The sequence below is a fragment of the Helicoverpa zea genome, chromosome 29, assembly GCF_022581195.2.
Source record: "Helicoverpa zea isolate HzStark_Cry1AcR chromosome 29, ilHelZeax1.1, whole genome shotgun sequence".
Lineage (NCBI taxonomy): Eukaryota > Metazoa > Arthropoda > Insecta > Lepidoptera > Noctuidae > Helicoverpa > Helicoverpa zea.
In genome coordinates, this window is record NC_061480.1 from 6,044,554 (window position 1) to 6,188,732 (window position 144,179).

The 144,179-nt window shown below is 37.0% G+C and overlaps 4 protein-coding genes and 1 long non-coding RNA gene across 7 annotated transcripts; 3 read left to right on the top strand and 2 right to left on the bottom strand.

The window, feature by feature from the left end:
* Positions 1-16,727: 16,727 nt before the first annotated feature.
* On the top strand, positions 16,728-93,899 carry LOC124643995. 3 transcript variants are annotated; one of them, XM_047183148.1, is made up of 6 exons: positions 16,728-16,985; positions 28,001-28,375; positions 68,722-69,114; positions 71,088-71,309; positions 75,683-75,907; positions 90,461-93,899. In XM_047183148.1, exons 2-6 carry the CDS (start codon positions 28,008-28,010, stop codon positions 90,651-90,653), a joined length of 1,401 nt encoding a protein of 466 aa, XP_047039104.1. In that variant the 5' UTR covers positions 16,728-16,985; positions 28,001-28,007; the 3' UTR covers positions 90,654-93,899. The 3 variants fall into 3 exon arrangements, with proteins under 3 accessions (XP_047039104.1, XP_047039105.1, XP_047039106.1); XM_047183149.1 differs by lacking the exon at positions 71,088-71,309; XM_047183150.1 differs by lacking the exon at positions 75,683-75,907 and having other exon boundaries at positions 16,732-16,985.
* A 2,859-nt stretch (positions 93,900-96,758) lies between these two features.
* On the bottom strand, positions 96,759-99,728 carry LOC124643994 (zinc finger protein 845-like). Its single transcript, XM_047183147.1, has 4 exons — positions 98,756-99,728; positions 98,265-98,398; positions 97,470-97,581; positions 96,759-97,154 (listed from the first exon to the last, which is right to left on the bottom strand). The coding sequence occupies exons 1-4, from the start codon at positions 99,632-99,634 to the stop codon at positions 96,846-96,848; spliced, it is 1,434 nt and encodes a 477-aa protein (XP_047039103.1). The 5' UTR covers positions 99,635-99,728; the 3' UTR covers positions 96,759-96,845.
* A 1,758-nt stretch (positions 99,729-101,486) lies between these two features.
* Positions 101,487-102,077, top strand: LOC124644039. Its single transcript, XR_006985998.1, has 2 exons — positions 101,487-101,624; positions 101,803-102,077. It is a non-coding gene; the product is annotated as an uncharacterized LOC124644039 (long non-coding RNA).
* Positions 102,078-102,511: 434 nt separating this feature from the next.
* On the bottom strand, positions 102,512-105,895 carry LOC124644037 (H/ACA ribonucleoprotein complex subunit 4). The gene is made up of 2 exons (XM_047183219.1): positions 104,245-105,895; positions 102,512-103,253 (listed from the first exon to the last, which is right to left on the bottom strand). Exons 1-2 carry the CDS (start codon positions 105,654-105,656, stop codon positions 103,127-103,129), a joined length of 1,539 nt encoding a protein of 512 aa, XP_047039175.1. The 5' UTR covers positions 105,657-105,895; the 3' UTR covers positions 102,512-103,126.
* A 984-nt stretch (positions 105,896-106,879) lies between these two features.
* LOC124644038 (DNA-directed RNA polymerases I, II, and III subunit RPABC3) lies at positions 106,880-108,195 on the top strand. The gene is made up of 2 exons (XM_047183221.1): positions 106,880-107,280; positions 107,971-108,195. The coding sequence occupies exons 1-2, from the start codon at positions 106,988-106,990 to the stop codon at positions 108,128-108,130; spliced, it is 453 nt and encodes a 150-aa protein (XP_047039177.1). The 5' UTR covers positions 106,880-106,987; the 3' UTR covers positions 108,131-108,195.
* The last annotated feature ends 35,984 nt before the right edge of the window (positions 108,196-144,179 follow it).

Here is a 144,179-nt window from a genome sequence, read left to right on the forward strand (position 1 = left end):
TGCGCGAAAGAAAGTTCACTAACATGTTAACAGCTGATTGATAAAATGTTCGTTTTGCTTTATCTTTCAGCATAAAGTTTTCGCAGTGATTTAGTTTTTATTTTTGAATTAAATTGGTTGATAATTAGAAATTTTGCTTCCTTCTTAACGGTCTTAGGACCTTGGAACACGGAAATCTTATTAATGACGTAATACTAGTGCGCTAAAGGAAAGTTCACTGACCTGTTAACAGCTGATTGATAACATTTTCGGTTTGCTTTAACATTCAGCGTAAAGATTTCGTAGTAATTTTGTTTTTACTTTTCGATTAAATTGGTGAATGATGGGTTAGTTAAGTGTAGGCACGAGGTGATTCTTTCGGCTCGTAGGTAGGTATTATTGGCGTGGTTAAGAAATCAACTTATTTACACTAATAAAATTGATTAAGCTGACTACGTATTTACAAAATGTACAAATAAATAAATTACCTAGTTTAGTTACCCGGAGGTACTGTTCAAAGCTGTCACCTTCACACTCTTGGCACAATCGAGCACGACGAAGTAGCTGGTTGTCCTTCAGCTAACATAACACTATCACATTCGTTTTTAATGTGTCGAAAGCACTAAGTTAACGGTCCTAGCACATAAGTCTGTCACATGACCAGCATGACCCTCCGTGATGAGGGTTCCCGGTCGGTAAACATTTCCCGGAACATAGGTATGTATGGCTGTCATTGCACATCCTTGGCAGTCGTAACGGGTAGTCAGAAGCCAGTAAGTCTGACACCAGTCTAACCAAGGGGTATCGGGTTGCCCGGGTAACTGGGTTGAGGAGGTCAGATAGGCAGTCGCTTCTTGTAAAGCACTGGTACTCAGCTGAATCCGGTTAGACTGGAAGCCGACCCCAACATGATTGGGAAAAGGCTCGGAGGATGGATGGCTGTTAGTACACTGTTGTCACTGATGGCATACAGGCGGACCATCGCCACCAACTCGTGTTCGTGTAGTTTTCCGTCATCTCGCACTTTGTACCTACACGTCGCGGAATTCAAAGCGCACGTACGCAGCAGCGGCGGCGACATCAAACACACTGCTTGCCGTCGGCGCTTGTTTGTTCCGGCTTCAAGGGCACGCGGGGAGCGGCGAGGCGAGTGTGTGGGAGTACTCGCACTGTGATTGGGTGAATTTGGGTAGGCTGGATGATCTACGATTTTTATTGAACGATCGTTGCGTATGCTTTGTGCATGTATCGTTTGCGTTTGTGTGAGTGCGCAGCGCGGTAGTAAGGCTAGTAACACACGCGCCGAATTAAAGTACGGCTGGGTTACACTGACGGATATACGTAAATAAGAAAAAAACATGAAAAAATTACCTACCCATTTTTTCGTTGATTTGGGTCGAGAATCATTAGCATATTTACGTCCTTGACTATGGCACGGATGCAAATCAACAGCTTGTATAAGTGACCTACATTTCGGCGGCCATCTTGAGAGAACTGTCAATTTTTTGTTGCTTTTATGATTTTTTATGAGTACTGTTTACTGTTTTAAGTAGTGCTAAAAGTAAATGAATTTGTGATTTTAGTCTGGACTCTTCATTTTGTTTATTATCTACTAGCTTCCGCCCGCGGCTTCGCCCGCGTAGAGTTCCGTTATATCGCGTTTCCAAGAGAATTCTTCAAAAGTCCGCGATAAAAACTATCCTATGTTCTTTCTCAAGGTCAACTCTATCTCTGTACCAAATTTTATTAAAATCAGTTCAGTGGTTTAGACGTGAAAGCGTAACAGACAGACAGAGTTACTTTCGATTAACCGTCTCTATATTGATTCTGAGTTATACTTTTTTGGTTTTTAGGATCTGTCCTGCGATTCTATAAAACTCGATCAACAACTCGCATTTCACTTCGATTCGTAATGTCATTTCATACTTTAGGGGAGGTAGGGGAGGGATGGGCACTTTTTCACATTTATTGCATAAAAAATCAGATTTTACAGATAATCAACTTTTATTGCCATTTCTTATGTTTGGCTAGATAAAATCAAAGAGCTATCCTAAAAATTACAATCAGTTTCAACATTACGAGATATTTAAACGGTTTAAATCAAACCGTCGACACGTCAAAATTTTGTTTAATCTGACATGCTTTAGTTGGTACTTACGTAGTGTTTTTACTTTTTGCTTTTTATAGGGTTTATCGTTTATAACATTTTGTCATAATAATTGCGTACTTTTTTGGGTCGGGGGTTTTTTTAAATTTATAATTTTATTTTATTTCATGGTTTTTTAAAGGAGCTCCTTAATTTTTCCTTCTTTTTATGATGGGTTCGCTATATGCGATCTCAGCCAAAGGAAGCTGTTTAACAATCCTCGTGACAAACTGGCTCTGGGAGAATTGCACAGATTGAGAAACAATAAAGATGGACCTTTGTTGATCCAGGGTTATATATCATTCTAGGGTTTCATCCGCCACATCCCATTTCCAGCATTAGGTTCTCGTCAATTAGAAACATGAAGGAAACTAGTCAAGACAAATTAAACGAGCCCAAACTCGATGGGTTTACTAAAAGGCAGTTCAGGGTTACGTCTCCTATCTTCGTGTCCTAACAGCAGACCAGCTCAGTGGTTCCAGAAGACATTAGTATTTCAAATTTTAGCTCCCACATATGCTTGCAAGTAAACTGAGCGTGTAACATTCCTATCACACCTAACAAACGAGCTGATGACCTTGAAGACCTGAACCGATTTCCACCAAACATAGCTAAGAACACTCCCGAATGACATTCCTTTTAAACAAAAAAAAACCGCATTACAATCGGATCATCCGTTTGGGTGCTACGATGCCACATACACACACACACACACAGACACGTCAAACTTATAACACCCCGTCGTTTTTGCGTCGTAAAAAGAATGGTTTGCGACGGGAAATTCCTAAAGATTTAATATAATGAGCAATACAAGAGGTATCAAAAGGTTAAAAAATAAAATTAACAGCTGATAAATATGGAGTCCCTAGATCAAGTTGGCAACGGTACCTGAAACAAGATTCTATAAAGGATTTTTAGCGCAGATTTATAACCTCACAAATTTTCACTGAAGAAGAAGAACAAAAATTTACAAATTATACATTACATGGTATGTCCAAGCCTCCCTACCATAGGGAGCATTGGACACTTTTGACATAGTTTATAAAAAAAAAATCGGTAAAAAAACTTAAGTAAAACGGTTTTATCTTATGTGCACTGAAAACTAGAAAATAAAAAATAGTTACTTACCTGTCAACCTAGGTAGGTGGTCCCGGTCATATTAGACTAAAATAAAAACGTGGGGCCCATAAACTATTGCTGTAGTACCTCTTCTAGAGGTATAATAGGTGTGGATTGCATCGACTTACTATAATCGTAACTGGAGATTTTGACAATCAATCATTAATAATAGAAAATACACATACCTTTCATTAGTTTTCTCTTTATAACGATCCGAAACCGCAACAAAATATTTAAGTACTTTTACGAGTGTTTGTTCTTGACAACTCACAGAAATGACAGATAGTCTATGGATGAACACCGTTACCAGTCGGTAACGTAAACTACCCAATAAAAAAAAAAAACTATGATCAAATCAGAATAAAAGGACCCCCCTTTTATTCTGATTTGATCATGTCTCAAAACTGCCCATCTCTCCCCTACCTCCCCTATAGATAGACAGATTTTGGCAGATCTGTCAAAATCTCGACTTTAATTTAGTTCAACTTGTCAACACGCTCGATAGTGTAGCGCTAGTGTAGTTTGACAATGTCAATCACGAAACTTTAAGGTAGAATTCCGTGGGTCGCGATTGTCGCAGCCGCGCGCGACAAAAGTCAACCTATGAAAATGTATGGCACCGCTGCCGAGGGCCGCGACAGTCGCGCGCGGACGACGAATTTCGTGAGCCGCTCGCGGCCGTACGCTTCTCAACATGGTCTAGCGCTTAATAACATCTATAGAATTTTAGTAAAACCAGAATTAAATTGTTGACAATGCCGCGAGCAGCTTACGAAATTCGTCGGCCGCGCGCGACTGTCACGGGCCTCGGCAACGGTGCCATACATTTTCATAGGTTGACTATTGTCGCGTCCACGGAATTCTACCTTTAGATCGAAGTCGAAGTGAGAGTGATGTCGAAGTGAGTTGTGATATTTTATAGAATCGACATGCTGATTTCATTGCCCCTGAATTTTACTAGAGGTACGAGTATCTAAGTTTAGTAAAATATGACTATATGAGTTTTTTTTTTAATAGGTAGTTTTATAATATTGGGTCTTAAATCCTCTTCTACAGAAAAATCCGATGACGTGTTAACACATGTGGGCATTAATTGTTTGGTTATTACAAAGAGCTACATGACATATCATCATCCTCCGAGCCTTTTTTCCCAATCATGTTGGGGTCGGCTTCCAGTCTAACCGGATTCAGCTGAGTACCAGTGTTTTACAAGAAGCGACTGCCTATCTGACCTCCTCAACCCAGTTACCCGGGCAACCCGATACCCCTTGGTTAGACTGGTGTCAGACTTACTGGCTTCTGACTACCCGTAACGACTGCCAAGGATGTTCAATGACAGCCGGGACCTACAGTTTAACGTGCCATCCGAAACACAGCCAATGGTGTCTAAGATATACTTAGAAAGTACATACAAACTTAGAAAAGTTGCATTGGTACTTGCCTGACCTGGGATCGAACCCGCGCCCTCATATTTGAGAGGTTGGTCCTTTACCCACTAGGCCACCACGACTTTTTTTACATGACATATGCATTTCAATTAAATTCTCTTATAACAATCCATAAACATATACCTGCAAGCTGTTGATTTGCATCCGTGCAAATTCTGAGTTTGACATAAACTGCATAAGTTTAATCAATTGAAAATACGGTATACGGTAAAAAATACCCCATTTCTATAAACAATACTTGAACCTGGCCTAACCCGACCTGATTGCCAACCTATCTCGATGATACAGTTGTGCCCCCGTAAAGCTGAGCCGTGAGTGGTACAACTTTTCTCTGTCCATACAAGGATGGGAAACTTTACTTGCCATATATTCAGAGTAGATCGTGAGAGGATTATTCTGTAGTTATTGGAATTTTAGACCGTTATTTTTAACCGATTGCGGCAGAATTATAAAGCTGAAGGGTTTGTTTGGTTGATCGCGCTAACCATAAGCCTAGATGCCACCGGTGTGGGCCTGTGACACACAAATGTTTCTCCTGGTTTACTCGCTCTAGACAACAGTAACCAATTGCCTCTGAACATTGCTAAAATGTCCACAGCAGTGGATTCGCTCCGACCAGTATACATTTTTTGTTCGCGGACAAAATAATGTGCACGAACAGTTTTGATGGAATCTCTACATTATGAACTGTTTATATACAGCTCGATTTGATCAATTCTTTCAGTTTAATATAATCAATTTATCGATGAAAGCTGTAGACTTTGGACCATGTCTGATTTAAAAGTATTTTCAATCGACTCCCCAAAAACTAACGTTTTTGTTTCTTTTTCTTAAAAAAAATTAAAACTTTTCCTTTTTATTTTTGATTACTTTTCTTCAGCGCGAGCTAAGGCTGGTTCTTAAAATGAAAGTCAACCGAACAGTGACTTTGAGCTCATCAGGATCGAAACAACAATGAGAAAAAGAGCAGAATAAACCTTCTCTAAGAAGGCGATATTACCGGCAGCTGAGTCACGACCGGCCTGTATAAGGTAGGCGCCACGCTCGCTACATGGCATTAGGTTATAAGGCCGGCCCCAATAGTGGCCTATACATGAGCATTTTAGGGTTTTGCAATGTATATCTTTTAGGAGTTTTAGTCTATTTTATATTTCTGCGGAATTGTTTGAAAGAGTTATCGTTATAGGGCTTCAGTAAGAACATGGTGGGTTTTAGTCAGTAAGAGTCTGACACTCCCTCACGCTGCACCCATAGCAGGAGGGGTCATTTGTTGATTTACCATTAACAAAAAAGGTGTTTAATATTTAGATGAAAACTGCATGTCGATTCTATAAAATATCACAACTCACTTCGACATCACTCTCACTTCGACTTCGATCTAAAGGTAGAATTCCGTGGACGCGACAATAGTCAACCTTTGAAAATGTATGGCACCGTTGTCGAGGCCCGTGACAGTCGCGCGCGGCCGACGAATTTCGTAAGCTGCTCGCGGCATTGTCAAAAATTTAATTCTGGTTTTACTAAAATTCTATAGATGTTATTAAGCGCTAGACCATGTTGAGAAGCGTACGGCCGCGAGCGGCTCACGAAATTCGTCGTCCGCGCGCGACTGTCGCAGCCCTCGGCAGCGGTGCCATACATTTTCATAGGTTGACTTTTGTCGCGCGCGGCTGCGACAATCGCGACCCACGGAATTCTACCTTAAAGTTTCGTGATTGACATTGTCAAACTACACTAGCGCTTCACTATCGAGCGTGTTGACAAGTTGAACTAAATCAAAGTCGAGATTTTGACAGATTTGTCAAAATCTATAGGGGAGGTAGGGGAGAGATGGGCAGTTGGGAGACATGATCAAATCAGAATAAAAGGGGGGTCCTTTTATTCTGATTTCTGATCATAGTTTTGTTTTTTTTTAATTGGGTAGTTTACGTTACCGACTGGTAACGGTGTTCATCCATAGACTATCTGTCATTTCTGTGAGTTGTCAAGAACAAACACTCGTAAAAGTACTTAAATATTTTGTTGCGGTTTCGGATCGTTATAAAGAGAAAACTAATGAAAGGTATGTGTATTTTCTATTATTAATTATTGATTGTCAAAATCTCCAGTTACAATTATAGTAAGTCGATGCAATCCACACCTATTATACCTTTAGAAGAGAGTACTACAGCAATAGTTAATGGGCCCCACGTTTTTATTTTAGTCTAATATGACCGGGACCACCTACGTAGGTTGACAGGTAAGTAACTATTTTTTATTTTCTAGTTTTCAGTGCACATAAGATAAAACCGTTTAACTTAAAAGTTTTTTTACCGATTTTTCAATCAAACATTTATTTAAAATTAAAAAGAAAATTAGTTGTCTCCATTTCCACAATATTCTTGGTCAAAAATTGAAAAAGATTACATAAAATCAAAATAAAATATTTATGAATTCAAGGAACACACTTGAAACCAAGACTATCGGCTATCGCATAAGTGGTTTGCTTTAAGGAATGTGAAGTGGTTCTAACATACTGCTGCAAAAAAAAATACTGCTAACCTTGGTCCACTGTTTGTGGGTTTTGATGGTGCCACCTATACTGTTTAAGCGCACGGCTAATTCCTCCCACTGGCTTCGACTTCGCTCTCTGGCATTTTGCGTTCTCACGAAACCCTTCGCCAGGCCAGGGTTTTGCTCCATAAACTCAACCAGAGTTTCAACCTGAGCCGACGAAGGGTGAGACGACCTGTCATTTGGACTGAAATTATTGTTGGATTAATAAAATAAACACTTCTTTAATTAATATTATTTTTAACTTTATAACAAGAAATATAAAATTACTTCATGATTTTATCACAATTACGGCGAAAACCGGCGAAAACAAACAAGCTTAAACACAATATGAAGACAGAAGATACCCGATATATTACTTTCCTCTATGACAGAAGAGAAGAAAATATTGTCCACAGATTAATAATGGTATTGGCGCTGTCAGTATTTTTTTTCGTAGGGTAAGCATAGATTATATTCACAGCACGAATTTAGAGATTTCTGTTTATTTTATACTTAAAAGCTGCCTCAAATTCCTTACAATAACAAATTATAACTAAAACATCATATTTAGCTAAAATTCTGTGTCAAAACTGATAAAATTAAAAACTGATTAATCTCGGTTGACATTTTGTCGAGTGGGGAAGTCACTAGCACAGCATTGGTCGATGTCGAGCTCACTTCACTTCGCAAGTGATTAGGTGATGTTTACAGAATGCAAAATCAAGGTCGTTCTGAATCGAATGCGAAGTGAGAGTGAATAGCGAAGTGAAATGCGAGTTGTTGTTCGAATTTTATAGAATCGACGTGCAGGCAGGCCTTGGCCCTGTTGCGCCCCGCTGGGGTTGCTGACAGTATTCTACTTGTGTAGCCCTTTCATTTGATACCCATATTGAGGGGGCTGTGCCATTTTGTGCCGGCGGCCATATTGGATTTAATTAAAGGTGTATACAAAATTTCAGACCAATCGGTTGACAGGAAGAGGGTGAAATTTGAATTACTAAATTTGATCCAAGAATAAATAATAAAACAAACGGGGTGAGCTAAATAAAACCGTTTAAATATCTCGTAATGTTGAAACTGATTGTAATTTTTAGGAAAGCTCTTTCATTATATCTAGCCGAATATAAGAAATGGCAATAAAAGTTGATAATGATCTGTAAAATCTGATTTTTTATGCAATAAATTGTGAAAAAGTGCCCATCCCTCCCCTACCTCCCCTAAAGTATGAAATGACATTACGAATCGAAGTGAAATGCGAGTTGTTGATCGAGTTTTATAGAATCCCAGTACTGGCCTCTGCTCGTGTCTTACGGAATAAATACTTCACCAGGTGGATAAAAAAACCTTTCTAGAAACAATATGTTGTGTCTTTTTTTTGTCAAATAACTTTGCCTCTCCAAAATCAGCCATTTCACGTTTTGTTCGTACATTTACAGCCAATTTCTTCATCAAAAGTAAAATCCAAAATAAAAATCAAAGTAATGTCTAAAGTAAAAGTAACGGTCAAATTCGCTTTTTCTATTAGTTTTGCTGTCACTTTAGCTTAAAACTTGAAAAAACGAATTTGACCGTTACTTTTACTTTAGACATTACTTTGACTTTTATGTTTGATGAAGAAACTGGCCGTTAGACTATCATGCAATGCGAAGAGGGGAAGCTATTTAATTTAGCAAGTTCCTACAATAAATTACTTTTCCTTAAAAATCAAGCAAAACCGCGCGAATAACATGTAAGGAAAGGAACATATACAGCAAACCGATAACACATTAATTGCTAAAAAACGTGACCATTTTGCTCCACAAAGAGTTTGTTTCAAACCGATTTGACATTGAACCGGCCGCCATCTTGATAGTTATGTCATTAGTTTTATTAAAGGCAGTCTTTTAGATACAAATTGTGTGTTTATCCGTAAATACGTGTATTAGTGTATAATTTAAAGCGTGCTATTGCAATTTAGGAATAATACTCTTATTGTTGTTTATTTCCTATGGTAAATATGATTAGAATACGTCAAACACAATCATTATTTCATTATCAATCATTATTAGGTTCACTTACACGCGCCTTTGCTCGATTTCCAATTGCTCCCCCACACTTAAGAGCTAGTGCACGGGACCCCGGCTTCGATTCTTGGGTCTGAACGAAATACCTATGTGGGTTTTAGAACCTTACACAAAGCAGCCTGAGTCTGGAAGTTAGCGGTGTTAAACCCCCGTGCCTGAAAGGGCACGTAAAGCCGGTAGCAGACTCAGTAGCAGTCGTTGTTACAATTCCACGTCATAAGCCGTCGAAACTCGGACACTAGGACTTGTTAGGTTATATATTGTTCCGATTTATAAGCTATATTACTGCTAAGTTTCATCAAAATCTTGAACCATTTTTACCTCAAGAAGGAACAAACATATACACACAATCTTTCGCCTTTATAATATTAGCGTAATCGAAGTTCATAAAACAAGCAATCTATTAAACTCTTTACAATAAATCTCATGAATGATTGCCCAATCGATGCAGACAGACGGTCAGATTGTTATTGATTGTCAATTTAGTGGCAACAGCGTGGCAACCAGTTCAATAAGAGTTATCACGGAGAAAGGAAAAATAGCGGAGATGTCATGATGTCCTCCTAGCCGATTATCGGCTATGGCGGCTGTTCTCATGTAAGAAGGTTAGCCAACTGCGCAGGACATATTATAGTGCACAAGTATTTGCTCGGACACAGGTGCACTCACTATTCCTTCACTCTCATAGCCCGGTGGGACGCAGATGCCATTAGAAAGGTAGGTCAGGCGCCTTCTTGTAGGTCAAGCAACGTACGGTAGACGTGATCAGTTACTAGAACTAACGAGAGGTTCGGGTTCCTTGACAAATGAAAACCAATCTGTCAAACATTATTCATAATTAATTTGTGTTTTTTTTTGTAAATAATGAGCAGTTTTCGTAGAAGGCGTGTAAGGAGCTAGTAACGTTCCTCGTCCCCCGAACACCCGCATGTTGGCGCGCTTTCTTAGGAGATTTTGCGTTATGACATCTCTGATAGTCATTTTGTTTTCTGTGGAGTTATTACTTGGCAACACTGATAGGCTGAATTAGAAGACATGTGCCAAAATAAAGTAAGATGGCTGATTTAAGCAATTTCATTTTATTGTTGTGAGCTAAGTAACAGCCGCGTTATGTAATGCTTGACGTGGTTACTCCTTGGATGGGTGACCATCTTGTCATGACTTTCATTGATTGGGTTCCAGCTGTCATTTGAACATCTTTGGCAGTTGTAACGTATGGTCAGAAGCCAGCACGTGTCTGATCACCAATCTTACTATGTGGTATTGGGTTGCCCGGGTAACTGGGTTGAGGAGATTAGATAGGCCATTACCAGTCTTTTACAAGGAGTCGCTCCTTGTAAGCTGCAGCCGGAGCCAGACTAGAAGCTGACATAGTTGGGAAAAGATAAGAAGAACTTATGGTGACCTATGTGTGTACAAATACGTAATGTTACACTTATTTTTAATTACAAAACAAACACTATTTAGTAGAAGTGTTAAGTAACTAGTTTTCTTGACCATTCAACACTTTTTCCTTTTGACTAATTGCAGTTCATTATGTATTTGAGCAGCAAACAAATAATGCAGAAGGCAAACTCTGTGCCTTTGGTAGGCCTGTGGCTCTGTGCCGTTAGTGTATTACGAAAAAAAATTATTTAGTACCTAATAGTAGTTAGGTAGTGCATTTGCAACTTCATGCACAAACTGCTGAAAAGTTTTTTTTCTTCTTTCGCTTTTGACAAAGAAAAGCCTTCTTCGATATAGGTATCGGCTATATCGGGTGTGTCGTTCATAATCACATTAAATGAAATCCTTTAATATACTGCTTAATATATGTCGATTAACACCAAGAAAAAATAAAAATACGTGAAAATAAAAAAAAGCATTTTTCAAACAAAGTAAATAGAATAAAAATTTGCGAAAATTAAATTATGAAAACGAAAAATGAAAACTGTGGCTAAACCACTGAATGGATTATGTTATTTTTTTTAACAATTCGCTATAGAATATCATGAAGTACATGTGATAGAATTTAATGTGATTATGAACGACACACCTGATATATTAGTATATAATAAATCAATGTAAATGTGGATCATCACATTTCAAATATCGATTAGGTAATGTATTTGTTACATGGTGGAGATAGTAGTATATTATCTTCTGCGCAGATGAAAGTCAACGCTCAAGGTTCGTGTCGATAACTATAATAGATTCGTGTTAGATAGCGTATTTCATTCACCTTCTGCAATCAACCTCCATGTAACAGGCATCTCCAAAAATTCTCAAGAACTAATCAAACAACAGAAGTGCATCTCGGTGACAATGCAGGCGCTTGCAGTGTTAGCTTAGGCTTGTACAGTCAACTTCAGGTCAGTGGTAACAGTTTTATATGAAACTCGTACTTATTACTATTGAGTTAAAGTGCATGACAGTTACCACTGATGTGCAGTTTACTGTACTCAACAAATATGATGTCTACCTGTGTGGTGACATAGACTTTACCGCGGCTTCAGTCGTGTTGTGGACGTAACTACTTCTTAAGGTCACAAATTAAAAGTGAAGATAATTCTAACTTGAGCTGGAAAAAAATTATAACTTGTAAGTCAAAATATGCCGAAAAAAGACTCTTCTTTTTAAGTAAATCGGTTAAATATAATTGCCATTTTACGCCAAAGCAACCGTTCCCGCTCCAAGTGTTTCAGTCAGTTATTTAGAGACAAAAATTGCTTTAGGACTTAAAACCTTTAAGTACCTCTATTCCTATATCTATATTTCTGTACTTATATGGCTCCAAAACTACGGAACCGACTTGAAACATTCTTTCACTGTTGGGAAAGCTACACTATTCTCGAGTGACCCGAGCAATATAGGCGATCTTTTATCCCAGTACGGGTAGCAGTTCAAACCGCCGAAAGTCATCATCATCTCGGCCATAGGACGTCCACTGCTGAACATAGGCCTCCCCCTTAGATCTCTACAGATACCTGTTGGAGGCAACCTGCATCCAGCGTCTTCCGGTGACCTTTATAAGATCGTCTGTCCACCTTGTTGGTGGACGTCCTACGCTGCGCTTGCTAGTCCGTGGTCTCCACTCCAGCACTTTTCGACCCCATCGGCTATCCGCTCTGCGAGCAATATGGCCTGCCCATTGCCACTTCAACTTGCTAATTCGGTTGGCTATATCGGTGACTTTAGTTCGTCTACGGATCTCCGAGAAAGTGACTTGTATATAATATGAGTATAGAGATTTAAAGTCACAAGTCACATTAAAATCAGCACATTTGAAACCGCAACGTTTACGACGACGATTAAAATAACAAATGAAGCTCTATTCAGTAACAACACGAGTTGACTCGCAGTTTTTTTAACTGGACCCCGAAGCGGCGAGATCAAAGGGACTTCTAACTATTGTTAGTTAACTTTTCACACATTGATGAATTGTTATAAGTAAAAACTTTGACAGCAATTGAGACCTGCCTGGCGATTGACTGATTGATACTCAGTTATCAAACAATCACTGAATTTTGATCGGATTTCGGAAACCTTAGAACCGAGAAAAAACAGTTTTACCTAAAGTGAGGTAACATTAGGTTATACAGATATTTTAAAAAGTTATTTTCTTTTAGAATGTCATTGAGTTGATTTCTTTTGAAGTAAAGTAGTACCTACAACCTGTTTTTGAAAAATAAATAATATCTCAACATAAAGTCCTGCTTATTCACATAATTTCTTCCAACGATTTTAGAACGACCATCATTCTAAAATCCAAATTCAAAACACCCAATCAAAAGTCAAAACAAAAATAGAACACCAAAATTCCAAATTCAAATAAATCCGTGCACCCCTAAACCATAGACAGTACCGGCCAGTTGAAGACGTTGCCGCGAAAAAAATAACAATATGGCGGCGCCCAGCCAAGTGGAATGCCATTGATGCCTTCTGAAACAGATATAGATCTTTTTGCATCGGCGGACCGTTATTTATTGTGTCGTTTATTCTGTTAGATGGTTCAAATTCAAAATTGATATTTTGGTCACATTGTTTTTTGGGATTTCAATTTAGAGTGACTTTTTGCATAGATGTTATAACAAGCTACTTATCTGAATAAAAACATACATGTAGATAATGAAGTATATAACTATTTAACTATAATAATGTTCGATTCAGAAAAAATAAATCAATTTGTTTACTTACTACCTAAAAAAGGTAAGTCCAAAGTCCAATATATCAATCGAGTGATATAACATTACACTTGCTTGCAAATATTTTTGCAAACCATCACACGGACTAGAAAGAGATAGAAATATTCGCCATCTCTATTCATGCGCTGACGCATACTTTTGATTTAAAACTATGTTTTGTTCACGGAGTTAGGAAAGATGAGCGGAGATTCCATAATGCAGGTAGGTCAGGCCCCTTCTTCTAGGTCAAATACACGACCAAAATGGTCAGTTACAAGTGAACTAATGAAGTGTTCGGGTTCTTTAAGACACCTGTCAACGATTTTTGGTATTACAAAAAATGGGCTGGTCCCAAGAAGGCGTGTAAGGGCGGAGCTAGAACGTTCCTCGTCCCCCGAGCACCCGCATGCTGTCGCGCTACTTTCTTAGGAGATTTTGCGTTATGACATATCCGCTAGTCATTTTGTTCTTCATGGTAAACGCATGTTTTTTGATTTAAAAGTATGTTTTGTTGAATGGCGAAAAGCTATTAGTTATTTCCACTGGTTTCTCCTACATTGTGTGTTGAATTATTTATTTGTTAAACTAAGAAGAGGAATTATTATAAGCGTGGAACTTTTTACATGTGATATGTGGATGTGTGGAAACGTCTTTCTTTCACGCAAAAAAATACGGCACAGATTTTGAAGAAACTTTACAGTCAAAAATCTGATGTATAAGTTATAAGTCCTATGGCTTATACATCATCATCTGCCGAACCTTTTCTCAACTAAGTTGGAGTCTGCTTGCAGTCTATCGGGATTATTCCGGATGCAGCTGAGTACCAGTATTTTACAAGGACTGTCTAACTGTACTTACCAAATTGTTGTCAACTGATCTTTTGTAATTTATTATGTAATTTGTGGAGATAAATAAATAAATTATTAAATTATTAAACTGACCTTCTCAACCTCGTCCTTCTCGTTTATTCATTAGGCAATTATTTTATATTCGCAAGGATTCACCCAAAAATTTATAAAGTAACAGGTGAGACTATCTTAAGGTTTCTCAGGCCATATGGGCCAGCTTCGCAGATGTTGCTTTGAACATCATTTACATAACCCATAAATAATACTGTCATGACAAAAATTATGTGGATTTTGAAACCGGAGATACTGGTCTTCTTATGTCACGTATCGTTTTGTCGTAATTTTAAGTTAGTAATAGTTATTTTAAAAGGACAAATTTTCGATCTGTTTTAAATATTCGTAATAGATTTCACTCTCTACTTGATCCGAGTTCCTTGGGATATAAAAAGTAGCCTATCTGCATGCCCTAGGTATTTTTGCCAAATTTCATTTCAGCCGGTTCAGGCTTTTAAGAGTAAAAACAAACATTATAATAAATGTGTGGGGTTGTATGAGGTACCTATGAACTGTGGAGAATCTGATACTCTGGAACTACTGAACCTGTTCTGAAAATTCTTTTACCACTATCAGTCCATGTTGTTTATGCGATTTATAGCCTATATTAAATCCTTTTACTGATTGTAGTTCCTTCAAGTCGCAGACAAAACCTCGTGAACCAATACTGAACAACATCTTTAGTGCACACTTAACAATTAATATACACAGAATTAAGACAGTTTATGTACAACGGTTAGCTTAACCCAGAATTGGGTTCTCTTACAGCCAACCTTAAAGCCATAGAGAGATTCAACTATCAGTCTTACGACACGTTCGGTCAATCAGCGCGAGCGCATGCATGGCTAATATCCCTGATAGCTGCATGATGTTCCAATTTTAATGTTTATTAACCGAAGATATTCCTAAATGAAGTAAACAAGAGTTATGGAGATGCAAGTTAAGCAATAAGTTGGATTGAATGTAAGAAAAATTATGACATGAAGGAAAATGAAGAGCTAGTGGCTAATGAACAGACGCAAAGGCTGATCTCATAAGGTTAAGCAACAATTGATATCCCTGTAGTTAGTGGATTATGTGACGAGTTCCCCCGTGTTCAAAATTCCGGGGACAGCTAGCTTTTGTTTGTTTGTACTCTTGAAGCTCTGAAACAACTAAAACGATTTGAAAAACCCTTCGTTCACTGTTGAGTAACTAGACTATCTCCGAGTAACATAGGCTATATTTTATCTGGCTAGGTACAGGCAGAAGGTCCTCTAGGTTGCGGGTAAAACCGCAGGAGAGAAGATAGTTTTGTTTAAAAGAAAGGTCATAGCATGCACCTTGTATCAGCAATTTACTTTCACAAGCAGAAAAATGTTGTTAAGTAAAGTACTAAAAAATGCTGATATTTAATACATAATTAATAAGGTAAGTATATTACAGTCAATAAGACCGGTCAATGTCCAAAATATTCTGCTACGTATGGAAATTGAATAATTTTACATAACTATTTCATTTATTACGTTAGTTAAGGACATCTTATATTAGTATGTATGAAAGAATTTATCATACGATGATATCTACAATCATACGATCCTGATGACTCATTACACAGTGAGTAGTGACATTTTCTTCACCTTTGGTTCGACCGTAACGGCTGAGTTCAGATTCTTTATTGAAAAGCAGAGAATCTCTTTCGATCGATTATTTAATACCTTACAGAATCAAATATAAAAGATGTTACAAATAGATATAGAGTGCACTGTGTCAATACCTAAACATACGACCCTATACCGTAAAAGAAAATGATAAACTACATTGCCAAAAAAATGGGCATTTGTGAATATAGTGATTTTTACAACTTTGTTAATGTTAAAAGTGGCTCCCAGACGGTCGTGTCCAGAATTTTTAATTCAGGCCCACCTATACAGTTATTCATTAAAACGTTCCTGTATAAAGTTGACCTAGAATAAATCACGCAAATTACGAGCCAAATCTCAAGAATTACACTCACCTTTATTTAACTTCAATTTGTAATAAAAACAGTTACCTTTGCCGGCTTTCTTAAAACGAGATTCCCAAATTAAGACCCCCCCTTAATTATGTCCAATTTCGGACAAAATCAAAAATCGTTTGATCAGAGTATGCTGAAAAACAGCACTTTTCGAAAGTCAGAACATATGTATTATCACTGGGAAGAAGAATTATCGCAACAAACTTCCCAGCAACAAATAATCTTAATGATTACAGTTTCAATACACAATCTGTAATCGAAAAACAAAAGACAGATCGGTTATTGGAATCCTCAGTAAATGCATATGACGTTCCAATGTCCGATATCGTACGATGTCTTGCAACCACGTTGGCAGATTGGCATCGGCTTGCTGTACAGGAATTCAGTCAGTATCGGCTTCGCGGCCAGTCGGTGCACACGTCTCCGTGACGGTCTGAACCGCGCTCCCGCCAAAATTACGTTAAACTTTCGAATATCGAATTGTTGAATTAAAATTTAAGTAAAAAAAAAATTGTTCAAAAGTTGACCCATTTTTTTTGGACTTGCGTGTTTTTTGGTGATTTTTTTTGTGTTTTTTTTTGGAAAATTTTGAAAAAAATGTGGAGGTGAATGGATGTTGTGTAACACTGGACAGGTGAGTCTTATTGTTTTTTAATTAAAAAGTCATACGAGGTGCAGTCGTTTTCGTTCAGCCTATAGGAATCGGAGGTTACTTACTTTGGAAACCGGTAATTCTGTGACACGAAATGCAACGTGCACTTTTTTCGGAAATATATTTTTGAAGATGTTCCATTAGTAAAGTGCTTAAGTATTTTAGCCGACTTAAAAAAAAGTGTTCTCAGTGTGACCTGTATTTTTGGTTGAACCAATTTTTATGCGGTTCTGAACGAAGTATTTTTCAGAAGTAGGTACTTAGTTAATATTGAAGTCGGTTTTTTTTGTAAGAAAGTTTTTTTTTTACTTATGAATGAGCATTAATAAAATAAATGTTTTAGAAAAACTGTGTTTGTAGCTGCAAAAAAAAGGAAAAAAAAATATCTGGAATTTTCAAAGAAGTGTTAATAATTCTGATTAGTTTACTCCTAATTAACATTAGATCAAAATCTAAAACAATTCCTAGACCTCATTATTTTTTATCTACAATACCTAATTCATTGTTTTATTAAAACTAACTACTAGGTATTATTATGCCGGGAAAACTATCCATTATTAAATAGTCATTAACCGTTTAGTTAGTAATAAATGCTAATTAACTCCAAAGAATCACACGGCTAATTAGTTTAATATTATTGACACAAACCTTTTACTTATTAGTAAAATTAAATATATAATTATGGACTTAATATATTTGCGAAACATTATTAAATATTTGTTATTATACAAAACATTGTTTTTTTTATGTCATATATGTATTCCCATTTTGAAATGCATGAAACTTCAGTATAATATAATAATATTTGTTTATATATTTCTTTTAATAGGTTTATATTAGTTAACATTTACTTACATACGATATACTAAATTAAAATTATTCATTATTTTAAAATCAATAGAAAACATAGATATTTACAATACACATAAAGAGCTATCCTAGTAAAACAAAAAAAAAAACAAAAACACTATAACTAAAACGCGTCAAAAAATTCATTCCCATCTCTGTCAACTATCAAGCAATAGTACCCCGCAGGGCATCTGAGGCGGATGACGGGGAGTAGCGACCCCGCGGGGCTATATATCCGAGTGCTCCAGGGAGAGTATACTGTCCCCCATCTCCGGCCTGCCGGAGTGAAGCATGACGGGGATAGGTCTCCCGCCTCTTGGCTTGCCTTCACCGGCCGGTCAGAGTGGAGTCGCTAGAGTAGGGTTAGCAGCCCGCTCGGAGGGTAGGTGCCTCGTGGTAAGTGGCGAGTGGGCCGGTGATGCTGGACCCACAGGGAGCGCGTGATCTGCGTTTAAAGTCCGCCGAGGTATCCTCACCCTTCAGCCGCTCATGTACCTGTTGCCCCCTTGTTGCGATTTAGCGACTGATTCCCGGGGGCCCAGTAAGTGAGTTGGCGAGTCTCCACCTGCCATTTTTACGTGTTTTTATTACATTGTTATCGGCAGGTGCCATAGTTCCCGTAGTTTCCCCATTCCTAGTCCACTAGCATCCCATCACAATAGCCCAAGTAGTTTTCATCCATAGTTAGCAATAGTTTAGCACAGAACCGGGGATTGTCCTTGGGTACATTTCTATAGTGTATACAGGGATAATTGTCGGTTTTGTGTCACCATTTCATTAAAGTTGTCTCAAAAGGGCTTCAGCGTGTTGGCTTCGGCCCCACGTTCGCCTCCCAAAAATCCGGGACTCTATAGTCCCGAGGTCTGGTAGAGACATACAAGATAAATAATTTTGCAACAAATAAACATTATAAAGACAATTTAAATATAGCCTAAAAAGACGCAATAACACTACCTATTTATTCTCACAACATTCTGTAATATTGACGTCATATTACACTACTTTTATATTTATCTCAAAAATGAGTTCCAAAAAAACGCATGAAGTATTCCTTCGCCAAAAACAATGTATGTTATCTAAATAAATTATGTAAAAATAAATAATTTACTAGAACTTACCCAAGGTTATGTTCTATCACAAAATAATACAGTTTAGATAAGAAATTGGTTGGGTCGTTATTTCTGCAATCTGGTGTAATAAGAGTTTTCTTAGAAATGTTGAAAAAATCTTACTTATTGCAATTTTAGGTGTAAGTTAAAAAGGGTTTACTGTGAAGTCGAAATTAATATTATTTTTAGTTTAGGTATTATGTACGTACTTAGCACATAATTATAGTTTGGACTGTTCCCACTATTGGTGGACCCCTACTTCGTATCTAGTGTTTTTAATGTTATTTTTTTATTTATTTAAGAATATTTCAAAATGAGTTCATATTAGATTTTTTTTTATTTACAAGGCACACCAACAACTTATTTACAATTTCGCATATATCGGGTGTGTCGTTCATAATCACATTAAATGAAATGCGTTAATATACTGGTTGATATATGTCCATGAACACAAAGATAAAAGAAAAATACGTAAAAATAAAAAAATGCATTTTTCAAACAAAGTAAATAGAATAAAAATGTGCGAAAATTAGAACACCATATAGAAGTCAGTCATTACAAACAGCTGAAATTCTCCCTTGAAAACTGACAGCTGTCAATTGATCTTAACATTCGATACTCCTAACTTTATCTCTGCTTTACACATGATGTTGTAAATTATGAAAACGAAAAATGAGTCCTGTGGCTAAACCACTGAATGGATTATGTTATTTTTTTTACAATTCGCTATAGAATATCATGAAGTACATGTGATAGAATTTAATGTGATTATGAACGACACACCCGATATAAGTTTACAGTTATGGTTAGTCCTGTGTAAATAAGTCAGTTACAGGTGTGCACAACGCTCACAGAGAATAGCGAGATCGGCTGTAAAAATTAAGTATATATTTTTTTTTTAAAGAGATATCAATAATTGGTAATGTTAATAAATCTTATTTTTTTACCAAGATGTTGGCAATCATTTAATATCATATAAAAAAAAAATAGTCTAAGAAATGGTTATGAAAAATATTTCATTACTTAAAATATAATATTTTTGATATACTTACCTAATAAAATTCTTAAAAAAAAACACGCAAATGTACTTAACAAAATAGAAAATTACAAATAAGCAGAAAAATATCTGTTATTGTTTTTAAAAATTTATCGTTTCAGATGTTACAAATTGTAACCAGGTATCTTGTGAACTTTAACAAATTCAACATTACAGTCATTGATAAAACAAATACTTACTATTCATACCTACGTCTTTTACGTTTTATTTGTAATCGTTTGTGTCTGCGTAAGATAAATGTTTGTACCTAAATCACATTATGTAATATGTAATTTTTTATCATATAGCTGAAGTTTTTTTTCTTTCCGAGTATATCTTGGACACCAATGACTGTGTTTCACGCGGTCACGATAAACTGAAGATCCGGTTACGCGTAGTCAGAAGCCAGTAAGTCTGGCAACCAATCTAACCAAGGGGTATTGGGTTGCCCGGGTAACTGGGTTGAGGAGGTCAGATAGGCAGTCGCTCCTTGTAAAGCACTGGTACTCAGGCGCATCCGGTTAGACTGGAAGCCGACCCCAACATAGTTGGGAAAAGGCTCGGCAAATGATTTGAGAAAACTCAGATACTCGGGTTTAATGAAACCTGCAGCCTATCTGATAATAAAGAATATGTGCTTTTAGGCCAACTAAAGGCAAGTGAAATAAATGATTTGACTTTAATATCTATGTTTATAGAGATGAGATAATACCCTGGATACAGCTGTATCTTTTAATCGTATATAAATAATTCAGAAAGACGTTGTTTGCCTGTCAATTCGCTAGTGACGTCAATGCTAACTTTTAGCCTAGCCGATGAAACGAATGTTTTAGCTTCACCTGTGTTTTGGGAAATTTTTGACATGAGATTAATAGGTATGTATATGAAAAAGTCGTGGTGGCCTAGTGGGCAAAGAACCAACCTCTCGAGTATGAGGGCGCGGGTTCGATTCCAGGTCAGCCAAGTATCAACCAAGTACTTTCTAAGTATATCTTAGACACCAATGACTGTGTTTCGGATGGCACGTTAAACTGTGGGTCCCGGCTGTCATTGAACCCCCTTGGCAATCGTTAGGGGTCGTCAGAAACCAGTAAGTCTGACACCAGTCTAACCAAGGGGTATCGGGTTGCCCGGGTAACTGGGTTGAGGAGGTCAGATAGGCAGTCGCTTTTTGTAAACAAATATATAACAAAAAACAATATATTTAACCGTTTGTACCTATGTCGCTAATTATAAAATAATAGAAAATCAATTGTGTCTCGCGTATATCTGCGCTCCGACATACAACGGGTTAAATTCGGTTACCACGTTTTACTTGTAACCAGTTATTTACACTTTCATTCAGAAAAAAACGTCTTCACTTAGCAACCAGGTTATTTTAAGAAGGTTGCCATCAACCCGATTGCCTTCGCCTTTTGAAGCCCAGTGTATGGCTTGACTTGGCATGATTTATAGACATTTTTTTAGTTTTAAAACAAGCTCTTTACTGAGGTACGTTGTTACAAACTTCGTTCCTAAGAAGATGGAATAATCTATACTAATATTATAAAGCTGAAGAGTTTGTTTTTTTGTTTGAACGCGCTAATCTCAGGAACTACTGGTCCGATTTGAAAATTTCTTTCAGTGTTAGATAGCCCATTTATCGAGGCTATAGGCTACTTTTTATCCCGGTACGGGAAGTAGTTCCCACGGGATGCGGGTGAAACCGCTGGCAGAAGCTAGTATCAACATATTTTTTACGACAAGTGTTAGTAGAAACTATTTCTAAACTTTTTGAGATTTCGATATCTTTTTCAGGTGTCAGGAGCCAGTGAATCTGACAACTAGTCTTACCTAGGGTATTGGGTTGCCCGGGTAACTGGGTTGAGGAGGTCAGGTAGGTAGTCGCTCCTTGTGCACTGGTAGGTACTCAACTACATCTGGTTAGACATTAGGTTACGTTATATGAAATGTACTTACGGTAGATGAATCGCAAATGAATGAAATCAAAAATCATTTATTCAAACTTGGCTGCAAGACAGCACTTTTTGAACGTCAGGAATTTACATAAGACAACCCCTAAAACGCCCGCCCTTCACCACTTCCTATGTGTTTTTGTTGGGAAGAAGAAGTGGCGCAACAAACTCCCCAGCAACACATGTTTGTCTGTAGGTTAGAAGAACCTTAATCATTGTTTGATATAAAAATGGTTAGATAGGTTATAGAAATCCCTAGTAAATAATCCTTGCTCTACAATAAAAACAAATGAATGAATATTATAAATCAGTAAGGTCATTTACCTTTTAGATTTATTTTCTTTCTTTGCATATTCAATATTAAAAGTTTACGTTTACAATCGTTGCAATAATAAGTTTATGCAATCAACTGCAGTTGTCGGCACGTCACGTTTTTCAATGTTGTTTTCATTCATTATTAAATACTTATCTATACTAATATTATAGAATTGTAGTTTGTATGCACGTTCTAATCCTAAGAACTAGTGATCCGATTTCAAAGATTCTATGGGTGTTAGACAGCTCATTTATCGAGGGAGACTACTTTTAAATGGATGGTATCAAGTTGACGGGTAATTGGGTTGAGGAGGTCCGAGAGGCAGGTCGCTCCATATGGCACACTGGTACTCAGCTGCATGCAGAGACTGGAAGCCAACCTAGAAGAAACCAACATAATTGGGGTAAGGCTAGAAGGATGATAAAATAAATCAAAGACAGACAAAAATTACTACAATATTTGTAAAATCAGGGTGACAGAGCAGTCTTGCGATAAATTTAAATAAATTTAAAAGCATGTGCGCGAATTAAATTAAATTCAATGTACCTAAAAATAAACTTGTATCACTAAGCTATATTAACAATACGAATCTAAATCTGGAACTACAGTTTTATTTTTAAGGTGTGTCTAATAATTCTATACTAATATAATAAGAGGAAAAAAAATTGTGCTTGATTGTTTGTACTTTAAAAGCTAAACTGATTTGAAAAAATATTTCAGTGTCGGAAACCTACACTCTTCCCGAGTAACATAGGCTATTTTTTTATCTCGATGCAGGCAGTACCGAGAGATACCGCGGGAAATCGGCTCGTCTTCAATAATGAACTTTTGCATACTACTACTACAGCTACTAATACTCGTCACGACAGGCAAAATGCATGACCAAAACACTACAGCTCTAGTCAAATAACTTTGCCACTCAGTCATCCATTTCATCCCTCATACATCCAGTAAGAAACCTCTTTCCAGCCACATCTTTCACACACGCCATCCATAAAATAAAAAAGTAAAAGATTAAAATAAAAAAAAATAAACATTCAAACCCAAATTCGCATTCCAATTTTAAATTACCCGCCAATCGAGGGTATTGTTTTAATTTAATGTGCTCATCAACGCCGACGGCATTATATGAGTGTCATGGCCGTCCGACCACTTCATATTCGGCTGTGTACGGGGGTGGACTGAAAATACAACCTATGTATGTATGGGACCAGGGGCCCGATTCTCCTAAGTTAATAATGTCAAAATCGAATAGAAATTGAATCGCAATATGATCGCAAAAGCAGTTTTAACCATATCGGGCATTCTGCTACTATATAAGACCAATCGTATAAATAAGACCAATCGTATTCCAACGACATTCGATTGGTTTGCGATTGGTCTGATATTTTGGTGATTTTGGTCTATTCTATACGGTAGTTTGCTCTACAATCATATTGCAATCGTAAATCATTTGCAGACAGAAAAGGATAAAAACGTTTATTTCAAAGAAAAAATAGCGGAATGCCACATACGCTTCAATCGTAATCGAGTCGGGATTGGATCTCAGTCGAATGTGAATCGTATGTCGCTTAAGTAAAATTAGGAGAATCGGGCCCCAGGGCTTTTAGGCGGCTTTGGTTGTGTTGAAAAGGAATCATTTGTGTCCACTAAAGAAGGTATCCGTCTAGAAGTCTGTGTAGAAAAATTGACAGAAGCTGTCAAATGCAAGGGGCATGATTACCGCTAAGGGATTGTTTGAAAGTGTTGTCGCGGTCTTGATAGGCAGAGGGCTCTAGAAAAAACATGGGTAGATACCAGTGGGTTCTAAAAAAACTGTGAAACCTCTGTAGCTGCTTACTTTATCTGATAAAGGACCTAAGGACTGTCACAGATAGGTCAAAAATCTACTTTACAAGCGTGAGGCTGTCCGCTTAAGTTTGAGAGGACGCAAGCATTTTATGTTTAGGAATTTAAAGTTCATCAGGTGATTTACCACCTAACAAAAAAGAAGGATCATCCTCCGAGCCTTTTTCCCAACTATTTTGGAGTCGGCTGTCCTGCGGAGCGACTGCCCTATCTGACCTCTTCAACCCAGTTACACGAGCAATCCAATACCCCTCGGTTAGACTGGTGTCAGATTTACTGGCTTCTGACCACCCGTAACAACTCCCACGGATGTTCAGTGACAGCCGGGACCTACAGTTTTTTAAAGAAGCATCTAAATTATATTGAGAAACTCCTACTTTTTGGAAAGCCGATTGAAAAAAAGAGTGTACAAAGTTAAACAGAAAGTATCAAAGTAAGTAAATTACCAGACAATAGTGAACGGGTTTGGCAACTCAATTCAAATGTATCCCGACTGTTTTGAAATGCTAACAATGTCTGACGGCGACCGTGTTCCCATTAATTGACACATTTAATTACTCATTATTGTTCGGCCATTCAGAGAATGCGTTCCTGACACGTCGCGATTGAACTGACGACGTAACTTTGCAATGGCGTTGCAGTTACGATAAAAATATTTTTGCTGGTTGTTTACCGTTTTAACAATTGAGGAGCATTAAAACAACATTATTATATCAATAATCAATGAATGTAGTTATGACACATGAAATTCGTTTTTGAAGCGTCATTTTTGATTTTGACAACTTATGAACACACTCAGAGACATTTAATGGTTACTTAAGCCGTTTCTTAGTGCAGAATTTCTATGAGAATCTGTCACTAAGGAGTGGCTTAAGTAATCATTAAATTACCAGGGCAGGGGTTAGTGGCCTAAAAACCCCTGAATGTGTAAAATTGCCGTCTCATCGGGCTACGAGAGTGAGGCAAAAGAGGGTGCACCAGATCTCCCCAGGTTCGAGAACAGCCACCGGTGCCTGAATTCGGCCCGAATGGTGTTAGTAATTATAGTGGTGATTAAGTCGAATATTAAAGCTTAATTAACTTAATTATTCTTTAATGTACACCAAGAAAATTAACAACACAGGACATCAGCGATTTCTTCCAGACAACCTTTGTATGGAGTTTGAAGATATATTTTTGATTCTCGCCAGTTAGTGTCCAGAGCTTCTAGCTTGCCAAAATATTATCTTTTTCACCAGATCTCCAGCTTTTGGCAAACTTAGACATCATTGTTCATATCTTGAATTTAGGAAAAGAGGCCTCTGCTCTACATCATCCCTGCCGAGCCTTTTCCCAACTATGTTGGGGTCGGCTTCCAGTCTAACTGGGTGCAGGTGAGCTCCTTAAACCAGTTACCCGAGCAACCCGATACCCCTTAGCAAGACTGGTTGTCAGTCTTTCTGGCTTCTGACTACCCGTAACGCACCGCCAAAGATGTCCAAATGACAGTCGGAAAGTAGTTCCGTGGGCTGCAGTGGGACAATATACGTCTGTTTTATTTTTACATAACTCCATTTAGTAACTAGATCGTTTGAATGTGATTACAATAAATTATATTGTTACGTACGTTCATTGAAAAACAATTGTAGTACGTAAAATAAACATGACCTCTGGTGCAAAGGTCTTGTATATTTTAATAGAGTTGGTGATTAATTATGAAAAGTTGCACTTGATAATAAATTGTTGTGTTATTAATATATACTTGTATAATGAAGAGGAAACAGTTTTTGTCTGTTTGTTTGTACCCTGAAGGCTCCGAAACGACTGAACCGATTTGAAAAATTATTTCACTGTTGGAGAGCTACACTCTTCCCGAGAAACATTTGCCACTTCCTTATGCACTTTTTCTGAAAAGAAGGAATGTAGACCAAACTCTCTAACAGCACAATCAGGTTCATAATCAGCATTTTCTGACTTACTGTCCCCGCTGTGTGCAGCGTGAGGGAGTGTCAGACTCTTACTGACTAAAACCCACCATGTTCCTTCTGGAGCCCTTTATGTACCAGGGCCGCGGTAACTTGCGCGAACAATCCCGCAGCCCCGGCAGTTTATTACTAGTCTAAATTGATTAATTAGTCAAAAATATTAAACTGCATCTTTAGCAAAAAACTTACCTTTGCTCTGATTAAAAATTTAGCTGACGAAACACACATACACAGTTTAGTATTACACTATCTAATTAGCACTTGTAATAGGACTAACTTGATAAAATAGCTGAATATTGTAATAGGAGATGATGCTTTTTTATTACATCTTATAGTACATCTGTCTGTTATCGTAGTATTTGGATATTGTTTTAAACAAATTCCAAGGCTTCAAGTTTAATAGTCCTAGCCGATGGTCGGACACAGCGGCTGTTCTTATGTAGGGAGATCAGATACGCTATATATAGGACATATAATAGAGCAGGCGCATTTGCTTGGACTCAGGTGCACTCACTATTCCTTCACTCTCACAGCCCGATGGCAAGACTCTATGTGTCTTTCTCAAAGAATCATATTGTTGACAGTTACAACAAAAACAAATATTTGAAGGAGACTGTAGTGCAGATCAGAAAGATAAGAAGTCTTGACAGGCTAGTAGTTAAAACCCTTGCTTCTAAAGAACGAGGGAGCGGGTTATATTCCATTCAGGTCAAATGAATATCAATCTATATTAACATATACTTTCTAAATCTATCTAAAACATTAATAACTGCAGGTGAAGGAAAACGTTGAGGAAACTTGAATTTAAAACGTTCTTTCCTTCCTTATACACATGTAAAAGATCGCTTATGTCCTCATCATCTGCCTAGCCTTTTTCCAACTATGTTGGGGTCGGCTTTCAGTCTAACCGTGTGCAGCTGAGTACCAGTGTTTTACAAGGAGCGACTGCCTATAAGACCTTTTCAACCCAGTTACTGGAGCATACCCCTTGGTAAGACTGGTTGTCAGACGTACTGGTTTCTGATTACCCGTAACGACTGTCAAAGATGTTAAAATGACAGACAGGCTGTATTATGTTAAAAATTATTTGCATTAGTACAGTAATCTCATTATGAGACCAGGAAACATACATTCGCAGTCTTTCAAAATTACTTCTTCCTGTCTTGTTCCCAAGTCTTTTGAGGTCGTCGCAATATGTACTTTGCTTCCATTTCTCTCTGTTAGACGTCATACTAACATATACTCCCTTCTTATTCATGTCCTCTTTAAGGCAATCAATCCATCTTTTCCTCGGTCTAGAAAAAGCTAGTTAATTTTTAACGTGAATCATTTTTCTAATACAGACTTCTAGCACACGGTTTTATCAAAGTGCATCGATCAAGATAAAAAAAGTTATCAGTGCCGTGGAAAAATTAATGAAATAGTAGGTAAACGTAGCTCTATGTAACTAGACTAGTTTATAGACGTTCAAGGCCAAACGAGGTAATGTCATTGAACTATAATATAAAATAAGTAAATTAGTAGGTGTATTGAGTGTTAGGTATACTCTAGAAGTATTTTCGTACCATTTGCTTAGTGTTTGTGCTACATTTCCTTTTGTTTTATTTTTAGATTTGAAAATGGGATTTCATGTTGTGTTGTGGGATTTTGGTTTATTTTTAACTATTTATTTCCTCTATTAGTAGTGTTATTATATTGATATAAAAGAACTTTTCTTGAATCTTTTCAAACAACTTCTTGAATCTTTTGAACAAAATCAATTGTAATTTTTACGGCAACAAAGATCGAGAGTTGTGGAGACAAAATAGGGAGGCCTTTGCCCAGCAGTGGGACATATACTAAAAAAAACACAAGAGATGAAAGATATACATACCTACTTATCCGCACTGTGTTCTTAAATATTGTTTTTCATTGTTCCAGGTTAAAAATGGAATTGAAATCGCCAAAAGCGAAGAAAAAGTCGAGCATAGCAAAACTAATATCGTGGGGCAGAATGTTTAAAACTCCTTTGCTCGTCCTCTTCTTACTGGGCACCACAAACTGTGAGCGGGAAAGTGAAGTGACAGAACTAGATTCCAATTTCAAAATTCAGACTTTCGAAGGCAGCCATCTTAGGCATAGACATAAGAATGAGACAGATAGAAATAAAATGAGTGAAATTAAATATTTGAGGCGACATTTAAATAGAGATATAGTGAATTTTGTGATGACTGACTATCTTATCGATGGTGAAGTGGAGAACAGAGTGCATTTTAATGGTGTGACGGCGAAGGAGACTTATGTTGGAGCCGACGGGTAAGTTATTTTTTTTTTTGGGATAATATTCTCGTTAGGTGTTACTGAAATTGTCTATGGCTTGTAATATCCGTTTTTGTATTTTTTAATGCGGAACTTGAATATAAAATTGGGATATTATGCTTTTAACTCAGATCAAAGGTTTTTAATTGGAATTATCGCTAATACAAAAATCGATTGACATTTTTATCGATGATTTTTTGCGAATTTCTCGGAAACTATTTAAAGAGATACAGCTACTAACTATTAAGATAACTTTAAAACAAAGAACAGTGGGCTTAAAGGAAATTACTGTGTGTCAACGCGAATATGTATGAGACCATACAACACATAAGTTGTAGATTATGAAGTTCCAAGATATTCTGACATTTGACTCCTAAGATGGCGACTGTGGGATGACCATAGAGAACAAAATGACTAGCGGAGATGTCATAACGCAAAATCTTCTAACAAATTAGCGCGCCAAAATTTGGGTGTTCGGGGGACGAGGAACGTTACTAGCTCCGCCCTAAAGGCTAGTTCGCATTAGGCTAGTAGTTTAGTCGAGTGCCGAGTAATTTAGTAGCTAAACTACTCGCTACTGCACAGAAATCGTTCGCATTATGGTCCAGTACAGTACACAAGTGTGTGGTGTTTTGCAAGATGAACGCGCTGCAACGTAATGAAGTTAATAAAGTAATTAAGCTAATCGCAATGGCTATTGTAGAAGAGGTGGAAGAGGAAATTTTAGAGACAAAGAAAAAAAAAATATGGGTGCGAAAATGGATTGATAGAAGAGACAAACTAGGTGCTACTAATTGTCTTCTGAAGGAATTAGCATTGGAAGATCCCAAAGAATACTTCAATACTTTGAGAATGTCCGAAAGTTGTGTAAATTTTCTGTTAACGAAAATACACTCTCAAATTCAGCGTAAAGATTCAGCGAAATGTCATTTTCGCGCCCACTCACTAATGAACTCGACTAAACCAACAGGTTCAGATTTGTTTAGCCGATAAGCCAGTGAGCACGGAGGAGTAGTGGGGGACGCTACTCGCCCGATAGAAATAGAACAAAATGGATTGGCTCGACTAAATGACTTACCATCCTACTTGACTAAATTTTTGGTGTTCAGACACATTTAGCTACTAAATTATTCGGCACTCGACTAAACTACTAGCCTAATGCGAACTAGCCTTTACACGCCTTCTATGGAACCCGCCTATTATTTTCCAAATAAAATCACCAAACAATCAAGACCAATCTTTGACAGATTGGTTTTGATCTGACAAGGAACCCGAACGCCTCGTTAGTTCTAGTAACTGATCACGCCTACTGTACGTTGCTTGACCTACAAGAAGGCGCCTGACCTACCTTCCTTGTGGTATCTCCGCTATCTTTCCTTTCCCTGCGCTTTGTACCCTAAGGGTACCGAAACTACTGAAAGATTCGAAAAAAATTGGGAACAACTTGTCGCAACCGTATAATAATCATATAAGTTCATAGTATGAAAGACATTGAGGAGGTATGAGAGCAGAGAGTAAAGCTCATCATACCTCGCAGTAAAGGGAGGATCCTCCGACCGGACAGGAGTTTTGTCCGGTGGGCTACTGCCCGACAGTTGTTGTCGGGGTGATCTATCTGTGTTCACTGTGCGCGCGAACACTTCATGTGCGATGCAGGATAGTTGCGTCTCCGAATGTGTAGATGGCGGTGTTGTGAGTTGTAGTACCGCTACAACATATTACTGTAAATATTGAAGTTAAGCATAAAAAAATTATAATGACCTCGTACATCTAGAAATTGTAGGTCAAATAGCTTGTTATTGTTTTTATTAATTATTAGTAATTTAATTATAAATATTATGAATGCACTCTCTAGAGATAAGAGTGCAGTGCTTATCAATTCTCTTACTTAATTATAATTACGATGCGGATATTCTTCTTACATTGCAATTTAACTTAGGTATTAAAGTTACTGCGGTTATATCAGCATTCCTGGGGGAACTATTTTCTGCATACAGATAAACTGATCTCCTTAAAGATCTGCACGCCTTTATAAAGAATAGCCTATAATTATGTTCTGTTGTATGTATTTAGCTATATAACTGCCGAGTATCATCAAAATCTGATCAGCCTTTTGAGCGTGAAGAAGTTAAAAATTAACACACGCTTAATAATGCTTTTGTCCAATCTAAATAAATAACAAAGCATACAAAAACGGTGAACAATGCAAATCTCGCAAAGCAGATTAACCATCAGTCCACTAATTTTCCTTTAACAAAGGGAAATCACAAATCATATTTTTGTAACGGTCACCCATCTGAATCTCAGCCGCGACATAAGTACTCCACTCACGTCATTTACACGTTATTTTCACGACAGTACCTCGAATCAAAATAAATCAAAACCTCGAAATGTTCATCATTACATCACAATAGGTCATGACGTGTGCACTGAAAATCTATTAAAAGTCTGAAGCAGTCGTTAATATCACACGAGCAGAGCGGTGGTATCCAATTCAATAGTAAAAACCTGATGATGGAAACGATATGGTAAGTGATAAGAAGATAGATTTTAAACCTTATTTCTTGGGCAATGGCAAACTGCAAAATGGATGAATATGTGGCGTTTCGGAAGGCACGTCTGACTGTAGTTTCCGGCTGTCTTTTGAACATCTTTGGCAGTCGTTACGGGTAGACAGTAGCCAGTAAGTTTGATAACCAGTCTTAGATAGGGTAAGTATTGGGTTGCCCGGGTAACTGGGTTGAGGAGGTCAGATAGGCAGTCGCTCCTTGTAAAACATTGGTACTCAGCCGCATCCGATTAGACTGGAAGCCGACCCCAACATAGTTGGGAAAAGGCTCGGCAGATGATGATATTGACGTAAATCTTCCTTGCAAACCGTCGATTTTCAATACATAACCATGGAGAATTTTAGTTTACTAATTCCTTTGCTTTAGGTTAATGACCTAGTGAAGGATTTTTAAAATAGTACAGCCCTTCTCTTTACAACGTGTTGAGTTCCGACTAATTTGCGAACAAATGACGATTAGACCGCCTGTAAAGAGCGTGACAGCTTTGAGACGCTTTTTTTGTCTTACAGGAGTATTTTTTTATGTAGTACGTTAATCGAGTTAGCGTAAACTTTTAGAGATATTTTAATTACGTATTTTTTATTACATGTATACATTTTATAATTACATATTTTTTATAAGATGTCTTAGTATAACAATCAAAATTGCTCAACTTTTAACTCGATAAGTTAAAACGATAAATTATTGAACTTGCGAGCTGTAAGAAAATAATCTTGATAATAATCCTGTGTAGCTTTTCTGGGTATTTATTTATTTAATAAGGGACAAAAAAACAGTTACATAATAATCCACAAGTTAACAAAAGAAAAGAAAAAGAAGGTATGAAAACACATTATACTAAAAAAATAAAATAATAATAATTAAATATATAAAGGATGGGTGACCAATCGATTTTTTACCTCTTTTAAATATAAGCTAAGTACGTTGCAAGAAATAAACGAATGCTCATTTGAATGGAATGAGAAAGGCCCACAAATTCACTAAAAAAAACTACATTATCTTCAGTCCGCCAAATACCTAAGTTCGGAAAAACCAACAACGTGATAGAAAAAAAAAAAACAAAATATATTTTTCATAAACTCTCACGCGCGTCTAGATCAAAACAGCGTGTCCGAAAAATTCAGCCTTGACGAATAGTCACAAGTGCAAAGTTTGTAGCTACGCGAAAATCTATTCTCAGCCGTTCAGTAGGTAATTGGGACATTTTTGTAGTGCAAAATAATATGTCACATACGTATATCACATATCGCATAACGTAAGATGTCATTTTTGACTGCGATTCTTAGAAAAATATTTTGTTTGTGGGACTCGTACCAAAACAAACAGTAAAACAGTGTTGGCAATTTTTTTAAAAGAAAATCTTGATTATAGTCAAAGTTCTGATTCGGTCTGATAAGGGCCAAATATCGGATCGTTGTAATGTGCGTACTACCATTCATTTGCAAACAAATTGTCGGCTGACTAAAGGTTTGCAGTGTGCAAAAGGCTCCGAAACTTCTGGACCGATTTATTAATCTTTCACTGTTAGCTACATACTCTTCCCGACCCGAGTAACATAGGCTATACAGTAGTATCAGCCGTTTCCATCATCAAGTAACATCAATAGCAACTCCGCTATACGCGTGTGGTTTTAACGATAGAATCTAGACTTTTAATAGATTCGAGTGCACATGTCCACGGGACGCGGGTAAAACCAAGGTAAAACGGCTAGTATCTGATAGATTTAATTCAACACATTATGTCCCACTACATAAATAATCCTAATATTCATAATAAATAGGAAACAACAATATTGTTGATAAGAAAATTATCTTATCTACAATTTTCATTTGCGTCGACATTTAACTCTAGATCAACTAGGTGAAAGTTTAACACTAGAAATTATAGATAAATACTATTTACGTGTTATCATTGGTCGGCTGCGCAGATTACGATGAAATCTAATGTAAACAGTGCGTTAGATTTGTCCTTGAATCGTAATGCAGATTTTATTGCGTAAGATAAAGATAAATAATGTATTTTCAATAATACAAATAAATGCTTTATTTGCTTTGTTATTTACATCGCATAACTTTAAAATGATATTGTTTTGAATATGAAATACTAGCTTCTGCCTGTACCCGCTTCCTGTGGCAAATACTTCGCGCGCCGGGAATAAAAGTACTTATAGCCTATGATCTGCCTGAGTAGGCTATCAAATACTGAAAGAATTTTTGAAATCGGTCCAATAGTTCTGAGATTAACTTCCATTTCAAAACTTTGGCTCTTAAAGACCCTTTGATAAGTCCAAGTATATTTTGATAAATTTATTTATTTATTTAATACTTCTTGCACATATAGTACAATGGCGGACATAACGCCTAAGGCGTTCTCTACCAGTCTACCTTTGGGTGGCGGACAGAACGTGTTGGTAGGTGCAAGCAAAACCGAAAAACTAGTATGAGACATAAACCTACATATATTAAAATACACAAATAAGTTAATAATAATATATATGTGTATATATAACTATATACACATATATATTATTATTGAGAGGGGTCGCCCAAACTTACGTTTCAAGGATTGCTGCAAACGTGACATGGACAGCTTCAACATCAACGCTAATTCTTGGGAAGCACGCGCCAATGAGAGGCTCTTATGGAGACGCGACCTGCGCACCGGAACTGCAATATATGACGTAGCCTGGCTCGACAACATTAAGCAGAAAAGGCTTCGCATTAAGAACGCTGTACCCGTGGTCGACCCGCGCTTCACCTGCGACAAATGCGGCAAGAAGTGTCGTGCAGCTATTGGCTTATTTAGTCATAAAAGAAAGTGCTTGCGGCACTAATAACCGCATAGACAAGCACTGCCACGATCATCTGTCCAAGATGCTCTGTGGCCAATGATGATGATAACTATATAAATATGTACACTACATACAATACTAATAACATATCAAGAAAATTAATTTGAAACTGACTGTTTATGTTCCTGCCAATTTCCCAAGATAAATCTCAGAATTAGCAATCTGTTTTTTTTTTTGTTGATGGCAAATCATCAAATGACCCCCGCTATGGGTGCAGAGTGAGGGAGTATCAGACTCTTACTGATAAATCCATCATGTTCCTTCTCGCTTTATGTACCAGAGTACGGTCTCTCTTTCGAACAATCCTGCAGCCCCAACAGGCTTTGCCCCTGGTGGGTATACTGGGGTTTGCTGACAATCTTTGAGATAAAACACTGAATCAATCTAAAAGCAAAAATAACTAGAATACCACTGAATCTATTTACAAACTTCAGTCTAATATTTTTTGCTGAACTGCATCTAATTTTGTACGCATTGAACTTTGTACTCGCAAGATACAATTTATTGTAGTTTCGTTTACAGAGGATCTTGGTGTAAATACGTCGGTATTTAGTTAGACTAATATAGATTTCTGTTTGTACGAATATAAGTCGTGTTTTGGTCTATTTATTATGCTGTTTGTGTGGTCTGAGAGTTCTTTTGTTTTTGCACGGTGATGCAAAATAGTTGTGCACCTATAATAATCTGTATTTGGTTCACTTCGTTTACCTCGACGATCTGATGACAATTTACAATATTTTGACGATTACCTACGGTTGACTTTACATAGGTATACATTGAGGTTCCGATGATTTGATCTGCTAAGGTATAAATAAAACCTTTTTACATAAAACGACCCATACAGAATTGATCTAAGTAAAATTCAGTATCGAGATAAATATTCGATGTGCAAGATAATTATTTTTTCATCCCACCATCTCGGAAAGAGTAGTTTTACCCTTTGATATCTGAGCGCAAAAGCCGTTTTTATCCTCAAGAGCGGCAAAGTGATTTGAATTTAGAACATCGTGTTCAATCCATTTGTGACAATCTTGATAAGACTTTTCAAACGAATACATATTAAACAAATAAAATACTGCTTAAAATAATTATTCGATTAAGTAATTTTTATTATTGTTTTTACATAGATTTTTAACCTCGTTTCATTTTTAAACTGAGTTTTCAAATAAATGAACTTTAATAGGTACTTCTTTTTAATTTGATACTCATATGTGCGCGCCATTTTGTTTTTTTGCATTAAGAAATTTCCTCGATGAGGTGGAATAAAAAGTTACGTGTTGCACTCGAGTGCAAAGATTTTTCACCTTGTGCTCTTTTGATTCCCTCGCTATCGCTCAGGATTCTTTTAGAATCCTACGCTTACTCGGTCATCAAAATTGAGCCCGCGGTTAAAAAGCAACTTTGCACTCTTGTATAACAAATAACTATTGTTTAATTAGCTTTAATTTGTTGTTGATACCTGCTTTTGCAAGTATGCACAGTGCATTAATACACATATTTCATAATAAGTATGTATGTAAAATAGGTATAATATAGCTGACAATAGGTAATCTATGATATGTAACACAATAGGTTCTTTAACCGCAAACCGCTAGTTATTTTGCGTCAAAGATTACCTAATTAAGATATCTATATATATTATGAAATAGTGTCGATTGTAAAGCTTTTAAAGACTTAATTGAGATAATAAAAACCAGCCATGTGTGAGTCGGACTCGCGTTCGAAAAGTTCCGTATGATGTATAAATGAAATCACGCATGTTGTATGAGAGCAACTGAAATACATCATGACTTGCCTAGCCTTTTCCCAACTATGTTGGTATCGGCTTTTGAGTCTAACCGGATGCAACTGAGTACAGTGTTTTACACGGAGCGACTGCCCATCTGACCTCAAGAGTAACCCGGGCAACCCGTAGATAAGACTGGGTGTCAGACTTCTTGGCTTCTGACTACCCGTAAAGACGTTACGGGTAGTCAGAAGCCAAGATGTTAAAGTAACAGTCGGGACCTGCAGTACAGATATTTGCCTTATGGTCTCTGCACACAGCGGGCGCGGCGCGGCGGGACGGGACGGCGACGCGACACAATGTACTAGATCGTCGTAATATCTAGTACATTACAACTGCTCAGCGTCGCGTCGCCGTCGCGCCGCGCCCGCTGTGTGCAGAGACCATTATGTGATCAGTGTGATGCATGTATTGGACAAGAAAACAGAGACTAAAGAAAACACATTAACCTGATGTATGCCGGAAACGTGAACTCACGTGAGATTATTACCTATTGTCTTAAAACTGTGGCATATGAAACGCTAGATCTTCGCAAAGTACATACGTAAGTAGGTGTACAGCAAGAATTTTCATGAAGATTTCACCAATATATTTTAAGTGTTTTTTCAAGGGCTTTAACGTATCGTGGGTAAAGAGAGTGGAAGGAGACAACATGCTGCGCCGATCCCAAATAAAACTGAGATAAAAGCAGGATGATGTTGATGATGAAAAGTACTTACCATGGGTGCATAGGATACAGGCTACTAAGTGGATGGTTCATTGTGTCCATGTCTGCTTCTTCAAAACTCTTTTACTGAAGTCCGTTCCATTTTTTCAGGCAAATCTTTTTGCATTCAACGTAAAAGAGCCACTAATTATTGTCTTGCTGCCAATTTCATTAACCTATATTTGTTGATTCATCTTCTATTGCCATTAGCCCCATATAGATACATATAATGTCAAATGTAATCTTGAGCTGCGGGATTGTTCGCGCGAGTTACCGCGACCCTGGTACACTATGGGCACCAGAAGGAACATGGTGGGTTGTAGTCTGTAAGAGCCTGACACTCCCTCAGGCTGCACCCACAGCGGGGAGGGTCATTAGATGATTTCCTATCAAAATGCAATCTTCAGTAGGCAAATTAACAGATAGATAGCTTATAGAAATCCCACGTAAACCTGCACTTATTCGTTTGTCGTGTGCGCTATATTTAGAATAGTTACAGTTGGTCAGTGCCAGATATACGGAACTCATCTGTTGGCAGGTGCGGCTTTATAGAGTAAACAGATTGTTAGGGTTCCGTGTGGAATGTGAACGGGTTCTTCTTGAAATGGTTTTAATTTTTGGTTTAATAGTGTATCTATTCCAATATTAGTCGTTGCTAAGATCAGAAGGAACTTGTGAACTATCTTGTCATAACGAGTTCCTCCTTTTTATCGAAGACGTGATAAATTGGTGGGTCCCACATGAACATGAACATCTGTGGCAGTCGTTACGGATAGTCAGAAGCCAGTAAGTCTGACAACCAGTCTAGCCAAGTTCTATAGGTATATCAGGTTGCCAAGGTATCTGTGGAGATCAAAGGGGGAGGCCTATGTTCAGCAGTGGACGTCCTATGGCTGAGATGATGATGATGAAGGTAATTGGGCTGACGAATTTAGATATTCATTCGCTTCATGCGGCACACTGGTACTCAACTGAACCCAGTAGGTAACACTGGCAGACAACCCCAACATAGTTAGTAAAGGTTAGGCAGATGACTAATACTATAAAGCTGAGGAGTTAGATCGCGCTACGCTTCTTCTAGCCCGATTAGAGAAATTATTTCATTGTCAAACAGCCCATTTAACGAAACAGGTCATAGAAGAAGGTTAGTCTTTTACTTTTGATGAAGAAACTGGCTGTAAGTGTGCTAAGTTGTTCCCACGGGGCACGGCTGAAACTGAAGATACTTAAAAAATACATGATATTTGACATAAACAGGTAATTAGGATACTACTATCCAGGTCAGCTATGAATGAAGTTAGTTCCGCTTCCCCGACCATTAGACTCCATTTAAAATTAACCGCATCACGCCACTCGTCTTGGCACGACATTACAACTATCTATTAATATAACAAACGACAGATTTGCAGTGTCCGATATTTGTAAACCACGCCTTCTTTCAGTTTCTGTCATGTAACTTTGCCGCTGTGATATTATCACATCTTCGTCACCGGCATCAACCTCTTTTGATACTAAACCAGAATGAGCGTTAATCACTTGGTCAAGGTCGAAGGTGAATTGGTGATTTCAGGTGTCAATGTAACCCATTATCATCTTCCGTGCCTTTTTCCCAATCCCAACTATGTTGGGGTCGGCTTCCAGTCTAACCGGGTGTAGCTAAATACCAGTGCTTTACAAGGAGCGACTGCCCTATCTGACCACCTCAACCCAGTTACCCGGGCAACCCAATACCCCTTGGTTAGACTAGTGTCAGACTTACTGGCTTCTGACTACCCGTAACGACTGCCAAAGATGTTCAATGACAGCCGAGATCTACAGTTTAACGTGCCATCCGAAACACAGTCAATGGTGTCTAAGATATACTTAGAAAGTATATACAAACTTAGAAAAGTTGCATTGGTACTTGCCTGACCTGGGATCGAACCCGCACCCTCAAACTTGAGAGGTTGGTCCTTTACCCAGTAGGCCACCATTTCAGGTGCATGAAATACAAACGCCCCTCATAAATTAATTAGACATCAGGCGCCATATTGAAATCTCAGACTGCATATGTCAAAATATAACAATCTTTTTGATGTAAGATAAAAAGATTATGAAGCGATCCCTTCATAATCCCAGTATCACACGTTTAACGATTAACGTAAACGTAAAACACGTAGTTTTTAACGTAAATATTTACGCTATAACGCTCTTTGTAGTAAGCATGTGTTTTTAGTGAGTACTTCTCATAAGCCCCAGCCGATTGTCGGCCACGGCGACTGTTCTCATATAAAGAGATTAGCCAGCTGCGCAGGACATACTATGTGCACAAGTATTTGCTTGGACACAGGTGCACTCACTATTCCTTCACTCTCATAGCGCAATGGGACGACAAGCTGACACGACCGGAGAGAGATCACAAGCAGGACCGATATTAACGTGCTCTCCGATGCACAGGTGTATCAATCTTCAACTTCCAGATTCCGGCATGCTTTGTGAAAGTTTCTAAAACCCAAAATAGTGTCAAAATCAAAATACTTCATAAGATATTTTGTAAAACTGCTGTTTGTAAGTATTTTTTATAAATAAATCTGGAATAGCCTCGCGGAACTGAAAAACTATTGCAGAAGAATATTTATGCCAATATTATTTCCTCTTAACATCTGCGTCCATCATTTCTAAGAACAAAAACAAATGAAACGTTATAATATATTCTAGTAAAACGAACCGAATCCGGGATCAATTTATAGAAAAAACAATTACTAGAAAAATTACGTCACTATACCGTACGTATATAGTTACCGCGGCCCTGCAGGTACACGAAGGGCTTAAGAAGGAACATGATGGGTTTTAGTCAGTAAGAGTCTGATACTCGCTCACGCTGCACCCACAGCGGGAGATGTCATTTGATGATTTCAAACCAGGTAAAAAATTAAAAAGATGATATCCTGGTTCCTATAGAAAGAAACTATTGGTTTTGCCTACTGATGGTAGATTTTTAAATATATTTTCCTCATAGAACAAATGTCATAACTTGGTTCCTTTACTGTTCGTAAGCAAAACTGGTCGTTTCTGTATTTTGTTCTTAGAAAACGTCCGGTTCTGACTGTAGTTATATAGTGAATGACGATTATAATATTCACAAGAAATGCGTATTCTTCTAGGAATACTTCTTAGATTACAGACGGAACAAATAAATTAATATAAATACGTACACTTTGAAACAACAATAAATAAGATATTTTTGTGTTTTAAATAGAATTATAGGTTATAGTAACAATGTTTTTGTCTTACACCCGCTGTAAATCTGAAAAGAAAGATAATAATAATGATATTTTTAGTAACGACTACAATAAGTAGCTAAGCTACTTACATTTTGTTTTGTACTCATATCATAAAGTTGACGAGTTTGTTTGCTTGAAAAATGAAAATAACCCTCAGTGATCAGATACCTTAACTTATATGTATAATGAGGAAGTCTTAGGCATATAATTAATTATGTAAGGATACAAAGGCTTTTAATCTACACTGAAAGGACCAGTAGTTCCTGAAATTAAACTCTGCAGCTATGTTTACAAAATGTAGAAACACTCATGCATGTTATTGCCAATAGTTTGCGTAAAATCTAGGATGTTATGCCTACAGGCTTTTAGTGAGATTTATGATAGAATAATAAATAACTATGGATGTTTTATCATAGATTCTAGATTTATCGTATTTACACCTGGTTGCATTTATCAAAAACGTTTTGTTCAGATATTGTAAAGCATAAAGATGAGCGTTTCTATTACATCAATAAACACCGATCATCATCTGCCTAGCCTTTTCCCATCTTTGTTGAGATCGGCTTCCAGTCTAACCGGATGCAGCTATGTACCAGTGTGCCACAAGGAGCGACTATTTATATTCCTCGTCATTTAAAAAACTGAATCAAATGCTGAAAAAATTATATCAATTAAAACATTCAGTTCAGTCGATAACAAAAAGAAATAAGCAAATTAAAAATCTTTGGCATCGATTCATATCTATTTTTATCTGAACAATCAGATCTGGTTATGTCGTCTTACTGTCTACATGGTCTATAGACTGTCGACTGTAATATATTAATTATAATAAGCTTCCACTAGCGGTTTCACCCGCTATTGGGTTCATATTATGCTGCCCGGGTAACTGGGTTGAGGCAGTTACACAGGCAGTCGCTCCTTGTAAAGCACTGGTACTCAGCTGCATCCGGTTAGATTGGAAGCTGACCCCAACATAGTTGGGAAAAGGCTCAGAGGATGATGATAGCGGTTTCACCCGCATCTCCAGGGAATAGCTTCTCAGCCCTGGATACAAAGTAGCCTTTCTCGATAAATGGGCTTTGGGAATAATGGGCTTAACACTGAAAAAATTTTTCAAATCAGCCTCGTGATTTCTGAGATATGCTCCTTTAAACAAACTCTTCACCTTCTCTTCATCTTCTTTTATAACATAAGCTGGCTCCTGAAAGTGGTTTCAACCGCTTCCCGTAGGATCTATTTTGTAATAAAAGGTAGCCTACAGCCTCCTTCGATAATTAGGTTAACTAAAACTGAAAGACTTTTTCAAATCGGCTCTTCTCGACCCTTGAATCAAAACTTGGACTCAATGTCCAAGTTCACATAGGTAAATGTCTACTAGACCAAAGTCACCAGCAAAAAGAACAAAAAAACTATCATTCTGATTATTTTCTCAAGAGTTAGAGAAGCTGCAGACTGCAGATTAAACAGTCGCCCGACAGTTGACCCTATAGTAGGCAATTTTATTTTTAAAGACAGTCTTGAATCTAACGTTTTCAGTCGGTCTGATACCGGACAAATACTGATCTTTGTAATGTTCGTACCCGTTGGTCTCGCAAGCGCGGCTGCTGAGCACGAGGTCTCAGCCCAGAACAGGCCGGAGTCTGGAAGTTGATAATGGATACATCGGTGCATCAGAGAGCCCGTTTATGTTGGTGCTGCGCCTGATCTCTCTCCGCTCGTGTCGGATTGCCGTCCCATAGGGCTATGAGAGTAAAAGAATAGTGATCGCACCTGTGTCAGCGCAAATGTTCCTGCACTTTAATAATATGTCCTGCACAGCTGGCTGATCTCCTATATGAGGACATGCCACCACGGCCGATGGCTAGGAGGATATCGTCATCATCCTCTTTATACTGATTTATGAGTCCAAACAAATTGTCGGCCGACTAAAAGTTTGCCGTATGCTCTTAGACTCGTATGTTTCTTTGCACAATGTCGCCCTAACTATTGTACTTGTGTGAGTACTGAATGAACGCGCCTCAGATACACCTGTTTAGGTGGACGATAGAATTGGGTGGATATGCTCAGGATTGAGGTGTTAATAAAAGATTGGCCAAAAGTTTTGTGAGGCTGTATTGTTCGAAAAAGTTACCACGGCGGTGAGTCAAAAAGTAATGAAAATAATGTAGATGGCTCACGATCTCTCCGGCTACCACATAACGATGTAAATAATTTTTTTTTTCTATCCTGTATAACGTGCAAGATCACATCAATTTTTGTTATTAACTCCCTGTCCAATGAATTGAGTTTTGAATTGACAACCGTGTTCTTCTTGCCCTGTTTTCAATTTATTTACTGTCGGCGCAATACCTATGTTTTCTGCTTCCAGTTCTCTATACAAACTTCTCTATTCACTCTCTTCTTATTCATGACCTCTTTCGTACAATCAATGCATCTTTTCTTCACTCTACCTCTACATCCTTTCACACCATTTATAATTAACATACTTTTTGATAACTTTCGTAGACAATAAAGCAGTTATTTTTTTAACATAATATGATAAACGCTGGCATATCCACGTTAGTCTATCGCATAGGCTTGCACAAGGCGGTCAACTGAACTCCCTACTCACTTCGCGACTCTTTGCCAGTTAAGACCTAGAGATGGGACATTACAACACCTAACATTTTCCGTTTACGATATCGATAAACAGTATTTTGAAAAATATAGCTCCGGAGCCTTCAAATTGTATTAGAACTGCAAAACGGTAGACTTATTTAACACTTTCAGTTAGTTACCCAGAAGGTGCCTACCTATGTATTACCTAAATTGCGTTTGGCTATATAATAAAATTAATCTAAATCTACGCATAGGTAAGTATGCTCTTTCGAGTGAAAACATCAAACAACATAAAAATACCGCTCTTCCTATAAAAACCTTATTTTTATGTTGTCATCAAAACCCCTTTTCCCAAAAAACACCTCGAAAAAAAAAACGCTCATTATAAAATTAATCACCATATTTCTATGACAAGAGACAGATTCTCTCACCTGCCATCACTAATCTAGAAGTATTGTCTGTGGCCATCGAGGCGTTCCTCGGAGATACGAAAGCGCGTTTAGTTGCGCGCATAATAATTTATTATCTGTGAACGTTGACAGTTGGCGGAAAAAGTGACAAGATGGCCGCCTTTTTTTTCGTCGTCGATTTTGTGTATTGGAAATGTTTAATGGGTGGTGAACAATGTTGTTGCAGCTAGTTATGTTACTTTAAAATTTATGTTGATAACTTTTAGTACTTAAAACATATTGTTTCGAAGTGTTTACAACACAATTTTGATCTACAGCAGTAGATCTGTATTTCGTTTAGTAAGTACCTATCATGCGCAGAAACAAAACATTTCTTTGAAAGTGTGTAAAGTCCTAGGCTCTTATCTTAGACAAAGAACCACGAAAACTTTAAAAAATAAATAATTATGTATGATGACTTCATTAGACTATAAATAATTGTAATAATCAAATAAAACCTTCGCTGTATTAAATATTAAAAATAACATAAGAGAAAGGAAATTTCTCCGCCACCAAACAAATGAACATACAAAACGAAATAATACGCTATCTATTATTTTAATCGAATCGTGTTTCGATTTAAATATCATATCGATTATGAGTACCTGCACACTGTCAACTTTTGGTCGGCCGATAGTTTGTTTGGGCTCATAAATCAGTATGAAGATAAATTTTAGTAGGTACGCACATTATAAAGATCAGGTATTTAGCTGGTGAGCACGTTAATATCGGTCGTGCTTGTGATCTCTCTCCGATGGTGTCAGATTGTCGTCCCATTGGGCTATGAGAGTGAAGGAATAGTGAGTGCGCCTGTTTCCAAGCAAATGCTTGTGCACTATAATGTGTCCTGCGCAACTGGCTGATCTCCTTATATGAGAACAGCCGCCGTGGCTGAAATCCACCTTGGCATTATTACGATTTTGTCGGTATCAGACCGACTGAAAACCGATAGGAATCAAGATTTTCCTTAATAAAAAAATTACCTGTCGGCCAACTGTTTAGTCTGCGGTCTGCAAGTACTGCATTTGGACACGGTTTTGGGCGTTATCTTAGGAGCTATAGATTAAAGAAGGTATTAATTAAAAGTAAAAATAAAGAATAGAGCTCATTTCTATTAGGATGCGTCAAGTGAGATTGGATAAGGCGGGTTACACGTTTGTCTGACGCAATCGGAACTCCAGAAAAAGTTAATCCCATCTTTATTAAAACCTAAATTATTCTGATTATATTTGAAATTAAAAATCACATTAAGTAGGAGGTTTTCGTGACATAAAAAAAGGTAAAGAAAATTCTACAAAAGCTAAAATCCAAAAAATGCTCTACAATCCATTGAAGAACCATAGTATGTATGTCATATTTTGGATAAAGAATACACAATGTGTTTATTAATTGTTAATTAACTGGGTAAAAATAACAAACAATTGTACCAAAAAAATAAAACCGACTTCAGTAACAATACCTATAAAATATACTCCTAAGTCTGCCAAATTAAATGCTACCGTGAAAACCACATCAAAATAATTCAGGCAAACGTGAGATACATACATATAGCTCAAACTCAGAACGTTCTTATTTTAGTTTAAAAATTTGAGTACCACATCCATCCATGCAAGCATCTAGAACATTCGGCACGCAGCACAATCTCATCACGAAGTTAGGACAGTTGCCTGCCCTACATTGATGCTCCATTTACTGGGCAAAATTGAAATGTGCGCCATGATACGTCAGTTTATATGGTGACAGTATGAAGTTTTTCTATGTTTTTGGGAAAAAAAAACTGTTTTTTTTCTCTTTATCGGATGAGCTGCAGGTTTAATCACCTAACAAGCCCTAGTGTCAGAGTTTTCTCAAATTCGCCAGACGGCATCTGACATGACATTTAATGTGGATCAAAAACCTTAACTGATTAGAAACTGCTTATTCAAATGTTTTGCATAAAATATTTAATAAGCTAGCTAAATAAGCAGTTATCTATTTATAATTACTATAAAGGCACTAGCTGATTCCCCGTGGTTTCACCCGCGTCCTCAGGTAACTACTGCTCAAACCTAAATAACATATAGCCTATGTTATTCAGTTATAGCTTCCTAGCAGTGCAAGAAGTTTTCAAAACATGTCCTCCTAGCCGATTTTTCGATCACAGCAAGTGTAGGCTGTCTAACATTGAAATAAATCAATTCGGCAAACAAACTAGCTCTTTCCTCTTTATAATATTAGTATAGATTAATTCATCGCATGAATGGCGATCGCACGGCATATTTCATGATCTAATTACATGTTTTTTACTCCCACACTAACAATAGAAAGTGTTAGCGAAAGCAATGATGGCGCATTATTTCATTTTATACGTAGGTATCGGAAATACCCACTGTTGATTTAGGTACTTAATACTTTATACACTAATACTATGAATGAATGAAATGAGATTTATTTTCAGACTTCATTCAAATTAACTTTTACAAAAACATTATTAAAAACCTTTTTTCAAAATCATAAAAATGACTTCCAATAATACCCCTAAAACTGTTTCCTAAGACTGACAAATATTATACTGGAAACATACAAAAATACGGGTCGAACTGAGAGCCGTTTTTTTAAGTCGGTTTAAAAAAAAAACAACAATGTTGAAAGTTGTTACAATCGATTCATCATTTTAGCACCAAGTCACAAATCATTATTATTATTGATATAAGAGCATTTAACCAACCGGAACCGCCATGAGCACCATAAATCTCCCATCCAGCATCTCTTATACAAGCAGAAACTTGCCGCACATGCATACGACGAATCAGCAAAGCTATCGTACTTTAATAAAAGAGAAGATATCGCAACGGCGGTTCCAGTCACTAACATATTCTCTAAGCCTATTAATTTCACAACACCCACAGCCCACATCCAAAAAGGTCCGTTAAATCTCAATCCATAGACAATACGACGTTGCCCACTAGGGCTAATTAAAAAAGTAACACCGCCACAGGAAACGTCACTTCTTATAGCGTTCGAAATTTGAAAAGATTGACAGGCGTGTGCTCTGTGCGGGCGGGCGAAATGGAAAAGTTGATTCTGAATGTCATTTTTATAAATTGATTTTTCTTGTTGCTAATTTTAGTGTAGGTCAAAACGGTACTTCAATTTATAAATTGATTTTTCGTAAATAATGGCTGTGATTGGTGAATCTTGCTAGCATTTACTTGGGTGCGTTACGTAGTATCTCGTTAAGCTGTCGATTATTTTGAAAGTTTGTCCATAGAGTTTCTTCCCAGTTATTCTCCATAGGACTGACTTTTTTCAACCAGGCAGGCTTCACATAGTAGAAAAGCGACTGCCTAAGACCAGTTGTCAGACTTTCTGGCTTCAAAGAGATGTCAGCACAAAGAGATGTCAGCGACCCTAGCGGGGCAAAGTAGGGCCAAGGCCTGCCGGGGCTGCAGGATTGTTCGCGTGAGTTACCGCGGCCCTGGTACATAAAAGGCCTACGAGGGAACACGACGGTTTTTAGTCAGTAAGAGTCTGACACTCCCTCACCGCTGCTAACCCCACAGCGGGAGGGGTGATTTGATGATTTGTTGACGTTATTAAAAAAAAACCTTTCTGGCTTTTGAGTACCCGTAACGACTGCCAAAGATGTTCAAATGACAGCCGGGACACAATGCCTTCTGAATCACAGATTGACTCGTAATAAAAAGATGGTCACCCATCCACGGACCGAACACTGCTGTGAGCTGTATGATCGATTACTCCGCGAAATAGTTTAGTATTTAGTTCCTTCTAGTGACTAATATAACTGTGTATGTTTTTAGCATGTTGATCTAGCCAGCGAAATATTTAGCTTACACTAGGAGTGGGCGCACGATTTCAAACCACGATCATTGTGTTCTAAACAACGTGGAAATAGTTCGCAATTTGTATTTGTTTGATTAAATAAACAATTTAAATCTGTAGCTTTATAGTTTTACTCTGACGTCAAGTAGTTACCAGAATTAACTTATTTGTAGATTGACACAAATCGAAGACTAATGAAATTGTTTCACGAGAACGAAATAACAACGGGATCCATCACGGCGGCTGTTCTCGAAGAAGATCAGTCAGCTGCGCAGGACATATTATAGTGCACAAGCATTTGAGCAGACACAGGTGCACTCACTATTCCTTCACTCTCATAGCCCGATGGGACGGCAATCCAATACGACCGGAGAGATCAAACGCAGGACCGACATTTTCGAGGTCTCCGATGCACGGGTGTATCAATCACCAACTTCCAGATACCAGAGTCTTACTGACTAAACCCACTATGTTCTTTCTTAAGCCCTTGATGTACCAGGGCCGCGGTAACTCCTGCAAACGATCCCGCAGCCTCAGTAGGCTCTATTTTAAGTAGAGCATTCAAATAGCGCTTTCTTCAAAACTGGGTGCTAATTGTAAAAGAGTGCATGTCTTGTTAATCCAATTTGAAGCTTGTTGGAACTACAAATTAACAGCTGAGAAGTTTAATGCACTTAAAATGCGTCGGTTTTGTGTGGACAAGCTGCACATATCCTGTCGTTTTAGGCAAGATCTCAGAAATTTCTACATTTCTTGTTAATTCTTGTAGACTAACGGCCAGTTTCTTCATCAAAAGTTAAAGTAATGTCTAAAGTAAAAGTAACGGTCAAATACGTTTTTTCAAGGCTAAAGTGACAGCAAAACTAATAGAAAAATTGAATTTGACCGTTACTTTTACTTTAGACATTACTTTGACTTTTACTTTTGCTTTAACTTTTGATGAAGAAACTGGCTGTAAAGGTTAAGTTGTTCTTTGATAGGTCAGGCAATCGTTCAGGCAGGTTTGAAAGGAAGCCAAATACAATCCCTGGTGACCTGATGAAAGTTCTCAGTCGGGAGATGAATGGTAGCTCCACCAATTGAAAATCACGTAAAAAGTTTGATTGGATTCACTAAGCTTTTACCTTGAAAATAAACTTTCAAACACATATCGTGGCAACCATCTGCCGTCAGCTTAGTCATCAGCCTCTTGACTCAAACAATACAGAAGACACAGCAAAGATTTAGTACAATTTAATACATCAGACAAAAAATCAGCTCGCACACTTTTCCACAACCAATTAGATGAAAGTATCCGCGCTATGTTCTATGCGCATGCTCACACGCAACGCACTAGGCAGACGCCACTAAACAGGTAATGAAAAAGGTTTTTATCATCATCTTCTGGCCAGGTTTTCACAACTATGTTGGGGTCGGCTCCAGTCTAATTGGAGGCAGCTGAGTACCAATATGCCACACGGCGCCACTACCGATCTCAACTCAGAAAGTCAACAATTCTATCAAGGGGTATCCAGTTGTCCAGCTTTGTTACATGGGCTATAGTTAGAAGCCAGAAAGTCTGACCAAGGGGCATCGGTCGCTCAATGTGGCAAACTGGTATTCAGCTGCACCTGGTTATACTGAAAGCTGGCCTGAACATAAAAGGCTAGGTAGATATCTCCACCCAAAGGTACGCTGGTGGAGAACGCCTAAGATATTAAGTCCGCTATTATTCTGTGTGCAAAAGTTTTCTTCTGCCTTCTGCCCTGTTCCCAATTTTATTTGGGGTCGGCGCAATATGTCTTCCGCTTTCATTTTTCCCTGTCACTCGTCCTACCGCACTCATTCTCTTCCTATTCATGTCATCTTTCAGGCAATCCATCCATCGTTTCTTAAGTCTTCCTCTTCCTCTCCATCCATCTATCTACATTCATACTTAGCACACACTATGTGCAAAAAGTAAATAAATATATGAGAAAATCTACTAGAACTCTTTAAATAAAAACCTGAACCTTCTCATATTCTTGTATCGTGACTGAAACACGTGCACGCACGCAGTCGCGTGCGCATTTTAATTAGCACTCATTGAGTTTTTTGGTTGAACTATGAGCTTCATAAATTCTACAGCAGTTCCGAAGATTGGTCGGATAATCTTTTCTGTGATATACAAACTTTTTTAGGATCTGTTTTTGAGATTTATCTGTAACTGGCTGTTCCACACGCGTCTTCGGGGAACTAACTCCTGCAGCTTGTTAAAAGCCTATATACTCAAACTTATTTATTTACTTTGTAAGGCTCTGTAGTTTTGGGGTGAAATCACGACAGACGGACAGAGTAACTTTCGTATTGGTGTATAATGAGTAAGGAATAACTTTTTTTGATTAGAGTTATGCTAAGGAATGGCCACATACCTTTCCCTATACCCAAAACTTTGCTTTGCTGCTGGGTGGTGATGATTTTTTTTTAACTTATGTCAAAAACTAATACATAGATCAAAAAAGTCATTAAAGTTACCGTCCCTAAGCCAAATGAATCATTTCTAGTATTTAAGAAATGTACATAAGTTGAGGTATAACTATACTTACTGCAACATAATCTATATTGCGACCCAAAACTGCCAGTCGCGTGCGCACTTCGATTAACACTGTTTCTGTGTTTGAACTCTGAGCTTTACAAATGGCTGAACATTTGAAGCCATAGATTTGTTTAAGATTGATTCGCTTTATTGTCGTGTCGGCTACGATTTTATTTTATTGGAGTTCATGGAAGTTTTCTTTGAGCTCGTAGCTAAGTAATAGCCACACGGGACGATCGATTATGATTAGCGGCTGCTCAGTGGATGGATCAGAATCTGGATCTCATCAGACGATCATCTTGTCTGATCCTCATCTGAACATCTTTGGCAGTCGCTACGGGTAATCGCGGAATTAACGCTACATATTTTTTCTATCATTTTATGGACTTCTGAAAAGTAAGCAGAGAAGCCAGGAAATTTGTCAACCAGTCTTACCATGGTGCAACGGATTGCACGGGTAACTGCCTTGAAGAGTTTAGGTAAGCTGTTGCTCCATGTGGCATATTGGTACTCCCATGGATCCATTTACATTGGAACCCAGCATAGTTGGGACTATTACCCGAATCAAAAAAAACCTACCAACTTTTTATACAAACCTCTGACTGTCATATTCTTTCGAAAACGACTCCCAAAATTAGCAGTACTTAATAAACAACTAACTACAGTATTCGTACTCATAAAATCGTGGAGAAACACTGACCGAGGTAGCTCTAACGTAAAGCTCAGTTGCAAACAACGCCAACTAGATTACCGCGACGCGGCGCCATCTTGTTGCAAACGTCAAACTTACAAAATGGATTCCGTTCCCGCGCTCCGCTGGGATTTTAGTGTTGTCTCTACGTTTTGTGGGTAATTATTGTAAGTAATACTTGTTTTGTGTTTGACTAGCTGTTTCATGTAACGGCCCATAAAACCTATTTTCGCAGTCGGATAAACATTACGGTTTTTCATCTCTATCTATGTATATTTAAGTTTCTTGCAGTTTTAGCCGCGTCCCGGGGGAACTTCTTCCCGTACTTGGATAAAATATAGCCTGTGTTGCTCGGGAATAGCGTAGGTTTCCAATAGTGAAAGATTTTTTAAATTGGTTCAATTTTGGAGCCTTCAGGGTACAAACAAACGAAAACATTTCCTCTTAATAATGTTAGTTTAGATAATTATTTCTCATAGTCCGTAGGGACGACAATCCGAAAGATCAGATACAGGCCGACAGACTAACAGCCTCTCCGAAGCACGGGTTTGTACCATCACCAAGTTCCAGACTCCGTACTGCTTTGTAAAAGTCTCCTAACACCCAGTAAATAATTCGCCCAACCCGGTATCGCATTGGAGATCCACTGATACATCCATCGACAGACTGGCCGCGTCAAGCGTTGCTTAACCTTAAAATCGATCGAGGCATGCAGCTGTCGCCTAGAATGACTAATTCTTCTAAAAATACCACATCACAACAGTGCTAATTTCGACCACACTTTTAAAACTTCAACTTTAGTATGAGAATTAAAATTTTTCAGTATCCATTACCAGTTATTTAAGTAGTAACTTACTGGCTTCAGACTACCAGTAACGACTGCTAAACATGTTCAATGACAGCCGGGACCGACAGTTTAACGTGCCCTCCGAAACACAGTCATTGGTGACCAAGATATACTTAGAAAGTACATACAAACTTAGAAAAGTTGCGTTGGTACTTGCCTGACCTGGGTTCCAACCCACACACTCATACTTGAGAGGTTGGTTCTTTACCCAGTACACCACGACTTATATTACCAGTTATTAGTAGTGCCAATTAATTTAGCTGTACTAAACCAGCAATGTACTACAAATATATCGAAATACTCATCGAAATACAATGAAATAAAGCAACCGAACAAAATCAAAAATCTTACGGTTGATAGCACAAAAAGTTTTACAAAAAAACTCATTGAAAGGGAGCTTTGAACTTTTGGGTGGCGCCTAAAATGACGCTTTCGATATCATCGCGTTTTTTGTTGGAGGTTAGTAACTGGATTGGTGAAATAGTTTTTTTTGTGTTGCTGTTGAGCTTAGCGTTGATTAGTTTATGGTTTAATTATAATGTTAGGTATTGATGTATTTTGCTTTAACTATATTTTCGTTTACATTTTATCATGCAATAAAAAAGACAATTCATAGGTTCTGAATGATCAGGCGTGCTTGTGGCAATTAAACTGCCTTCTTTGTACCTAAATGTTTTATGTTGCATAAAGATTAAACAAATCAAGAATGTTGAGACACATAAACAGTCAATAATTGTCTAACAGAAATCTATGTGGACTTATTCCTGTTGCACTTTCAAACAATCCTCAAAAAAAAATCTAACAAATATTTCCACATTCCTACATGTAACTAATTAACTGCAGCCAATTAAACAATCAAAAAACATTCAACGACAACAAAGTCTAGCCCATAAAGCAGCATTTTAAGCACCCGCAAAGAAACGGTACGCGCCTCTTTTTGCTAGCCTTCGTGAATCATTCGACAAACCATTTGAGAAAAAAAAACAAGTAATTGTTTAGGTTTAGTGTCTATGATGAGAAGCTAGCTATAGATGTTAAGATGACCAGGGTTTGGCTGCGGATTATAAAAAAATGTTTCAAATGTAGGACAGTATGTGAGGTTAGCGTTTTTATATAGATGATGTGTGTATAGTAACTCTGATAATATGTAACTTAATAATGTTGTGCACGTCAATGCTAGTATGTTTTTTACTGTCAAGTGAGCTTTAAAAATAAGGGGCGTAAACTAAAAAGTTGGTAAAACTTCGAGAAACAAGTAACATTAACACTAACAATTTATTCGATAATTAATAAAAGTTTGATTCCATAGACCAATTCAAACTCATCAAAATAACTTTAAAAGTTCCCTCATTGATATTCAAAATATTGTATTCCATGAGTATCTGAGTACTCCTCCGGGAACGTGCTCAGAAGACTGGCTGCATTGTCACGTTGTATGGCAATGCTGACTCTTTGTCCGAAGAATGAGGCCCAAGTTCACAAACAATATAAACGCAGTTTTCTTAAAATAACTGTTTGCTATTTCATGGTCAAGTCTCAAAGTACGATACTTTTACTGACTGTTCTTTGGCACAGTTGACAGTCATCTCATGCAATGTTAATTGATTAAATACGCAAAATTCCCTGCTGTCAACTGCACAAAACATTCAGTGCCCCTTTACTGTGAATTTTCATATTCAACTATCAAAATACACAGTAGTTTTAAGAAAAACTTGTCGGTTAACTTGGGCCTAAACTCTCAACGCGTCGTTACTAGTATAAATGTTATTTTAAACAGCGATCCGTTACGAAATGATCCGATGGTGAATCCATGGTAATTACATCCGTCACTATAAGCTCGGACAGCTACTAGAAGCTCCCGGCTATAACATTAATGGATAACGGTAGCAATAGGCGGATACCAAACTACATATCTTATTGAAAATAATTTGCATTCTTCTTAGAATTAGGAAACTTTCTTTTCTGGTTTCTTGCGTCCTGAGGGATTAATGTGGAATACCTTACTGACTTAATATTATTGTAACTTATAAATTACCAATACGAATAAAGTTTCACAATCCTTTAAAAAAATACCATAGATAACTTTTTTGTATAGACAACCTTTCTCATCGAATGAACATAATCCAAAAAAAAGTTCCCAACGATAAGTTACACTCTTCCGATTTCAAACACGACTGGCCGTTAAGAAAGCTATCACTCAAAAAACGAACAAGTGTTCGAAATTTGAAATAAAATGAATTAATGATGTATCGACGCCGACAAAGATAGGAAGATGTAACTTGCATCGAGAGAATCGACTTACACGATCGTTTTTGGATGAATTTATTAACTTTTAAAGCTTTCTAAGCTTTATTTCCGATGGAACTGTTAGCCAATAACTAAAGAATAGCCTACTAGCCCTTTTCCAGCGGTTTCAACCGCGTCCCGTGGATGCCCGTGCCGGAATAAATAATAAATAAATATAATGATAATAAAATAATAAAGGTATATATAATATGAATATAATAATAATAAAAGTAAATATATAAGTTGTACCTAAGATTAACTAAATAGTTTGTAAGTGTAATTGTATTTTAAAATTGCTGCGCCCTAACAGGGTATCATGTATGTACCTCTACATTATATAACACCTTGTAACACTCATGATTGCAATAAATATTTGAAGTTTGAAGTTTGAAGTTTGAATTAAATGTAGGTTCTGTTACTCGGGAATAGTGTAGCTTTCCAACAGTGAAAGATTTTTCAAATCTGTTTCGGAGCCTTAAAGGCACAAACTATTGTTTTATTCTATTACCTAGTGTAGGTAGCGCATCTTGAAGGTACTACAATATAACCAACTAGCTTCTGCCAGCGGTTTCACCTGCGTCCCGTGGGAACCTCTGCACGAACCTGGATAAAAAGTAGCCTATAGCCTTCCTCGATAAATGGGCTATCTAACAACGAAAGAATTGTTCAAATCGGACCAGTAGTTCCTGAGATTAGCGCGTTCAAACAAACAAACAAACTCTTCAGCTTTATAATATTAGTATAGATAACTAAAGTATAACCTAACACTCAAATAACGTGGCATTCTATCGGTAAAATCGCCAATAATTACCATGAAATTACTGAATATCCGGAAATTATCGGTTTATCCAGTGTCGAATTTATAGATTTTCATGACTTTTTTTCAATAACTAGACCGTGGTATATTTATAAGATAGAGAGGTCAGGATGAAGAATAGCAGCACCGACACCAAATAAAATTGGAATATGGTAGATGACTTACTAAAACATATCCGAGTTATTTGGACTTACTTGTGCTTGCTGGGGCCGATAAATATGACTTTCACAAAACTCCCAGCAGACCATTACAGACACCTGGATGTTCTATTCTAACAGGTACCTTTTAAATGACTAATGCCCATTTTCACCACCAAATACCTAAATTTAGGGACCCCTTCAGAGCATTTAGGGAACATTTCCTTTATAAACTTTATTATTGAGGGAGCCATTATTCTAAGTCACACTTAGTTAGGAAAACGTTAAGAGATTGTTGGTGAACTCGGCCATTAGTATATCTAACAGTTTTTTTAATAAAAAATTAAAAAAATGGGTCTCTGAAAACATTACGGGGCCTCCAAATGTTAATTCAGTTTGTCTGGGAGAAATAAAATACTGAAAATTCTTAATTAATCAATGATTTACATACTGTACTTACAAATACGCCTTAGGTAATATACATATTAAAAATTGTTTGCAACAGCTAACAATGTGACAATTATAATTACACGTACAGCAGTTACAGAGATTAACATGAACAAACAATCTTACTTCCTTTATTAACTCATTAATTCCGGAAAACACGTGTAAGTTCAGTTTTCTTTGTGTAAAATTAACGTTCTACGCTCAATATACTGAAAAGCTTAAGCTTCATTTATGGCTTTTAAAACAATGGCGTTTTCAATAGTTAGAGGCACGTCGAAATAAGTTCGTTAGTTCGCGGTATAGTGAGGGGAATACATACTGATACATTTTAAAGTTGACTATGTATAAGGAAGGGAGTCAAAGCAGTCTTTGCCCAACTAAGTTGGGTTCGGCTGCCAGTCTAACTGGATGCAGCTGAGTACCAGTGTTTTACAAGGAGCGACTGCCTATCTGCCTCCTCAACCCAGTTATCCAGTCTTACCTTTGCATCTTTTGTTTATTACTGGCAGTTTATTTATATACTTAGTTTTTGCACTAAACAAGGAGATATGTTAAGCTATCCTTAAGGCTGCGGCTCTACTGAGGTGGAGACGAGCAGAGCGGAGAGGAGACGTGTGGGGATCGACTCCGCTTCAATGCCGATGGAAATAGTCAGGCGCTCCGCTCGTCTCCGCCTCAGTGGGAATCACGTACCTCTTTTCACAGCTCTGCTCCTCTCAGCTCCGCTCGTCTCCGCCTTAGTGGAGCCGCAGCCTAGGAATGCGGTTCAAAACACAAGAGATATAGTTAAAAATAATTGTTATTCTGTCTTTAATTACCGATACTGATACTTACAATTCAAATACGTTATTATCAAGACATTGCCAAATGGCGCCAGTTTTGCATACTAGAAAATTGTTCAACTTTAATGTTCTGTTATCATGCAAATGATAATATCGCTCAATCATTCGTAGCTAGTATTTTGACAGTTCAGAATAGATAATTTTAGAGTAGGTAACCTTCTAGAACTTAAGTATTTACTAAGGTATTCAATAAATGGTGTTGGAGTACTATTGAACCAATAGATAGATAGATATTTTGTGGCCTGGTGGGTAAAGAACCAACCTCTCAAGCCTCATGCTTGGCGCAGGTTCGTTTCCAGGTCAGGAAAGTTCCAATGCAACTTTTCTAAGTTTGTTTGCACTTTCTAAGTATACCTTTTTTTTCCGACGTCAAAAATCATCAAATGACCCCTCCCGCTGTGGGTTAGCAGCAGTGAGGGAGTGTCAGACTCTTACTGACTAAAAACCGTCGTGTTCCGTCATAGGCCGTTTATGTACCAGGGCCGTGGTATCTCTTTCGAACAACCCGCAGCCCCGGCAGGCCTTTGCCCTGCTGGGCCCCGCTGGGGTTGCTGACATCTCTTTGAGGAGCGCGTGGAACAACGCGCGCCGTCGACACGGGTCTGTCGTCTAAGCAGACAGAGGGACGATGAGCCACCCGAACTCACCGCCCACAGACCCACGCCTACGGTGGCCGGGAGTCATCACGCGACACCCGGCGCCCATGGTGTCTACCTGGTCCAGCGCGGCGGCCGGGATGAGAGGTGCGTACTCTCTGGCGTTCCGCCTCCTCCTTCTCGAGCATGACCGCTTCGCAGAACGAGGCGACGGCATCCCATTCCCTCTCGCCCCGGACCATGGCCTGAACCAGGGCCGGACGCGAGAGGTCGCCGCCGCCCAAAGCCTCGACGAGGACCCGGCGGTGCCCTTGCCACGCAGGGCACTCCTGGACTGTGTGGTCTACCGTGTCCTCGGGGCTGTCCGCACAGTGGTGACACCCGGGCGCCTCCTCAGGTACCTCCCGAAACAACCGTGTCCGGTGAGGACCTGCGTCATGCGGTACGTGAGGGCGCCATGACTCCTCCCGAGCCACTCCTCAAAGAGGGGACTTACCGCCACAATGGAGGCGTGCCCTGCAGTGGGTTGCGACAGTCGCTCCCTCCAGGCCACCATGAGATCGCGCCGGAGCTCTGCCCTCTGCGCGACAACTTGCCGCGGCAACGGGGTTTCCCCCCGGCACTGAGCCTCCTCGCGCCAGTCGTACAGGCGCAAGAAGACCCTCGCCTCCAGATCCCACGGTGGCAGTCCAGCAAGTAGGCCAGCTGCTTCGCGGGAGATCGTGCGGTACCCCCGGATTAGCCTAATGGCTATCACCCTTTGGGGCACGTTCAGGTAGTGTACGGCCCGCTTCCGTACCGAACGTGCCCATACCGGGGCCCCGTAAAGGGCCATGGACCGCAAAACTCCCGCGTAGAGTTTACGGCAGGGGGCGTTTGGGCCTCCCAGGTTGGGCAGGAGCCGCTTGAATGCAGCACCTGCCTTCTCCAGTTTGGGGCCCAAACGTCGGAAATGCTCGACGAAGTTCCACCGGCTGTCGAGGACGAGTCCTAGGTATTTCATCGCCCTCTCGACGCCGATGGTTTCTAAATACCTTAGGCGCCAATGACTGTGTTTCGGATGGCGCGTTAAACTGTAGGTCCCGGCTGTTATTGAACATCCTTGGCAGTCGTTACGGGTAGTCAGAAGCCAGTAAGTCTGACACCAGTCTAACCAAGGGGTACCTATTGGGTTGCCCGGGTAACTGGATTGAGGAAGTCAGATAGGCAGTCGCTCCTTGTAAAGCACTGGTACTCAGCTGAATCTTGTTAGACTGGAAGCCGTTCCCAACATAGTTGGGAAAATGGCTCGGAAGAAGAAGAGCTAATAATCTAGGAACATTTATTTCATTGGCACCCGTGAGAAAATCCGTTAGAGGAATCCAGTACTATTCTTTACACTTCGCATCAAGAATCTATTATAAATGAAAGATCATAAACTTATTATAAAATGAAGCGCGTCGGAAAACATAACTTTGTACTCTTATAGTAATGGTGGGCTATAAATCATTTTGTATAATAACTTTTAACTTGTTGCTTGAGAGATGTAATTGATTTGACTTATGGTTACGAGGAGTGTTGCCAGGTGATGGGATAAAGTGGGAGTAGTACGTTTTTGGTTCTGTCAGGTTGTCTGAAAAACAGTAATCCATCATATCTAATAGAGATAAAATTAGGTAATTTTAATCTATTATTTTATTAATGGGGAAAAATGTTGTACCATAAAATAATTTAAAAATTCTGTCACTGTGAAAGCCACATTATTGTTGCAGAAACATAGGCTATATTTTCTCATGCGCATGAACCCGTAGGAACAGCTAGTCCTTAAATAGTAAAGCTAATTCGTAATTTTCTCTTTAAATCTAAAAAATAATTAGTCTACCACCATACCTGTCCTTTCATACCAAACGTTTGGTTTAACAGGTTCAATATAATATGTGTCCAATTTAGACTTTAAAACCTGGCAACCCTGTCTACGGGAACTAATGTGTTTATGTCGATAGTAATCTTTTTGTATTATTGTCTGTTTCTCTGTCTTTCAGGGCGTTTGTATTCAATTAATTATCAGTTGTAAAGTGTGGATATTAATTATCATTTTTCAATAATAGGTTGTTCTATAGTAAGTGAAAAATACATAAAATATAATCGTGCATTTATTACCTAGCCATACTTTGCTATAATAATGCGTTTTTTTATTGTTTAACCTATATTGCCTTATGCATTTCTTCAAGTTATCTAACCAAGCCTACCCTCCATAATCGTCGCAAAATTCATGACATTCAATTCTTACACAAACTCATTAATGGAAAGACAGATTGTAGCGAATTAGTTCATCACATTAAACTTGCTGTTCCCACCAGAATACCGCGATACCCAATCACCAAACCATTCCACATTCCATTTTACAGAACCAATGTTGGCACGAATTTGCAGTGAATATAACTCTTTGTGCGGGAGCTCGGACAATTTTGACATTTTCCATGATCCCTATAATTTTAAGCGCAATGTAAATGCCTCATATAAATTAAATTTTGTACAAAATTGACCAATTTGAATAGTACCTTGTCATTTGCCTCTATCGATTCTTCTTCTTTTTTTTTTATTATTATTTTTGTTATGCATAGTTTGGTTTAGTTTAATTTAAGTTATTTTTAATTTGAACGTTGTGCGCACCTGTAATTAACATATTTACGCGGGACTTATTACAATTGTAAACTTATATATGTGAAAGTATTTGTAAATAAGTTGTTGGTGTGCCTAAATAAATAAATAAATAAATAAACCAAGATATCCGAACAAATATATGACAGCCAATGAATACAAAACTTTAGCTCAATTAAATTCATGGCTTTATTGAATGCACTGCAGATTTTTGTAACCTATCTAGATCCGTTGACATTTATTTATTTATTTTTATTGGCTCACCAACAATTGTTAACACAATAATAATTACGATAACACCTGGCTAAAACAATAGTGGTGTGTCACAATTTTTAACAGGTAAACACCACATGTACAAACGTTCTTCAGCTCACTTAAATATTCTATAAAGATCTAACACACAGAATATCATAATTCAACAACAGAGGAAAATACAAAAACAGATACAGGTATAAATAACAATCATATGGCATTCTGTGTCATTTTACGGAACTTGGTAAGGGAATCTACATGCCATCCACAAGGTCGCTGCAACCATTAAGCAGTTTACATAGCCATGGGTGAGTTTGCGCCAAGAACTGTTCTGCGCAGTGGAGGGTAGAAAGGAGTGATAGGTTTGCGGGGATATCTAGCTGGAGCTCGGAATCTAATTTTATTTAGCAGTTGAGGGCAATCAATTTTATTTTGTAAAATTTTTACTAAGAATACTGAATCTAGCATATTTCTACGTGTTTCTAGAGAGTGTATCCTAAAATGTAGGAGTCGTTTTTCGTATGATGGTATCTTTTTAACGAGGCCTTTTGAGTATGCTAAGTGCCAAAGAAATCTCCTCTGGATTCTCTCCATTCTCAATTTATGTGTAGCAACATGCGAATGAGACTGTATTTTTACACTAGCTCCTTATAAATAATGTCCAATCTCTGATCATGAACATCAATTGAAACACAGATGATTGCAAACAGCCAATATCAAGCTATCAAGTTAGCTCGCCGCGCGCGCCGATCATATCGCCCGATCGCGCAGGAATGTCGCTAACAAGCACAGGCGCAGAATGGCGGCAGGCTTTGCCAATTGCTAGAGTTGGTGGTTCTGATTAGTTTTAAGTGATAATGATGGGTGTTCCGCGTTTTATGAAGGCATTATTTTCTTATTAAGTACAGCTAGCTAGAGAAGTGTATGTAGTTATGAAAAACTTAGGTTTATAGTCGAGGGCAAAATAGGAGGTTTAAAAATGTTCACTTTAAATAGGCAAAAATTTACCTGTCAAATAAAGCTATTATATTGTGAATTCCATTTAATCCCACCCAGCCTTCTTATCATCCCACTGTTGGGCACATATCTCCTCTAATCTCCCAGGATTCAATGAGAGGAGAGAAAAATCGAAGGACCTCACGCGTATTTCAAATTATGTAAATAATTCTGGATGCATATGTTTGATTTTGAGTTTATTTTAATGCGCTGCATCACAAACGTTATCTAGATAGCCCATTTGTCGAGAAAGGCTAGGTATACTTTCTATCTGGATGCGCGGAGTAGTTTTTACGGGATCCATAAAAAAATTTAGGAGAAGTTCCCAATACTTACCTACCTAACACAATTTGTCTAGACAGTTGTTTCGTGTGTTTATAACAAATAGTTGTTTTCAAACAAAAAATAATCATTGTTCCTAAGTACTAAAATATTTAAAAAACCTTCACTTTTATCAAAACAGTCTTATTAAAGCCACATTAAAAGCACTCACCATTACATATCGGACCAAAAAGTACCAGGACAGCAGACGACCAAAGCGTTAGAACTAAGAACATTAGCAGAGGCCCGCCACAATCCGTCTGCGGCCGTGGCAATAAAGATTAACTCTACCCGACGATAGATGGCGCTGTTCTCAGTAAGAGGATTTTAGCACTTTTTTGAGTTTTAGGTACTGTTTTTTCTTGTTGATTTTTTTTAGTTTTGTGTGAATGTGTAATGGTTTAGTGATATGGTTAATGATGACGATATTACGAAATGCGTCTACAAGGTTTCGCAAAATAAATCAGATGAGAAATAAATGTTTTTTTTGTTTTTGCGTGTCAGAAACCTAAGATATAGGTACACTACAGATTACCGTAATGGTTATAGACGATACGCAATATATAGGTACAGTGTGTTTTACCAATGAACTCAATTTTCCTTTAAAAGAAAAGTAAAAAGCCCTTGGTCTCTTAAAAGGTTTCTATTCCAACAGGTTTTTTTTTGTTTGTGCTATCCCCTAAGTTGATTTCAAAGTTTTCATTGATGCCATAATTTAAAGAATTAAATATTTAGGTTCCTATATACATAGATATAACTTACTAATTTATTTTATTTTAACACAAAATCCGTCAATAATTCACCAAACACAACAAAATTAAGCAATAACAATAAATAAAGATTGTCAAACGACAGTCCCCTAGCCGTCAGAAGTACAGTCGTCCACGGTTCATTTAACACATTCGATTCGCGTTCGGTCACTTCGGACGTAGGTACATATACGCGAGGACAGTGGTGATTTTGTGTTGTTGAGATTTTAGATAGTTTTGGTGGTCAACATTTTAGGAAAAAAATTAAAAATGAAACTAAAATTCATCATCCTCATCCTCCGAGCCTTTTCCCAATCATGTTGGGGTCGGCTTCCAGTCTAACCGGATTCAGTGCTTTACAAGAAGCGACTGCCTATCTGACCTCCTCAACCCAGTTACCCGGGCAACCCGATACCCCTTGGTTAGACTGGTGTCAGACTTACTGACTTCTGACTACCCGTAACGACTGCCAAGGATGTTCAATGACAGCCGGGACCTACAGTTTAACGTGCCATCCGAAACACAGTCAATGGTGTCTAAGACATACTTAGAAAGTACATACAAACTTAGAAAAGTTGCATTGGTACTTGCCTGACCTGGGATCGAACCCGCGCCCTCATACTTGAGAGGTTGGTCCTTTACCCACTAGGCCACCACGACTTTTTTTGCACTAAAATTAATGAATTAAATAAAAAATGGTGTGTTATGTGTAGGTATTTATTTTAAAAATCTTTGCAAGAAATACGTCAAAATTTTGCCCACGATGTCTATCGATTTTGGAGATATTTATTTTTAATTAGTTAAATAAATAAAAAATCACCCGCTTAACATTTAAATTAAAGCTTTTAGCTCTTCTCGCTGTGGGTGCAGCGTAATCCCATCTTGTTTTTTCTAATATTTATTTAAAATATATGGGCTTTAAATGCCTGATACAAGTAAATAAATTAAACTAAACAAGGTTACTATAGTTCGGCCATTCAGAGAATGCGTTCCTGACACGTCGCGATTGAACTGACGACGTAACTACATTCATTGATTATTGATATAATAATGTTGTTTTAATGCTCCTCAATTGTTAAAACGGTAAACAACCAGCAAAAATATTTTTATCGTAACTGCAACGCCATTGCAAAGTTACGTCGTCAGTTCAATCGCGACGTGTCAGGAACGCATTCTCTGAATGGCCGAACTATAATTGCGTAGTTATTTGTGTCCAACTTTTGTGCTCGACTGTACCTGAATATAGTCAGCATGATTCCCCAGTGACACGCATAATATCAACGCGACTGTACTTCGGTACTAATCCGTTTAAGAATAACTTCTATTGTATAATTTGTACATTTTACTATAGACAGAAGTAATAGAGACTTCACATTATATGAAGCGAAATAGATTTATATTAAACTAGCTTCTGCCCGCGACTTCGTACGCGGATAAAGTCCCTTATGCCAGCGACTACGGGGTCAGCAAAATCAAAGATCTGAACCGTCTGATATTGAATTTTAAGGGCCCGTTGACTTGAAAACAACGGAATACGCATAGCCATTAGAAACGTTCCATATATTTAATTTTTGTACTTCAACGGCAAAAGCACAGCAGACTAAACAAAACGCTGAGAACTGAACCGCAAAAGATGTGACCATAGGAATAAAAGTAGTGATTCTAATTAGTCCGCATTTAAGTTGTGTGTGGCAAAAATATTACACGTATTAATACGTTAAAAAACATTAAATGTTACTGAGATAACAAAGTCGTGATGACTTAGTGTAAGTCGTGGTGGTTTAGTGGGTAGAGAACCAATCTCTCAAGTATGAGCGTACGTCTTTGATTCCAGGTCTGGCAAGTACCTGCCAATGCAACTTTTCTAAGTTCGTATGTAGTTTCTACGTATAAACTGTAGGTTCCGGCTGTCATTGAACATTCTTGGCAGTCGTTATGGGTAGTCAGATGCCAGTAAGTCTGACCAGTTTTACCAAGGGGTATTGGGTTGAGCGGGTAACTGGGTTGTGGAGCTCAGATAGGCAGTCGCTCCTTGTAAAACACTGGTACTCAGTTGCATCGTGACTGGAAGTCGACTCTAACATAATTGGGACAAAGGCTCTTGAGATAATAACGACAATAATAATGAGATATAAGCACCGCAGGATATCTGAGGCTGATGACGGGGAGTAGCGACCCCGGTGGGCTATATATTCTGAGTTCTCCAGGGAGAGTATACTGACCCCCATCTCCGGCCGGTCGGAGTGAACCATGACGGGGGTAGGTCTCACGCCTCTGGCTTGGCTTGGCCGTCCAGAGTAGAGTCGCTAGAGCAGGGTAAGTAGCCCTGCTCGGAGGATAGGTGCCTCGTGGTAAGTGACCCACAGGGAGCGCGTAATCTGCGTTTAAAATCCGCCGAGGTATCCTCACACTTCAGCCGCTCATATCCCAAGTAGTTTTCATCAACAGTTAGCAACAGAACCGGGGATTGACTTTTTTTTAACGACGTCCACCGGGGATTGTCCTCGGGTTCATTTCTATAGTGTATAAAGGAATAATCGTCGGTTTTGTTTCACCATTTCATTAAAGTTGTCTCAAAAGGGTTTCAGAGTGTTAGGCTTCGGCCCCACGTTTGCCTCCCAAAAATTCGGAACTCTGTAGTCCCGAGGTCTGGAAGAGACATACAAAATAATGATGAGATATAACGCAACAAAGTCGGAGAGTGGGGGCTCGTGACGCCACGTCTAGGTATGTAAAATTTGTACTAAGCAGTGATTTAACACGAAATTCAAGTTATATCTTCGTTTTTATTTGTTTGTGAGAAGGAGAAAAGAAAAAATACGTGTCCATTATTTTAGGATTATCTAAAAGACGGACTAATTACTTTTTTTGATTCACCATACCTATTTCATAACATTCATTTCTATACATTTCAAGTGTAGTATTGCTCTTGAAGTTCCACATCAGGTGTTCCAGATCTTCGATGTATATACGTCAATAGAGAGTGCTTATCAGGTTGAACCACTTTTGCTAAAACGTCATATCTTTATATGCTATTGTCTAGCTGGGCTCCTGGAGTTCCACATCAGGTGTTTTAGATCTTCAATTTGTATAAGTCAATAGAAAGTGCTTATCAAATTGAACAACTTTTGCTAAAACGTCATACCTGTATATGGTACAGAGAAGCTGGGCTCTTGGGGTTCCACATCAGGTGTTCCAGATCTTAAAATTTATTATCTCAGCTGAAAATGCTCATCATATGAAACAATTTTTGTCATGGCATCATTTTTGTATCTCTTATAGTTTTGTTGGTCTGTTGGTGTTCTGCATCAGGTCTTCAAGTTTCGAAGATAAATTATAGCCTATATGTTGACCAGGCTTAATACTGATACAACACAGAAAAAATCATTGAAATCCGTTCAGTAGTTCCGAAGATTAGCGTGTACAAACAAACAGACATACAGACATACAGACATACAGACAGAATTTTTTTTTTGGATTCGTGCTCCATTACTGTTTCTAAACCCCACCCAATTATTATTTTTTAAATATATTCAATGTACAGACACAGTTTTTTTACAGATTTATTATATGTATAGATATAGATGTATGGTCATTGTTGTGGTCACGGGACCCTATTACGAACTTCGTTGTCTGTCTGTCCGCTTGGCACAAGGCTGTGTCTCATGATCTGTGATGCAGTTGTTACACATGATCCATTTCTATGCCTCTTTAACAAAAAATTTTTATATTGTAAACTAGAAAAAATAAGAGGCTCTCTGAGACGTTTAAATATCGAACGTAAACTTCCAGTCTTTGAAAATTATAAAGCGTAGGTAATGAAGAGGATCTCCCCAAGACCATAAAGTTACGAATAGTTAAGTTAGGTATTACTCAATCTTATACGACCATTCACAAAATTCACCCCTTACTAACTACATACACGAACAAAACCGCGTTACAAAACTAGCAATAAATAAATAGAATCGCGACGACAAGCTTCACCGCTATCAGTTTACACTTCAAAGCTGTTCCCCAAAGACTTGCCATTAGCTTAGAGCATTCAATCAACTGGATATGCTATGAGTATAAATCTCTTTGAAGAAAAATACTGCCAATAGTCACTAACGAGTGACGGGTAAAGCATCGCAACAAATAGTGATAGCTCACTCATGCATTTTGTCATTACGTTACATTTTATCTAGGTACTAATGTTACGCATGCACACGACAAATTGTCAAACACAACCATAAAAGTAGCTATAATATCGTTTTCACATTGGCAGATTTTCCTCTCGTAGAAAAACCAAGCCTACTTTCGTCACAGCTTTCAAGCGGCAAAAGTCTATTGCTTAGTTTTCAAAATAGGTAATTTTTATACCGGCATTGGAAAATCTGCCAATGTGAAAGCCCTGAAAACCAGTCTTATACCTACCTTAAAGCCGTGTAAACCAGTCCCATACCCTTAGCAAACAAAAGGCATAGCAATGTCGTCTCCAGATGGTTACGTGCTCTAAGTTTTCCCTAGAGACGTGCCATTAATAGTCGATAGCACACAAATTGATATTTATTGCCATTCCTGCATCACTGTAGTGAGGGTGATCCCGCAAATCCTGTTCACTCGTTTGTTTTTCGATTTGGATAACTTAATATTCGGGTAAAAGGATTTGATACGGGAGTAGATCAAAATACTTAATAAATAAAATATTTCGGAGTGTCTTGGACATAAGTAATGGTGAAGGAAAACATCGTGGGGTAACGAAATTAAACCAAGTCTAGTAAAAAAGTAAAAATAATTTAACTGTACTTAGCAGTATTTAATTGATAATTTTAACTAATATTTAAATATTTGCGGTAACAATACATAGAACCTTACACTATACAAAAATTATTAAAATAACTTGAATAGGTCTCCAAAAAGTTATTAGTTCCGTTTAATTATTTTGACTTATTATATTATATTTTTTATATTATATTATATTTTTGATTTGACGACCTCGACGGCGCAATGGTCATCATGCCGGACTGCCGAACCTGAGGTCCCGGGTTCGATTCCCGGTTCGGTCGACATTTGTGTGATGAGCATGCTTGTTGGCCGTGGTCTGGGTGTTATAATTTGTATTCATAAATAAGTATATATGTAGCTATATGTAGTTTATCAGTTGTGTTAGCACCCATAACACAAGTTAATTAATAACTTACCATGGGGCTAGCCGACCGTGTGTGAAAAGTGTCCCGACATTATTTATTTATTTATTTATTATATTTATTTATTATCTAAAAAGCATACATCAAGCCCTAAAGAACATTGTCAGACGTCCATAGTAACTTAGGCTCAATAAAAATATTTCATGTACAGTGAAAATTTTTACAGTTTTTTGTGTAGTTTAATGTCAGAAGCTTTTCTATATTTTCCACTTTTGCATTGAACTTCTCAAAACCAAATTATTCCAAATTATTAAAACGAAAAACCTGAACTCGATAAACAAAATAATTATTTTTTTAAAATATTTTTTTATTAATATTTAAATATAAATATTAAAATGATTTTTTTTTTTTGGAAAAGTTCTAGATAACAATTAAATATTTTATAAGAAGTTAGTATTTTATATTTAAATTGTTGTAGTAAAGAACTTTGTGTCCGTGAGAATTTAGTTTTGAAAGTTGATTGGGTGGGCCGAAACCTGACATTGTTCTTTATGCATTTGTACAGAGATCAGATCAAACATTTTTAGCAGAGACATTATTAATGCAAAAATAAACCTGTGTGCCTGAATTGATTTAAATTACATTACTTCGACAGAAAGACTAGAACCAGAGAAAGGACATAGCCAAATTTTTACCCTTTTGAAAGACGTGGATGAAACCACGTGGTATATTTTATTCCACCCTATGACCATCAACAACCCCTAATCTGAAATATAAACATCAGTCCGCAGACAGGGACTTCGCACAAATCTTTCAGCAAACAGTTTGAGTGGTAGGCACTAAGTTCAAACCTCTGGGTACTGTCTGCGGTGACTTATAGAGTGAGCCTTGTCTAGGTACCTACTAAGTGATGTTTTTAGTTCATTTTATTATTGTAATTAGACCGTGGAGTTACGTATTTTAACTGACTTCATACAGGTCAAACTAGGTTCTCAGTTTGACCTGTATGTTTCTATGTGCGTATGTCACGTTTGGCTAAACCGATTTTGGGATTTTACCTTTGTATTTGTCAAAGACTGAACTATAAAGTCTGAAATCAGCAACCCGCATTGAGCAAGCGTGGTGGTTAACGCTCAATCCTTCTCCGTGTGAGAGGAGGCCGCAGCCCAGCAGTGGGACGATAAAAAGGCTGTAACAGAACAGATTAGTCAGAGAGTGTTAGGAAAAGGTTTCAGGTATTATATTGAAGACAGTTTTCTTTTTGTAAAAAAGATTTTTTCCATCTAACTTTAAGTCGGTCGATAATTTAATAAAAATAGTGTCATCATCAGTATTTTTATTATCCCACGTGTGGCCTCTTCTCACATAGAAAAAGGAATGAACGTTAGTCACCTTACTAGTTCAAGGTGGACTGGTAATTTCAGACTTGTGAAGACCATCTATCCTTAAGATGTTTTCCTTTACCTTCACTCAGTTATAAGGTATATATTAGTTTACTAAATCAAATGTAAGTACCTACATTTGACTTAGTAAACTTGCTGACCAGGTATCGAGCCTACACCCTTGATGATTTTACCACTAGGCCACCACGATAAACAGTACCTATGTAGGTTACTGCAGGTCACTAGATCACAAATCATAAAACAAAAATTTGCTGTAAGTATTTTTTTAAATTATCTACTCATTATTTGATTCAATTTATGCCATCTAAATCTATAGCAATATTTTATATCATCAACATCATCCCTGCCATCCCTCGTGCTATCATCCCCTAGGGGACGGAACTAATAGCCACTCTGCATCCCCTTGCAAGTTTGTTATGATTCACTTATAGACTGTAAGTAAATATGTGATGCGTACGCAGTGCAGTTTGATGCACATTTTAAAAAAGTACCTACTACTAGATTTGACGTTTATTTTCATAAGTTCAAAATTTTAATAATTAACTAAGATTATCAGGAAGAGATTACTCTTCGATAAGACCACTCATTATAATCCCTATTTTAATTATTTCTAAGATGAGATATGTAAAAATTTATGTACCTAATAAAGTATATCCGTCTATAATATCCGTACCTAACTATGTAAATCCAAGCGTTTAGTGTTTAGATATAGAAAACGAGAATGGCTAAGAATATTTTTAAGTTACGTTTATTTTTAACAAAACGTAGGAGGCCTTCAAACGACGTAGGTAACGCTCTCTTCAGACAACTTTGCCTAGCTGCAAGTGACCACAAAATATTCAAATTGTATAAAAAAATACATACTGTTACCCATCACGAGACATAAATGGCTAAGTTCAGAGCGGCAAAGTTATTTAACGAGAACTTCAAAGAGCTTGAGAACTGTACCATCAACATAGCCAATCTATGCATGATGAGATTGCTCCTTAATCTCAGTGAATGATCCGACAAACATAAAAACATCTTAATAAAGATTTAATCAGCTAGAAAGCTATCTTCTCACTAGCAATAAAGATACCGGTTACAAACCATAGACAAGTGTAAGAAACTATTTTAATTACAACTCCATACTGTATTGAGCATAGAGTAAGGAAAGGTGAAGAGATGCCATAATGCCGGTAGGTCAGGCCTTCTTCTAGGTCAAATACGAAAATGATCAGTTACGATTGAACTAACGAGGCGTTTGGGTTCTTTGATCTGTCTACGATTTTTGGTATTATAAAAATTGGCAGGTTCCAAAGAAGGCGTGTAAGGGCGGAGACAGTAACGTTCCTCGTCCCCCTCGCACCCGCATGTTGTCGCGCTACTTTCTTAGGAGATCTTCTGTTTTGACATCTCCGCTAATCATTTAGTTCTCCATGTTATAAAGTCATTTAAGTTTCCAATAAAGAGGTTTAGTTATTACCTACTACTACTTATTTCATTTCCGTTGATTGGTTTAATATTGTTAATAATAATTAAACAAGATCCCTTCGATAAGATTTTTACTACTAATCACTGCATTTCCAATAATGTTTTTTTCTTTTTGTTTCAGACTCGGCTTAAAACTCCGCCAGTTGACAGATGGCAGACATCTTGTCCAAGTGATATACTCACAAAATGGCGACATACAAGACTGCGAATACATAACGCAGGGAAAATCAGCAAGAAACTTCCTAAAAACACTAAGAAAAGAATTAAAATTAGCTTTAGACGAAGAAATATTTAGAATAGTTAACAAACAACCAAATAATATTGAGGAAGAGAAGTTTTACCGCCATTTTGGTAATGTGACGTTTAGAATATTAAAAGATGGCGACCGATTGCCGCCTGATATTTCAAATTGGTTGGATTATGACAAGCTGAAGATGGAATGCTTAAAAAGGCATGAAGAGTTAAAATATATGATGGAGAACAAAAATAAAGTGGGAGAAATCTCGCTTACTAGGTAGTTGTTATATTTTTATCAAGCAAACTGTTTTAAATAAAATGATTCTACAGATTCATTCGGATTCATTGTAAAAAAATAAATCAATGAATACGAATGACTGATAAATTCATTTTATTAATGGCCAGTCCCATTACTCTATCTATCTATTAATTTGCTTACTATAGATATAATTTAGACGTTTCCTATCTTTGTTAAGCAAAATAATACATAGATAAAATATAGGGAACGGCCGTTATAGACTTATGTCACTGAAGAAACAGTAACTTTGCTTTTACACGGGTTTATTTAAAATGTCTTGAATTTATTTTAAATTTTCTTTTAATACCATCGAAAAAATCACATTCAAAAATTCAAGACATTTAAATATGTAATGCACAAACGCACGATGCTCATCTTTCGATTTCATACTCTACAAATTTCAAATTTCGAAAACTGCAATCCAGCCAGTCCTTGGAATGACCTCTTCACTTTTTTTTCACTAGTATTTAGATACAAGCATTTTGGCCTTCATTCGAACGTTAAGCGTAGACAAAACTACGTGTATCGGAACGGGGAGTACTGCTTTTGGTTCCAAAAAATATATTCTTACTGATATGCTGCCTTCATCATGTAACCTATCATTTTCATCATCATTTATGTTCATATTCATATGCTCAGTTGCATCCATAGTATCAAACCCCGAAAAAAACAATAGATCGGTTATTGAAATCCTCAGTAAAAAAAAACTGACCACAGGAATTACATAAGAAGTAAAACTATCTTAAAAACAGACAGTTTTATTGGCAATCAAAATATATTTGTAAAAGTCGTCTTAACGCCATTGAACATCTTAACGTAAAAGATGCCAACTAAATCCTTCTAAAATCGACAGTCATTGATCATTTTGCTCAGAATTACAACGTCTTCATTAGGTCGTCAATCAATCTTCATAAGAACCATTAATTCATATTAAAATTAACAAATAATCATCTGCACTCGATATCTTCATTTACACATATATTATAAAGAGAAAAAAAAATGTTTGTTTGTTTGTAATGGATAAACTACTACTAAGTACTTGACCGATTCGAAAAATTCTTTCACTGTTAGAAAGCCACACTCTTCTCGAGTTATAGGCTATAGTTTATCCAGGTACGGACAGAAGTTCCCACGGGACGCGGGTGAAATCGCGGGGAAACGGCTAATTAACAATAATTTCAATGCTACACTTCACTCTCAAAACACAGTATGTGACTTCAAAAATATTCATTTTACATTAAGCATTTTTATAACCACAGATTTATTTTGAAAAATGTTTCTGTTCATTCATACGAATATAGACAAAGATAAAGTATAATAGCATATGATTTAGACGCATATTTGTTAAAAATGAAAACCTGATATCATGAAATCATGCATGCTCACATTATTTTTAAAAGTAAGATTATCGCCTACACTTTGAGTAAAAAAAACTGCTCCATTTGTCTACATATAAATTATATGATAAATAACTGATAGACAAACATAACATTAAGAAGCCCTTTCATTCTTTTTAGCTCAAGTTACATTAACACATTTTAATGTCAACATTATTCTGGCCAATCGAAACTAATAATGAATCATAAGCATAGAAGAATAGAGCCTTACCGTGTAACACGATGCCAGAGATCATTTTATACATAGGCTCTCTCTATCTCTTCTTAATTCCCGCATATGCGCAGTCACATGAATTAGATATGCAGTGAAAAATAGAGATGGGCCTGTACGTATGCAACTCTCTCTCTCTAGCTGTTTGACAACTTAAAGCATTGAATAAGTAGGAACTGCCCTATTCTATTCTATCCATATACCTATCCAAGTGACTAAGCTCATCATTTACTAATCGTTACATACCACGTCATCATTCACAACAACCGCTCACATTTGACAGCACCACAAACATTTGGCAGCTTGTACTACCAACTCTAACGTCAAAAAAACACCAAAAACAGGTCACGGCGATCGTTCAGGGAGAATTTTATCGTGCCCGGGACGAAATGGTGCGGCGCTGGTCATATAGCTGCGAAATACGGTGAACTTGGGCTGGACGCAGCTGAAGACCGGTGCTGTAGGTCCCACGACCACTGCAAATTCAACATTGGCATGTTTAAAAGAAGATTCGGGTACTTCAACTATAGGCCGTACACGATATCTCATTGCCGATGCGATAGGAGGTTGGTTTTACTTTTGTTTCTTTTTTTTTGTTATTTCTTTCGAAGGGTTGTGTGTTGGGTTTGTGTTTTTGAATTTCGATTCGGTTTTGGGTTTTTTGTAAATTAATGTTTTTTTTTTTTGTTTTTTGGTTGGGAATTAGGCTAGATTAGAACCTTTGGGGTTGAAAGTCATTTCAACTGTACAGAGTTTGAAATGCACTTGCAATCCAAATAAGGCTTATTGGGTAAACACACACACGCACTAAGCACACTATAGATAGTCTATTATAGCACACACACACAGTTTTTGCGTACAAATTTAAATATTCACGGTCACTTACATATGTGTTCTTGAATCTTCAGTGTTGTTAGTCCGATGACAACGTTATTGTAGTCAGCAGTAGTAAACTATAAGTATTGAAATCAAAATATATGCGTAATTCAGTTGGCTCTGAAGTTTGTGGTCGTTTCCTCTATGTAAGAAACGATTCATTTTGCTTATTGACGTTAGTTTTTTAGACTTTAAGCTTGAAAAGCTACCTTCAATAAGCAACAATAATCGTTTCTAGTACATGGGACAGTTTTTTTATATTAGAGTTTGACATTATTTTGTGAATAATACGGGATTTGTTTTTGGTCGTGTTTTGTTTTTAATCAAAATTTTGGTGACGGAGCTTTTAAGTATTGATTTCTTAGCTTTGTAAATGCTTTATGGTGAACGCACATGAACGGCCGGTCCCATTATTGTATCTTACTGTTGGTTCTTACTAGAGATAGGGATTTGATATTACTTGTACTGCGCTAGTTTCAAAATTCTATCTCTAGTAAGCAAATCAAGGGATAGATGGAATATTGGGAACGAACGTAAGTGAACTCTAGTGTGCTAAACATCCCGAACGAACAGAACTTAAGGAAACTTTCGCACACTTCTCTGGGTCAAACGCGTCCAAGAAATCGTTTTCTATTACTTCTACACCCTTCTCTTGGTGGAAAATCATCAAATGACTCCTCCCGCTGTGGGTGCAGCGTGAGGGAGTGTCAGACTCTTACTGACTAAAACCCACCATGTTCCTTCTTAAACCCTTTATGTACCAGCGCCGCGGTAAGTCGCGCGAACAATCATACAGCAAAGGCAGGCTGTTTCTTTTACACCTGTCATACGCAACTGTCAGTTGTGTCAAATCTGATACTGTCATTGGATTTTTTTAGCAGTTTAGTATTATTCCAGGCTTTGACACGGCAAGTGGGCAGGGTTTGTTACAAACAGAAAATATACAAAAAACATAAAGTGTATTAAAATTCTATCAGCGTTAGTGCCAAACCAAATAGCCTGACACGGACGCAGCTTTAATCATCTTTTTATTGATGTTTAAAGGTCATTGATTGATTATAATTCTAGTTTGCTAGGCCTATTACAGGTGAACATCCACCATAAGTGTGATAAGTAATTAAAAATAATTCTTAATTTAAATTCATACAAGACTTCATGTCATGATCAGTGTGTGTTTAGCATTTATGAGAAATTTAACTACGGTATTTTGAGATAAGGATACATATTATAAAGTCCTGTATTTATCAAAGCTAAATTAGAGTAACTATAAAGTGAAAAGAATATCAGCTAACTCTAAGGTGATCTTCACACTGCCCCGCATCACGCTGCATCTTGCGTGTCGACGCACCTACGCGCGTTCCTGCGGGAGTGCAGATCTGCATCATCGTGCGGGTTTTTCACGCACTCACGCGCGTAGGTGCGTTTTGTAAATTCACGCACAGCGAGTTCCATTTTCAAATATACACGTCACGCCCATTCAAAATCACGCGCGGCATTGCGGGATTCAGTGTGCCATACCTTGCGTCTCGCCCCGCACCTACGCGCGGGAGTGCGTGTTTCTCCGCATGTATGTGCGTGATCCGCATGAACGCGCGTGGATGCATTTTCAGTGTGTTGGACTATGCGTGTTTTCCATACAAACGGAGATATTTCCATACAACGGAAAAAAACGCATCCACGCACTACGCTGCATCATGCGGGGCAGTGTGATAATCGCCTAATGGGGCTCACCAGGGCCAAAGCCTGCCGAGGCTGCTGGATTGATAGCGCGAGTTACCGCGGCCCTAGTACATAAAGGGCTTAAGAAGGAACATGATGGGTTATAGTCAGTAAGAGTCTGACACTCCCTCACGCTGCGTCCACAGTGGAAGGGTTCATTTGATGATTTCCCACCAAAAAAAGGTATGAAGTGACTTTAGCCTTATTGACAGTCATTTGTACCTTTTCAAAACAAAATAAAATAATACTCGTACTATCTACCGTTAAAATCAAAATCTATGATGTCCACTAAAAAAGAAATAAAATTCTATCGCATTACCTCCAATTAGTAAAGTTACTAGTATTCCTGTCACCAAAAACTATCCCACAAAAGATCAAACCGTTATTTTCTTAAAAATACTATCCATTACTGGTTTTCTAAGACTATATTTTCAAAATTTCAATACCGAAACGCAACGGATTTCTAACTCTATGCTGTTAAACTTTATTTTACAACTACATTTTGATGGCCAAGGATATTAAATAAGGTTCTATATCATAAAATTTACGTTCCATTTTCAAAAATATCTCCTCGTTCTAACATTAACATAGTAATTAAGATTAGATGAGGTTTGTTCAGATTATTACTTAATTTATTTTTATGTTCAAGGATAGGGGTTATCAAAAACTTGACGTTTGTGTCCCGCTGAGATCAAAATGACCGCTGTCTATGGTTGTGATAAAGAAACTCCTTGGTTTAAATGGAGGTCACGCTTGAGGAGTTCTTGATGCAAAAAATGTGAAACAGTTTTAAGTTGATTAAAATCTTAGATAGCGTTAAATCTGATGGTACATGTACACTAACTGCGGATTACAAAAACGAATCCACCCGTGATTTTACTATCAGAGATTGAAATTTGACACAATTTATAAGGAGCTTATGTCATCCTCCGTTACAAGTACCTAAGAGAGATGTTATTGGCATTTAAAAAGAAGCGGTAAAATTAACTAAAATAAAACTTCTATTGTTTACAAAGCCCTGTAATGATTGTAATTACAAATATCCTCCTCTCGTATCGAAATAGGGACATTAAACATTATTTACAACCGCTCATTACATGTTAAAATTAAAGTTGTAAACTGCCTCGTTATATTACATATGTATATCGTCCCCATGGAGAACAAAATGACTAGCGGAGATGTCATAACGCAATATCTCCTAAGAAAGTAGCGCGACAACATGCGGGTGTTCGGGGGACGAGGAACGTTACTAGCTCCTCACTTATAAGCCTTCTATGGAACCCGTCATTTTTATGTATAACCAAAAATCTTGAGACATTACTCATAGAACCCGAACGCCTCGTTAGCTCACTCTTTTTTCTCTCTACGTTGTTTGACCTAGAAGAAGGCCCACCTGTCTTTTTTATAGAAAATCATCAAATGACCCTCCCGCTGTGGATGCAGCGTGAGGGAGTGTCAGACTCTTACTGACTAAAACCCATCATGTTCCTTCTTAAGCGCTTTATGTAGGTACCAGAGCCGCCCTAACTCGCGCGGACAATCCCTCAGATCCATATGACATCTCCGCTCATCCTTCTTTCCGTGCCTAAGAGCGGCGTGTCCACTCATTTCGTAACCAAACATAAATATATCTCCAGCAATTAACTTCTAACACTAGCCGATGCAATAAAGCAATAAAACAAGCCGTGATCCATAGATCATGTATGCGTTTGCGATCCATCGATCTTTATAGCACCACAGATATTTCACCTCAGATATTTACGGTATTTTTTTAATATCATAAACACGCTGGTGGTCTGTGGTCTGATTTTTTTTTAAGTTGTAATAAAAAAGGAAGAGGTCATTAAGGACAAGCTTGAAAGTGAAGTTGTCTATGGTTAAAAAAGTGAGCATCGTTGTAAAATCGAATGGTACCGATTATAATCGATATTCGGATAAAAGTATGTACAAATCGATTTGGAATTACTGTTAGTTGTTTGTTCAATTACTAGAGGTGAATGGACGTTAGATTAAATAATTCGGCCACATGTCTTGTGAAATTGATAATCTTGAACTCAATTATTTTTGATTACGGTAAAACTATTTGTATGTCAGTATAAAATACTATTACTTATTTATTTCATCTCCAATTGACTTAACAAAACTATCTGCTCATTAAAATACACAAAAACAAATCCAAATCGATTTACCTACTACGAATTTCAATAACCAATCTCTACGTTGCGATTAGATTGAAATTTGACATAAGTCATACGAAGCTAATGTCAAATTTTCAATCCCTAATATCAAAACAACGAACAGATCGGTTATTGAAATTCGAATATCAACAAAAATAATAATTTAGACCGAAACGCGACACGATGGAGTTGCTCCGCGTGCCTGGAACGAAATGGTGCGGCAAAGGTTTCTCCGCGACGAGATACGCACAGCTCGGCGGTCACACGCGAACTGACCGCTGCTGTCGCGTGCATGACCTTAGGTGCCCTTTCTGGATTGGCGCGTTGGAGAAAAAGTATGGCTTCTACAATTGGAGAGTTAATACTCTGATGCATTGCAGATGTGATGAAAGGTAACTGTATGTTTGTGGGTCTGTGTTTTGTAGTTTTTTTTTTTATGTTGGTAGTTGGGGCGGATTTCAATAACATATCTCTTGATTTGCTTGTAAACCACTGGTACTCAGCTACATCCGGTTAGACTGGAAGCCGACCCCAACATAGTTTGGGAAAAAGGCTCGGAGGAAGATCTGTTGATTTGCTTGCTAAAGGAAAAAAACAACTGTTTATTATGGAATTTCTCGTACAAATTTCGAAGTAAGCAGTTGTTTGAAAAACTGACGTGTATGTTTTCCTGTGAACTTGGGTTTCAGAGGTTTTAATTTCTGATAAATAGCTGTTTTCCTACTGTTATCGTGTTAGTGTAATTGAGCCTATGTTATTGAAATCTGCGGTCGTTATTGGTTTGTTTATGTTGTTTTTGGTTTGCAGCTTTTTGGTGTTGGTATCTGTATATAGGAAATATATATTTTTTATAAGGCAAGAGTTTAAGTAAGAGGCTGTTTTATGTTGCTTAAGTTAAGAATTTCTATATATTTTTACATAATTATGAATATTTCCAATAAACATTAAGTCTGTTCTGTTATAAATCTAAAATCTATAATTTATATTTTTTATCGAAAATAATATTTCTACTAAGTCATAAAATATTCTGTGTAACATTTCTGGATGGTTTGTTATTTTTAATCTCATTTAGCTTAAACTTTTTGCATTTTGCAGCTGTATAACAATTTATATTATCTTATGCAATAACTAAGAAACAAAATCATTTTCTCTCATAATTCTTAATTAAAACTCCTAATATATAAAACCAAAATACCACGTAATTAGGTATAACAACAAAAAGTAAATCTTAAAATTTATTTACGGCCATAATGACAAACCTCCGTGGTGTAACCTTTTTTTATTAAAAAGATGTCGTCAAATGTCTATGGTACATTAATAGAGCCATTTCCTTGACCCACGGTCCTGACCATGGAAAACAAAATGACTAGCGGAGATGTCATAACGCAAAGTCTATTAAGAAAGTAGCGCGACAACATACGGGTGTTCGGGGGACGAGGAATATTACTAGCTCACCCTTAGACGCTTTCTGTGGAACCCTGGAACGTAATTTTATTTTGAAAATGCTCATTTTCAATCAAGACCAATCTTTGACAGATTGATTTTGATTTTACAAGGAACCCGAACGTCTCGTTAGTTCTCGTAAGTTCTGATCAAGGCATAAATTACTTGACGTACAAGAAGGCGCCTCATCTACCTTCCTTGCGGCATCTCCACTATATTTCTTTCCTCCGTGGTTACGGCGTAAAAAATTGATGCGTTTAATGAAATAAAATACAAAAAATGTTCCTGACTGTTGTAAGATAGGAATAGAGGAATGGACAGAGATGAAGCTTAACTAAATATTTTATTAGGAGAAAACTGTTTTTAACCTAAAGGTATTTTTCAAATACCGGTATATATATAAACGAGTTAACTAAATCGATTTGTTTTAAATTAACCTGGAACCTTTGTTAGGGTTAAATCTATCTTAATATGAAATAAGAATTGTCAAAATCAATTTAGCCGTTTTACTGTTGCGTTCTCACTAGACAAACACGCTTGCTGAATTACTTTTACACATACTTACACTTTTCAAATTGATGATGAAACAAAAATCTAATAATTACCGTACAATGAGTTTTTTTCTCAATACCATCGACAAATCATGACCACAGACAATCCCCTCCACGTTTCTCTATCCCACAAAAGAGGTCGAGATTGTATCACATCTTCTAATTGGTGCTCATAAATAAATATCTTCGCTCGATATCTCTGTCTGTCTGTCTGTTGTGTGTGTATGTGATAAAACGCCCGTTTATTACTTAATTATAATATGACGACCTTTAGAAGGACCAATAATTTATTTTACTTTACCTAAACTATCTACTTACGTACTAAATAAAATATAAGAAAAAAGGGTTTTTGAATAAGTATTACAAATAAAAATATTCTTCAGAGAGTAGCAGCAGTGACATATCTATCTAGATATCAAATTGTGTGTGATTTATTTTTGCTGAGCAATTAATAAAACAAAGTTTTATTTCATTCTGAACTTTAAGAATGGCCACATATTACTGAAAACACGTCGTTTCTTTCTTTCTTTCTAGGTAGTTACCTAGAAAGAAAGAAGCTTAAGCGTGAGTTATCCAACTGCAGAAAGCTAAGTAATTTAAAAGCTGCTGCGGTATATGTAACGTTCCCTTATTAATTGAGCCACTAATATAAGAACCTTTGAAAAACCAGATAATTTATTCAATAGAACATTGGTATACAAAAAAAAAGAGGACGAGTCAAAAAAGTTTTTAACTAGGTGTTTATGGTCTCCAATTGTCAAAAACGTTTTTTTTTCAACATTCGGTGTAAAGGCAAAGGAAGTCGTACGCAGCCTTTTATACGATAGATCGATTCAGAGATCGGTTGAATCGATAAAATTCGTGTTACTTTTGTCCGGGGAATAAAATATCTTTTTTAAGATACCGTGATTAAATAAAGTTAATGCTTAGTATAACTTGCTATAAAAAAAAAAAAACAGTATTTCTAAGTAGAAATACGTACTAAATAAGCTAGATTTTGCTCCGTAAGGCTCGAGATAGGTTAATGTGTAGCCGGATGGTTAAAAAACCCTCTCTTGTTCGATGTGTTTCTGTGAATATCCTGGATCCATTGGTAATGCCTGGTTTCTACAAACAAGAATGATTAGTCATTGTAATTTCGGATGGTAGATTCCTAACGTATAAAATAAGCTGTATATCAAAACTAACTAGACTCCGTCAGCAAACGCAGCAATTTTTTTTTTTTTTATATCACTGAAACAAGCTAGGGAAAAGCTGTAAAAGACATATTCAAGCATAAGGCAGTTTTACCCATCTCCCTGTTTTCCCGAAAACCAACATTGAAAAGTTAAATGAACAATACTAAATTAGCATGAACACAAAGACATCATCAGCCCTCTATCGATTCTTTTCCACGTTTTTGCGCGCGAACCGTTCACGTCAACTTGACACGGCGCCATTTTCTCCGTTCGAAATTCGAAAATCGCGCGCGGCTCAATGGGCGGTTAATGGCGCGGAAAGCATAGACTAAACAGGTGTCCGCTTCCTCTGGCAAGTTTATTTTGAGTCTGTGCTAAAATTGAAAATGTTATATTTACTGTAAGGGACGCCTTTGTTTAATTTTGAGTAAGAATAGTACGTGAGGAAGTTTTACATTGTAATGCGCGCTTTTATGGTTAACTGTATTTAGCGGGTAGTCTTACATTGTACTCGAACCCGCGTCTATATGTAGTAGACACAAGTATGGCTAACAAAAATAATTATTTCTCTCAAAGTAATGCAAATAATAGGTAACTAACTATTATTTTATCATAATAAATATTACGAAAAAAATCACCTTAAAAAAATATCCCAAAGAACCGAGAACCTCCTCTCTTTTGGAAAATCGGTTAAAAAACAGCACAATAAATCCAAAAACACAAAAAACATCCCCCACCATTTCCCGCCAAAACCGCTGTCAAGAAACTGTCACAGCCGCCATCTTGGCCTTTACGGGCGCGTTCCGTTATCGCCACGCTCCGTAGGATTTATAATGTGTGAATAATACTCCGTGGAGGTTAAATATCGCTGCTGACATTATATAAATTATGAGTCGTCCTCTTTTCGATAACTATATTCCTGTTTATCGGCTCGGAAAGGTTTCTTGTGGACAACAACAATGGCTGGACGACTATTTGTTATGTCACTTTGCGTATTTATTAAAGGTGGGTTCGGGTAAGCTGTAGTATTTTTGCGGTGGACTTTCTTAGGCATTTTTTTGGGGGTGGTTTAGGATAATGTTTTGTAGTTATTCTATGGCCTGTAAGTCTGTAATCTTAGTTTATTTTCTCTTTGCCATGACTGTATTTCAGTATTAATTACCACGGAATCTTCTTCTTATCGAGTGAGCTGCAGGTTTAATCACCTGACAAGCACTTGTGTCAGCAGAATGTTCTCAATCTGCTGCAAAAAACAAAGACTGCTGCGGAATAGCAAATCTGTTTTCTCTAACTTTTTCTGAGTTTAGGATTCATCTCCCCATTTATCGGAACCATTTTTGAGTGAATGCTCAAAACAATCGCATCATTTCATCAAAATAAATAAAAATAGATACTAAAAAAATCCAAATTTTCTCATTTATTGAAGATGGCGCTAAATCTTAAAACAACAGCAAAATAACTACTCGTAACGACGCGTGGAATGATGCCCAAAATAGCTCGTAGACACAACTATTAAGCTATGTCATTTGTCTACCACTACTTACGTCTAGATTCTAGATCTAAACTTAGAACTAACTGGGTTTATGTAGATATAATCAACACATTTACGCACATAATAATTGTGGGCCTAATAGAGCCGATTTAAAATTTTGAAAAACTGCCTCGTTGGTCTAGTTGTCGCATAGCGTGGCTGCAAGATCGGGTTCGATTCCTGGATCGGGGCGAAATCGCATTGTGGGTTTTGGAAACTTTCACAAAGCAACCCGGCGCCTAGAAGTTGCCGTATGATACACCCGTGCATCGGAGAGCATGTAGATGTCGGTCCTACTTGTGATCTCTCTCCGGTGGTGTCAGATTGTCGTCCCATCGCGCTATGAGAGAGAAGGAATAGTGAGTGCACCTGTGTCCAAGCAAATGCTTGTGCACTATATATCCTGTGTAGCTAGTTAAGCCCATCATGTACCAGGGCCGCGGTAACTCGCGCGAACAATCCCGCAGCCCGGCTAATTGCACCCTTAGGTTTATATTTTGTAACTGCGCCCACAAATAAGTGAGCCTGTGACAGCGCGATCTCCCCACTATTACAATTACCTACCTTTTTTTTAACGACGCCAAAAATCATCAAATGACCCCTCCCGCTGTGGGTTAGCAGCGGTGAGGGAGTGTCAGACTCTTACTAACTAAATGCCGTCGTGTTCTGTCGTAGGCCTTTTATGTACCAGGGCCGCGGTAACTCTTTCGAACAATCCCGCAGCCCGCTATTACGATTACCTGCACTACAGCAGTAATCGTCCAATTGCGAGTTATTTACTACCAGCCAGTTACCGTTAGCAGGGCTGATAACAATACCCATTTAGGTATAATCTTTAGTGTACTTGCTGATATTTTATTTGGTGTATCTCATAATCTGCTTAGCTTTTTCCCAACTATGTTGGCAGCTCTCTATGTTTAGTTTTTCTAATTGTAAAAAGAGGATATTTTGTTTTTATTTTAATACAATGTTTTTTAATTGAAGGTTATAAATGGCAATATACTAAATACGAGGCCGAGTTAGTAAATTAGATGACAATGTAAAAATAAGAAGGACAAGTCACAATAATTGATGATCTTTACTTGAGCTTTCTATAGAATATTTAGTTGGCGTTGTAAAAAAGACGAATTAGTTTATTAGAGGCTATGTCATTTCCCCGTTGCTTAGTTATAAAATTAGAAGTTTAATCATGTGTCCAATAAATAATTTTGTGGCTACACTTATAATTTCCCTTTTTTTTATAATAGCACGGAAACAATTGAACCGATTTAAAAATTATTTCACTGCGGGCAAGCTACACGGATACCTAACGAAAAAAATTCTGGATGACACAAGCTATATTTTATGCGGGTACGAAAAGAAGTTCCCTCGGGACACGGAAAACAGTTAGTAATTAATAAAATTCACTGATTTTAGGTTTAGATGACAATGGTATGGGTTCAGCTTTACCTAATCCTGGCGAAAAGCCCTAAAGTGCCCACTTAAAAAAATGGGTTAAAACTTCGGAAAAGCTATATTATGAATCCATAAATTAGAAACTGCCAGACGCCATTTCAGGCTCAATACTCGAATAATAAAGCTTTACTTTAACTGCGAGATAAATTATTAAATCCAACCAGAGCTTACCAACTTCTCTAAAGATTGGCATCTTTAAAAAAACTAACAATAAAATAATTTCTAAATCGTGACTACCCTAAAGCTAGTTCAAAATGTAGGCGTGCATCTGTCCCGTGCTTCGAATACTGAATGCAGATCACAAACTCAGATAATAGACAATAATCTCTATGGTACAATGACAGCTGTCAACATTTCGCGCGCCAAAATGGAGTATCTGTTTATTTGATTCCTTTTTAAATGTTAATTTTTCAATGGTGTTATATAAACTATAGACACAGTTACTTGCTTAGACAAATACTATTTATTTTAAACCCTATGTAAACTTACGGGTAATAAAAAGTCAATAACTCAAATTGAATTACGCCCGTAGGCATAGGAAATATGACCTGCATTAATTTATTTCAGCCGACTTGTAAGACAATGTGTGCAAGTTTATGGTAAACTAATATAAACCACTAATAGGTTTTTAGTTCGTTTTTATTTAGGGGCTCAGGTGATATTCGTTTCATGGGCTATTATGCAAGATGGGTATTACGTGTGTTCTAATATTTTTCAGACTCTGAATTCATAAGACATGTTTTAAGTACGTTTTAAGAGACCGAACTGAAAATTATGTTGTCTGAAAAATCCAGACATTGTTGGCCTTACTACAAAAACTTTAACCACTGTTTTACACTTGTCTAAAAAAAATGTGGCTCCAAAATGAACCATATGTCAACGTCATAATTTGACATTTTTTTAGACAAGTCTTAAACTGACGTTAAAAAGTTTTTGTGGTAAGACGGTGTGAATTTAAGCATGTATGATACGTAATTCTGAGAGGCATTCCGTCTGTATATATCCAGTCTAAAACTTAGCAAACATAACTTTTTTCCAAACAAATCTACAACCAGACGCCATTCCTTTTTCAAATACCGAACACCCAAAAATAACAATCGCCAAGATCAAAGTTGCCAGCAACAAAAATGCAACAAAGAAGGTTCCAATGCGGGCGCAAAAAGTCCCACATCATTTGCGCTGACCGCCCAATAGTGCTAACGATCAGAAAACTCGCTAGTATTTCGTTTTTTTTTCTTTCTTACTAATTCTTTTAAGGAAAGGAAAGTAATCCTTCTTTTGTTCTTAAGTTGCCCGCATTGATTCGGAATTTGGTAGCACTTGTAGTGTAACTAAGCCACTTATGGCTTACCGGGTAGGGTTGGGACACTGTCTATATTTTTTGTCGATAAGTTGCGGGGACTATTTTTTGTTTTGAATTAAAATTGGTTAATGTGTTCTGTGTTGCGGAGTGCACATAAATGTATAAGTAGTTAGTTAGATAGTCATGTAAAGTTTAATGATTTTCCGTTTCAATACACACTCTGTAATCTTATTTCTTAGTAGGCAAATAACTTGTGTCTCTGTTCGTAGAGATATTTCGGGAATAGGTAGTGTTTTATTCGTACATTCTATTATTTACGTGAACCACTTTCATTGCAATATGCAATGTATACCGAAGAAGTAATAAATAAAGCTGCATTTTTATCACCAGTTTTACATAACACATCATATGTTTGATAAATATACAACCCCTATCGATACGTTTGTCACATCACTAGCGCTGGCGGCCGGCAGCTTGACCACAAGTTTGGCAAATGAAGCGAGAGAGAAAGCGCGACAAGCTCCGCGAGGAATGCTCATAGAGTAGTGAATACACAGAGGTTCCATACTTGAAGATAATTTAGAAATTATTCATTTGAATAATTTACAAGTAGGTGCCATAATATATGCTACTCAATCAATGCGATTCAAAACATTATAGAAAATAATGGAATTTTGTATAAACTCTAAAATTTACATTTGCATTTAAAACAACTTTTAATTGATTTATACCAGTGCCTAAGAAAGGTTACATAGCATTTTCCAGCTTTTTTTTTTCAATTATTTAACTATCTACAAGTCATTAACTATTCTGAGACCAACGGAAATCTAAACCAGCATCAAATTATTACCTCAACAGCATTTACATCTTATCTCATAAACAATAATTCGTAACGCTACTTCGAAGTAGAAATAAGAATTGAACCCCCCTAGTACCTACATAAACATACGTCAGACGTGAGGGGTCGAGCTCGTTAAACGCGAAACGATCGAATCTCTGTCAGCTTTCACTAATCCGTGGCCCGAAGGAATTAACGCATGCTAAGCATTTATTGGGAATAAAACTGTTTATTCCGTAGAAATAGGTAAATAATTGGTTTTAGGGAGAGAAATAAAGAAAATACAATAATTATGCGCCTTTATGCTGCGATACAATTAAAAACTACACTTATATTATCAAGAACTTTTCATCTGCCAAGCCTTTTCTCTACTGCGTTGAGGTCGGTTTCCAGTCTAACTGAATGCAGCTGAGTGACAATATTTTATAAGGAGCGACTGCCTATCTGACCTCCTCAACTGAATCACCCAGGCAACCCGATACTGAGACTAGTTGTCAGAATTACTGGCTTCTGCCAAAGATGTTCAAATGACAACCGGTACCCACCAATTTATCGTGCCTTCTGAAACGTGGAAATAAAAGCTGAAGAGTTTATTTGCTTGGACTGATTAATCTCAGGACTCTTTAGTTTCAGATAGCCTATTTATGTTGAGTTGTATGAGTTACTCTTTATCCAGGTACACGAAGTAGTCCAAAGGCGACGCAGGTTTTCAAAATGTCCTTCTCTGAACATTACCCACTCTGTGGTCGCGGCATGCATAAGGCCTCTGCCTCGAATTTTGCGGGCAGCGGGGCGGCGGCGGCGGCGGCGCGGGAGCGGCAGGATCTTACGCGTATAATCAAATGGACCGGCCCTCGAATACAGCGGCGCGGGAGCGGCGCGGCGGCGGGCAACGAGCGGTGCGCTCCAGTCAAGCGGTGACCGCCCGCGTTGAGCGTCTGCATTGTAGGCATAGTGTTATACATTTTTTTTTGTGACGTATCAAAATGTCTTCGGACGTGCAAGAGCTAATTATTTCGGCCATCTTTGAGAGGACACCCATATGGAACAGCAAACACAACAGAACACAACACTACACTGCTATATTGCAGCGCGATCTGCCCACTAGTTTCGAGAACAGGTATGCGTTGCCCGCCCCGCTCCCGCGCCGCCGCCGCTGCCGCCCCGCTGCCCGCAAAATTCGAGGCAGAGGCCTAAGATGTGAGCAGTTAAGTGCAAATGGCCGCAACTTTGTCTGCCCTCAGCTTTATACGTATTACAAATGATCTACAATGTATGTATTGTAATAGGTACTCGACTAGTCTTTGTAGGTGTAGACAGTTTGAAATGAGTGATTTACCAATCAAGATAATACGTAGGTTGTAGGTACTTCTGAATTAAATAAAATATGTTGGTCACGTATTTTATGTTCTTACTGGCTATACCTAATAACCCACTGAGAACATTACCTATACACTAACGGATTTTCTGCTTGGTTTTCCTGCGTGGCAAATCGTACTCGCAGTGTCGCACTTATATTAGCGACAGCAAACTTCCCAACTAGGTACTTATCGGATCCTATATATATTTATTTATATAAGTAAGTACCCATATATAAACGATGGCACCTATGAATTTGTCACAACGATATGTCGCGAAAAAACCCACTAAATTGTGTGAAAGCAGTGCAAAGACAGCTTTTCATCTATCTTAGACGTAGAAATACAAAATCAACATAAACGTTGTTTCTTTAACAAAGCATTAGGTAAAAGGTTTGACCTCTCAAGAGGGACAGCATAGCTTTAGAGCTTACCACCTAATCCGATGCACCTACTTTACAAGAAAAATAAACTTAAACTAGCCTATATCAATACTTTCTTACTCTAATACTTAGTTTTAAATAAACTGAAAAGGATTTTTTTTGCGAGTACGCCGTGACATTATCAAAGTCGGTCAAAGAATAGTGATTCTCAAGTGTGTCTTTTTGAAAAAAGTTTGGACACATTTTATTTTCGTTTTTAAACTTAAAAATGTTCTGAAATATAAGGCATTATTTATTAGGAAAGGAAGAGGGGGCTTGTGACGTCTAAGTCAAGTTATATCTTAAAGTGACATAACTCAATATTAAAACCTATATTTTTGACTAATTTTATTCGCCATTCTTATCGTCATATTTTTCACACAATTCAAAAGAAAATCCAAAAATCTTAAAATAGAAAAATACTATTTTCTTTCGCACGCCGTATAGGTTCCTAAAGTCCCCTTGTTCTTGGCATAGGCGGGCACTTTATACGAATATATTACTGGATGCACCGATAAGTACCATCGAAGTGCCATCCGAACGTGGAGAACAAAATCTCTAGCGGAGGTGACATAACGTAAAAGAAAATCTCCTAAGAAAATCATCATCACCCGAGCCTTTTCCCAACTATGTTGGGGTCGGCTTCCAGTCTAACTGGATGCAGCTGAGTACCAGTGCTTTACAAGGAGCGACTGCCTATCTGACCTCCTCAACCCAGTAACCCAGGCCACCCCTTGCTAAGACTGGCGTCAGACTTACTGGCTTCTTTCTACCCGTAACGACTGCCAGGTGTTCAATCAAAATTCACCTAAGTAGCGCGCCAAAATACGCGTTACTGTTTTCGCCCTTATACGCCTTATACGACCCGACAATTTTTTGAAACGCCAAAAATCGTTGGCAAATGTCTCAAAATACAAGAAAGCCTCGATAGCTCTGTCGTATAAAATTATTCATCGTTTCAACCATGCCCGCCGTATGTATTTGAGCTAGAAGAAGACGCCTGACCTACCTGCATCATACCACCTCCGCTCTTTTCCTCGCTGCGTGTTTCGGAACGTGCGTTTGACAGCTCGACGCTGGACGTAATGGCGTTTCGCGCCATTTGTTACCGCCTTTTTTGTTTTGATGGCGGAGTTGTAAATTTTGATGGCGCGATGTCAAAACTGCTGATCGGATTTTGTATAGATTATGGGCTCTACATAAACTATTCTCAACATATTATGTTAAGAATGGTTAGTTAAATTATTCGTAGGTTATTTGGAGTGATTTGTTTGTATTTTTGTGAAGACAGATTTTTGGCTTCATTGCGGATTAAAAATATTAAAATTGTTAGCCTTAATAATTTAATAAATTGATGAATTGCTTTGGGGAAAACCAATAAAAATCATATTTGAAACTCGCTAAAAAAGAATTTCTAGTCGACACAAAACAATTAAAAGAAAAGTAACTCCCGCAAAGGATTTCACCCGCATCCCCATGCAAAACAATGGATAGATAAGTTATAGAAATCCACCGTTAGGAACAAACACTCAAACTTGACATTACGATAGATATTAAGTATGAAGAGAAATGGTCACTCTCACACTTGCCCACATTCATCTCCCCTATAAATAAAAATAAAACGTCATTGTCTATTTAATTCGACAGCGGTGCAATAAACTGCAAATCGCTGACGTAACGCAATAAAATGGTCAATAAACCGGCTAATAAACTCACAGGACTTTATATGAGGACTTCATTTTAATATTGGGAGAGGACGTTAAACATTAGACATATGGTATATAAAGGCGTCCCCGGCCGATATCGGCCACGGTGGCTGTTCTCATATAAGGAGATCAGCCAGCTGCGCAGGACATATTATAGTGCACGAGCATTTGCGCAGACACAGGTGCACTCACTATTCCTTCACTCTCATAACCCGATGGGACGGTAAACCGACACGACCGGAGAGAGATCAGGCGCAGGACCGACATTAACGTGCTCTCTTTTTTGTTTATCATGTCCACGTATATCTCTAGTCAATTTGAAATATTATTTCAGTGTTAGAGAGCCTATTTATCGAAGAAGGCTATAAGCTACTTTTTATCCGTGATCGTGTAGTAGTTCTCACGGGATGCGGCTGAAACCGCTGGCAAAAGCTAGTTAATACAGAATAATCATGTTTTTGTTTGTTTGTTAATATCCCAAAATACTGAACCGATCTGAATTTTTTTGATGAAGAGAACAGATGGGAAGCTTGACTATCTCCGAGTAATATAGGCTATATTTTATCCAGGTACGGGCAGTAGCTCCAACAGAACGCAGGTGAAAACGGGTGAAAACAGCTTTTTAGAAATTTCAAACTATTCTTGTAAGCAATGTTTTAAGAGTATCTAGAACTTTCGTAAATACTATTGCCGCCTTTTTTCGTTGACAAAGCACCAGAACCCTTCAATATGGGTGATACAATAGTAAAGTGTAGTTGATTCATATTTATTTATTCTTATTGTCATAATAAGCAATTGTTTTAAACAAAAAGCAACTTCTCGCATCACTATAGTTCGGCCATTCAGAGAATGCGTTCCTGACACGTCGCGATTGAACTGACGACGTAACTTTGCAATGGCGTTGCAGTTACGATAAAAATATTTTTGCTGGTTGTTTACCGTTTTAACAATTGAGGAGCATTAAAACAACATTATTATATCAATAATCAATGAATGTTATTACGTCGTCAGTTCAATCGCGACGTGTCAGGAACGCATTCTCTGAATGGCCGAACTATAGGCATGGAAAATACTTCATTTAATAATCCAACTATAAACTATAAATCAATCTTTATGACGGACATAATATCGATATTATCGCATGAATTACAGTCTGAGAATGTCGATAATAAATTGAGATCGTCCCATCTCTAAACATTGGATTACACATGAAGAACGAAATTACTAGCGGAGATGTCATAACGGAAAATCTAAGTAGCGTCGCCAAAATGCGGGTGTACGGGGGACAAGGAACGTTACTGTATCCGCCCTTATACGCTTTCTGTGGAACCCACCCATTTTTTATAAAATCTAAAATAGTTGACAGACCTGTCAAGAAACTCGAACGCCTCGATAATTCACTTGATTGTTTCGGTCACATCGAAGAAGAACGCGCCTGACCTACCTGTCTTATAGCATCTCCACTCATCTTTCTTATTCCGTGGATCCACAATTTTTAATATGGCCGCTGACAAACTGTCACTTTATGACGGTCCCGCCATAAATTGACAACTGCATACGCCATTTGGTGGATTTCATAATCGATCCATCGGTCGTTTTTAGATTAGAGATTGAAAGACATACAGCCTTACTACAAAAACTTAAACATCTATTGAACACTTTTCTCAAAAAAGTGTGGCTGCAAAACGGACCTTATTTCAACGTCATAATCTGTCATTTTTTAGACAAGTGTGACGTCTGTTGAAACGTCTAAAAGATTTTGTGGTAATCTTTATGAAGCTAATATCAAAATTCAATCTCCAATCGCAAAACAACAGATGGATACGTTATTGAAATCCGCAGTTACATGAATTATCATAGATTTTAACGTAGGTATTAACTTTAAGTACTCCGATGGTATTTTATAGGAGTGTGGATGGTAAAATCTTTTATAATGTACATATTTTATGTGAAATACTAAACCTTTTTCCGTTAAATACGGTGCAGTTTTTATTACAAACACAAATTCTGATATTTACGTTCCTATAACGGCACACTTTTGCTTAGACAGTTCTTTTTAAATAGGTAATTTTTCCGTTTCGAAATTATTAGACACTTTATGTATGCGTAGTAGTTTTTTATTCGTACACATAGCCAACTTAGGATCGCAGTCATTTTTTGTGAACTGTTTAAAAAAACCTCTTAAATCCTTTAATTAATTTATTTATTAAGCTGTGCCAACGGCAATACATAACAGAAATAAATAATGAAAAAAATAAGTTTGTTAAATAATATTTAGCCCCGCAGGGCATCTGAGGCGGATGACGGGGAGTAGCCACCCCGCGGGGCTATATATCCGAGTGCTCCAGGAAGAGTATACTGTCCCCCATCTCCGGCCTGCCGGAGTGAAGCATGACGGGGGATAGGTCTCCCGCCTCTTGGCTTGCCTTCATCGGCGGTCAGAGTGGAGTCGCTAGAGCAGGGTTAACAGCCCACTCGGAGGGTAGGTGCGGTTGGAGTGTAGGTGCCTCGTGGTAAGTGGCGAGTGGGCCGGTGATGCTGGACCCACAGGGAGCGCGTGATCTGCGTTTAAAGGCCGCCGAGGTATCCTCACCCTTCAGCCGCTCACGTACCTGTTGCCCCCTTGTTGCGATTTAGCGACTGATTCCCGGGGGCCCAGTAAGTGAGTTGGCGAGTCTCCACCTGCCATTTTTACGTGTATTTATTACATTGTTATCGGCAGGTGCCATAGTTCCCGTAGTTTCCCCATTCCTAGTCCACTAGCATCCCATCACAATAGCCCAAGTAGTTTTCATCCATAGTTAGCAATAGTTTAGCACAGAACCGGGGATTGTCCTTGGGTACATTTCTATAGTGTATACAGGGATAATCGTCGGTTTTGTGTCACCATTTCATTAAAGTTCTCTCAAAAGGGCTTCAGCGTGTTGGCTTCGGCCCCACGTTCGCCTCCCAAAAATCCGGGACTCTATAGTCCCGAGGTCTGGTAGAGACATACAAGAAATTACATTTATGTAGGTATGCCCATTAAAGGCGCGCACATGATAATACTAATTTAGTAAAACCATGCATTAAAAAAAAAATAAGGACACTATAATATTCAAATGACTGTCATTTTCACTCAGAGAGCTATCTAAATATATTCCTCTTTCTACATCCACAGGTTTCGAGCCTGCCTCAAGTTGGCTGACACCTCCGTCTCTAACATGGTCGGGAAGCTATTCTTCAACGTGGTTCAGACCAAATGCTTCATCCTTAAACCAGTTAAGATGTGCACACAACGTTCCTGGTGGGGCAAATGCCTCCGAAGAGGCTACACCAAACAGGCCTATTTACGAGACAACCTACCGTACTAGGCTGAAAAAGGTTACCTTTGTCTATAAAGTGACAGATGTCATTAATGTCAATGTCAATCCAGTGTTGCCGCGTTACAAAACTGCCAGTGTTACCAATTAATTTTAGGGTAATTACCCGAAGTGTGGGGAGATTAATGTGGCAATGCTGGATTCTTAATAATTTATTTCTGTGATCGTATGAGTAACTTAATGTATTTTTAAACGTTACTTATGATAGCGGGTTGCGTTTCTCATAGAAATTAAATGTGTGTCGAATACGGGTTTTTGCGTGTTTGTTGAAAAATCTGTGTATGATGATCTAGAGGCGGGATTCCACCGATTTGTTGCGTACCTTGTTTCTTCTGGTCTAGTAGCACAAGCAAACAGTAACAAATTGCATGCGAACACTTCTTAAATGTCCGCGAAACTGCAACATTTGCAACGTGAATAAATGTGCGTGAACAATTTTGGTGGAATCTCTCCACAACATGAACATGAACTTCATATTCCTATTTTACTGCCATTGTAAATAATTCACTTTAATGAAATACTAAAATAAACACTTCCTTTCTTTACAGTTTTCGTCTTATAACTTTGCCACTCTGAATTAGGCCAGTGACGATTCACGATAGTCAAAATGTATGGTCCCCACGTCAACCTACCGGAATCTGTCAAATTTTACCAATCGAACATCAACGTTCCACTATTGTGATAAGGTTGAAAATCTATTGAAGACATTTGAGAGATTGAGGTAGGTTGATGACTCAAATAACTAACTTCGGAAGTTCAGAGTAGCAAAGTTATTTGACGAATTTGTTCGTTATCAATTAATATTTTATTTTGGATTTACTGCATTTTATCAACTGCCATTGTTTCAGTTAATTTTATTGAAATTTTCTGTACATAACATGTATATTTATTTTTCATCTAAAGTCCAAAAAATCCTGTCTATTTAAAAGAAAATATTGTCATGAACTTTATATATTTCATAACTACAAAATAGCGGACTAGTCAACTGTCGCCAATGTCAACATAATGTATTTATTTCTGAAAAAATATCGCCCACCTAGATCTAAAGTTCTCTAAACTCAAAATTTTAGTTTTTTTATTTATGGATTAATCCACCAAATTCCTTAAAAGTAATAAGTACCCATCAACCAGCAGATATGAAAAATATGTTCTAGCTGAGTATAAAAAGCATTTTTCTGTACAGAACATTTCTATTACGCACAGGGATGGAAGAATAAATTCGTCTTTTCTAAAAAAGTGATTCTTTGTATTTAAATCTAGGTGTGCGTTAAGATGGCTGACAATTGTCTAAGTATTTCATATTTAAATAAAATCTTTGGCAATAAAATTACTTATTAGATTTAGTAGGCTTGTAGATATTATAGTAATATCTCAAGCAAACCCGGGCGTAGACTTGTATCATAGAGAGAAATAAGCTTAAAAACTATGTCTGTCAAACTTGTTTTTATTGAATGAACAATTCATTTATTTATTGTAAAACTGAAGATTTTGGTACTTTGATTGTAGACAATATTGATCTTAGGAACTATTGACCTGATTTTTAAAAAAAACAGCGTTAGATAGTCCATTTATCAAGGAAGGTGAGAGGCTTTTACTGTATGCACGAAGTAATTCCCACGAGGCGCGGATTCTAGCTAAATCAAGGTCAAATATTTTGAATTATTTGGTATTTATTTATGATTGACAGACATAGTAGTTAAGCTTTATAAACATTCGACCTAATAGAATAAATATAACATTAATGAAAAAGTAATATAATATTCATAATTTATTTACCGCTAAAAACTTTAATTTATATTAACACTATCCATTTACATTATGTTAAGAAAAAGAACTACAGGTATTTAAGCTGAATTTGGTACGAATCAAACTTAATGGCGTCTCGCAAACTCGCAACTTACTTCCGAACAAACGTGCGTGCATGTGCTCTTATCAATTGAGTTTGGTTCGTACTATATTCATCTCAGTTTCAAAACTTAAAAAAAAAAATGGTAAAGAGAAACAATTGCATGATGACAGTTTAATTTATTTCTAGAGAGCAAATGAATATCCTAATATTGTGCCAAATAGAATCCAGTTCTTCCATATTCCCCATTGTGTACCTTTTAAATACGCATATGATTTAATGCCCGAATACAGAATACAACTTACTTAGGATTTTTTAAGTATGAAAAAAAAAAACATAAAAAATACTACATTTTCCCGCTGAATTTTCTGCCGCTGTAGACAACACAGAAAATAACCAATTTTCAAGAAAAGTAGATATCGAAGAACCAACGCCGGACAGCCATCTTCTGTCTTAAAAAACCACATCCAAATCGGTTCATCAGATTAACAAACGATGCCTCAGACACATGCAGCGGTGAAACTTATAATTAACCCAGCTTTTTTAACTTCGAAGGTACGAAATACAAAAAAAATATATATATTTTTCTCTTAAAAGTCCGACTCAAACCTAAGTTATACTCAAGTATTCAGGCATTAACGTTAGTTAAGTTTTTAGCGGCGTAGATGTAAGCAAGGCGTGCGAAGTTCCTCAAGTCGACAATATTGAACTATAGTCATTAAGTATTTGTGATTCTCACACGTAGATAACTGTTCGGTCTAGAACTTGTGTAGCAAAAGCAATAATTATTTAAGGAAATATGTATTTAATAATCTGTAGAAGTGAGTGTAGGAGTCCTTCTTAGGGTTAAAGAGGGGTGGCTACTTTTGGTACTGGTGATTTAGTAACCTTAACTTTGAAATTGTCAAAGCTCTTTTAATCATCCCCCGAGCCTTTTTCCCAAACTATGTTGGGATCGGCTTCCAGTCTAACCGGATTCAGCTGAGTACCAGTGCTTTACAAGAAGAGACTGCCTATCAAATGTCAAAGCTCTTTAATATGAAATTAATATAGGAAAATAAATGACTTTTACGGGTGCCCAAGCAGATTTTTTTAATGAAGCCCTTGAAATCACTAGAACAAGAAAGTATTTTTAAATCTTCATGTGTACAGACGCGCACACAAACATCGACGAAAAATAACTGTTATTTGGTAATAAATCGCCTAAACTGAAAGTAGCTAATCTTAACCCGTTTTTAAATAATTATGAATGAGAAAAGTAAAAACATCTGTCATTTGTTCTTGTGATATCTATTACAAAGAACGAAACGTAGATGCATAGATGTTTCTTATTTGGGGATTTATTTTGTTTATATAAGATGCCGATTTAATCATCAACAATTTTTTTGAATGGATATGTTACCGTAAGATTACAAACATCGTTAGATTACAATCTATCTCGAGAGATTGCAAACTGTCGAATTATTGTGAACCGTAACATCTGATTGCAATTTAACGCATTATTTTTCGCTATATTATAATATATCGATGAGAAATTGTCAAATTGTCAACTGTCCGAAAGCTCTCTCTGATTGGTCAGTCTTTTTGTAAGATCGACCAATCACGACCAGCCGTTCTGTTCCCATGGAGTTCCCGTAGAGTTAGGAATGAAATAGAGGTGTCAGTTAAATAAAATAAATGCTCTTCAAAAATTCTTCAAGTATTAAATTTATATAAAAATATCTCTTATAAAAATACGGTTAGGTATTTTGTCTTCAAATACAAACTAATATTTAAAAATAAAATAAAAGGGGTGCTAATTAAACAGGCTTCTTTTTAATATCATTATTCGCCCCCAAAAATGTATGTTGCCTTCTAAATTACTAAGTCAGCCACAATTAATAAAGCGTCGAGCATCTAAATAATACTATCTTAGCCACGAGTTATCTTCCACTCTAAATACAACTCAGCATGGTGGTTATTTTTTTGCATCTAAATTTGTAGCATGCATTCTAACAGTAAACTTCTTAAATACTATTAAATGACATCATAAAAATATTTATTTACCTTCTAATTTTTTTACTCGTACCTACTGAGTTTTTTGTTTAAAATATAACACATCCCATATTAATTGACCCAGCATGGAAGTAAGCATGCAACATGCAGCAAGCATAACTTCTGTCACGGCTCCGGCGCTGCGGGGCTCCGGCGGTCCCATGCGAGCTTATCGTCGCAGATAGTTTTCACGCTCACCACCGCAGCTTCGGCTTGCTGGCCGGCTCCGCCGGCCAGCCTCAGCCGCGGCGGCGAGCGCTGAAACTACCTGCGCCTCAGCTCGCAGGCCGCCTCGCCCCTCCGCGCCTACGCGGTTTTGAATTGCACTCTAGGGGTAGGGCAGACAAGACTACGTGGAGTCGGTTTTGCAGCGATTCGTTTTCGTCACTAACTTCAATTTTTAATACAATTTTTAATTGTGTGTAATTTGAGTCTTAAAAATTAAGTACAATTTTTGATTTTATAAAAAATTAAACCGTCACTTATTTTTGCACGTCAAAGAGCTGTGACACCGGGAGTAGCAAAGAACATTGTCTTTTTTGACGTTCTACCAATTAGCGCGCAAGATGCATTCCGTTCTACGCCAGTTGACAATTTGACCGCTCTACATCGCTCTCGATCTTACAAAAAGACTGACCAATCAGGGAGAGCTTTCGGACAGTTGACAATTTGACAATTTCTCATCGATAGATTATAATATAGCGAAAAATAATGCGTTAAATTGCAATCAGATGTTACGGTTTACAATAATTCGACAGTTTACAATCTCTCGAGATAGATTGTAATCTAACGATGTTTGTAATCTTACGGTGACAGATATAAGCCTAAAAATATTACCCAGAATTATATTTATTGCAAGGGTAATTTTGCATGAGCATAGCAACATCCAATGTTCAATTTCTGCTGCAATTATAATTTTTTTAGGGTCTCCCCAAACGGGCAATATATTTGTGCAATATTACGATACCTACTGTGCAAATTAACGTTTAGGGTTAATATTGAATATTGCGCAATGATATTTATTTAGAACATCTTATTTTTATATACACAATATTTTTATCGTAATTACATTTTAAAGTCTAGGGAACGCCAAGCGCGCTCTCACCTACATTTAACATTCTTAATTTATCTACGCAATATGTTAATCCTGTAGGTAGATGCTTAAATCGTCATCTTACCAAAATATCCTCCAGTCCTAACTAGCCCGGACTTAACCAATGTATGTAATTGTAAATAATTTATTATTATATAATAATGTATTTATGTAGAAACTGCCGTCAGATACGAAAGGGGCGTATCTGTCTCTAATTGTACTTACGTCCTTTATCCCCCGTTCCCAATAATCTATCCATCTATTGTTTGCTTACTGGTGATAGGAATTTGACATCACGTGTATAGGCTTATGTCAATGTCAAAAATGCCAATGTCACTGTCAAAAATGATAATCTCAAAAGTCTATCTCCAGTAAGCAAATCAATAGATAGATAGCTTATTGGGAAGGGGTTAACCGACAGTAAAAGATTGCATGTTAGTATTTGTGAAAAGAAAATCGTTTTAATATTATAGAGAACTTTTATTTTTGTTCAGATTATTGTAACTGATGAATTAAATAAAAAATAAATCTTGCAAATCGTTTTTGTTTTTTTATTCGTAGCCAAACCAAGTCACAGTTTTTTTCTACGCCTGCAGTGTACTTGCAGTACCAGTGTTTAATAAGAAATGACTGCTTATCCGATCTATACTAACTAGCTTCTGAGTAATAAGATTGGCCACTTATATTTAACTTAGGTACCAGATATAGTAACTTATAAAAGACTAACATTGTAAATGATCACCAAAAACTGCATTCTATTGTAAACTTGACTCAATCAATGTTTTATCATCTCGCTATCCCATCTGATCAAAATTACTCCAAATATGAAATAAATCACTGGTAACCCAAAAGTAGTAAATAAACACCAAAGTTATAATCACATTATTTTGAATCCCATCACTAGCCACTACACCGCCATCTAGCGGTTGGTAGATTAGTTACAGCACACTTAAATTAGACCAGTCATAGCTAATCAAACAATGTTTTACTCATATACTAGACTAGAATATTTTTTATGAATTTTGTTCTCTTCGAGGTGTAATTAACCAAGTAGAAACGGGTTTAAAATAATATACGATACTGCTACTCGCCGCTAGATGGCGCTAAACAGAACATACTCGCGCATTCACATTAATTTATTTCATGGAACATACAATTTGAGTATTAAACAGTACATTTAGGACTGATCATGGCACAATAAATGAATAATTCACACCATATACACATCACCGTCTTGGTGTTTTAACAATAACACATTTTCTCCGTCCTTCAATTCGTATGCAACTTCTTTGAGAATAGCGCCATCTGTCTCCGTCACTTGAACTAACAGGTTTTGTTCTACGTTCTTGCTCTTCGCCTGTTTGCCGTGTTTTGCCGCTAGATGGCGCCGGAGACCTCTGACTCGAGTATAGGTAGCGCCACAGTGTTCACAGGGATGCGATTCTGACCTCACGTGAGTTGAAGAAATGTGCTCTTCTAAACTGATTTTGTAGCCGAATTTCTTACTGCATATTGGGCACTGAAAATAAATAGGGAATTATTAAGTTTTCATTTATTTATCCTCAAGTTACTATCACACTCATATTAAAAATGCAAGTTGCTCCGACATTACACGTAAAAAATTACGTTACCTTTGTAATTTGCAAGAAGTTCTTTGAAATTACTGTACGCGATTTTTCAAGGAGCTTCATATTTTAAGCTGTACGTGTAAGGGTGGCCTTATGTAACTGTATTGTTAGTTTTCGAATCCTAAACAAATGCCTACGATCCGCAGACTGACAACTGTGACAATTTTAGAAGATTTCGTAACAAGTCCTGGATATTGAACACTAACCTCATACTTCTTGACACCGAGATGTCTTCTGCGATGAGCGCGCAGGTTGGAACTGGATATGCATCGCTGTGGGCACATGTCACAGCTGTATGGACGCTCACCGGTGTGCTTTCTGTAAAAGTAGATATTATTTATCTAAGCTAAAAAAGAGGAAACTTTGTTTGTTTATTTATTTGTTAACACAAAAACTACTGGACCGGTTTAAAAAATTCTTTGACTTTTAACTGGACAGTAGCAGTAGTTCCCATGGGACGTGAGGGAAACCGCGGGAAAACGACTAGTTGTAAATAATGTGATGATGTTCATTATGTAATTAAATCAACTAAAATCTTTTGTCTAGCTGCCGCAAGCGCGGCTGCTGTGCACGAGTTCTCGGGTCAGACCGAAATCGCTTTGTGGGTTTTACAACCTTTCTTTAACCCTTTATTTGATAAAGGCCGGCGTGACGGACACCTCTTTTCCCAGCAGTGGGCTATTGTAGATTTTTTTTTTCATTTTTCCAGGACTCCTCCCAAAATTCACAAATTCATATATTTTGAATATTTTTATCGGTGACAAGTAAAGGGTTAACGCATCCTGGAAGTTGGTGATTGATACAACTGTGCATAGGAAAGCACGTAAATGTCAATCCTGCTCTCCTTTCGTGTCGGATTGCCTTCCCATTGGGTGTGAGAGTGAAGGAATAGTGAGTGCATCTGTGTCCAAGCAAATGCTTGTGCACTATAATATGTCCTGCGTAGTTGGCTGATCTCCTTACATAAGAACAGCTGCCGGGGCCGGCTCGGACATAGTTACCTGATATGTACAGTGAGTGAGGAGCGCTGCGTGGCTCGAAACTCGCAGTGCGGACACTGGTGGCTCTTCACTCCGCTGTGTGTTAACTTGTGTTTGTATAAGTAGTCCTGTCGAGTGAACACGCGACCACATATCTGAAAAATATAAAACAAAATTATATTTTTATAAAACACCTTCATTCTAGTCAAATTAATTAACCTTCAAGAAGTTGGTCATTTGCAGCTACTTTGACTATCCTGAAGTAACTAGTGGCCGACTTCAGGGCAGCAAAGTTGTTTGATAACAACCATCTGCCCAGCCTTTTCCCAAATATAAAAAGGTTGGCTACCTATGTGACCTCCTCAAACTGATACCTTTTTATAAGACTGGTTATCAGGCTTTCAGACTGATTAACCGTAATGACTACCATAGTTGATCAAATAATAGCCATTACTTAGCTTAGCATGTAACAATTAAGACTGAAAAAGGTGTATAATTAATGCAATACTCACATCGCAAACGAAATTCTTCTCTTTCCCATGTTCAACCATATGCAATTTCAACAATTCCTTAGTTTTAAACAGCTTCACACACTTGCTACATTTAAATATATGCTCGGGCAACTCTGTCAAAGTATTATGTCTATGGTCACGCATATGAAACTCATATGTACACCTCTTTGGTAAGAACCGGTCACAGATAGTACACTTGTAACCATCTTTTAAACCTTTACAGAAATTAACTTCATGACTTATGCGTGTTTTTCGACTTTTAAACCGCTTTTCGCAGCCAAAACATTTGAATAACGTGCCATTATTTTCTATTCCATGTAATTCTGCATTATGTTGCGATATACTGTCTATGCTTTCTAAATCTAAACAGCAAATATTACAATAAGTAGGCGAACGTTTAGACAAATACTTTTTCCTAACTTTAGATATACTTTTTAGCTTTTTTTCTGTATCTTCTACGTATTCTAAAGTATCGTCAAAATACGGGTCTATGTCATCAATTTTGTCGTAAACCTCATCTATGTCTTCGCTTTTTATTAAATCAGACGATAACTCTTTAATTTTTGTATCCTCGAAGCCTTTTTGTAGAATTATTCGTAACTTTGCGTCAGTCTCTTGGCAAAAAGTTTTGTACAAATAAAACCTTTTTATTTCGTTCAAACAGTCAACGCAAACTTTATTTAAATGTGTATCCTCCAGTTCTATTTGTAACCAGTCTTTAATTATATCTAATAAACATATTTCTGTTGAATTTTCCGCATATTTCAATACTATATCGTTGTCTGCGTTTTTGTTCCAACACAATCTACATACGTCTTCGTTAGAGAAATATTCGTAGTTATACTGATCACTGTCAGTTGAAATCTGGCACCAATGCATTATCTACTGTTATTTTTTACTAATAATTAACGATAAAACACAATTAAAATCCGATTTAATAAATAACACAAGCAGAGTTCGCTTTGTTGATTTCGCATTTGTCAAAGTCACTGTCATGTACTCTCATGTCAAACGGATGAACATTTGATTCTACGTAAAACGGAACGTAAAATCTTAATAAAGTTGATGAAATCAAAGCTAAAGTTGAGAAAGAAATTAAGAAAGTCATCTACATTTACAAATAGAAAGTTAATTTCAATATAATGATTAATAATTGATAACTTTCCTTGCTTACAGCGCTATCTTTTAGCCAATAGTGAAATCAAAACTAGCTATGTGGGTATATATTCAATTTCTATTTTTATCTTTTACGTAAATAGTTGCTGATCAGGTTATTATTTTTATTTCTCGACCTATAAAAGCGTCTGAACATATTATGATACAAATTATTATTTACTCCGTTACTAGACACCCCTACCGACGTGTGCGTTACCCAGGCCAGATGTTGTCGAAAATGGTAATTTTAATCTTATAGATAACTAGCTTTTGCCCGCGGCTTCGCTCCCGTCAACTGACTTCTCTAGGTACTTTACCCTATTTTTTCGTTAGTCATTAGGAAGTAAATGACCGTTGTAACCCGACCAAGTTTAGGTGGTTACGAAAAAGCGAAAACAGAACAAATACAAAATATGGCACAACATTTACTTTATCTAGACCGATGATCTAGACAATTAATTTTATAGGTAATATTTATTTAAATATTCCCATTAGAAAGAAAAAGGTCTGGCTGGCGTAACGTTACGCCAGCAGGAAATGTTTTTGTGAAATAATTAAAAAACTAAAAGCGCAACAAAAAAAATGTGCGCAACAATTACAGAAGCCGCACAACTAATTATCTATAAGATTAAAATGACCATTTTCGACAACATCTGGCCTGGGTAACGCACACCCTACTGACTAGTACTGACCAATTTTACAATGCAATGAAGCAAAAAAAAAATAAAAAAACCGGCCGATGGGTTCCGTACTTTTATCTATAAAATACCTATACTTTTGTTGTATGGGAGCCCCTTAAAATAATTATTCTAGTTTTCAGTGTTTGTTATAGCAGCAACAGAACTATATCATCTGAGAAAATTTCCACTGTCTGGCTGTTATGGTTCTGGACTTGCAGCTATTTATTAAAATTGACTCTGTGACTTGCAGACAGCCTTGTGACAGACGGACGGACGGACTACTAAGTCTTAGTAATAGGATCTCGTTAATTATTAGAAAAGTCCGGTAATAAACGGTAAAAAAACACCAATATTAGAGCATAAATTTAATGTTGTTAACCAACAAAACATTCAATCGCAACTTAACAACTATTCTATAAACATTTAGCACTTAATCTAAGCAACATATTAAGCTAAATAAACTTATACTTATGCGCCTAACGTTTTCTCAATATGGACTGGACTAAGCAACTTTCAGTAGAACAATTTTAACCCATATTATAAGGCTTTAAGTATCATTTTTGAGTGATATACAACAACAGATCTTGCATATCTTTTCTTGCTCAAAAATGAGCCTTAAAATTAAATGAGAATAAGGTTTAAAAATATTTCGAAAAAGAATTGACGTTTTTTGCAAACTAATTGCACAAAATACACTTTAGTTAGAAAAAAGGCAAACTTCTTTTGACCAACTTCAAAAAAGAGGTTTCTCATTGCGTCTATAACTGACCAGAGATTAAAAATAAGTTTAAGGCCAACGAAGCTATATTATTAGCAGTTTTAATTTATTCTGACCTTCTGCAAGTCTTCAAGGAAATGTTAACACATATTAACAAACAAACAATCATACTATATTAAAGTAAAAAATCTATAGTATAGTCAGATTTTATTCATGGCAGAAAGTGTGTGTCTTATCATAGTAAAACTATATCCCAAGATAAACTTAAAACTTATAGTCTATCGGCCAATCTCAGACATCAGAATCGACAGTATGGGTAGGTTCATATCTGACGGAACATACGTCGCGTATTTTCGGTCGCGTAACGCCAAAACAGACAAATATACGATAAAACATTCAATCATTCACACCTAACCGATGATGCGTTAGTACGTCAATCATACATTTACGATACGCTCGACGCATTTTCCGTCAGATATGAACCGACCCTATAGCGTCTGTCTGTTGTATAGCTTACTAGAGATAGAATTTTGTTTCTGTATGTTGTTAATGTCATAATCCTATCGCTACTAAGCAAAACATTAGATACATCGAATATGGGTATAGGCCACATGCGCGTACCTGTGCTCTGAATTTAGTTGGGAGCCGACAATTTGGCGGGAAATGTACCTACTTCAATACCATAGAGCAAACAAAATGACGACACAACTATAGCTAAGCTAAATGCTCATGATTTAAAAACGTACAAAATGCTATAAGGACGAATACATTTTTTAGGAACAAGTCCAGTATTCTATGGTAAGTAATGTGATTATGGTCAAAAATTAAGCCCCAAGAAGCTCCTGGCTTTTGGCGCCAAACATTAGACAAGACACCTATCAATTTTGTTATTATAGGATATACCTAAGTCATCATCTAAAGAGCCCTTTCCCAACTATGTTGGGGTCAGCTTTCAGACTAACCGGATGCAGGAAAGTACCAGGGTTTTAAAAGAACTAACTGCTGCTGCTGTGACCTTCTCAAACCAGTTACTCGGGCAACCCAATAACCCTTGGTAAGACTGGTTGTCAGAAATAGTGGCTTCTGACTACCTAAGGACTGGCAAAGATGTTCAAATGCCAGCCGGGACCTACACTTTTGCACCTATTTAATTTGTGTTAGTATAGGATATACCTAAATGGCTGGTGTAAAAAAACCCGTATCGAAATATTTAAAAATACACCAAAATTCCATTTATTCGAAAACCACAGACTAAATCTAGCGAAAACTATTTCGTTAGTAAGGAGGTTTTGATTATAAAGTATTTTATCTATAAAAAGGCAGCTTAGGTCATAAAGTTCATGTTATAATTTCTCGGTTCAATAACATTGGAAATAACCACAAGATATGTGGAAAACAGACATTTGTGAGCGATATAAAATTGACTAAATATTGCTAAGACATCGAGACACAAATATAACAAGATGTGTATAAAAATGGTTCACTGGCATCTACAAAGTAAAGTTAAACTTAAAACGTTAGGTTCTCATATCAGTAATATAGCTTATCTATTCGGCAATTGGACTATTACATAGCAAGACTGATATTATATGAATATACAATTGCATCTTCCTCAAAATACATTTACTCATAGTCCAATCTTAAAAAAAAAGAAACTTTCGTAACCATAGAAACAGATAAAAACAAACGACAAAAGCGCGCGAAACGCCGTCAATACATTCGCTCGCGAATATAAAATTGTTTTATTTCTATCTAGTTCTGCTTAATATTAAATTCTCAACTTATAAACTAAATTATGGTACAATTTTTAGTTTTTATTTATTCGTCCGCCCTCTCTTGGTCTCGGTCCTTCTTTTTCTTTTTTTTCTTCTCTTTGCGTAATGATGTATCGGCCTCTACGGTCGTTTCGGCCTCCATGGTGGCATCGCCGGAACCGTCTTCCGCTCTGTCGAAAAAAAAACAAAATGATTAATAAGCTGTAGAAGTGTCCCAATTTGAGTAGGCCCTTGACTAAAGGTGAAATCATGAAAGGATAATAAACTGTCTTCAATAATATGCCTAACACTGAGTCCTAGGTTACACAAACACCACCCTGAAAACCGCATCAAAATCGGTTCAGACAAACGTGAGATAATCGTGCACACATACAAGCAGGTCAATCTGAGAAATTCCTTTTTTTTTTCAAGTCAGTAAAAAAAGGACAAATCTACAATGGGTTTGGATAGCAAATGAACATGTGTTTATTTTAGTTTCAAACATATGTTAACCACATTTAAGTATGTATTATCAAATAGGTCATTATGAATTTATGCTCTCTGTTATCAATTTCTATTTATTGTTTATAAATGTTATATTTGGCTATAAATAGTAGAGATAGCGTTTAGTAGATATACAAATAGATATATCTGTGTATAGTATGTATCTAAAGCCCAGTATTCTTTCTAGACTTTTGTTTATAATCAAAGTTGCATCAACATGTTGCCAAGTTGCTGGTAACATGTTGCTGACAATCCTACGTGTTGCAGAGTTGATGAGTGTCCCTACTTATATTATAAATGCGAAAGTAACTGTCTGTCTGTTACGCTTTCATGTCTAAACCACTGAACTAATTTTAATAAAATTTGGTACAGAGATAGAGTTGACCTTGTGAAAGAACATAGGATAGTTTTTATCCCGGACTTTTGAAGAGTTCTCTTGGAAACGCGATATAACCGAACATGACGCGGGCGAAACCGCGGAAGCTAGTGAAGAAATAATGGTCAAATATGAACAATTACCTATTTCACTATTAAATAGCCTATTTATCAAAGATGGCAATAGACTTTTTATCTGCCTTTTAGAATTCGTTTCCGTGGGGGTATCTGGATAGTTTTACTGTATGAGGGCAGAGCTATGGGCTGAACCCATATTCAAATAAAATCTGTTTGCATACTTACACAGCATCACCAGCTTCACTGTCACGCTTCTTTTTCTTCTTCTTCTTCTCAGATTTGACTTCTACTGAGTTGTTAGGATCATCTGCATTAGCAGTACTGGCCGTTCTCTTTCTACCAACCTCTTCCGAGTCCGCATCACCGTTTGCACTCTTCCCTTTATAATCTACGTAACTATTCAGCCATTCTGCGGGCGTATTCTCGTTGGGCTTGCCGAATTTATCCAGTTTGCCTTGTGAGATGAGCTGCTTCTTGTGAGACGCTTTAGGTCCTAAGCCCCATTTTCTGGGGTACGTATCTCTCTCCATGATCACTCTTTTCAGCTTAGCTGCCACACCGTGATCGCAGGATGCCATCGTTGAAGTGGTCATCAACGCAATTGCTAGAGCCACAGCTTCACCTTTTGTTGTTACTATAACTATTTCTTGGTCAATCTCGATACCGTCTTCGTATCTTAAGATACCAGGGAGAAGGACCTTAGCACCGTAGCAGACAGCGTTGACCGCACTATCTTTGATGAATATCCTCTTATGGGCGACTAATAAACCTTCTAAAGGCTTAATAACTCTACGTAAGTAAGACTCGTCCTTATGGTTTTCGTAAGCCCACTGAGCGTCCAAGATATCATGCATGGTAACCATGCCTTCTTGTTCTCCCTGGATGCCAGAACGGACTCTTCGGAGCTCAATCATCTGACCACCAACTCCTAACATTAATCCTAAGTGAACGCACATGGTACGGATGTAGGAACCGGCTTCACAGCTGACCCAGAAAACACCAATGTTCCGTTCACTGTCAAAGTCGAGGAGTTTGCTGTCATACACGGATCGGACACGCAACTGACGTTTGACAGCTGAGATGAGGGGCGGACGCTGGAACAACGCTCCCCGCAACTTCTCCAGACCTTGGGTGACCTTCTGGACATTTTCAACAGCTGAATGCAGACTGAAAACAGCCACGTACTCCTTGCCAGCATTCTGCTGCGACTTCACAAGCCTCGTGGCGCGGTCAATACACACGATTAAGCAACCTGTTACCTTGGGATCCAACGTGCCGGAGTGACCAGTTTTCTCCACTTTTAGAATGCGTTTGATCCATGAAACTACCTCGTGGGAGCTTGGGTTGCTTGGTTTGTCAACATTGATGAAGCCAGCCTTCACGTACTCCGCGATCGGGCGTTTTAGCGGCGAGTGGCCGAATGGTAGCGGCGTGTAGTGGTTAGTGCGCACATTGAGACGATCGAAATTCTTCAATAACAACGGCCAGTACGCTGTATCTAGCTTCGTAACGCTCTCCGTAGGCTCGATCTTGAAGTCACCAATCTTCTGGAATGTGCCTAAGGATACAGCATCCTTGTTTTTCTTCTTTTTCTTCTCTGAAAACACTTCAGCGCCGGGTTGCAAAACCTCCGTCATTTTGGATTTATAACTTGTTTCCGTCGTAACTACGCACTGTACTACTTAAACACAATATTTAGGTCAGTCCCGGGTACCAAATGTTACTATTGTTTGTAAATTTTATTGTAAAACGCACAAACAAAGACCCGACACGTGCAATGTCGGACTTTTAGGTTAGCTTCGCTTTAATCACACTCGAGGTTTCATTTTTCTGTGGAAATAAACTCCACCAGGTGGCGTCTGACGGGAACAAATGTGGAGCTGCCAACCGCTAAATAAAAGTGTTCGGATACACCACCCCAATATGGTTTACTTATAAAAAATTACAAAAAGTTTGTATACCCAATTTTGTTTTAATCAGTACCCACCCATTAAAAAAACATAAAAAAATAAGGCTTGATGTACAGGCTGTGTCGTTCACAATCACATTAAATCCTATCGCATATACTTCATGATATTCTATGGCGAATTGTAAAAAAGATAACCGAATCCATTCAGTGGTTTAACCACAGGAGTAATTTTTCGTTTTTATAATTTACAACATCATGTATAAAGCAGAGATAAAGTTAGGAGTATCCAATGTTTTGATCAGTTGACAGCTGTCAGTTTTCTAGGGAGAATTTCAGTTGTTTGTAATGACTGACTTTTATATGGCGTTCTAATTTTCACACATTTTTATTCTATTTAATTTGTTTGAAAAGTTCATTTTTTTAGTTTTACGTATTTTTCTTTATTCTCTGTGTTAATCGACATATAATAACCAGTATATTAACGCATTTCATTTAATGTGATTGTGAACGACACACCCGATATAACATACAAAAATCTTCATCTGATTTTTAAAATAGCGCTAAAGCGCAATTCGCTTTTGCTTATTATTATTATTGCATTAAAGCAAAAATTGTGTATTGGAAAGTGCGTTCAAAAATTGCAGAAAACAGTACATTTTGTATCAAAGTACAAACTGATGACATTCATTAACACCAGTGAAATTCAATTTTTTTACATTTTGTTGAATAATTGTGTTGAGTTGAGGGGGAGTTTTTTATGCATTGTTTATTATACATTAGTAACTTTACAGTATGTAACTTTATTATAACTATAATTATATAATGTAAATGTTTCAATTAAATAAACCTCAGTTTAGTTTTGTTGAATTGAGGTTTTATTCAATCGGTGCATGTTATCATATCATGTTACAGTCGAAAAGTGTATCCGAATTTATCTATGAATGCGTACCAACATATAGAAAACAACTGTCACTTTTTGGAAGTCAAGCTCTAATCAACAAGCGTGTTATTATTCTAATTTTCCGCATTTTTTATGTAAAAGCCGTATAAAACACTACTATGGCAGGTGTATTATTCGAGGATATATTCAATGTAAAAGACATAGACCCTGAGGGAAAGAAATTCGACCGATGTAGCCGTTTACATTGCGAATCAGAGTCATTTAAAATGGACCTTATTTTGGACATTAATTCGTGGATTTATCCGATGGAATTGGGTGATAAGTTTAGATTAGTGCTTGCTACAACTCTCAGAGAGAACGGTTATCCTGATGGCGGGGAATGGAACCCTCTAGAAACGGAGGGAAACCGCGCCGATAGTTTTGAATATGTCATGTCAGGCAAAGTTTACAGGTTAGTTCTGCAATAACAAATAGGTTACTTGTCTCTTTATTTATTACAAACTAGCCTTCGCCCGCGGTTTCACCCGCGTCCCGTAGCCGGATGGTGACAAAAACTATCCTAAAACCTTCTCCCGGGTCTAAGTTACCTCCCCTCTAATTTTCAGTCAAATCGGTCAAGCCGTTTTCATGTTATGTCGTGACAACGGAAAGTGGGTTTCATTTTTATATATATAGATTTGCTGTTCCCCGAGTTTCACCTATGTCCCGAGAGAACTACTTTTCTCAGGCCTTTGACTATCTGTGTATGAAATGTTATTTAAATTAGTTCTGTTGTTTGGAAGTGAAAGCACAACAGACACAGTTACTTTCGCATTTATCGATCTTATACATTGATCTTACTTGGTCAGCTTCTGAACAGAGACTTTTCCCAGACAGCCCCATATTTAGTAAAACCAAGAATTGTTGGTAGATGCGTCAAGGAACTCAAATGCCTTTTCAGTTCACTTGTAACTAATGGTTTTGGTTACATTCATACGTTACTATACGTGTTTGACCTAGAAGAAGGTGCCTGACCTAAGGTGCCTGCTTTAGGGCTTCTCTGTGGTCTCTCATCTTTCTTTCCTGTGTGGTAAAACATTGAATAAAAAAAATTCACATTAAATACTAATCACTAAATACATGTTTATATTTTTGTTCCCAGGATAGAAGGTGACGAAGCAGCAATGGAGCCAGCCTCGCGATTAGCAGCATACGTATCCTTCGGAGGCCTACTGATGCGTCTACAAGGAGACGCCAACAATCTACACGGTTTCGAAGTTGACCAGCACATGTACTTGCTAATGAAGAAACTAGCTTTCTAAGCTATTATATAAGTTAATTATTAAGTTTATTATCTAAGAATAAAAATAAATATTTTATAACATTAGATTGGTTTCAGTCGTTCAAGTTCTAGAAAACGCAAGTGACAAAAGCTCAACCTAATGTTGAATAAAGTACTAAAGAGAACAGCGCCATCTATTGGATCAAAAAGATACAACTCAAAAGTTGCGCTATTCAATAATAGATGGCGCTTAGTTAATAAATGTACCTATCCGGCACTAGATAGCAATGTAAGTCGGAAAAAGGTCGCATTTGAACATAAAAATGTCAAACAAAAAAAAAGATATCATAACTAGTTACAAATTCCAGGTGACTCGATAGCTTAAGTCAAAGCGCAGGTAGGTGAAACCCCGGGCCATAACCATATATTTTTTTATATTACTTACTGAAACCTTAACTTTTTTTAATTTCTTATTATGTCATAGTGGATAACAATTCCATAGCCAATTAATCGGTAATATTACATTTTGGGTAGAGTCATTATAACAATACCTAGGTACCTGTAGTTTCCGATTAACTGAAGATAAAAACGAAAACAAATCTTTCCGAATCCCGTGGGATTAACGGCAATTAAACTATCTCCATTATAAAATAACACAACAATAATTTAAATACCGAATCCCCCCACGTGTTCTCTTTGTCATAAATTCCCATATCACACGCGTCAATTATTTGCGCGCGCAAATCTCCGCGGGCGGTTGGTAATGGCGCGTAATGGCGTCGTGGCGCGTTGTAGCAGATAATGATTATGGCGCGGAGTGGCGCCTATTTGTATGACCACCGCTGTGATGGTAACCGCCCGCGTAGAATGCTGGAGGCGTGTGGAGGGTGTTAATTTCAGTATTTTTCTGGATATTACCGTCTTGATTTTTATTTAATTTCGTAGGTTAGTAGGTACTACATTATTAGAATTGAATGTTTAACTACTTAACTACTTAAGTTGATTAAATTAGATTTTCTTGTTGGAAAAGCATTTGGTCTGCTGCCGTCCTCTACGTCATAAAAAAAAGTGTTACACCTAATAGGTACCTTTACATTTTTCAATCCATCAAATATAGGTAGGTTTATATACCTAGTCTTTAAAATATTTTTTACCTACCTTCAAAGTAAACCTACCGTCACAATTTTCATCATTCATTTAGAAAAAAATTATCGATATAAATAAGTTGCGTAGGTAGGTACATCTGTCAGCTTGACTTTTCTGAGTAGATCGTCGAGCTAACGTCTGAGAGTGACCTAAATGATACGAAGTAACTAGGTATTCAGGTAATCTGTGATTTAACTATTCAGGTAAACATTTCGACTACCGGAGTTATACAAAAAAAAAACTTTTTTACAAAAAAATTAAACCAACTTCCCAAAATACTAAAAAGCAAAAAAAAACTAATTTTAGGTGCATCGGCCTAGAAGTCGGTGTCTAATGGATGTTACCAAGTTAATTTTGCCACCGACTTCTAGGCCGATGCACCTAAAATTAGTTTTTTTTTTTGCTTTTTAGTGTTTTGGGAAGTCGGTTTAATGTTTTTGTAAAAAAGTTTTTTATTTACAGCTTTTCAGTGATACGAATAGTTGTCACTATCCATATAAGTGGGAAGTTCTCATCAATACAAAGAATATAAGTCCAAATACGAGGTATTTTACATATTCAGTTGTCGAGTTCCCTCGACTTTCTCTGGTCTCCATCATCAGGTCAGCTCCAAACCTTCACTGTTGCAAAGGTCTTGTCAATACAAATAATTTAAGCCCAAATACGAGGTAGTTTACATATTCAGTTGTCGAGTTCCCTCGGCCCTCTCTGGTCTCCATCATCAGGTCAGCTCCAAATCTTCACTGTTGAATAGTGCTTTTAGGCGTACACCTGAGTGTCAAGTTTTTACCCTATGTATGCCTACAACTTTCGAAGGTTGTCCTCGTTTTCTCAGGGTTTCCATCATCAGATCCTGACCCGTTGACTATGGGACCAACTGGCAGCTATTCCGAGTCGAACAAAAAAAGAATCACGTAAATCGGTCTATAAACCTCGGAGTAATCGATGTACATACATAGAATAAAAAAAAACATACCGGCCGAATTGAGAACCTCCTCCTTTTTGGGAAGTCGGTTAAAAACTACACGCATTTCCTCAAATTCTCTCTCATCACCAACCTTCAAACGCGCACAACTGATGACGCACAAGGGTGACTTGACAGCCACGCGCCGCTAACAAGGACCGCGTGTCGAACCTTTGTGCTCATTGTTTTTCACTCATTAGCAGCTCAATGGTTCAGAAAAATTGTTTACGATTGATTTGTGAAAGGACGCTTTTTGTAGGAAATAATGTCATACCTACCTAGTTGATTTATGCTTCGTTCATATCGTTGACATGTGTATTTTATTTTTTCCACCAGCGGTCTTTCCGTGGATTTGCGGTTAAAGTTTGAATTTTTAAGTTTTATTTTGACATAGCTCCAATACCTATATTTTTACAAATAGGTACTTTTTTCTTATATTGTAGTGTCATAGAAATCCGCAATAATTCGTGGCTTCGAAGCATAGGTACCTAGGAACGGGAATGGACCATCATCATCTCCATCGAGCAGCCGTTCCATCTGGCTATGGACAGTAAGAAAAAAGGGAAATAAACCTGACTGTCAACCTTCAGGAATTACTTAAGTGTCACCAAAATAACAGAAGCATTTAAAGTTTCCGACGAATAAATTCAGCCATAGCCTTACAAGCGTTAGAATTGATCAAATCTTTCAGAATTAATGATCTCCCATCCACGAATTGAACTCCGCAAGCTCAACTTGAAACTCTTTCTTTAAAAACAGAATCACGATCATTCTACATTTCTACCCAAGTTTTACGTGAGGCTTAAGTTCACCGACAACATTTTAAACGTCCGTTTTCTTTAAACAATTGTTCCATTTTGAAAATTTAATGTGAAAACTCATAGGGGCCAGATTCTCGAGAATAGAAATCGAATCGCAATATGATCGCAATAGCAGTTTTAACCATATCGGGCATTCTGCTACTAATAAAAGACCAATCGTATTCGATTGACATTTGATTGGTGTGCGATTGGTCTGCTATTTTGGTGATTTTGTTCTATACGGTAGTTTGCTGTACAATCATTTTGCAATCGTAAATCATTTGCAGACAAAATGATTCATTATTGAATGACAGAAAAGGATAAAAACGTTTATTTCAAAGAAAAAATAGCGGAATGCCGCATACGCTTCAATCGTAATCGAGTCGGGATTGGATCTCAGTCGAATCGAGTCGAAAGTGAATCGTATGTCGCTTAAGTAAAATTAGGAGAATCGGGCCCCAGGAGGTTTTAAGAAAAAAAAAAGATACAAAAATTATTAAAAGTGTTTGCAGCTAAGTAAGAACCTACATATGTTTATGCCGCTACCGGTGATCATTCCTTCTTCTATGTCTGTCAAACACTAGGTATGCTGAAACCACATCAAAAATCAGTTAATCAAACGCTAAATATGTAATCACTCACAAACATACAGATCAAATTCAGAACCTCCCTTTTTGAAGCCGGTTAAAAACGAACGTTTAAATTATACGTTAACTTCATCTTAAGACGGATAAAGTTAAACAAAGTCATCCTTTTATCAGCACCCGTGTAACACCACCCGGGTGAGGGTGACGGCTGACACCCAACGGGAGGGGGTCACTGGGGTGTCAAATTAGTCCAATTTGTAACAAAATGGCGGCAGCTAACGACGAGCCCGTAATTATGGACACAAGTTGTTCATTGTTATATCTTTGTTCAAATTAATTATTCGTAGACTAGATTCTAAAGTTTGTAACGAGATGTTATGGATTTTGTAAAAGGAGGTTTTCAATTTGGTTGTGGCTTTTAATGCAATATAAAAAAACTTAACTTACTGATCTGCGAAATCCTGGCTCTCACAATTTTCCCGCTGTAGAAGCTTACCTACTTGAATAAGTCGTTTACATATTCTATACGATTTCCACGTAGGTAAAAAAATTTGAGCTTAAGCTCTTAGGGAATCCTCCATATTTAACTAGAGTCCTCTACCTATTTACAAGAGAAGTTCCTTTAGGGTTCCATACCCCGAAGGGAACCAGCCCTTTTATATAGACTTCATTGTTACATGCTATGAATAAGTAGGTACTTACCTACTTATCCTAAGATTTTTATGAACCATTGTAGATTTCGATTGATTTTTCTATGCAAAATTGTTGTCTAATAAATTACCATTATCAGTTAGGAATTGAAATAAATAAGTAGATATTTTATTTAAAATAAGTAGTGCAACATTGCAAAAATAAAGCTAAAAAAAAAACGATTTATTACAATCGTACCAATTCCCATAAATAACAGACAACAGACGAGCATTGTATTCTAAAAAAAATTAAGCCAATTCAAATTAAAAAATCACCGGACATTCGTATAATAGAACACGATGCTCCTCTCCGATTGGTCGGAAGCCAACCAATCAGCGCTCACAACGCTCGGAGGCGGGAAGTGGCAAACGTCAAATGCAAACGAGTTATAAAAAAAAGAGAACCTGTTTCGTTTTGTTTAGTCTGTGGTCGTAATAGTCTCGTCTGAGTTATGACAGGCGCAGTTTTTACATGAAAAATATGTTTTACGTGAAAATGGTCGTTTATCGATGGAAATATTTTAATAGAATGACAATGTAACAATGTTTGGATGTTTTGCTTATCTTGGACGTTTCAGGCTAAGCTCTATTATTTTTTACGAAAGTTACCTATAAGTTACTTGTTTAATATTATTTATTATTAGGTACATTGCTAATTTAAGCACCAGCTAGAAGTTATTTGGTAATCCTGTATCTAATTAGCATTTCATCACGTTCTGATTAGTCACCTATTAAACTCTCAATCTTATTTGAAGGAGTGACCAAGAAGTAGGTAAGTAGGTAAGGCAGATCAGCACCTTTTTGTAGAAAATATTTTTCTATCAAACCTACCGATCTATTTGACCTTCTTAATTAAAGTAGGTAATTGTTAAAGAAATATTTTTTTGGAAAAAAACAAAAAAGAGCAGTGATGAATCAATGTAGGTGCCAACGTAGGTGAAAGGTACAAAAGTTTACCGAAACATATTAGGTACAAAGGAAATACCTTACAGTACCTATAACCTTTTATGAAAGCTCGCGTCAAAATACTCTATGCTGTTATCGCTCACCTCAGCCGGGATTACCCCCTCCCCTCCTCCCATCCCGTCTCCTATCCCTCTGGAACCGAGGGAGCGGGACGCCGCCTGTCAGTCATCACGCGACAATCGTCCCGAGATAACGTACGCCCATTTCTCTAATTAATAAAACAATAATCAATACCAATTAAACATCAAAAATGACATTTTAAAATTTTGAATTCGGAATTTGGAATGGTTTTTGAATAAAGAAGTGTTGGTTGCTACGGATATGGTAGTGACGTTTCGTTTTTTGAAATTTGAAACAATGGCGGTGTTGTAGTGTTTATTGTTTTTTTATATTTCTGTTTTATTGTGTGCTGTGATAATGTTTTGTAATGGTTCTTGGCTTCGAGTTTCAGCTCTTATTGGATTCCTGTAAGGTAAACGAGAATTTTCAAGCTTTTCTTTATTTTCTGAATAAGAACTTTTTGTTCAAAACTCTTTGTGTATTTTGAAAATGTGGATTTTTTGGAATTGCAACTTTACATCTATGTACTTTCAGCACTTTGTAGGCAGGTCAGGCCAAAGGTCAACATAAATTCTATTATTTACATTTCTAAGTATAGCTAAGAAAGCTCAGCTTAGCTTTTTATTTTAAAAAATAATATGCTTAAGGATTATCTGAAAATAACTTCCAATGAAAAGAAGTAGGTAATAAAATATCTTATAGGTACTGATCCGACATAACTTTATATTTTCATCTTATCAAATGGGAATGGGAACTCTAGAATTTTCATAATCAGAGCTTCCACTTATCTTCAAATAAATATGAAAAAACAATTAAAACGGGCATAAGATACTTCCTAGGAGAACACCATTGTGTATTTTTCTAAATGAGCAATAGTTTTATGAATTTATCTACATATTTCGCTTAATGTGATCAATCTTAATGGCGTATTTAAACTATGAACAGATTATATTAAGCCTTAAATCGTTTAAAATCAGTCGTAGTAGAAATAATTAACAATTGATACTAGTACGGGTTTCAAAAGCTTTCCATTAATCTATTAATTGAGGTAATAATAAAAGTCTTGAAAATGCGAGATAGCGGCAGTGCTGAATTTGCTAGACCCACATTGTGAAAATGATTTTATATTCTTTTATTAGTCCCTGAAATACTTGGCTACCTTTAAACACAGAATTTTATGTTGTATATAATATATGCTTTTACATATTTACTTTTTTCCAGGTAAATAATTTTAAGTACCTATGCAGCCCTTTTCTCACACATTTTATGAAATAACAAGTTTGCTACATCTACTTGTGTGTGTAGTGTGGAAAATAATAATTTTTCTATTAAGTATTACTTAGACCCTAAATTATAGTAATGAATCTTATGATAATGATGAGGCGTAATACGTTTCATAGAAACATGAATACATTTAGTTTACCAACACCCCTCGTTCCTTCGACGATATTCCAGATTCCGACGGGATGATGGCCCCTTCAATGTTTGTTAAAACTGCTTTAAGGAAATATGAAAGAAAATGAAAAAGCAAAGCAAAAGTCGAGCGATAAATATTCTTATTCTATTTTCATAGGACTGAGTTTTAAATTCTATTAGTTTATATCTAATCTACAAATCTACAAACACATCTACGTAATCTACAAACGAAATGAGAGATCAGCAATTCAATATCAAATAAGGAGGCCGTTTAACTTATGAGATGACACACGCTGCATGGTTCCAAAAAGTTGGTCGCATGGAGATGATTAAAAAACGAGGAAAAATATAAAATCTGCAAAGATATTAAAGAGAATACCACCTTCTGGTTACCCAGTAAATAGGTATACCTGAAGAATTAAACAGTCTCACCAAGAGGTATTGGGTTGCCCGGGTAACTGGGTTGAGGAGGTCAGATAGGAAGTCGCTTCTTGTAAAGCACTGGTACTCAGCTGAATCCGGTTAGACTGGAAGCCGACCCCAACATAGTTGGAAAAAGGCTCGGAGGAGGATGATGATGAATTAAACTGCAAAACATTTTATAAACGTTCGACGCTTCTAAAAATATTTAAAAAGCTTTTGCCAAAAAAGTAATGAAATCAAGCTCAGCATAATAAATTGCATTAGTTTCTGAATCAGAATAAAAAAATACATTAATTAGCGCTTGAAAAATACTTTATTGATACGAACCAGTTTCATGAAAGTTTCCGACGGGAGGGAGCTTCTGATTGGAACGGGAACGTCAACCGTCTTACCACAAAAACTTTTAAACGTCAGTTTATGCCTTGTCTAAAAAAATGTCAAATTATGACGTTGACATATGGTTCATTTTGCAGTGATAAAATTTTTAGACAACTGTAAACCAGGCGTTAAAGTTTTTGTAGTAAGGCCACAAATGTTTAACGCCACGCAGCTTTAACAAGATTCTGTTTTATCCTACTAATCTTAAATCCTCGTTGCCCTTAAATAGACGACATTGCATTTTTCTAATAGGTGAAATCTCTAAGGAATTTACATTAACTAGCGCTGCAGGAACTATGTGTAAAATTGCAAATGATAGGTAAGAAGTAGCACCTTTACTTACGTAAGTAGTTAGTATTATTAAGGAATCTGTGCCTTTACCAGAATTCGTTTTTTTGTTGTACCAAGCAAATCTTCCAAATCTGCATAAAATAAGTGCCTAGCTGTGTGTATTGTTCTGTAGGTACTATTTATTTACATTTCTGTAGAGCATCATTAATGGCCACTACTATAAGGTCATCGGATATTATTGGATCCACAGAGCCTGTGTCTTTCAGGACTCTCATAGAAAAACCTTCGTACCGATATTTAATGTGAAAAACCTGTATGAACGTGAAGGTTTGGATGTGTTCACGATAAAGCTACGGACTCTATTGTTGTGAAACTTTATGTTAGACTAATCTAAAAAATATTTTACTTGTACCCTTAAAGCTCAAACTTTATCGTAGAAATAGTAGAAAAGCTACATTTCCCTCGGGAGACAGATATATTTTGACAGGGCATGGACAGAAGTGCCCCCGGGATACCGATGAAACTCCGAGAAACAGTTGGCACATAAGACAAAACAGACTACATTTCTTGATGCCATAAGCAGACCTTAACCAGCTCTAACTTATAGCTGTTGGATTATTTGAAAGATTTTGGCCCTTGTTAACGAAGAGCTCTAGTCGGAACATATGTACTTAGGTAGGTCGCATTCAGTAAAACCGTTTATCTTGTAGGCTTAAATTGGGAGCTTTAAATAAGTTGAATCTTATATTAGTCTTGCTAGCTTTTTATAGTATTGGGTAGATATGGGGCTGCTTGGGAAAGTAGGTTGAGAAGGTCAGATAGGGATTCGATTCGTGTAAAACACTGGTACCCAGCTGCATCGTTAGACTGGAAACTGACCCCAACATAGTTAGGAAAAGGCTAGGCGGATGATGTTAGTAGTTTTCAAATTGGTAGGATGTTATAAGTTTCTTTCATTACAACAATAACTTAAAAAAAATGTCAAAGCAGCTGTTTCAATATAACCTTTCAAAACCCATAAACAAGAATCAGACCTCTTTATTGATGGCAAAGACCAACCAACGGCAATAATAATAATTTTTCAAAAATGGAACACTGGAACGTCAAAACAGTTTCGAATATCGAACTGAAAGAAAAAAAAAACAAAGCTTTGTTCGTTTGTGAGTGTTCGATATTCGAATAGCTTTTGTTCTTTGTTCGGGTATGGCGGCCGTTAATAATATGTGACGGGTCGAATTATTAGCGGGTCAATGGCGAAATGTCGTAAGTGCAAGACCTTTTCTTGATGTGATTTTTATTGAAAGGCCGGATGAACTTTTGTTTCCGATTGTTCATGATGTACACATCTATACCTAGGTTAGGACTTTACGCCATTGTCAAGCCTATACTCACTCAATATAGTAACTGCTTTACTGCACCTTTGCCGATCCTTTATTGATTTTCTACGTCTTCCTTCATATTTTCATCTATTGCACGGCGAGTTATTAGAGATTGGTTACCAAATAATATCCCAAAAATATTAGCTCTTTTATCAAGACAACGTAAAAGATCTATCTACTTTCTAACCATCTCATTTTAAAATACAGCTACGGAATATTCAACCTCCTTTACCACGCGCCTACCAACCTTTTTACAACGACCTTACTAAACGCTACTACTGTTACTAAGTGTTGCCAGCCGACACCCGATCGCACAAAAGCCTATAAAATCACTTCCCAGCCCTCAATTTAAAAAAAACGAACATCAATTAAATTGACAAACAGCGTAAAATGCAGCGCAAACACAACCTTATACGCCCTTAAATCCTGAAGGGCACCGAAGAGAGATAGGGCACGTTCGCGGGAGGCATTCTGATTGGCTGACGGCCTTCTCCACCACCCTTGAGCGGACCAATCGCGTGCGCGCGCCGCCACCCCCGACCAATCACAGCGGAGGGGTTCTATGAAAAAATGTGTTCCGTTTTTAAAACGTTTGACGTGGAAAGTACATCGGTGTTTGATGTTTTTTTTTTATGGAAATGATTGATTTGTCTGTAAAGAGGTTTCTTTTAGATATGAATGGATGTCGGTGTCTTTGGTCGTGCTATTTAATTTATCGTACATAAGTGACATCCTTCCTGTGTGACGCAGGAAATGCCGAGTTTAAAAAAAGAAGGTTCGTAGTTTGACCTGTGGGTATGTAAGTATCATCTCACGTTTGGATTAACCGATTTTCATGAAGTTTTCAGCATAGCATTTGTCAGACTTAGGATAAGTTTTAGATACCTATAGGTATTATAAAAAATATTTTATTTTTATAGAATTAAATAGATTGATGATGAAGTCGGTTAAAAATTGCATAGATTTTAGAATCACCCGGTAGATTTTTAACTCGATGTACGCCGAAAACGCGGATCCACGCGAACACAATTGATTTTCTATTGTTCTATAATTAGCGACATACACGCTGTTAAGTTACTATGCAAAGCGCGTAAAGACCACCCTCCTTTTCTGAAATTGGTTAAAAATTAAATAAATAGACTTACAGCCAGTTTCTTCATCAAAAGTTAAAGCCAAAGTAAAAGTCAAAGTAATGTCTAAAGTAAAAGTAACGGTCAAATTCAATTTTTCTATTAGTTTTGCTGTCACTTTAGCCTTGAAAAAAAACGAATTTGACCGTTACTTTTACTTTAGACATTACTTTAACTTTAACTTTTGATGAAGAAACTGGCCGTTAAGAATCATCCGGTATATATTAAAGTTACGTAATGTTAATTGGTGTCCTTCACACACTAACATTGGCACTGTGAACCCATTTATATTTATTTTTTGCTGTGTTCGTACCCACCTACTTAGTGACATGTTGTATGTATGTTTAGAATTAGGAGTTTTTACATTCTGTCTAGTTTTTATGCGGCTGTTTCATTATTTGTAGGTATGAGTTATAAATTTTCGTTTTGTTCGTAAATAATTCAGTCACTTCTTGATAATTTTGATGTAGTTGACTGGATGGTCAAAACTCTATTAAATATATAAATTCTATAGAAAGATAAATAAAAAAAATAAAGGTCAATATCTTTACTTTTTAATACATTGTTTTTAATTTACCTACTTAATGTGATTTGCTTAAGAACTTTAATATAAAATACACAATAAACAAACTATGTTTGTGTCCAATTCTTTTGTTGTTCAGAATATTTACAGCTGCCTTTGCTTCCTGCATAACATTACATTATTCTATTATAAGTAACATTACTTATTCCTTACTCTTACAAGTAATTTTAATTATAAATTAGTATCTGACAATAGACCAAAAACCCAACAAAGAAAATTACCAAATACCAACTACAAACATTAGAAAGACTACAAAAACCCTGAGTTCGCAACATATCTACAACGCGTCTCATATTCGTCAACTCAACTGAAGGTATTCAGGTCACCGGTTTACATAAGGCGAGTAATTACTCATTTTTAACTAATATACTGCCTTGATATTTTATTTTAACGAGGTCACGATATTTTGCCGTTTAAACTTGCGATTTTTCAAGGTTTTGGATAGCGGCATCTATACATAGACAGCCTTACTTATAAACGTGAATTAAATAATAAGTAATACTTAAGGACTGCTTAAGAAAATTCTTACTTATAAACGTTGCTTAAGCATATCTTAACTAACAATTAATCTCTACTTAAGACTTTAAGTAGTGATGAGTTAAAATGTAGCTTAGAAAGTGATTAGAGATTTTTATAAGTAAGGGGATTTAATCTTCATCTGTTTCCAATTTTATTCGGGGTCGGCGCAATATGTTTTCCGTTTCCATTCCTCTCTGTCAGTCGTCATACTACCATCCACTCCCTTCTTATTCATGTCATTTTAAGACAATCCATCCTTTCTTTACCTATCCATCCATCCACATTCATGAAAAACTTTAGCGCAGGACCCGTTTTAGTCTGCGATAGGCTGGTTTTATTGATTTCTTACTTATTGAGCAAATATTACTTGTTAAGTTTTTCGTGCTTCAAAGTGGTTGAACCACTAGTGCTTCCAAATTGTATCTTGGACATCACTGTCTGGGTGTGAATGAGGGAAAACGTTTAGAAGAAACTTGGAATTTAAACTATTGAACCGATTCGAAAAATCATTTCAGTGTTAGGAAGCTACATTATCCCGGTTGACATGGGCTATATTTTTATCAGAGTACGGGAAGAAGTTCTCCCGGGAAGCTTATGAAACCACGTGAAAAGAGTCTTTAAAAATAAAAAAATATGATTGACCCCATTTTCTGTTTTCAAAAAAAAAACCTCCCCAATGACCATAGATTTTAAAAAAAATCCAACTTCAAGTTTAGAAGTGCTAATCAAAATAGGAGGGTTAACGGTCTCAAATCCGATGTAAGTATTATAGTTCAAACAACACTTAGATTTGCTTAATCCATACTTGAGAGGCCCCGTGCCAAACTTAATGCGGACAAATACGTTATGATAATATTTTTGAGCTGCTAAAAATAATATGGAATGTATAATACCTATACTTTTTTCTGTTTAACTGAGATAGAGTCTGGGTTAGTAGTTTATTCTGACGAATTAAACTAGCATGAAAGTGCCAATCGCAACTTTTTTTATTTATTTTTTTTTTTTTATATCGAGTGTGTCGTTCATAATCACATTAAATGAAATGCGTTAATATACTAGTTAATATATGTCGATAACACAAAGAAAAAAGAAAAATACGTACAAATCAAAAAATGAAATTTTCAAACAAAGTAAATAGAATAAAAATGTGCGAAAATTAGAACACCATATAAAAGTCAGTCATGACAAACAACTGAAATTCTCCCTTGAAAACTGACAGCTGTCCACTGATCAAAACATTCGATACTCCTAACTTAATCTCTGCTTTACACATGATGTTGTAAATTGTAAAAACGAAAAATGACTCCTGTGGTTAAACCACTGAATGGATTAGGTTATTTTTTTTACAAGTCGCCATAGAATATCATAAAGTATATGCGATAGGATTTAATGTGATTGTGAACGACACACCCTGTATACGACTCGCACGAATGTAATAATAAAGTGAACGAATAGTGCTCTTCAAAAATGTGTAGGTAGTAGGCAATTCGTAGACACATTCCGCCTTACCACAAAAACTTTTAAACGTCAGTTTATGCCTTGTCTAAAAAAATGTCAAATTATGACGTTGACATATGGTTCATTTTGCAGCCAAAATTTTATTAGACAAGTGTAAAACAGGGTTTAAAGTTTTTGTAGTAAGGCCCATAGTTGTTATGCCGTAAGCTTAATCTAAACCATGGGCAAATTAAAACTGGTTGCAATATTTTTATGGATAAACAGAAGGTCTACGAGCCAAGGTCAGTGAATTGGTGCGCTATTTAGAATAATATACAGCTTAAACTGTTGGGAAGCTATACCATCCAGGAACATATTTTATCCCAGTACGGGAAGTACCTAAGTTCCCTCAGTAAGCAGGTTATACTTTGTAAACCAGCTAGTCTATACAAATATAATAGAGATGAAATATAAAACTACTTACTTAAACTACTCAACTGATTTGAAAAATCTTTCACAGTTGGGAAGCTACACTATCCGAGTAACATCTCTACTTAATATTATAAATGCGAAAGTAACTCTGTCTGTCTGTTTGTTACGCTTTCACGTCTAAACCACTGAACCGATTTAAATAAAATTTGGTACAGAGATAGAGTTGACCTTGAGAAAGAACATAGGACAGTTTTTATCCCGGACTTTTGAATAATTTTCTTGGAAACGCGATATAACCGAACTCTACGCGGATGAAGCCGCCCGCGGGCGGAAGTTAGTTAGGCTATATTGTGTCCTGGTACTGAAGTAGTTACCTCAGGGAGTAGGTGAAACTACATATGTAAATAAACCAGAGTATAAACAAATATAATAAAGTGGAATCATTTTTTTTGTACCCTAAATAAAGGCTCCAAACCTACAGAACCGATCTGAAAAATTCTTTCACTGACAGAAATCTACACTGTGTATTCCCAAGTACCATAGGCAATATTTTATAAATTCATGTAAGGGAAGAATTAAAAACCGTGTGAACCAGCTAGTTAGCTATAAAACGCATAGAATCGCATTGGCGGAGTCAGACAATGATTTAACAGCCACCGGGCGGAGCGTAACGAGACCGCCCACCGCGATACAAAGTGATACGATAGATATATTCAGTTTATATATAGCTTCAGCTAGCCGTGTGATGCGGGTTCGATCGTCTTTTTTTGTTGCAGGTATCATTATTTATTTAAGTTTATGTACAAAGTTACAAATAGAACATAGACAAGAAGCAAAATAGAACATATAGCACAATAATTACAATATGGTGGTTGACAACTATATAGTCAAATTCAATACTTTTATTGAACTGTATATATGGTGACTCGAAATGAAAATGGATCGCATCAAGCTGCATAATTTTACTTATTTTGCAAAAAAAATAAAACATTTTTTCCAACAAAACGATACTTTAAGTAAAAGTTGGTTGTGCTTTTTACATATCTGAAACTACTGAAAGTTGTTTAACTTTCAGTTTATTGAAAGGAATAAACATGAAACACGAAATTTCAGTAAAACAATTGGACAACGGCCATAATTGTTTGAAAATTCTAAATAAATATGCTACGGGATTATATTTTTGACCTAATCAACCACTCAATAAAATTACATAGGTATGTCACCTTAGTAAAAGCTTAAAATCTAGTAGCCATTTTAAAATCACACCTACAATCCTTTGACACATTCCAAATTCAAATACCGAACATCAAAATCTACACACCACCACCCAACCCACAATCACTCTTACATCCGACCAAATAAAGTATATAATCCAATGTCTATAAACTAGGTCCTTTGGTACGGTAGACTGCACATCAGTGGTAACTGTCATGCACCTTAACTCAATAGTAATAAGTACGATTTTCCTATAAAACTGTTACCACTGACCTGAAGTTGACTGTACGTGACATGACAATGACAGCCCGCCACAGTGGGTCCTTTCTGTCTAATGATCCTTTTCCCACGCAGAGATGTTTTGGGGAATTCTAATGAGTAATTTTTCGTTTATAAATAGGTAGTGTTTTTGAAAAGCCTGGTGGGCGGTATTTGGTGAATGGTATGGGAAGGTATATTGTAACGAAGTTGGGGTTTCTCATGGTTTTAATACGTGTACTGAAGGTGTGATATATTGAGAAAAAGGTATGCTGACATTCGTTACTGACGTAGTCTAAAAAAATTAAGACTTAGCATCCTCTATATTTTTCGATAGATTTTGAACTTGAAAAAGAAAATTGAATTGAATTTTCGATTCCGAAGCGATATTGCAACAGTAGAGAGATCTTCCCGGGTGGCTGTAGATCTTAAGCGGCCGGTTCCTGGCCCTGTATGGCGTTTTCAGTTTCTTCATCATATCTTTTTTGCCCACTCTGCGCTGATTCAATCTTTTCTGGATTATGGAATCCGTGAAAATTATAAAAAGCCATGCTCACCAATAACTCCACTTATAATATAAACAGCGGTAAGAAAGTAGAGATGTGTCTCGAGTATGTTTGTTACTCTGTTACGCTAAAACAACTAAACGGATTTAGATAAAACTTAGCAGTAACATAGCTGATATATCAGAACAACATATCTATAGGTATGCACAGATTTCTTAATAGTTTCTACGAATATAGGTTACTTTCATCTATGTACAGAAAGTATATAACTCAAAACGCGGGTGAAACGGTAGGCGGAAGCTAGTACAACATAATAGAAGAATTAGCGATACCAATACGTGACTACGTACAAAACACATGACTTGTTACAAACATTAATAAGGATTAAAATGTCAGCTCGTTATTAAATAATACCACTACTATCAATGACTATTATATCTTGTATGTGATTGAAAAGCTTTATGTAATGTGTCATACACCATGAATCGTCATCAGCCTATCGTCCCACTGCTGGGCTGCGGCCTCCTCTCAGATTACTGATATCGGTTTGCGGGTTTCAGACTGTAAAGTCCAGATTTCATGGAGATGTTTTCCTTCACCTTTAGTCAGTCATTGGAGTCCTAGATATATGTACTTAGAAAGTTCAAACATTAGGTGCAATGGTACTAGTCAATGCAATGGTACAGATGGTACTTGATCTGAAATCGAACCTACACATTTATTACGGCCGGTTCACACATGTCTCCGTTTTACTGTTCCGTTTTATCGTGTACGTTTTTTTTTTCGTCGATGGCGTTTTTACTGTATACAGAATACTGTGCCATGTGTGAAGTCACTCATACAACTACATACGCCATCGACGAAAAAAAACGTACACGATAAAACGGAACAGTAAAACGGAGACATGTGTGAACCGGCCGTTATACTTAGTGCTATACCGTAGTCTACGCTACAACTAAACCATGATTAATAAATAAATATTGAAAAAAATCATGGCCGATGAAAATGAAGATTGAAAAAGTTTTTCATAAGGCACTTTCAGTTGGTGGATCCTGACTGTCATTTGAACATCTTTGGCAGTCGTTACGAGTAGCCAGAAGCAAGAATTTGGAGTGCGGATGGATCCATATCAGAAGCCACAAAGTCTGACAACCTCTTATAAGGGGGTATTGGGTTGCCCGGGTAACTGGGTTGAGGAGGTCAGATAGGCAGTCGCTCCTTGTAAAACAGTGGCACTCAGCCGCATCCGGTGAGACTGAAAGCCGACCCCAACATAGTTGGGAAAAGCCTAGGCCCAACTAGAGCTAGATGATAACCCCCAATTGGGTTTAAATGGGTCATATTAACAATATTACAGTTTACATATAAATATATTTCGGCAAAGCCAACAACAATATAAATTCGCCAACAATTTACAAGTATCAGCTGTCAAAGTACGCGGGAAACATATCGTCATCGAATCATAGAGTAAGTCGGGAAAGGCATTCACCGTCACGATCCGAACAATCGATATTATCCAACCTCTTTGTGTGGGGATCTTTATTTCTTGTATTGTATTTATTGTACTGTGATACATTTAAATGGTATTAATTTGACCGGATGTTAGGGCGACATTATGGTAATCGCGGGGGTTGTATGTAATTCTATGGTCTGTTATTGTATGGAGTGTTGGGCTTATTATGTTTTTAATTCTGTATTTGTGTTTGCTGCTATATCGGGTGTGTCTTACCTACATAATCACATTAAATCCTATCATATACATACCTTATAATATTCTATGGCGAATTGTAAAAAAATAACCTAATCCGTGCAGTAGTTTAGCCACAGGAGTCATTTTTCGTTTTCACAATTTACAACATCATGTGTAAAGCAGAGATAATGTTAGGAGTATCGAATGTTTTGTATTGTTTTTGTCTTGTTCCCATATATCAATAAGTGGATATTCGTGTGGATATTTTGCTCTTTATTACTAGACCAAAACTTTCAGTGCGCCAATTTCACTTCCCTGTGGAATCCCTAAGTATTGTTCCTACAGCTTAATGATTTATTATTAAAAACGTAATAAAAGTAATCATTAAAATAAATATATTTTCATTGAGTAATACCGAACGCCATAAAAGTTGTAGAAACCATAAACTGTACCTAACTCTATAATCTATTATGCTTAGAATGTCAAAAGCCTTTATAAAATCTACTTTCTCTTAAAAGGTAACAAAGTAAATTGTTTATAGAGAAAATGTGTTGTAAAATTCTTTCATTAATGAATTATTTAATTTCATTATCGAACTGCTAAGGAAAAGTTATGTTTTTCGCACGTACCTATCTTGATTAACAAAGAAACTACATTCTATGGCCTTAATAAATGACAGAAAATACTGTCACTTGAGACATGACGTCAGGCAGAGAATTATGGAAGAAAACATGCTGCGCAGACCACAAATAAAATTGAAATAGGCAGAATGTAGAATGCACCTGAATTGGTTCCAGAGTTTTTCTGATGGTTAAATAGTATTCTATACTACACATAATATAATTAAAAAAGGATTTTTTTTGTCCGTTTGTTTTTACTGTAAATGGTCCGAATCTAGAGTATGATATGAAAAAAATATTCATTGTTGGAAAGCTGTAATCTTCCGGAGGTTGGAGTCGTGGTGGCCTGGTGGGTAAAGAACTAACCTCTCAAGTATGAGGGCGCGGGTTCGATTCCAGGTCAGGCAAGTATCAATGCAACTTTCCTAAGACTATGTACTTTCTTAGACACCATTGACTATGAGTTGGATGGCACGTTAAACTCTAGGTCTCGGCTGTCATTGAACATCCTTGGCAGCCATTGTAACCAAGGGGTATCGGATTGCCCTATCGGATTACTGGGTTGAGGAGGTCAGATAGGCATTCGCTTCTTGTAAAGCACTGCTATTCAGCTTAATTCCGGTTAGACTGGAAGCCAACCTCAACATGGTTGGGAAAAAGGATCGGAGGAAGAAGAGAAAGCTGTAATCTTCCCGATTAACATTTTATCCCGGTGCGGGCAGTAGATCCAGGCAGGACATCGGCTAGTAACACATGAAATAGTACAAATTACGCAATGGATATTCATAAGGTTTTCAATAGTATGATAGGGCGTAATATCAGCTGTCTAGCCCTTTCCCAACCACGTTGGAGTCTGCTGACCATCTATTTGATTTCCACAGCCCATTTATCCGAGCAACTCTGCAAGAATAGGTAAGACTGGTTGTCAGACCCATAACGACTGCCAAAGATATTCAATGACAGCCGGGACCTACAGTTTAACGTGCCATCCGAAACACGGTCATTGGTGTCCAAGATATACTTAGACTACCTTTCTCAGTTGTCAGTTTCTCAAGCTTCTAGCTACGGCACACAGCCGGGAACATAGTTTAGGGTAAAAGTGATAAAAAGAATACGTAATGCTAAAAAAAAACGCCAAGCAAATTACGACATTCGCGCCCAATAAAATTCTCCCGTCATATTTGACAGGTTATCGTCATCGAATCGATCGGCGCGCTGACAAAGGCGTCTACTTATTCATCCTCACGTAGAGACTGTTAGTATCGAGGTCTTATTGTCCCGTCGCCCGTTCATGTTTTAATGGCCGTCGCGTAAGTAAACCATTATTATTTTATTATAATAGTAAATTAGTTTTATTTGTGCCAGTTGATTGCTGTAAGTTAATTTCTTTTGTCGGTTCAGAAATTTTAAGCGAGATATGCTAATTTGGTGTATTAAATGCGTTACTTGTAGGTACTCGTAAAAACTTGGCTTATGTCATGTTAATCTCGAAGGGAAAGAGAAAGCTTTGAAATTGCTGTTTTAGTATTATTTATTGATAGGTAAAAGGCCGACGGTCTAATGACTGAAAGCTTTAGAAAGAACTGATATAATGAAGAACTGACCTGTGATTTCTTTATGCTTTCTAGAGGTTGCTCTGTGTAGGATAATTCAGAAATATTAACGATGATTTGTATATAATAGCATAGTGGAGGACCTTTACAACGCTACTGACAATGCCGTATGCGTCGTAGCGAAATATTGGGCCTCCAAAATTTAAGTTGCCATCGACTCGCCAAGAAGAAGAAGATTTGTATATAATCTCTGACTTCTTCATTAGCGTCCTGAAGATTTCAAAGTCTATGATAACAATAAAGAGATTGTTTAAAAAGGCTCTGAATTTACTACTGAACGGGTTTGGACGCGGGCGAAACAGTGGAAAAATAGCTGGTCATAAATAAATACATATTAAAACTCCTCTATCGAACGTGACCTATCTACCAATACAAATATGAGTTAATTATGAACTCATCAGTTTGATAGCAAGTGATGTTATATGAATGCAATGTCAATAATATTAAACATTTTGAAATCGAAAATTTGTCATCATCATCATTACCAGCCTAGCCTTTTCCCAACTATGTTGAGGTCGGCTTCCAGTCTAATCGGATGCAGGTGAGCTTTGGTGTGCCACATGGAGCGACTGCTCTTAGTTCTGCAAGAGTAAAAGGTGGGTCATGGTTTCCGTCCTGCCTCTCTTCGTTCACTTTATCAGCCTCATAGATGCGGTGATAAACATTGTCAACACCGACTTATGACATATTCCCGATCTTCTGTTTAACTGTTGTTTTGCTTACTAAAGCAAAATTGTATCTAATTAACAGATAGATCGAATATTGAGAACGGCTGTTAGTCCTTTAGATGAAACGGCCGTTGGTCCAGTATGGGGTACCATGCAGATTAGAGACCCCAATATTGATGAGATGATAACGAGGTTCCATATGATTACCTATGTAATTTGTTAGTAGGTAGCTGAAAACAGCCTTTCAAGCTTCCTTCCGTTTTAATTGAACCTTATTTTTCCAATTAATCAAATCTATCATGAGTCACGAGACCGACCTTCAAAATTACACCATCATAATAATAATTATAACATTTATTGTAACTTAACGTAAAAACAATGAGAAATGGGGCCAGTGCAACGTGCAACGCTTAGCCTTCCATTTAATGCTGACAAAACTAAACTTTGACATTGATTTAAAACAAATATTAAAACAAGGAAGTAATATAATGTAATTGTCTTCTGATTCGAGAAATGTGTACTCCATTTTATTATAATATAGTGTCCGCGGCGTTCGCTCGCTTTTCCACCATTATTACTTTTTGACATCGATTTGAATTTGGAACTGTTTGTGAAGTGTTGTGCTTTATGGTGTTATGTGCTGTATTGTTTTTGGAAAAGAGGTTTTATTTAATTTTGTTCAAAGATGTCAGGTGAGACTTTCGAATATACTTAATTACCTACCTATTTTATATAGAAATACTTACAAATAATAATTTATGTTGGTGTAAAATATCATTATTGAATCTGCAGTGATTGCTTTAATTACTGCTAAAATGTCGATTAATAATGGCAGAACGAGGTTACCCACTAAGTGTCAAGTGAATTGTAAATATAACGACAGCACAAAAGTGCATCAATATATTGTAATAATTTTATTACCTTCGGCTTTTGCTAATAATTAATTGTAACTTTAGTGACAAAGCATCTAATTTCAATGTAAAAATAATGCAACCTTTATTTACTCGTAGGTACTTCTTTGCACTCTACTTAAGTATGTCTATGACTAATTATCTCTGAACAAGTGACTAACAGAACAAAAGTTTTGAGTAGGTAAATTCATATGGGCACCAAATTTTTTGTGCTTTTTTGACAGCATTCTGTGTTGTGTTCAAGGGAAAATAGCATGTTTTGTCCTGACTGACGGAACTGTCAACAGCTCAAAAACCGTTCAGGATAAAGGTAACATAAAGATTGATAGTAGGGCCGGAATAAGTAGGCAGATGATAAAGCATGTAGGTTGCATGGATCTTTATGAAAGTCAGCAATAATATATAGCTATCATAATAACATATAGGCTTCTTTTTATCCATGTTCGGCAAGTAGAGTTCTTTCGGAGTGCAAGCGAATCCATAGACGGAAGCTCTCGGCCACTTTTTAGACCCTCCACGGGCGAGAAGAAATAAAAGTATCTGGGACTTATTTGATCATGTAATCATCATCCTCCGAGCCTTTTTCCCGACTATGTTGGGGTCGGCTTCCAGTCTAACCGGATTCAGCTGAGTACCAGTGCTTACAAGAAGCGACTGCCTATCTGACCTCCTCAACCCAGTTACGCGGGCAACCGAATACCCCTTGGTTAGACTGGTGTCAGACTTACTGGCTTCTGACTACCCGTAACGATTGTCAAGGATATTTGATCATGTGTATCAAAATATACTTAGTATCAAAGTAAATAAAAACTCATTAGTCAATAAACTTTGCTATCTATAAGTGCGGTTGATTTCAAAGCTGAAAGGGCCGCCATTGGTTTTCGATAACGTTATTTCATAAGTATCCACTTATCGTTATATTGTGTCACCCTATTTTTGCAATTTGGACTCCATTTTGAAATTGTATGTACAGTTGAAGATAACAGATTTATGGTAATCGAGCTATTAACTGCGGATCTCAATTCCTAACCGATGCGTAGTTTTTTTGTTTGTACCCTCAAGGCTACGTTTCTGAATCGATTTGAAAAAATCTTGCAGTATTGAAAAGGTACCTATTCTATTCCCGATTAACATAGGCTATATTTTATCCCGGTACGGGCAGTAGTTCCTACGGGACGCGGGTGAAACCTCGGGTATCTGGCTAGTATGCTGTAAGGTAATTTTGCAGAATTACCTGACCTTCCTAGGAATAAACATAAAAATACTCGCAAATCGAACAGTTTACAAATTTCGCTAAAAGCCAAAGAATTTACATATTGCCCCTAAAATATTTACAGAGAATAAACGCATATTACGGCATTTTAAACCTTATTTTAACGTCATCATCTAAAGTTCAAATTGCGTTGCGCGAACTTTTCTTCACAATATTTGCGGAGTAAGGAACCATATTATTGCATTTAGAACCTTAATTTAAAGTAAATACAGTTTAAATTGACATGTAAGGCGACGTCCACGCACGCGGAGTTTACAAACCATTTATTTCAATTAGCACTTTTCTGTGGATAATGACTGACTGTTTTTGGGTACCGTTTTGAGAAAAAATCTTTTGGGTGCTGTTAAAAGAGCGTCTGCATCATCATCATCCTCCTGCCCTTATCCAAATTTTATTTGGGGTTGGCGCAGCATGTTTTCTCCTTCCATACTTATCTAAAAAACCGGCCAAGTGCGAGTCGGACTCGTGCACGAAGGGTTCCGTAAATTACAGTTAAATCAACCTATCTCAAAAACTATAAGAGATACTTTGATCAAACCAAAAATCGTTGAAAGAGTTAATTAGCATGCATCACCTCAATTTTTTTTAGAATTTTATACCCCGTAGTTATAAAAATAGAGGGGGGGGGACATACTTTTTACGACTTTGAGAGCTGATATCTCAAAAACCGTTCACTTTAAGAAAAATGTTTTTTAGAAAACTTTATATCATTTTAAAAGACCTTTCCATTGATACCACACACGGGTATGTACATCGAAAAAAAAAATTTCATCCCTCAGTTACATGTATGGGGGGCCCCACCCCCAATTCTTTTTTTTACTATTTAGTGTCATATTTTTGTAGCGGTTCATACAACACATATTCCCATCAAATTTCATCACTGTAGTACTTATAGTTTCCGAGTAAATCGGCTGTGACAGACGGACAGACGGACAGACGGACAGACGGACATGACGAAACTATAAGGTTCCGTTTTTGCCATTTTGGCTACGGAACCCTAAAAAAGAGAGTCAGAGAGCAATGTAAATAAAGCACTAATTTCATGACGTCGACTTCTAGAGCGAAGGAACGAGCAATCATGTCACTAGGCTTGTCCCAACTGAGTATGATGGGGTCGGCTTCCAGTCTAATAGGAGCTGAGTATCAGTGTTTTACATAGAGCGATTGCCTGTCTGACCTCCACAATCCAGTTACCCTGAAAATTCGATACCCCTCAGTAAGCCTGGTTGTCTGGTTGTCAGACACGATGCAACTCGGTTAGACCGTTGTCAGGCTCGTCACTACCCTTAACGACTGCCACAGATGTTGAAATTACCGACCTAAAGACCGACGTCTTTAATTTTATTGTAATTTTAACAATTGTAGATTCAACTCAACGAAAAAGAGTCCAAAGCTACATAAATTCTCTATCACAACAATTTAATTCTTTATCATTAAGATCCCCTTATCTTTTCCCAACATTTCTCTACGGGGCCCTAAAAATTGTCCATACCAAAAAAATAGTACCAAAGAAACCGGTCCACAATAAAATTGTTTGTTTGACCATCGAAGCGCGCCCGGTAGCCATCTTGTAAGCAAACAGAACAAAATGGCCGCCAGTGGAACCTCCTTTCTGGGAATGATGAGTATTTTTTTTCTTTTTTCCATATTCGATCTCTTTGCATGGTTTAATGTCTGTAAACTTGGTATAATGAGGTGACTTCGAATGGAAAGTTGGACTAAATATCTTGTGGAATGTGAAACGGTAATTTTGTTAATGAAATATATTTTTTGTTTATTATCAACAGGGAAGAAATAATCATGCCTAGAGCTTCTAGAGCTCTTGCTACTGATGGTGAATGCTCGCTTTAAAGTAAAGTATTCACTACTAAAGAACTCTGTTCAGATTTGAATCATATTTCCCTTACACTTGAATTTTCCACAAGTGAAGCATCTCATAATATATCTATCAATTGCCGTCCACAGCTGAACGGTCATTTCACACCAGTTTAACAAAATTATTTTCCCAAACGTAGTGAGGTTTTCTCAGTCAAATAAGTAGTAAGCTACAGTGTATGAAAAGTGCGTCAATAAAAGAGTGACAAAGATGTAAAAATAAATAAATAAGTAGAGAACTAAACAAAGGAAAAAAAATAGGTAATGCATAAATTAACATGCATGCATACATAAAATAAATGAAGGAATTAAAAGGCAACAATTCAGTACCATAACGTAGTTCTATACTTCATTTACTAAACGCCACCTTTGCGCTTAAATTTGGTAAACTAATTGCGCATACGTGCTTTTATAAAACCATGCTTAATATTCATTGATCAGCATGTCGATTCTATAAAATATCATAACTCACTTCGACATCACTCTCACTTCGACTTCGATCTAAAGGTAGAATTCCGTGGACGCGACAATAGTCAACCTATGAAAATGTATGGCACCGTTGCCGAGGCCCGTGACAGTCGCGCGCGGCCGACGAATTTCGTAAGCTGCTCGTGGCATTGTCAACAATTTAATTCTGGTTTTACTAAAATTCTATAGATGTTATTAAGCGCTAGACCATGTTGAGAAGCGTACGGCCGCCAGCGGCTCACGAAATTCGTCGTCCGCGCGCGACTGTCGCGGCCCTCGACAGCGGTGCCATACATTTTCATAGGTTGACTTTTGTCGCGCGCGGCTGCGACAATCGCGACCCACGGAATTCTACCTTAAAGTTTCGTGATTGACATTGTCAAACTACACTAGCGCTTCACTATCGAGCGTGTTGACAAGTTGAACTAAATTAAAGTCGAGATTTTGACAGATCTGCCAAAATCTGTCTATCTATAGGGGAGGTAGGGGAGAGATGGGCAGTTGGGAGACATGATCAAATCAGATTAAAGGGGGGGGGGGGTCCTTTTATTCTGATTTGATCATAGTTTTTTTTTTTATTGGGTAGTTTACGTTACCGACTGGTAACGGTGTTCATCCATAGACTATCTGTCATTTCTGTGAGTTGTCAAGAACAAACACTCGTAAAAGTACTTAAATATTTTGTTGCGGTTTCGGATCGTTATAAAGAGAAAACTAATGAAAGGTATGTGTATTTTCTATTATTAATGATTGATTGTCAAAATCTCCAGTTACGATTATAGTAAGTCGATGCAATCCACACCTATTATACCTCTAGAAGAGGTACTACAGCAATAGTTTATGGGCCCCACGTTTTTATTTTAGTCTAATATGACCGGGACTAACCACCTACGTAGGTTGACAGGTAAGTAACTATTTTTTATTTTCTAGTTTTCAGTGCACATAAGATAAAACCGTTTTACTTAAGTTTTTTTACCGATTTTTTTTTTTTATAAACTAAGTCAAAAGTGTCCAATGCTCCCTATGGTAGGGAGGCTTGGACATACCATGTAATGTATAATTTGTAAATTTTTGTTCTTCTTCTTCAGTGAAAATTTGTGAGGTTATAAATCTGCGCTAAAAATCCTTTATAGAATCTTGTTTCAGGTACCGTTGCCAACTTGATCTAGGGACTCCATATTTATCAGCTGTTAATTTTATTTTTTAACCTTTTGATACCTCTTGTATTGCTCGTTATATTAAATCTTTAGGAATTTCCCGTCGCAAACCATTCTTTTTAACCCCCGACGCAAAAACGACGGGGTGTTGTATATCAAGGTCATCAGCTCGTTTGTTAGGTGTGATAGGAATGTTACACGCTCAGTTTACTTGCAAGCATATGTGGGATCTAAAATTTGAAATACTAATGTCTTCTGGAACCACTGAGCTGGTCTGCTGTTAGGACACGAAGATAGGTAACCCTGAACTGCCTTTTAGTAAACCCATCGAGTTTGGGCTCGTTTAATTTGTCTTGACTAGTTTTCTTCATGTTTCTAATTGACGAGAACCTAATTCTGGAAATGGGATGTGGCGGATGAAACCCTAGAATGATATATAACCCTGGATCAACAAAGGTCCATCTTTATTGTTTCTCAATCTGTGCAATTCTCCCAGAGCCAGTTTGTCATGAGGATTGTTAAACAGCTTCCTTTGGCTGAGATCGCATTAGCGAACCCATCATAAAAAGAAGGAAACATTAAGGAGCTCCTTTAAAAAACCATGAAATAAAATAAAATTATAAATTAAAAAAAACCCCCGACCCAAAAAAGTACGCAATTATTATGACAAAATGTTATAAACGATAAACCCTATAAAAAGCAAAAAGTAACTTTAAACACTACGTAAGTACCAACTAAAGCATGTCAGACTAAACAAAATTTTGACGTGTCGACGGTTTTATTTAAACCGTTTAAATATCTCGTAATGTTGAAACTGATTGTAATTTTTAGGATAGCTCTTTGATTTTATCTAGCCAAACATAAGAAATGGCAATAAAAGTTGATTATCTGTAAAATCTGATTTTTTATGCAATAAATGTGAAAAAGTGCCCATCGCTCCCCTACCTCCCCTAAAGTATGAAATGACATTACGAATCGAAGTGAAATGCGAGTTGTTGATCGAGTTTTATAGAATCCCAATACTGAGGCTTAATAGAACTTTATATAAGCTACAATAGGAACAACAATTAATCTTACTTTTCAAACACGTAAATTACCCTCATTAATCACCTCCCAATTTAAAACGCATACCCCGAATATTTACACGTCCGACTCCCAAAATTGAATCGTACTAACGTCAATTTGTAAAACCGTAAAAATCTACGCACATACCCAGATTAGTCTAATGGCGAAATCGTGACTTCTCAAATGCATTCCCGTGCAATAAAAACAAATATAAGTTCGAAACACAACAAATAGAAGGCAAAAAAATGCATTTTGTGAAAAAAAGCCGCCATATTTGAATTCTTGTTGCACGTTCCGAGTCACACAAATCCTTATGGATAGATTTCGTGCGTGATGTAACACAGTTTTAGAACGATCTATTTTTTTTCGGCCATGATATGTTTACGAGTTTTTTTTTTAAAGTCAACTCGTTCATTCATAGGTTTTATTTGGATGGGTGGGGTTAAAAAAACAGCTGTTGCGTTCCGATTTTAAAGTGCTCGGTTGATATTGATCAATGTCTTTTTTTTATGTTTGATAATGTGTCTGAAATGAAAAAAAGAATTCATTTGTAGGTACATATAACATAAGGTTTTTTTATAAGGTAAATATTTTTTTCTGGATTTTACTTTGCTGAAAGCGTGTAGAAAATATGCTAGCAAGACCAACGACTTCCCCGCGGTTCCATTCACGACCCGGGATAACCACTTCTCGTAACGGAGTGAAAAGTAGCGTGGGTCTTTTCTCAGGCTCTAGACTATCTAAGCGGTTCAGTATTTGGCTTGAATGTTCGATAGACATACTACTAATAAAAGACCAATCGTATTCCAATGACATTTGATTGGTGTGCGATTGGTCTGCCATTTGGTCTATAATACGGTAGTTTGATCTACAATCGTATTGGAATCGTAAATAATTTGCAAACGATATGATTCATAATTGAATCACAGAAACGGATAAAAACGTTTATTTAAAAGAAAAAATAGCAGAATGCCACATACGCTTCAATCGTACCTAATTGAGTCGTGATTCGATCTCAGTCGGATGTAAATCGTATGTCGCTTGAGTAAAATAGCAGAATCGCGCACCAGTTACTTTTGCAATAACTTACAATATTAGTAGCGATTCTCATATTGCATATACATAGGTTCTGCAGTAATCAGTTCCACCTCTTACCAAGTTTCTACCAACCAATAAAAATTAACTTTAAACAATTTTCGTTCGCCGAAGCCAGGAATATAAAATTAAGTTCCAAACGAACCATTTCATCGGCCAACTATGTGCAACATTGTATTTGTACGTGATTTTATCGCAAATACCGTGCCGCGTGTTCTGCAAGCACGTTCGGAATATCGGAACGCTACTAATAACTGCTACTTTACAACTCTTGTTTATAATATGACAGATACTTTGTAACGTTGTTATGTACCTGTTTTATTGGTGCAGCACATTTTTTTAAATATTTAATTTTAATTCTTTGAACAAGTAAATTACCATGGTGGCCCAGTGGGCAAAGAACCAACCTCTATTATACAATTTGTTTTATTTTATTCCTTCAGTCAAAGCAAAAGTCATTTAATTTTTAATTACTATTTTCTTATTTTATGTTATCACCTCATTGTTTATAGAATTGCTTAAAATAAAATTTACCGACAAATTCCGATTTATTAGGTAAGTAGGTACTGCACGCACGTTGTTTTTCAGCTCGATTCACTGATCCATTTCATTATTTTTTATTACTCATTTTTGTTTACTTTACCTACTATTGAACTCGCCATTTATATAATTTTAAACATAGCAAAACAATTACTTATAACTGCCTCTTTTAATCAGGGCCATAGACAATCTATCGAAAATTGACACATTAGTGATAGTACCTATAAATAGCTATCTTTCTCATCTAAATCACTTCCTACACCCCTAATATTTAAAAACAAAACAGAGACACAGCAAAGGTGAGAAAACACCCGCTAAATCACAGGAAAGGAACATAAATCAATATGGCGGCCATATTTTTTACAAACTGTTCCTCAGATTATAGGATTAGAGGGCTTTGGGCCTGTAAGCTTACAAACATCTGGTTTAAGTAATTCTGTTAATGGTTACCGGGTTTTTAAGGGAAATTGGTGTTACCCGGTTTCTCTCAAGAGTGAATTGAACTTCTATTATATAGATACCTACGTTAACACGCTTGATACGTAAATTATCCCAATAACTTACAATAAGTTATTGATTAAGTTGTGTTTCCCTGCAGATTCAGACTTTTGTTAAGTTGACGCTCTCTATACGTAATCATAAGTCAGCTGAAAAAATGAGTCGTCGAGTATGTTAAATCACATGATTTGATTATAACACTATCATTCATTTGCCGGTTTAACACGTCTATCACCAGAAGCCAGAAAGTCTGTCAAAAATGTTTCACTAATTAATTTTAACTATATACTTAATTAATTTTGTTTTAATTCAGTAAGTCACTGTAGGTGGAAGTAGATTGGTACAAAGCGTAGTAATCGACCGACTTCCAGACTCAGTGAAATGAATAGGTACGAAATGATAACAGGTTGAATCCTCTCTCATGCAATTCATGAAACAACTTTCAGGATTCCTAAAAATAGAACGTCAAATCTTTCCCGCAAATTCGAAGTTGTCAAAAATCATAAACCATAAACAAATTCGTCCCAAAGACAATCTTTCAGTAATTGTCATAAGAACTCCTTTTTAAAACTTTGACGAAGTGAAGTGTAAAATTGAACCTGTTAAATATGGGCGTAGCATTGTAATGCGAAAGGTTTTACTGTCTTAATACATAATTCAATTGTTTGGATGTTTATGAATATCGTGGGAACAAGGCGGCTGTGAATGAATAGGTAAATGTCCCGTGCAAATTGTGTTGGGGGCGTTTTTGAACATTTTATAGTACTACGTTTTATAGACAAGGACTATAAAGGGTTGGATATGAATTAATTTGAGTTTCGGATACAATTAACAGGGTAATAAAGATATTTGGAATGAAAAAAAAATTAGTACTACTTACTTCAACTGCCTAGCATTTTGCCAACAATGTTGGGGTCGGCTTCCAGTGTGCCACATGGAGCGATTGCCTATCTCACCTCCTCAACCCAGTTACCCCTTGGTAAGACTGGCTGTCCGACTTACTGGCTTGATATTCAAAGGACAACTATTTACTTACACGCTCTCGTTAACTTTCACCAAACAGTGACTCAACAAATGAACTCCAGAACTCTTAAATTTCGCATGAAATTGCACAGTCTAACATTTCCAAAGACAATTGACTTGTCATACAAAAGGTATCGCAGTGTCTCACACCGCCCGTTCCCACGTACAAACGCAAATTACAGAATGATTACTACACGAATTCATCAATGACTCTACAGGTGTCTACTACGCCGAAAAAATACACAAAACACAGTAAAACCTGCATAGACACGTGCGTCCTTTGCGGCCAGAGACAATGGCATTATCGGCTGTCCTTTGCTTGAAAAAAAAAAGAAACAAAAACCATAGATATTGACTTTTGGCGCGCATTTTATTGACTTGTTAGTTTCCCACGAGTTTTGTCATAAATGTTTAGTGTTCCATAAAAGTAAGAATTCATCTTCTTCATAATTATAAGACACTTGCTTACATGTAAAAAATATTAACAATTGTTATAAACTTATTTTGTTTTCAAGTTATAACGGAAATTAATACTTATTTCTTATTTTCTTTCTATTATTTCTTTTCATGTCTTTGGAAAGGTGTTAATTTAATATTTTAACTTAATGGATGATTCTATTAGCATTATTGAATACGCTAACTGCGTATTTAAAATTACCTTCCTATGCACGCATAGGTACGTACGTATGTATAGGAACTATAATATTATAAAGAGGATTGTTTGCACCCTAAAGGCTCCAAAATTGCTTAAACGATGTTAAATTCTTCCACAGTTGTGAAGCTGCACTCTCCCCGAGTAACATAGGCTATATTTCATCCCGATACGGGCAGTAGTTCCCACGGGGCGCTGGTGAAACCCAGGGAAAACGGGTTCGGGTTCCTTGTCAAACCAATACCAATCTGTATAAAATTGGTCTTGATTGATTGGTGATTTTATTTTGAAAATAATGGGCGAGCTCCATAGAAAGCATGTAAGTTCGGAGTTAGTAACTTTCCTCGTCCCCCGAACATCCGCATTTTGGCGCGCTACTTAGGAGAGTTTGCGTTATGAAATCTCCGCTAGTCATTTTGTTATCCATGATATTGACGGAACCAGAGACAAAAAATGTCTTCTAATCCCTTTAATCCTTTACACCTGTATAGTTATCCATAGTTATCCAATTTGAAAGGATTATTACTAAGTCGTGATTGGCACATCTGGGCTGACTTTTAAAAGAAAAAAATATGTTTTGTCTTTGTTAAGCGGAAGCAAATGTTTTTGCGTATTTTACGCAGCGGGGCCATGTTTTGCAATCGGATTACCTAATACAGATAATATTAGGCATTTATTTCTGTAACATGTGCAAAGAATTATTGAATTCGGTTTTCAAAGAAAAGTTGTTTTTCTTTATAAATCGTTTAGTTTTTTTTTTTCATGCATGACTTTGGCTAAGTTCGTTGTACTAACTTATTAAAATAAACCGGCCAAGTGCGAGTCGGACTCGCGCACCGAGGGTTCCGTACAAATCCTGTATAGATAAAAAGCGAGTCTCGCGCCAGCCGCAACTTTCCACATAGATAGGTTTGACTGCCATTGTGGGATCGATAGCAAAGATCAGATATAGTTATGGGAACTCCTTTACAATTTATAACGTAACCTTGTGTTGGAGCTTATTTTATTTTAGGTGATGAGAATTCACTACTAATGGGATCTTTTATTTTTGAGGGATTAATCACCTAACGAGCCCCAGTTTCAGGTTTTTTTCGAAACTGCCTGACGACTTGTAACTGTCGAATTGTAACAACGACTGCTAGAGAGTAGGATTCGGGGCTGCTGGCTTTATGTTTCTAGAGCCTTGACAAAAGTGTAATTCTGTCCCTTTCTTTGTTTTATAAAGTCGGCTTTATTTTATTTTGTAGCATTTTACAAACAAATCCAACTTCAAACATATAAAAAAGCAACAAGAAAACAAAAGCAAGAAAGAAATTAAAAAGATGTTAGGTGCATCGGTCTAGAAGTCGGTGTCTAGAGGATGCATTATATTTATTTTAGCACCGAGATCTAGACCGATGCATATAAACAGTTTTCTTGTTGATTTTAGAAGTTGTTTTTTTTTTTGTAAAAAGTTTTTATTTTTAACTTTTGTGAAAAGTTCTCGTCAATACGAATAATATAAGCCCAAACACGACGTTACTAAATCATACCGTTGAGGAGTTCTCTCGACTTTCTCACGTCTCCATCATCAAGAAAGCTCTAAACCTTCACTGTTTGATAGTATCACCAGACATACATCTGAGAATCAAGTTTTAATCCTATGCATGCCTACAATTTCTGATAGTTGCCCTCGATTTCTCAGGATTTCCATCATCAGATCCTGACCGAATGACAATGGAAATAAACGACGAGTATACTCTTTTACTAAAAAGAAATGATTTCTCAAATCCGTCAAACTTGGTCGTTTAAATTCCCCATTAAAATGAGGAAAATATTTGATTTGATAATATTTTAATATTTTATGTAACTTCAAATTTATCATTTTCGCAATTTTTCCTTTATCTGTACTATATAACGTTGCTTCTTGCCGAATTTCAAGATTCTGAGTTCACGGGAAGTACCTTGTAGGTTTTGATTCCCTAGCGTGTGACGGAAATTCGTCCAAGGTGTCGGTATAACTGCTGTATCTTTTGATCGCGTTAACTTAGATGTTTGATATTTTCACAGCTTAAAGGGACAATAGACCTGAGTACTTCATGTGAATTTCAGCTTGATACGTCCACGCGTTCTTGAGATAAAGGGTCTTGACAGACAGACAGACAGACAGACAGACAGACAGACAGACAGACAGACGGACAACAAAGTGATCCTATAAGGGTTCCGTTTTTTCCTTTTGAGGTACGGAACCCTAAAAAGGTTAAGATTTGGGTATTTATTAAGTAAACTAGATACGGGATACTTTTACTGAAACTGAAAGCCGATTCTTACATATTTAATAGGGAAAATACTTAATTAGGTACGGTGTATAGAACTGTATGATTTGATTTCGTTACATACCTAAGCTAAATCAGAAAAGTTGCGATTTGCACTTATTAATTCTTAATTGAGTTAAAACCCGTAGTTTGAATGTTTTTTTAAAAACCGGCCATGTGCGTGTCGGACTCACGCACGAAGGGTTCCGTACCATTATTTATAAACGGACAAAAAAATCACGTTTGTTGTATGGGAGCCCCCCAAAATATTTATTTAATTCTGGTTTTCAGTATTTGTTGTTATAGCGGCAACAAAAATACTTCATCTGTGAAAATTTCAGCTCTCTTACTATAACGGTTCACGAGATATAGCCTGGTGACAGACGGACGGACGGACGGACGGACAGAGGAACGAAAACAATAGGGTCCCGTTTTACCCTTTAGGTACGGAACCCTAAAAACTGATTATTGTCAAAATTATCATAATTTTGCATAAGTATTTCAGTTCTAAGCAAGAAGAAATACGTACGTCGGTAGCAACAAAAGCGTTAGGTACTAAAAGCGTCACAAATCTACTAAAGAAAACAAATAAATTCAAACATATCCTACGACCATAAATCTATAATTCCTTCCAAAGATAATCCACGTAAAATCTCTCTAAACACTTACTTATAAACTTGTATAAAAACGTCCCCCTCATTGCGTACAAATCTCTTACAAAAATATATGTAGTCCCTCCGAGCGATCTGTTTAGATCGGCGCAGTTTCGATTTTGTTTTTTTAACGAAGAAAACACTTAACTAAAAAAAAAGACGAGTTCTGAAAACACCAAACAGTAAAAAAATGCATTTAGGTGCTTTTATTTGTATGTTCGGTTTTTCTTCACCGTTTTATCGTTAAGTTTCTCATCTATTTCTCATTTTCTCAAGCTTTCCGTGATCAGAACTTCGACCTGTGTAGTATTCGATGATTTGTGTAGTATAGGTACATGTAATTGTAAACAAAGTATTTATCGAATCTGGTATGTTTGACATTAAAATCTGTTAAACTTTAGCTAATTAATTGATTTAGTTAAATTAAATGCTTTTTTTTTTAATTATGGATGGTAATTTCCAAATGATACGTTCGATTTAAATATCTGTCATTTAGTTCCTATTTTGACCAATCTCACAGCTGGGTCTATAGTCTATGGTAGAACATACATACACTACGTCACGGGACCACCGCGCTCGCCCGGATCCTGCACGTGCGGTATCGAGTTACTATACGCTGCGTTTTGTTAGGCGATTTTTTATGTGTTTGGTATTTTGTTGTTTATTGTTGTGGTAGCGTAATGTAGGTCTAATTTAGTAGATAATACTTTTTAGTGATTTTTGGTTTAGAGTTTAATGATTTTTATTACGAAAAAAATGTGATAAAGCTGTTGAAATAACTAAATGAAAAGCAATGTCATCATCTCCCGAGCCTTTTCCCAACTAAGTTGGGTCGGCTCCCAGTCTAACTGCATGCAGCTGAGTCCCAGTGTTTTAAAGCAGCGACTGCCTATCTGACCTCCTAAACCCAGTAACCCGGGTAACCCAATACCCCTTGACACGTAAACTGGTAGATCTTACTACCAACTCGGTTGTCATTTGGAAATCTTTGCTAGTCGTTAAGGGTATTCAGCAGCCAGAAAGTAAAACATTGGCCCAAATTGTTGATTTTAAGCGACCCCAACATAGTTGGGCAAGGCTAGACGGATGAAGATAAACCTAAGGAACTGCCAGATATACTTGTGCCCTATAAACTTCATAACGAAACCTATATATCTGCCATTGCTTATCTTGTCACCAAGGCCTGAGCTATGTATTGTCTAGACTAAGACCACACGCATCAAGAATTCTTATTAATATATCTTTATCAGTCCGTAAGGTAATATTTCTTAGCCAGCTTATTGCGAAGCTTTTGTAAATTTTTATTGGTCGTTAAAAACTGTCATCACAGCGATGTAGTGTTGTAGTTTTTATTTGCAAATCAGTGTTATTTTCTTTGCAGCTATTCTGTTAATTATGGGTTCATTAAATGTTAATAAAAGGAAAGATAAGTATTGCTTATTAACATAATTGGTGTCTGAATTGATTCAGAGTTTATAAGCGAAGACCAACAAATGGACACAAAATACAATCTTTGTCATTCAAATAAGTATTTAAGCAACCTTTGCAAATCAAAGACAAATAAAAAAAAACAATGTCATAATCTATTCCATCTCCAAGAGAACACCTCGAGGACACTCCAAGATTCAAATTTCGAATTGTGTTTTTTCACCAGCCAGCATCAAATTGCGACGTTGCCCTTTTTGCTCAATGAAAGGAAGATGGCCGCCGATATGCAAATTGTATTCATCATGAATTTTATTGATTTTCATCCTTTTCAAACTGTTATATGAGGTGTGAGGCCGCATAATGAGCTTTGCTGTCAAATGATAATCTTTTAACGTCCCTTTTGAATAAATACTGATCATGTGTGGTTTTGTTCGAGATTTGCACATGTGACGCTTACATATTATCGATAAATAAATGCCACAAAAAGCTTTTCATGTAAAATATTACCAGGGCGAGACCCACACTGTCAAAGAGAATCAGATCTTTTGTATAGTGAAGTATCTATGCCCTTACATACCAGTCCAAATCTTAAAGCCGATAACATATTAGACTTAAATTATGACGGGTGTGCGAAAAAAAATTACAAACTCTACCCATTTTTTTATGGAATATCATTGAATGAACTCTCCCACTGTGAGTGCTTAGTAAGGGACTCCTTCGGACTAAAGCCCCTCATTTTCCTTCTAGAGCCCACAGTGTACGATGGCCGTGGCAACTCTCACGAACAATCCCACAGCCCACAAATTCTACATTTAAGTCTAAATGCGGGTCTTGGCCGTCTTGTGACTGCCAAAGATGTTCAATGACAGATAGGTCAAATATTCACCGTTAATATCTTCTATACTATAAAGGCGGGATTATCTGCAACCCTTAGAGCACGTGTAAACATATTAAAGAAACAGATAATATCAACACAACAGGACTATCAATACACAATACGGATCAATCGACGCTTGTCAAAATGATACGGGCTCAACGGTGTCTTCAGATGAAGTGACATGCTTAGCTTACGCAATGCAACGATGTTGGTTTGCTACTTTATTTATTTAACTTTAGTTTAGTTATATTTAATTTTAATATATTTTTGAAAGTTCAAAAACCACTCATAAAAGTTAAAGGATATTTTTTCATTTTCGATTTTCTTAAATAGTTTTCAAGAAGCTGTGTCTCGGAGAAAAGTTATCGTACGGCAAAAAGAAAAGCAGCAAATTGTAGGCTCAAGTGTGTAGTTTTTAGAGCTAGCTATGAATATCTTCCTAAATAGTTAGTTCTGGAATAATCGTACAGAAACCACCGAAATAAAGAAAATAAGAACAATACCAGTACA

Excerpts from the sequence above, each read along its gene's own strand:
- LOC124643995 (XM_047183148.1), top strand. The coding sequence starts at position 28,008 with ATGGAATTGAAATCGCCAAAAGCGAAGAAAAAGTCGAGCATAGCAAAA. Across the intron at positions 69,115-71,087 it reads GGAGAAATCTCGCTTACTAG|GTCACGGCGATCGTTCAGGG; the intron begins GTAGTTGTTATA and ends CACCAAAAACAG. Across the intron at positions 71,310-75,682 it reads CATTGCCGATGCGATAGGAG|ACCGAAACGCGACACGATGG; the intron begins GTTGGTTTTACT and ends ATAATAATTTAG.
- LOC124643994 (XM_047183147.1), bottom strand. The coding sequence starts at position 99,634 with ATGCATTGGTGCCAGATTTCAACTGACAGTGATCAGTATAACTACGAA. Across the intron at positions 98,399-98,755 it reads AGAAGAATTTCGTTTGCGAT|ATATGTGGTCGCGTGTTCAC; the intron begins GTGAGTATTGCA and ends TATATTTTTCAG. Across the intron at positions 97,155-97,469 it reads TCGGTGTCAAGAAGTATGAG|TGCCCAATATGCAGTAAGAA; the intron begins GTTAGTGTTCAA and ends ATTTATTTTCAG.
- LOC124644037 (XM_047183219.1), bottom strand. The coding sequence starts at position 105,656 with ATGACGGAGGTTTTGCAACCCGGCGCTGAAGTGTTTTCAGAGAAGAAA. Across the intron at positions 103,254-104,244 it reads AGTGAAGCTGGTGATGCTGT|AGCGGAAGACGGTTCCGGCG; the intron begins GTAAGTATGCAA and ends TTTTTTCGACAG.
- LOC124644038 (XM_047183221.1), top strand. The coding sequence starts at position 106,988 with ATGGCAGGTGTATTATTCGAGGATATATTCAATGTAAAAGACATAGAC. Across the intron at positions 107,281-107,970 it reads ATGTCAGGCAAAGTTTACAG|GATAGAAGGTGACGAAGCAG; the intron begins GTTAGTTCTGCA and ends TTTTGTTCCCAG.